General features: G+C 47.4%; 1 long non-coding RNA gene and 1 pseudogene across 4 annotated transcripts; both read left to right on the top strand.

The window, feature by feature from the left end:
• The first annotated feature begins 5,352 nt into the window (after window positions 1–5,352).
• On the top strand, window positions 5,353–101,930 carry LOC142559552 (uncharacterized). 4 transcript variants are annotated; one of them, XR_012823155.1, is made up of 6 exons: window positions 5,353–5,397; window positions 11,813–11,871; window positions 40,352–40,373; window positions 60,433–60,562; window positions 84,638–84,911; window positions 101,623–101,930. It is a non-coding gene; the product is annotated as an uncharacterized LOC142559552 (long non-coding RNA). The 4 variants fall into 4 exon arrangements; XR_012823157.1 differs by lacking the exon at window positions 5,353–5,397 and adding an exon at window positions 5,426–5,444; XR_012823154.1 differs by lacking the exon at window positions 5,353–5,397 and adding an exon at window positions 5,460–5,478.
• Window positions 101,931–102,541: 611 nt separating this feature from the next.
• On the top strand, window positions 102,542–107,679 carry LOC142559254 (uncharacterized; annotated as a pseudogene).
• Window positions 107,680–115,623: the final 7,944 nt, after the last annotated feature.

Consider the following 115,623-nt stretch of genomic DNA (forward strand, 5'->3'; position numbering starts at 1 on the left):
AGTAGAATATTGAGTAGTTCATTTCTCAACAGTCATATATAGCTTGTGTTGGTCCGCCTGGTAAAAAAGGATGCCTTATTTACGTTATTTGATACAAACATGTATATGCAAGTATTTCTTTACAATCAGCTAGTTGGCCGCTTAATCGAAGAGACTGTAAAATAAGCACAACTGGGCTCAGTTATCTGATGCACAACTGCGATGGCGGCAGTGAAACACAGTAGCTGGGTTCATTGAAGAAAAATGTAATGCTGCAGCATCGCACATCGTTCTAAAGGGGTGCAAAACACAAGATAACAATTTGCCTAAACCGAGAGCAATTGGTACATAGGCTGCCTGGGAATGAAGTGTTTTTTATTGAATTACTGCTAATTATTGAGCCCTCCCGCGTGTTCGCAAAGTAGCTGGTTCCTCTGCGCCATAACCGCGGCTTGCCTGCAGTAGAACCATTCAGCGTTTCCCGTGTTGTATTGGTCTCTCCCTTGACACTCCAGTAACTCTTGTTACCGGTATTTTGGAACGTTGTAGTAATCACACCTGCTGCAAAGCATTTAATAAGATTTTGTTTGCTTTCCGTGAAGTCAAAAGCTCATCATTCTAATGTCAAGACGGAAGTATACATGTAGTTTCTTAGGTCGCCCAGTGCTCGGATGCGCTGCAGTGGGGACCAATTCCATGCTATGAATAGCGCAGAGTTGAAGCCCATTCTGCGTTTGGCCGCTCGCTTCATTTTATTGGATTGTGTGTCTAAGCCATTCGATAACTAGCATGTTAGGGTGGCTACAGCTGCACCCGCTACTTCTACGCCTTGCTTACTTGCTGCACCGTAACAAACTCAGTTTAAATCCTGAAACTTAGCTACTACCCGCAGCAAGCTAAACATTTGGGCAAGTTGGTGAGGCGACATTGTGAAGTTAAGCTTGGCGATTGCGCTGTTAGTTCTTCTTCCTTTCATATGTGTTTTTCCTTCAATAAACTGTTAGTTGCGAGGAAGCTCTCGTGTTGTTCTTTGGCATTATATGCGCTGAATACGCTCCGCTACTTCACCATAGAATAATACTACGCACGCACACACGAGGGCTTTGAGAACCAATCACTCTCAAGTTCTACGCCGATACTTAGCATCGAGAAAGTTCTCCGACAAACAATGCCCTGACGCCTGACATGGGGGCGTTGCTAAAATTGCAACATAAAATTGCTACATTTCCCTTTGTAGCAACTGCTGCGATTGGGTGGATGTCTCATTTTGCCTTAATTACTTCGCTCCACCTTGCGGGTTTCCGCCGAACTATTACATTATTTTTCATTATGGCTATATACCTGTCACGTCCGTTTCCGTCGGGTCGAGGGAGCACTGACCTTGTCAAGCTACTAAATATAGCAGATTTTAGGAGATGCTACTTTCCTTTCATGTAAAAGAAAAGTTATTGAATGGAACACTCTTTGTTTCCTCGATCAATCAATGAACGGAAGTCTCTGCCCAGCGCACAGTGTACTACAGTTGGCGCTTCTGAATGGTGTCCGCCATCTTCATAATCGTATGCTGCTTGACCAGCAGTTACTTTCTGGAATATATGTACCTAAATTAAGAAATAAATAAAAAATTAAAAGATATATTAAATTTTGGAATTCAATAACAACTGAATGGCAGATACTATTCAGTTTGTATTCGAAATGTAGTATATTATCGCACTCATAGTAGTGGTACATTTCACAGGCACATTCAAGAATTAAACTGCGCGTTAATTATAACCTTTATCACAAAATGTTGTAGCCGTTTTATTTTTCCAGTACTAATATCTGGGGCCGAAACTAAGAGAATAACAAGGAATGCTCAAAGTAAGCTATGTACAGTGCCACAAGCAATGAAACTAAAAAATGTAGGCACACTGTTAACAGGTGGACAGCACTGTGACTCATTGATCGAACGCGAGGTGGTATTCCAGCTTAAACTAAAATTGAAAAGAGTTTGATGGCTCGTGCATTACATAGGAGACATAGCCGGCGCTCTATGCGTGCAAATAGAAACGGAGGAGGGATGGGCACAGAAGGACTATTAGAAGGACTGACTGACAAAATATTAGAAGGACTGACAGAATATTGAACAAAGGCACGAACGTATTTATTGTCCTAATTTGTGCCCATCGTGGCGATATAGGTACGTACACACATTCACGTATGACCTCTGTTGTTAAAAGGGTCCCTCACGTGAGACAATGAACGGCTCATGCCCCTCAACCAATGGACCATACCCCTATAAACGCGGCCTCCCAATTACGACGACAGAAGTGAAATTCTACGATTGATTGATGAGCGGCAATGAAGCCAGCTGTAGAATACGACGGCGAACGCGCGAGCAGTGGCTCTAGCGCGTTTGCGCGGTTGGCGCCGAGAATTTTTAACAGTCCTTTTTTGAAAAAGTCGTACAAAACATATTTTGGGCAAAAACAACTGTTCTTACCCTTGTGCCTGGGACCTCCTTGGCTCCCACGTGTAACAAGGGTAGCTCAAGGGCGCGTTAGAAGTCCCCATGGGTTTGCGCCATTGAGCTTGGACCTTTTCTGCACTATCCCCAGGATCGGCCCACGTGATGATTTGTTTTTGTCAACATCTTGGCTGGAGACGCATTTTCTTTTCCAGATCCTAACAATAGGTAGATTCGCTGTAAAAATCTGCGCGTATGACTCATCGGCCTTTGAGCTGATATATTGAGAAAGAGCAGGCTTTCATAACGAACACCGTCCCTTCCTCAGGAGCATCTTCGATCCCCATGTTGAAACACCTGTTTCAAGTATTGTGGTTTGCGTCGTCTGCTACAATGGGTGGCGTATGGATGCAATAGAGAAATAGGTTCTCACGTACGCGCGTGCCGCACCGATTGCTGTGCATGGGCACGGGAACGAGAGGAAAAGAAAATGCGGAAACGAGCTGACGCATTGGACCCCTGTCTCGTGGCTTGTCCTTCCTCCACCGACAAAGCCTGCTCTTTCTCGCGAAAAGGCACTCGCCTTTACAACCCACGCGCGTACGCCGCGTTCACAGTGTTCATGGCGCACAAAACACAACATGCATTCGCAGGCGCGTATGCTGCGGATTTGTTGATTGTTCAGCCCTTCCTGGCTCCCAAGTGCAAAATAAAGTTCGTCTCCCCAAGCCCCATTTCTAACTAAATAAAGTTTACTATTACTACTAGTACTCTATCTCTCAAGTGAATAATGCCAAATAGACGTGATTTTGAGCCCGCGTAGTGGTGCGGGCCGAAGGACGTAGCACAAGACTCGACCTGTGAAAGTAATGATCAGCACGGAAGGACAGCGCCACTTATTTAACTAAACGTTAAACTCGTCGCAAACGTCGCCGACGTCAGCGAATGCTTCTTCCGTAACTTGGATCAGCCTTCGCAGTGACCCTCACACCGAGGCCGCCCGTGTCTCATCATTGAGCAGCGATGCGCCATCCAATAATGAATTCGCACTTGTGAAGAGCAGTAAGGCGAAGAGGCCTTGCTTCGAGCACGCTGAACGGAAGAACCTCCAAAACGTCTGTGGCCAACACCTTCATTTTTGAGCTCGCGTTCTCCGTTGTCAGTAGGAAGCGCCTGAACAGGCAATCTGTGTCGGCGGTCGTTGAGAAATTCGTGTGTAATAGGATTGCCGATATTGGAGCCAGCACTCGTCAGAACGTCGTAGCGGTCAGTGTTACCCTACATCCCGCACTTAGCACACTGCTCAGCGCCACGTACGTTGATCTTATGATGGTCGATTTTCCTACCCCGGTACCTACACGTCGTTGCTGGTGTGCCTTAAGGTGTAAACGGGGTTATTTATAGCCCCACAATTATGCCCTTGTTAAGCCGGCTAGTAAAGTTAACTTCATTGCAGGTTTTGCCCGGCAGAGCAACTCGGGTTGTTTTCCGGTTGGGTTCAAGAGCGACTGCTGGCCTTCCTAGTCGGGCTGCTTTCGACATTTTGCGCGACCGCTCGTATGGAAGTCACTTCAATGTCATAAACTCTTGATACTGAGCAGCGTAAAGGGCATGCGCGAAAGGACAGGTTTGTTCTCCTGCTCCGGTAAATGCGACGCTGCTGACGCATTCCTAGGTGAATGTTCTCAAATATTCTAATTGTCACGTGTCCAATGAGACTTCCTCTGAGGGCTGCAGAAAGATTAAAGGGAACAGGCGCTCTTGTGACGAGAAGCCCCTAAGGCTGAACAAAATAACTAGAAGGCGACCATATCGCCGGCGATATCAATTATAATATGAAAAGCCGATGCCGCGCAACTGGCAGCTGAAGGCGCTTTGCGTGTATTCGCGGCTTTCTTTCACGCTCGGAAAAACATATGTAGAACGCATCGAGCAACACAAAACTGGATCGGGAATTTTTCATGTTGCTCGACAGTGTCCGGGTTGACACTTTTCATGTAATTATAATAGTTGAGAAGTTGAATAATTAATTAGGACTAATTATATAATCAGGCAAATTGCAAAAATGGGAATTGCAAAAGAAATTAATTTGAGCATCTCCAAGCGACGGCAAGCAACATTACCTTGGTTCGGTCCAGCTACGCGGCGTTTGCATGTTTTAAAAATTTGGCTCGAGCTGCGTGAAACACCCTGTATGTCGACTTCCATCAGAGCGTAAAGAATGACCACTTTAGAAAAATACAAGCAGCGCAAATGCGGCGGTATTATTGCATTTGTACTTATGATACCTTCCACAGGCCACTGTTTTGGTCGTTTTATTTTTCTGGAAGCTTTAACCGTGTTATGCTCAGCGTATCGTTTATATTACCTTTAGTTCGACAGCGCGCGATTAACAAAAATACCCTTGATTTCTTGCACGCAGAGTCGAAGATTAAGTTGTGGGTAGCGCAGAAATCCAATATTTAGTTATTTCATTACTCTACGGAATTATACCTCAGATGCCATTCCACTTATTTTTTATGAATGTAAGCTCTACGTTGCGAAATAAACATGATAAATTTTGTCAAGTTTATCAGGTTTATCAGGAATTGTGTTGCGTCATAAGAGGATTAAATATCGATTATTATCCGCTAGCCTCACGATAATACTCATACAAATATACAATGCACTTTGCTGAAATATTTAGAAGCTTAAGGAGCAACGGTAGACCTACTCGGTGTAAATGTGCATTTCGGAGCGCCTTGATAAATTCTATGCCATTGACGCTCAAGTGGTTTAACTAAATGTGAGGCGACATTTGTAAAGTTCTAAACTAATCGCTTTCGTGAACTTTAAATCTTAGGAGTGAAAATGTTACCTGCAGTTTACAGAGAAAGGTAATCTTAATACCAGTACTGGCTATACAAGATACCGTCTATATAAACAAAGAGTTTTCATCTCAGAACTGGTCTTTTAAAGCAGGTGGAGAGTAGGTACGTATGTACAAGATGTCCAAAGTGTTATCCACCAAGATTTAAATGTATGCAAATGCCACGTAGCTGGACATAACCAAGGTAATGTTATTTACCATCGCTTGTAGATACTCATGTTATTTTTTTCAGTCCGCATAATTACGTAATTAGTCTTAATTAATGAATCACCTTCTCAAATATTATAGTTCGATGAAAAGTGTCAATGAGGAAATTGTAGAGCAACGTGAAAAACTCCCGGTACAACTTTCTGTTCCTCAAAGCCTGCTGCATAAAAATGTTTTTCCGAGCGTGAAAGAAGCCTGCAAATGCACGCAAAATTGCCGCGCGACTGGCTACTCGAAGCACTTTGCAGGTATTGGCGGTCTTCTTTTACGCTCAGAAAAAGCCCTCTTATGTAGTAGGTATTGAGAACAAAAAGCTGTACAGGGAGTTTTTCATGTTGGTTTACAATTTTCTCGTTGACATATTTCATATAATTATAATATTTGAGAAGTTGAATAATTAAAACTAATTAGGTAATTAGGTGAAAAGCAAAAAATAATCTGAGTGCCTCCAAGCGATTGCGAACAACATTATCTTGTTTCTGTCTACCTACGTGACATTCGCATATCTTTAAATATTGGCGCATGATAGCTGGGACAACCTGTATAAGCCTTGCATCTACGTTTCATTGCTTACACCCTTCCGAATCCCCCACCTGGGCTTTGATGAGTGTAGAAACAGGCTCCCTTGCTGTTTTTATGTTTATTGACTGTATCTGTATGAGAGAATCTCTAATGCATCTAAGGATTCTATGTTAAACGTGAAAGTTCATAGGAACTGAAGGGGTGCAGCTTGCTTAGCTGCTTGTACAATCGGATATCTGCTGCTGTGGCACTATGTAAAGGGCTTATTGGGAAACTCTCAGGTTCAGTGCGCGAGTGGATCTCAAAAACAACTAGCGGAGTTTTATTTAATTGTTTTATGTATTTATGCACATTACCCCCAGCGTCCGGATTGCAGTGAGAGGGGCGGGGGGGCGGAGTTCAGAGGGAGAAAATTACAGGTGGCAAGTGCAACAACACATGGTAAACATATATAAATAATTAGGGATTTTGCAGCCATTTAAGTAACATGTTTTCATTGTGAAACACTATGCACTCGAAAGCAAAAATACATATGGTAGTCACAGGTATTGTCACGGGTATAAAACTATTTACACGGTGTATTTACAAGGCGTATATATAAACAGCAGCCTAGAATCCCGAGAGGCTGTTGCCACTTCGTCGTCTTCATCGTTGACGACATTGTCCTCTTTTCCCCGTAACACGACCCCCGGCAGAAAAAGCACCGTCCCGGTGCTTCAGACGGGGCCATCGCTAAGTGCATAATAAGGCTGAAGCCGAGAGACGTGTACGACGTCAGGTGATGTGGAACCGGGTGGCATGTGGGAGGTCACGGGAATTATTTCGCAAGTGACATTGGTCACTTGACGTAGAACACGGTAAGAGCTTTTGTAGCACGGAAGGAGTTTCTCGGAGCGCCCCACTCGGCGGAAAGAGGACCAAAGCCAGCAGAGAGCGTGGTGGTCCGTTACAATATCAAAGAAAAGAATCGTTTGAGGTAATGCTGACAACGTCTTGTGATGGTGGATTCAAGTCATGGATCATTCTCAGGAAAAAGGATAAGCTACAAGAATCCCTCCTACACCGTATTTGTTTTATTTTATGTACCTGGTGAAGGCGAGAAGAAATGTATTGCGGGCTTTGAAATATATGCTTCGCGAAATATAGTAGTCCTGGAATAGTACATTTTATGAAAAAATTTCAAGCGGCGGTTTTATCCTTGTTCCTTAGGGAATTCTAGGCCAAGATTGTGTTTAGCAGCAAGCACACATACACTTTGATTTAAAACGTGTAGCGGAATTTCGTATTTGCTCCAACATGTCTATGTTAGTTGTCAACTAGGGGTCAGACATGCGACAACCGTATTCTAGTATAGGGCGCACATTTATTTCGTACAACACTTTCTTGCATTGCAGAGGTAGCGTTTTCGCGTATATTCCGATAACAATTATATGGACACTCCAGACGCATTTCCGCCGGCGGTGTCGCAATCGTCGTGATCTTTGGTACGAAGTCCAAGGGCGGTAACATCAACCCCGCGCACCGTATACTGTATGTGTGAGTGAAACTGTCCGAGGGTGGACTGACGATGGCAGGTCACGCGCGCGCTCGCGAAGGAGGAAAGCTGGGAGGAAGCGCACCGTCTTACGTCGCATGCAGTGCACTCGGAGGAGGGGACAGAGGGGCGGTCGTTCTACTTCGGCGGCTGCTGCATACGACGCGGACGCGCTGGCCGTACCTTTACAGTGATTTGCGATGGGGATAGAGTCTAAGCGTGCCAGCGGGTACCGAGGGCCGATACCTTCGTGTGCGCTGTGTTCTCGTCGTGTAGTTCACGTTGTAGGGAAAGGCAGCACGAAGGTTAATTTGCCGGTTGCTGCAGCCGCGCTTCCTCACTTCAGTGTTTTGACTGCGCGTTTCCCTTGTCATCGAGTGAAATGTGTTCATGTTTGCTTGTGCTGCGTGGTACCATGCTTGTGAATTTAGTTATAAGCGAATGCTTGCAGGTTTATACGGCCGATAAAATTAATATCCTTATGTTGAGAAGCTGTCTACTAATTTGCCATAGCAATCGCTGGTGCGCCTTTCAGGCAAAACTGTGACTTTTTGCACCGGAAGCCTGAAGAGTGAGAAGCCTTGCTCTTAACACAGTCGATATGTGGGCGCCACCACAGCCCAGGAGAAAAGCACGCGCCGAGATATTTGAATTCTGCAACTGACGAGAGCCCTGTGCCTGTTATATGAAAAGTGTAATGATGCGGCTTCTTTTTTTCTGCTGAAACACATGTTTACAATATTGTGCAAATTATGAGACATTGTACAGTAATAGCGTGGACCGTCACGTTTGTTGACGTGAGGTGGGGTGAGGAACAACTCGAAGGCGATAATAGGACGGGTTGCACAGGCGGACATATAATTAGCACTGCACTCTTACACAGCCACAAACGAGATTCCTTAGCACATTTTAGGACTTTCTTCGAAATCCTACGACGCGGAACCCTACACGGCTTCAGTCACTGGCCCACTAACTGGTCCGGGCGTCACGGCATACGGCCCAATTACGTCGTACGCGGCGGAGGCAACTTGGGTAGGCAGCGGCGGTGACGCAGAGGCAAGCCGTTTGCTTGGTGGCTCAGGATCCCTGGTAGAGCTTGAACTACAACAGCGCAGGAACCACCAAGGGCCTAGGAATCTGCGAGGCACGGAATGGGAGCAGGACCCTTTGCTAGATAGTTCGCGACCCGTTACGAGGCTTCCCAGTGGTTCACCTGTGTAGCCCTCTCGGGACTCGTTCCACGAACCTCGCTCGGCTCGCTCCATCAGCCTTCGTGGTCGCAGCTGCACCTTCGGTTGTGTTTTCCGTTTATTTTCCCGCCAACCCTCGTGCTCTCTTATTTCCCGCCTTGTGCCATATGTGTAGCTGCCATCGTCGTCTTTCACCACAGTCATGTGCCAAACCTCACACCAGTTTCAAATAATGTTCTAGTCATCCTTCAAGGCAGCACAGGCATCCATTGTACGCCTGTCATAATATACCACAATTTTTAGACTTTACCCCGCGATGATGTTAAACGATGTTAAATCTTTAGGCAAAACAATGTAAATATCTGACGAGTTGAATGCGTTCTGCGATTTATAGCTGCTGTGATCTCTCAGTGTTTGATTCGGGTTCTTAAATCTGATGTGTTTCCTGAACACACGAAGATAACTGGAGTGGATGTTATTGTTAAGCGCGGTGGCAGAAATAAGACAGCTATCTATTGAACCCTATCTTTCATTTCCTTTTTCTGTAATGGGCTAGAAGGAAACATTCACGCAGAAACTCCTCTGGGGATTTTTTGAGTATGCGTAAGCATTGTGCCACTTGCTCATCTCCCCGAAGCCTGGTGTCTTTGACAATCTTATCAAACTTGATTCAACCAGCATAAGCACTCATAAACTCTTATCGGTTGTTATCAATCTTATCGCCATTTATCCGATCATTAAAAACCTCTATCTGCCCTTATCCACTATTATCGGTCTCTGTCAACCTTGCCGGACTCAATCCGACCTTTACCAACCTTTGCCGGTCCTTATCAATCTTATCAGAATTTTTCCAATCATTATAAGCTCTTATCGCTGTTCAGCACCTGATCCATGCGCGTCGAACCATTATCAACCGTGATGAGACCTACGCAGCCGCACATTACTCCTCATCATCCTTATGAACTCATTGTCTGTTTATCTGTCAGTGTTGCGCGACGCGAACATCATGAGTCCTCAGAGATCGGTAGCATTTCGGCCGCTGAAAGAACGCCCCAACAGAACTCGTATCCCGCGATCACCGAAACGCATAAGGGAATGTGACGTGTTTGGCATTAAATTTTCGCAAAGTCGGAATTTCCCCCATGTCTGCAATGCGCTATGCATAGTCTACATCTAGTCCTAGAGATGGCTTTTATTCCTCCATCACCAAATATCTCAAGAAAGCCTTCATAGAAACTGCTATCCTTTGACATTTGTTTTGTATCGCCGGCACAGCACATTCATATGGTTTGGATAAGTTCACCTTCTGCAAGCGTGGGCGCTCACCCCGCCAGCGGTGTGGTCAAGTATTGGGCGGCGGTATTATATTGTTCTTTTCGCATTTTCGCTGTTCTTTTGATTTGCATATCGTTTCTTTTTTTCACCTTTCCATTTAGCGTGTCGCGAGTTTAAGGCAGTCACACTAACCTGATGTCTCTTCTCCCTGTCAAGGTCTTGGCTAGCTTGTATCACTGCCCGATAGTGGCCAATAGACACTTCTTTACGCAGTGGCATCAATAATGTCCCTGTGGCCCTAGCGCCTACTAATGGGCAGAAGATCACCGAGGTCCGTAAGTTAAGTCGCGGTGGTATTCTGTCCTGTTAGTCAAAGCAGGAGTGCGTTCGAGACCTCCTCAACTGTTCCAAGTTTGCATCGAATCCTGTGAGCCTGTTTACTCCAGCACACCTTGCTTGCTCGAAAGGCTCAGTTCGCGGAGTAGACGTGAGCCTGGGCCCCTCAGAAGTATTAGACTTGTTTTCAGTCACGGGTGCTGTTTCTGTGTACCGATGGAACTGAATTACTGAGAACAATAGTTCACCTGCGGAATCGGTCATTGTTACATTCGCGGGCACAGTCCTTTCATCTGAAATCAAGGTATGGGCTCTGATGTAAAGAGTAGAGCCACTTTTTTTTACGATCACAGCAGTGCTTGAAATGTTGGCGTTACGGTCGCAGCATCAAAGGCGGCAGGTCAATTGCTCGATGCGTACTTTGCGCATAAAATCATGACAGCACAGACTGTAAATCACAGGAAGAGAAATGTTGTCTGGGTGGTGAAGCTCATCCTGCAGACTATTCGAATTGTTCTACGAAGGAACGGGAATTAATACCTGAAGTGATGGAACCCAGGCGATGCTCGCGTAAGGAAGCAGTGACTGAGGTTCAAGGAAGAGCCCAGATCTGTGACAACTCGTGACACTGCTGGAGTAGATGTTTCTGTATCCAAAGCCAAAGTGGACGCACTGCATGTAGGTGGAGCTGTTTAACCCACGCAGGCTGGGTGACTCTTTGTCACCGCCCAGTTTGAAAGGGTAGATCCATAAAATCATAATCATCATGGGGCGGGCAAGGGATGTAATATGAGCGCCGTGTAGCCACCATGCCGGTGTTTACTCTTCGGTGCACGTTAAGGCGCTTCCTCGCAAGGTACGAACCGCTACTGAAGAACCGAATCATAGAGCTAAGCGCGCGGCTGCACCCAGCTAATGTCGGGCTCAGCAGACCGCTGTGTAGAGAGCAGAAGCCACAGCTCGCCGTCGACGCCGGGCTGACGGTTTAGATCGTTGTCGTGAAAACGACGCTAAGAGACTTCGCCGCGAAGACCCTCTAGTGCGTGCTACTGACAATGGGGCTCTTATAGGAGCCGCTACTACAGCTTACGCTGTAACTGTGCGGCGTGTGCCGCGCAGTCTAGTGACTTTTTATTTTTGCACAACCGTGTCATGATCCTTCCTGACCAGAAGATCTTCCTTAAAAATCTCAACTTTATAACAAATCCTCTCTACGACCAGACAACAACTACACACCAGGATATTGTACACAAGACTACCTCGCGTAAGCTGATATATCAATTTGTTTGCTCGTCTAAGCCATTTACCTTTGTAGTTTTCTTATGTCGCAGGTGTCTGCGTAGTTTACACACATGTTCCAACGATATTTAACATGCTTCTCTTATACTACCAATTAACACTGAGGTGAAATGATACGAAACGCCATGATTCCAACTTTCATTTTCTTATTTCAGACCGTAAACTTGAAAGGGCGATGAAGCCAACTATCACCGTGGGATTGATTTCATTAATAGTAAGATTTCGATTTTATTTTTGGTCATTAAGCCGTGCTTTTTTATTTGAGGAATAATGAAACGAGCACTTCCCGCATATACCCACGTCACTGCGATGCAGCAGGTCTGTTGTAGTCAGCTGTATTTAGTTCGCATAGAATTTATGCACTTACCACCTCAACATTACAGTGCGTGCAGCGCACGCCACGTGCACAACTCTGGTTGGTTTGATGCTCTATAGGCAGCAGTTCAGCAAAACTTCGTCTTCTATGACGACTTAATTGCTCTAGGTCTCAGAACAGTGAATCACGAGTCGCATGTTTCATTCTTTGCCATGGCACGAGTTCCTCGCTCACAATTGCTAATGCAAAAAACACAGGTGGCTCTTTCGTCAATAGAGAAAACACATTTCTTCTGCATTAGACAGTTTTAGTCAATCAGACCGACACGCAGCTTCGTTATTTTCTCGTCGTTTGCTTGTCATCTGCTATGTAGTCCCCCTTCGGCCGCGTAGGAGCCGCTTCTCAAGCGAATATCCAATTTCCGGGGTACGTCGCGCGCTGTATTTGGGCAGAAGCCTGGAGAAGAGGAGGAGGGGAGAAGCCCTATAGCGAAGGCCTGTTGTGCAGCGGGCGAGCAGAGGTGAGAGAAAGCAAGGCGACCAGCTGCATGCGCTGAGGGCGAGTGGGTTCGCGGCATCGTTAAGAGAATCGAGCAAGCGCATTGGGAAGTGCCGGAGTCGGCTCTATTGTACATCTTACTCCGTGCGCCCTATTTTTTACCCATTAGACGGTAGACGACACAGTGACCTAAGTTAGCGTGAAACGAACATGGTTAAGCTCAAACACAGATAGATATGTATATATAGATACCGGAAAGTGCGAGAAGTATTCTAAGAGTACTCATCGCTATAAAAGCTGGTCGTGCCCCTGTATGCTCTGCAAATGACGTATAAGGGTAAGCATGGGTGCGATATTTCCTTATACGACACTGACTTCATTGCTGGGTTCAACACAATGCTACTGCCATTAAGTTGTCTAGGTTTCCTTTATTTTTCTACAGCGGAACGGGCACATTCGCATCAACAGCATAACCTCAATAAATTTTCCGAAATACACTATTGTAATCTTAAAGCAAGTTAAATTTATTGCACGTGTTTTACACATGTGCTTGTAAAAACGCTTGGCATAAGTCTGAGTTAGTGGGCTTACAGCTCACTTACATCATTTCTTGAAACAATACATGGTGCAGCGGTAAGCAGTACTCGCGCGTGGCGTAGTCACAGTCGATTACTGCAGGATTTCAACCAACCTAAACGAAGAGCTTTAACTATAGTGTCTGGCCCCTCTGCTTGACTCGGTTTGTTTAATCAAACGTGAACTTTGTGGAGACCTTGTCGCACTGCGTAGCTTCGTTTCCCTGCCAGGAACCAGCGGATCGTGTAAGCTTAAATACAAACTTCGTTCTTCATTTATGCACACGGTGTTGCATATGTAGCAAATAAAGCATTGGATGACTCGCAAGTGCGCCAATATTAATGTACACTCTACCAATATCGTAAAACCGGCACTGTTTCGCATCAGCTGCGAATACTTAAAATCATAGATCAATCTAGTATAGCTATTCCTGGGTACGAAACAGTTATAGAGGTATCGAAATAGAGCAAGGACGCTATTGGACTCAGGCGATTGCTGTAATTAATCTAAACAACACAATTTCTACTAACAATTCTACAACAAACACAATTCCTAGTATATATATATATATACATATATATATATATAACTGACCTGTCGGGAGAATAAAGAAGAGCCTGGCTGCCTAAACCTTGTCTCACCGGTGGTGAAGTGTGCTGTCTAGTTCCTTCGTCCTCTCACTCCCGTTCTCTCTCCAGCTTCACCTACGCTACATCCCTGGAGATCCGCTTGGGTCCCCGCCTCTAGCAACTGCGCTCGACCATGTCCCTAGACCAGCAGGCCAATACCGCGACATCCACCTTGCCTGCTCCTGCGGGAACACCTTCTTGGACAGTCACCACCCCTCAGAAAGAATAAGCCAATAGTGTTTTCTGGACTTCCAGGTGACGCCGATGAAGACTGGAAGATATATGAGCGCGTGAGTCACTTTAACCAATGGAACGACTCTGCAAAACTTGCTCCCCCCCCCCCCCACACGTCGCCTTCTACCTAACCGGCGTCGCAAAAACGTGGTTTTACAATCATGAGTTCAATTTCGTCACCTAGAGCACCTTTAAACAACACCTACGCCTTATTTTCGCGAACTCATTTGAACGCTCCGATATCGCCAAGAAGACGTTTGCTGAGCGTGTTCAGCACTCGGGCGAGTCGTACACTTCGTACATAGAGGACGTCCTCGCCCTCTGCCGCCGCGTGAACACCTCGATGGCAGATAGTGACCGTGTACGCCACCTGATCAAGGGTATTGGGACTGTGGCATTCAATGATCTGGTATTGCTGAACACCACTACCGCCGCAGACATCATCAGTACGTGTCAGCGTTTCGATGAGCTTCATATGATCCGCTTACAGCCTGACACATCTGATTTCAAATCGTCCAACGACAGTGAGCTACGTGCCTTGATTCGCTCCATCATTCGCGAAGAACCACACGCACAAGCTTCATCAACCCCTGGATGAATGGTTGGATGTTATGAGCGTCCCCTTTGGAACGGGGCGGTGGGATGCGCCACCAAGCTCTTGCTATTATACTGCCTAATGTCCTACCTAGGTTAAACAACAAAAAAACACTATGAATTTCCACAACCAAATTTTCTGATCCCCTATTGCGAAGTGTGCTTTTGTACGTCTCCGTTTTTTGTAGTTTTCCTACTTTTCTTCCACCAATCCCCCAATCGCCTCTTACTAATCCCTATTGCGGACATGTTTCCTTTTCCACTGCTTTCGCTGAAACCAAGGGCTTCAAGGAGGGCAGTGGTGCCTAATTCGGCCACTGGGTAGACGTCTTCACAATCTAATAAAACATGCTCCATAGTTTCCCTAGCTTTACTGCAGCAGGCACATGCTTCTTCTTATATCTCGCTTTATAGGTGCGTGTTCTAAGGCATCCCGATCTCGCTTCGAAAAGTAATAAGCTACCCTTTGAGTTATCATAAACTGTTTCTTTCCTGATTTCGTTTTTTCCTCTTAAGTAGTTACTCATGGTAGGTTTCTTTTCCATTGCCGCCACCCATGAGATTATTTCAGCCTCTCTGACTTTACGCTTGACGTTTTTCGTTGCTGTGTTGCCCACCTTACAGGCCGCATACTTGTTGGTAAGCTTCCTAGTTCTTTTCCTCCACTGTGAATCATTTTTTTTCCTGTACAGATACCTGAACACTCTCCCAGCCCATTTACTTTCCTCCATATTCCTCAGCCGTTCTTCATACTCAACTTTACTGCGAGCTTCCCTCACTTCAAAACTAGTTCAGCCCATATCACCCTGCACAGCTTCATTTGTAGTCTTCGCGTCAGCGCCCGATGCGAGGCGACCCACTGACCTTTGGTTCCCATGGAGTCCTGATTGTACTCCTAAATTAAAGCAAACAACCGCATTTCCAAAAGTAAATCCTGGAACCATTACACCTTTCCACATACCTCGGAGCACCTCGTACCTATTCTGCCCCCATAGCGCTCTGTCCTTCATTATGGCTCCATTTCTCTTCCCTTTCACTGTTATTGTTTTTTCCTGTGTTTCCATATATATATTGCCTTCGTTTATCCATATACCAAGGTATTTATATTCTATTACCCAAGGTTGTTCCTAGCCCTGAATCTCCATTGTCTGTTCACTGTTTTTATTGAATACCACAACAGCTGATTTTCTAACCTAAATTGTTGTCTTCCTGTCTACAGATATTAGCCAGACGTTGCAAATCACTTTGCTTGTTAGCTAGCAACACAATGTCGTCCGCATAAAATAAACCTGGAAGCTGCTGCTCTACTACTCTACCCGCATCTTCGTATGAGAGATTAAACCCGATATGACTTCCTTCTAGCGCCCTCTCCATCCTAACCATGTACATCATAAACAGTAGTGGGGATAAAGAGCACCCCTGCCCCAGTCTCTTGTTGTTATGAACTTTCTCCTCGCTCCTCATTCCTCGCCATTCAACTCAAACGGTGTTTTCTAGGTAAACCTCTCTCAAAAGCCGTAGACAATCGTCACCTAAGCCTTCCCCTTCCAGAATATCCCACAATATGTTGCGGTCTACGTTGTCATAAGCTCCTGTAATGTCTAAAAAGGCCACATAAAACGCTCTTATTTCGGCTTTTGATATTTCAATACACTGAGTAAGAACAAATAAGTTACCATCTAAACGCCTACCTATTCTGAAGCCATTCTGAAGTTCTCCCAAAACGCTATTATTCTCTGCCCATGCTTGAAGCTTTAATTTGATATCTGCATCGCTAGCCTGTATATTACCGATGTAATGGTCAACGGTCTCTACGAGTGAATTCTATCTTTCTCCCCCTTACATTTATAAATTAAATTCATTCTACTTTGTCACCAACTGTCTGGTATTCGTCTATTCATTCATTCACAAAACTTTATTAAAGTCCTGAAGCCCGGTATTTTCAGACCGAGGCGGGCCGCGTCCATGTCGGTACCGCCAGGCCGAGCATTATGGCGTCATCGTGGACCCTCTGGACAGCCCGTAGTTGATCTTGATATGAAGAGCCTGATATCATCTTGTGCCAATAAAGCCATTTTTCTTCGGTGTCGGCGAGAGTCGCGGGACAGCCCGCCAGCACGTTTCTGATGTCAATGATGACATCGCACACGTTACATTCTTTCTTAATTTCTCTTTCAGGGTGAATTTTATTTATGAAATACGGAGTCGGGTACGTCCCGATTAGCAGTAAACGTAGCGTGACTGCCTGAGCCCTGTTCAATTTCACGTGTGGCAGTGGGAATTGCCTACTCCCTAAGTAGTAATATTTAGTGATATCGTTGTAAGTTAGTAAGTGATATTTATGCTCCCCGGAATGGTAGTGGGCGTCGGTTCGGTTCTGACCGGCACGGCAAGCAAGTCCTCGTGCCAGGTCGTTCGTCACCTCGTTGAGGTTGGGCCGAGTCTCGTCCACTTGTCCCATATGGGCAGGAAACCATCGGATTTCAGTTCTCATTTAGTTTCGACCCTGTCGATAATGTTAGCCACATTCCCAGCGACATAGCTTTTGTCAAAGCTCTTAATTGCTGCTTTGGAATCGCTATATATGAAAGACCATTTACGATTGCTGATGGCTAGAGCAATCGCGGCTTGCTCCGCCACCATGGAATCCTTAGTGAAGATGGTGACGGCATCCCGTACCTCGCCCCGGCTGTCGACCATCACCGCCGTGTAGGCCTCTTTGCCTTTGACTCAGACAGCGTCTACAAGGGCCGCCTTTGTCCTAGCTGTTGAGTTTCTTTCAAAAAAGCTTTCGCTCTCGCTTTTCTGCTGCTAACATTGTGTTCCGGGTGCATATTTCTCGGGAGGGGAGTGGTTCTGACCGTGTCTCTAAGGTTCGCGCTCAATTCTACCTCGGATTCCTTCGGGTTGATCGATCGATTGGAGTCTGTCCCTATCGCTTTGAGTATAAGCCTGCCCGCTCGCGTTTTTGTCAGTCTTTCCTCCTGCGCCATCTGTTGCGCTTCCGCCATCTCTTCTATCGTATTGTGCACACCTAGGTTCATGAGCTTCACGTTCGAGGTGCTGATGGGTATACCTAGGGTAGCCTTGACTAACTTTCCGATCATAGTGGCACGTGTACTTATATTTAACGGGCGACCGCGTTTCGCCGCCTAACAAATGTTATCGCACAGCGCGGGACGCGTCTGCATGTATCCGAAGTTTCTGGAAAGTTATCGATGCTTCTATCCGCTGTCTGTTGTCGCCGAACCTTGTGTTATCTTATTTCATCGCGTGGCTCGAATGTTGTAGAACTTTGTGGAAGGCATGCGGGTCCCAACGATTAGTCTGGAACATTCGATGACTGCTGTATAAAAGCCGACGCACTTGACCCGCTGATCAGATTTTCGACGATAGCCGACCGTGTTCACCGCTATCTTTGTGCTATATGTGTAGCCTGTTTTTGTGGGCACAGGTTCGCCCAATAAAAGTTAGTTTTGTCTTTCACAGTATTTGCTACTGTGTTCGTCAACGTCACCACCACGTGACATCTGGTGGAGGTGCTTTTCGTTCATGTATCGGACGCCCCCGACAATCCGTGATCCAAGCCCGGACCGCAAAGAGAACACCAACGTAGTCCCGGAGCATCGAGCAAGCCGCCGTCTTCAACAGCTGCCCCCGGAGAACGGACTTCTACCTGAGAAGACCAATAAGATTGTGGACAAGGCAACCCCAATGGCAGCCCCAGCGTCCCCGATCGTGCTGCAGCAGCCCAGGGAACCTCCGACGTTCCGCGGATCAACATTCGAGGACCCGGAAACCTGGCTTGAGACCTATGAGAGTGTCGCTACGTTTAACAGTTGGGACAGCGACGACAAGCTGCGGCATGTCTATTTCGCTCTGGAAGACGCCGCCAGGACCTGGTTCGAGAATCGAGAAGCCACCTTAACGACGTGGGACCTGTTCCGAAGCGGCTACTTGCAAACGTTTACAAGCGTGGTGCGAAAAGAGCGAGCCCAAGCCCTACTGCAAACCAGAGTGCAGCTGCCAGCTGCCAAACGAGACGATCGCGATCTTCACGGAGGAGATGGCCCGTCTTTTCCGGCACGCCGACCCGGAAATGTCAGAGGAGAAAAAAGTCCGCTTCCTGATGCGGCGTGTCAAGCAAGAACTTTTCGCAGGACTTATTCGTAACCCGCCGAAGACCGTAGCTGAGTTTTCTCCAGGGGCATCGACGATCGAAAAACCTCTGGAGATGCGCACCCGGCAATATAACCGCCAGAGGCTCACACCGCAGTACGCCGTCCAAGGACTGGATTCCGGCGACCTTCAGGAGACCATCAGGGCCATTGTGCGCGAAGAACTGCGCAAGGTCCTGCCTTCGTCGCAGCCCCAAGTGGCTTCGATCGCCGACATCGTGAAAGAAGAGGTGCACCGATCGCTTGGAGTTCCCGAGCTGCAACCACAATTACCGCAGCCCCAGCCAGAAGCGATGACATACGCCGCCGTCGCACGCCGTCAAGGTCCCCCTCCGCGACCACGCCAGGGCCCTGCAACGACGCAATTCCGTCGTGCGCCGCCGCCGCCGCCAGCACGCCCACCCGCCGCCCAGCGCACCAACGCGAGGAAGACGGACATTTGGCGAGCCCCCGACCACCGCCCGCTCTGCTATCACTGCGGAGAAGCCGGCCATGTGTATCGCCGATGCCCGTACCGGGAGATGGGACTGCGAGGTTTCGCCGTCAACGGGGAGGACGCTAGTTGGCGGCGTGACGTGCGGACCTGTCTGCATCAGCTCCGCCAACCGAAGTTGACCTACTTGTTCCAATGTACCTTTTCCTCACAATTTCTACTGGAACGACTCCGGGAAGTTACAAGGAGCAATTGGATGGCGCATCTATCACGGTAGGTCCACTCAAACCTTTTTTGTGGGTCCTTTCTCCGACACCAAGGGTTAAGCCTATTTTGGCTTAGCACGACATCGGCTCCGCCGTAGCGCGGGAAGGCGCGGCCGCTCGCTTAGCCGACGCCAAAGAGCGTTCCAGAACATTCCGCCATGCCTTACGAGGCAATGGTAGAGGGAGAGCAAATCTCCAAAGAAGACGCCGAGTCCAACGGCTGGATTACCGCTCACAGGAAGCGGAACGCGGACAAAACCTGCGTCGAGAACGAGACGCGCAAGGCAAAGCAAAAAGGCGCCCGCGTTGGCGCCAAACAAGCCAGCCAGCTAAGAAAGGTTGCCGCAGCCTCCAGGCTACCGCGCCTGCCTAAATCCCACTTTCGAGTTGTCGTCCGCCCGGGGGGAGGGCTGGACGTGCGAAAATGCAGTCAGATCAAAGTCACGAACGCCATTTTAATGGCGGCCAAGCTGCCCCCGGTGGCAGCCGAGGAGGATATCGTGTGTGCGAATGCAATGCAGAATATCTTTGTTATAAGCACACCCTCCGAATTGAACGCCAGTGCATACTCCCAAGTCCGGGAGATTATCTTGGCGGATAAACGGCACCCTATCGCGGCATACATTACGCCTCCGGGTAATACCTGTAGAGGCGTGGTCAGAGGCGTCGATGCCGATCTGCCCGAAGCTGCACTGCAAAGCCTTTTTGTCACACCCAGAAACCCGATGGTGCTCGGAGTCAGGCGCATAAAAGAGTCGACTACCGTGATCATACTGTTCAACGGCATGAAAGTACCCAACTATGTCCGCTGCGGCCCCAACATGGTGCGCTGCACGCTGTACAAGAGGCAAATAGACACTTGCCGCAACTGCGGACGAGTCGGTCACAGGCACGACGTTTGCCCCAGACCGACCGAAAAAGTGTGTGAAAAGTGCGGAACTTTGCAAACCACAAACGGACACGAATGTGTGCTACCCAAGTGCGCGCTTTGCGGAGACGCTCACCTCACCGGCGACCGAACTTGCAAAAACAGGTATCAAGTTCCTTATGTCGTGAGGAGACGACGCAGAAGAGGAAGGAAACGCGGCAACAAGAAGAACAACGCAATGAGCAACGCTGGGGGTCGAGGAACCCCAGCTCCAGCCACGACGCCAGCTACGAACGCTCCCAAGAACGCCACCGCGGAACGTTCTAGATCGAGATCCAGGAGCAGATCCCGGGTCCGGATCAACTCACAACCCACCTGGGCGGACAAGGCAGCCAAAACAGGTGAGACCCGTGCTCCCGTACAACAAGGGCAACTCCAAGAGCAAACGCTAGGCAAAATTCAATCACTCGAGCGCGAAAACGCGTCTCTTAAAAAGGAACTATCTGAAATTAAGTCATTATTGCAGGAAATGCAGCAGAGAGAACGCGCGATCGGCGGCCAAGCTGCCGCCTCTCTTAACAGAGGCGCTAAACGCAGGGCGAGCCCCGAGCCCATGGACGAGGAGACGCTTAACGTCTCGGGGATTAAGCAACTGCTTGACCAGCTAAGATCGAACATAGTTGCCGAAATTAGCCCCATCAAGCTCCAACTGAACGAGCACACAGCGAGGATCGAAATTTTAGAATCCGACAGACAGCTTGCGCTGCTCGGTACGCCCCCACTACGTAAGTAAAATGGCTAACTCAAGCAATCTAGTTATCTGGCAATGGAATTGCGCCAGCTTCCGCAAAAGGAAGGCAGTCTTGCAACAACTACTTAGCTCTGCTAGCGAAAGGCCGTCAGTAATCCTCCTCCAGGAAACACTCACCGATGTGATCGCTCTTCACGACTACCATGCAGAAGCGCACTTTTCGGAGTGCAAAAGAGGGATAGCGACACTCGTCTCAAAGAGTCTCGCCTATTTACGTCACGACGTTAGGCCGAACTTAAAAGTCGAACACATCATGATCGAGCTCATCCAAAACGCTAAACTCAACCAATCCGTTTTCATTCTGAACGTGTACAGCTCGCCAGCCGACAGAAGGGAGACGTTTAACGCTCTCTTCCAGAAGGCATGTCAAATTGCAGGCGATCATCCGCTTATCATAGCAGGGGACTTTAACGCACAACACCAAGATTGGGGTTACATCAAAGATACGGCCAAGGGCAAGGCCCTCGCGGCACAGATAGCAGCCTGCGGTCTCACCTTGGTCACCGATCCAAAATACCCCACCAGAATTGGCAACTCAGTCAGCAGGGATACCACGCCAGACCTGACCATGGTTAGGAATGTGGAGGAACCGGTATGGACCAATTTACAAGAGAACCTCAGCAGTGATCACTACATCAGCAGCCTCGCGATAAGAGTGTCATCACCGCCTCTCAGAAAATTCAGAGTAACGGATTGGGACCTCTTTAGAGCTATCAGAAAGAAGGACGAGACTAAATACAGCTCGTTAGAGGAATTATTCGCCCGCCTCCGAGAAGACGTTGCTGCTTCCACAAAGGAAATAGAGACGGACAAAGAGGTAGAGCGCATGGACAGTAGATTAGCACACCTGCTAGAAGCCAAAAACGCGCTACAGGCACAATGGAAAACACAAAAGTTAAATAGACGCCTACGCAAAAAGATTGCAGAACTTAATAAGCAAATAGATGAACATAGCCAAACCCTCGCTCGGCAACAATGGGACGAAGTATGCAACGCCGTCGACGGGCAAATGAGGAGCGGAGCAAAATGGAACATCCTCAAGCATCTGCTTGGGGACAAACAATCCAAAGCCAATCAGAGGCTCACTATTGATAGGCTCATCCACAACTTAAAGAACTCTGGCATGACCGAGAAACAAATTACAGACGAGTTGGCCTCGAGGTACCTCTGTATCGAACCCGGCTCAAACAATGACTACCTCTCTGCGACGCACGAGAACGAAACGGACCCTCTGGGCTCCCCCTTCACGTACGCGGAGGTGAGAGAGGTATTATACGAACTCAATTGCAGATCAGCACCGGGTCCCGATGGGATCACAAATAAACTCTTAAAGAATTTGGATGATGGGGCCATCGAGCTCCTCACAAATAAAATCAATGAGGTTTGGGAGACAGGCGAGGTACCACTGGAGTGGCGTAACGCGACCGTAATCCTCATCCCGAAGCCAGGGAAACCCTTAGAGCTTGGCTCGCTCCGGCCGATTTCACTCACTTCCTGTGTGGGAAAGGTCGCCGAGCACGTCATTCTCAATAGGGCCACTAAATTCACAGAGGAAGGGAATCTATTTCCGTTTAATCAAATTGGATTCAGACCATCCATGTCCACACAGGACGTAATGCTGCTTCTAAAACACAAGATTATTGACAAGGCCTCCAGAGACACCAGAGCCGTCCTGGCACTGGACCTAGAAAAGGCCTTCGACAAGGTAACACACTCTCACATACTCGAATCGATTAAAGAAGCAGGTCTAGGAGAAAAATTCTACAAGTACATCAGCTCCTTCCTAAAGGATAGAAAAGCCACTATTCGCCTAGGAGCTCTGGGCTCGAGAACATTCGATCTCGGACCCAGAGGCACTCCGCAAGGGGCAGTCCTCTCCCCGTTTTTATTTAACTTATCCATGAGAGCTCTTTCCCAAAAGCTGGCCGAGATTGAGGGTGTCGGTCACGCCTTCTACGCCGACGACATCACAGTCTGGTGCGAGGGAGGTAGCGACGGGTACATCGAAGAAAAATTACAAAGAGCGATCACAGTCGTTCAGGAGTTTCTTGCGAAGGCAGGACTCTGCCTGTCGGCTAAGAAATCGGAACTGCTACTATACCGACCCACAATCGGTGCAAAGAAAGGGACACCTCCCAATATCTCTATCACCACCGAGACCGGATCCGTCATTCCGGTAGTACACAGAATCAGAATCCTGGGCATGTTCCTGGAGGAGGACGGCAGTAATGACTACACCTTAGAGCGCATCGCTACCAAAGCTGATTCCATGACAAAGTTAATCACGAGGGTGGCCAACAAAAAAGGGGGGCTATCGGAGGATAATCTTAGGCGACTCTTCCACGCCTTCCTAATCAGCCACATTAACTATATAGCCCTGGCCCACAAATGGAGCCGAAGGGACGCGGCTAGGGTAGAAACAATCATTCGCAAGAGCATAAAAAAGGCACTAGGTCTCCCACAGAGCACCAGTACCGAAAGGCTGTTGGAGCTAGGTGTCCACAACACCTTTGAAGAGATAGTCGAGGCGCAACAGATGGCACAAGTTGCAAGACTCGCTTCCACGGAAGCCGGCAGACAGCTACTAGCGCATATCGGTCAAGGTTCGTGCATCACCAAACAGAGGGAGTGCGCGCTCCCCGTCAAAGTCAGAGAAATGTATTCAGTATCCCAGATACCTAGAAATATGCACCCTCAGCACAATTACGGCAGACGTAAAGCGAGGGCCAGGGCCCTTCTTAGCCTAGCGGCTAAGATTGAGGACAACGTCGCCTTCGTCGACGCTGCGCAATACGCTGCTTCCAATCATTTTGTTTCGGTGGCTACATCGCTGCGGGGGGAGCTGCTGACGTCGCTTACGCATCAAAATGTGAACGCCGACAAAGCCGAACAGGTGGCTGTAGCCATCGCCATGGCCTCCACGAACCGTTCCACTATCTTCACAGACTCGCGAGCTGCCGTTAGAGCATTCATGAAAGGCTCGGTATGCAAGGAAGCCGCTCGCGTTCTCTCTGCAGCATCTTGGACAGGCAAAAAGCACTTAATCTGGTTCCCCGGTCACATGGGCAGCGATGCTCATGAAGCCGTCCCCAACGCCAATGAACTTGCTCACTCCCAGGCGCGAGATCTCACCCGCCGCGCAGGAAGTGGGCAATCGGAGGCTGGGGGATGGCAATGGCACAGGGACCCTCTCCTTACTTTTAACGAGGTCTGCAAGCACTATCAACTAGGGCGTCGGAAGTTTCCACTTCCACACCCACACCTAAACAGACCACAGGCAATCACCCTGCGAATGCTGCAGACGGAGACGTATCCGTCTCCATTTATTTGTTCAAAATTCCTAGGCGGCATCAACCCGGGCTGTCCGCGCTGTGGACATCCCAGATGCACTCTTAAGCACATGCTCTGGCAGTGCCTCGACTTGTGCGGGGGCTCAGGGTCTCCCTCTTCGGAGGAAGACTGGCTCCGGCTCGTCACCAGCTCCGCGAAGGAAGAGCAACTCAGGGCTGTCCAGAGAGCCCGCGATATCGCCGAGAGTCTCAACCTCCCGGCTCCGTCGTGGGTGCGGCCCGCAGACGCTGCCCCCTAACGGGGACACTCATCGTCTTCTCAGGACCAAAATAAAAGTTCTTTGTCTGTCTGTCTGTCGCCGTCAACGCTCCGCGCCCGCAGCAAGGTGAACGCCCTCGCGATATCGCTGACTACATCACCGCTACTCAGTGGAGCTCTCGATGACCGTCGCGTTCGCCATCACCAGGCCGCTACCTCTCGCCGCAGCGCCGACCATACACTGGCCCAGTCCGGGGCCGGTCAGCGAGCCCATATCTGGAAAACTAAAAGCAGCAACGGATGGAGGTGCGGTTGCTGTTCGTCGAACTGACGAAGATCCTCCTCCGCCGCCGATGAAGACGACAAACAAACCATCTCGACGACCTAATGACGACACGCCACCGTCCCGATGAAGTCAGGAAGCCAAGACTACACCGACGAAAGACGGCTTGACGACGCGACGTTCCAGCTTCAGTTCAACACGACGCAGCCGTGATCCGACGCCAAGACCCAACTGCAACGCCAGACAAAGAACCCCCGACCTCGATGTACTTCTCGACGGCCACACAGTCACTGCCTTAGTCGACACAGGGACCGATTACTCCGTAATGAGTGGACGCATCGCCGCCCAGTTGAAGAAGGTTAAGACTGCATGGGAGGGCCCCCAAATTCGCACCGCTGGAGGACACCTCATTACGCCGACTGGAATCTGCACGGCAACAATAACCGTTCATGACCGGACTTACCCTGCCACCTTCGTTATCCTCCAACAGTGTTCACGAGACGTCATTCTCGGCATGGACTTCCTGAACCAGCGCGGCGCAATCATAGACCTGAAGTCAAAATCGATAACGCTGTGGGAAGATCAAGCGATACCGCTTGATCTTCTGGCCGGAGAGCTTTCGCAGTCACCACGCCTTGAGTGTTCTCGAAGATCAAGTGAGCAGCTCGCCTCGCTCGAGCATTGTTATTTCGGTCGGCACCGAAACACCCACTGACGTAGAAGGCGTCATCGAAGGCAGCCAAGGTCTACTGCTAGACCGTGAAATTTGCGTCGCAAGAGGGATCGCTCGACTGTATGGAGGGAAAACTGAAGTGTTGCTGACAAACTTCAGCGAAGAGTTCAAGCACATGAACAAGGGCACGACGATCGCGTACATCGAGGAAATTCTGGAAACCAGTAATGCGTTTGTCCTCTCGGATTCCGCCGCATCTACCCGGACGACGATGGTTCCCGAACCAGACTGCGACATTAATCCAAGTCTCCTCGTGATTAAGCAACAGCAGCTCAGAAATCTGCTCCGACGATACAAAGGCTGCTTTTCGACGTCATCGAGGATTCGACAAACACCAGTCGCCAAGCATCGCATAATCACCGAGGAGTGCGCTCTACCACTCCGCCAGAGCCCTTACCGAGTTTCGCCGCGAGAAGATGCAGCTATAAGAGAACAAGTCGACGAAATGCTGCGCAACGACATCATCCAGCCGTCGAAAAGCCCGTGGGCATCCCCTGTTGTCCTGGTAAAGAAAAAGGATGGAACCCTACGTTTCTGAGTCGATTATCGTCGTCTGAACAAGATCACGAAGGACGTATACCCCCTCCCACGAATAGACGACGCATTGGATTGGCTCTGCAACGCTAAATACATCTCGTCGATGGACCTCAAGTCTGGCTATTGGCAAATAGAAGTCGACGAAAGAGATCGCGAAAAGACGGCCTTCATCACCCCAGACGGCCTCTACGAGTTCAAGGTTATGCCATTCGGACTGTGCTCGGCGCCTGCAACGTTCCAGCGCGTCATGGACACGGTGTTAGCAGGATTGAAGTGGACGACCTGTCTCGTTTATTTGGATGACGTCGTCGTCTTCCCAGGAAATTTCGACGATCACCTCAGACGGCTTGCGACAGTACTAGAGGCCATCAAGTCGCCAGGGCTTACTCTGAAGCCGGAAAAATGCCGCTTCGCTTACTATGAGCTTTTGTTCCTAGGCCACGTAATCAGCAAATCTGGTGTCCGTCCAGACCCGCAAAAGACAGCTGCCATCGCACAGTTCCCGCAACCGACGTTGTCCCCAGGCCATTTAAGCGCGGATTATCTTCCTTCACACTTCAAAACAATCTACTCGTGAAGAAGAACTTCTCATCAGTCCGCGCCAATTACCTTCTTGTTGTCCCGTCAGGACTTCGTCCAGAAGTATTGCATGCCCTACATGATGATCCGACCGCTGGACACCTCGGATTTTCGCGGACACTATCGAGGATACAAGAAAAGTATTATTGGCCACGCCTGACCGCCGACGTCGCCTGTTATGTCAGAACATGCCGAGACTGTCAGCGACGCAAGACACCGCCGACAAGGCCAGCCGGATTACTACAGCCAATCGAGCCTCCTTGCCGACCATTTCAGCAGATCGGGATGGACTTGCTGGGACCCTTTCTGACGTCAATAACCAGAAATAAGTGGATCGTCGTGGCGACGGACTACCTCACCCGCTTCGCTGAAACAAAAGCTCGTTCAGCTCGGCCTGCGACCATTTAAATAGACCTGCCACGTAGGTGAAGTGACAGAGAGCGAAGGAGTGCACTAGCCTTAGAGCGCTGTCCTCATCCAGGCCTCTGTGCCTGTTGCTGATTCTCCTTAGTAACCTGATGACTTCTTGTTTGAAATGATGTTCGTCTTGTTTGAAATGTGTTGAATGGAATTGATTTTGGTACCTCCCGCTGCTATGTGGAAGCCTAAAACTTTAATAATTTCCCCCTGCTTGATCGCGGATCCGTCGTGACAGCGTAAGATAATCTTGGTTTCGACCCCGGGGACGTAGCCCGTGGGTCTTCGACTTCTGCGGAGATGTTTTAAGACCAAAAGCTCCGACGTTGCCGCTAAACAGTTGAGCCCCATCTCGCCTAGCGTGCTTTCCACGGCGTGTATGCTCTCCTGCAGTCTGGTCTCCGTTTGGCCTACGTTACCGTTGGCGCTCCATATGGTTATGTCATCGGCGTATATTGCAATGTGTATACCTTCTATACTCTCCAGTTTCCTCGCGACTCTGGTCATTGCTAGATTAAATAACATGGGCGAAAGTACGGCCCCTTGCGGGAGGCCCCTGTTTCCCAGGTTCATCACCTTCGATTTTAGTTCTCCTAGCGTGAGGCTCGCTCGCCTACCGCCCAGAAACGCCTTGACTACGCTGAATAGCCTCTCACACGACCCCAGCTCGGACAGGACCTCGAGGATAGCCTTGTGCTCTATGCGATCAAAAGCCTTTTCGACGTATAGTCCCAGAATCGCTCTCGCGTGCACCGGGCTAAAGTGTATGAGCTGGTGTATGATCAGTAGCCTGGCGTCCTGAGCCGATAGTCTGGGGCGGAAACCGATCACGTTATACGGGAGTGTGTCATTTTGCTCCACGTATCTAGTGAGTCAGTTGAGAATAACGTGTTCCATAGCTTTGCCTATGCACGATGTAAGCGAGATTGGACGTAGGTTATCCAGATGGAGTGGTTTACCCGGTTTTGGTATGAGAATGGTGTTGGCCATATTCCGTTCCTCCGGATGGCCACCCTTTCTCCACAACTCGGTGAAATGATCCGTCAAGAAAGTGATCGACTCATCGACTAGATTCATGAAGAGTTTATTGGTAATACCATCGGGTCAGGCTGCCGATATACTAGAGAGACCATGGAGGGCGGCCCGTACCTCACCCTCGGTGAAATCGCGGTCCATTTCCTCGCACGGTCCTCCCATGAACTCCACTCGTTCGTCGCTATCGCCCGGTTGTTTGAGCGGAAGATATTTGTCCGCGAGCTGTCTCATGACTACCTCCTGAGTCGTGTGCTGGCTGACTTGATGTACTAGTTTTGTAATTGCCGTTCTCTTGTTTGACTTAGTGTCGCTCTCGTTCAATAGATGTTTGAGGATGTTCCAACTGCCTCCATGTTTGATTCTGCCATCTGCCAAGTCGCAAACTTCGTCCCACTGCTGTTTCACGAGCGTTCTCGAATGCTCCTCGATCTGTCTGTTTAGCAACGCTATCTTTTTCCTGAGCTTTCGGTTCAGTGTTTGTGTTTTCCATCTTTGCAGGATGGGTTGTTTGGCCTCGATCAGATGTGCGAGCCTACTGTCTGTGCTCCCTATGTTTTCTTCGGTCTTAATTTCTTAAGTGGCCTCCCTGAGGTCCTCTTCGAGCTGGCTGATCCAGGTCTGAAAGGACTGTCTACACGCTTCTATCGGTTCCGATTCTAGTCTCTTCCATCTAACTTTGCTAAAAAAGGTAGGAGTCTGTGCTCCGAAAGGTTCTAATCTCTTGTTTCGGCATACCTACGCCTACATGTATGATATAGTGGTCGCTGCCTAGATCGGTGCCCGAGTTTTCCCAACTAGCTTGTTTCGAGGTTTTGACAAAAGTTAGGCTGGGTGTAGAGTCCCTGCACGTGAACGTGACACAGCGGGTGGGGAAAGCCGGATCGGTGATCAGGCACAGTCCCAGGTCCGTGGCAAGGTCCCATAACCCCTCACCTTTCTTTGTATTTCAAGCGCATCCCCACGCTTGGTAGGAGGCATTAAAGTCCCCTTCGATGATGAGCGGGGAGCTCTTTGCGACTGCGAGTGCCTTGTTGAAAAGTGCCCTAAAGCTTTGTTTCTTGTAGGTGGGACTGCTATAAATGTTTAGGCAGAAGATACTCTGCGCCCTGCCCTTGTGCCTTTTGAGTACGACTTATACTAGGATATACGCGATTTTACTCAATCCGAGATGGATATCGTGTTCGATAGAGGGTAGCTTTTTGCGAACGAGGGTGTCCAATCCCGCCCCCCCCCTGCAATCTTTATCTCTACATGCCCATTTGTACCCGGTTAGCTTTACTTCGTTCGCTAAAGTTTCCTGCAACATAATTAATTACTTTTGGTTTGACCCCCATCAATCTAATTAATTGGCGCAGCGATGCCTTTTTTTGAGCAATCCGCGAGAATTCCACTGCCACACACTAAAACTGTGGGCGCAATCCATGATTGTTGGGTGGGTTAATTTTGCTGTTGCCCACGATAGATCTCTTTGGAGCGCCCCCTGACGTTCCGTAGAGTGATTTTAGGCTTTCTTATTCTGACGGCAAGAATTCGTCATCGTCGCACCTCGTTTCGAGTTTCTTGAATCGCTGTTCGGCTGTTAACCTCCATTTCCATAGTTTATCCACTTTAATATTAGTCCTTTCCGTCGTCTCTCTAATTTATTTGATTACCTCTTTCAGCTCGCTGAGGACTGAGAAAACCGAGACAGTTTCGGGGCTTACTGCTGTTTGTTTCGGGGCGGCGGAGTTACCTCCCTCGCTTGGTTCGTTGCTTTGACCTACTGGTCTGGCTACTGCTACGCTGGCAGGGCACGGCTGTGCCTTCTTTTTCATTTCTACTACCCGTTTGGTCAGCTCTTCGTTCTGCTTGCACGCCTTCTCGCCAGTGGGATGGTCTGTTCCGCAGAACTTGCACTTGGGCGTGCAAACGTGGTCCGCTCGTGGGTTGAGGGCTCCACACCCTCTACACTAAACAGAATCCGGCGTGGGGCACACGTCCGAGTGGTGTCCTACCCTACCACAAGTAAAGCACATATCAAATTGTTTCCTGTAGAGATAACATTTCCACAAGGTCGGCCCGTAGCGCACAAAGTTTGGCACTCTCAGTCCATCGAAGAGGAGGATGACTGAGCCCGACGTCTTGATGCGCTTGGCGGCCAAAGCAAGCGGGTTGCACTCATGCACGATATTCCTTGCAATAGTGGACTGGTAGTCCCTGATGTCGACTCGTCTAATCACCCCTTTGCACGTGGCGTGCCGGGCCGTCTCGTACGCATTGACTTCGTACTTCGTTTTCACGATATTGAAGGACTTGATTCTTATGTAACTTGCCGCATGGTCTGGTTCAGGCGTGCTCACCACCACGATATGTTGTGTGAAGTTGGGGCGCACCATGTCTTCACTTTGTTGCTCTGCCGTTAGGCCTGAAGCCTCGATCACAGCGGTTCAAATAGCGGTGTTACTTGCATTGCTCAAATTTAGTCCTCCTCGTGGCCTCATTATAATCTTCCGATGCTCCTCGGGCAGTTGGGGCATCCTTGAGGCCTTGACTATACAATTCTTGATCAAGCCGGTGTTGGTGACGGGTCCCTTGCTTGCGAGGTACTTGGCGTCGCGTTGGCCGCGTTGCTGCTCTTCTTTCCAGCACGGGATCGTCATCCGGTAGCCACGTGCCAACCGAAATCTTTGTCGTTGTTGTCCTCTTCCTCTTCTATACGGCAGTCTGCCATGTCCGCCTGGCACGTAGGCTGGCAAGGCCTAATTGGCCCTGATCCTCACTAGGGTTAGCTCCGCCCGTACTGGAATGAACAGAGAAAGTCAAATAAAATTGTCAAAAATTGGTTCCCACCGCAAAACTTCGTATCAGTCGAGTCTGGGCAACTACACGAATCTGATGATGTGCATGAAATCGTCGTACCTCGAAAAATTGGCCAGCGGAACATCGAAAAAGACGAAGCCGATGTGAGTGACGTGTCTGCTCCGTGCTCTTCTTCTTCTTCTTCCCCCAGCTTTGACTCCGTATTCGTCTATCTTTTAAAGTTTTTCCCACTGCTTTCACCAGAGCTTCCTTGCTTTTTGGTCCTAGTTCATTAATCAGCGTAACGGGAACCTCGTCTTGCCCCGTGGCTGTGCGCTTAGGAATTTTCTCATCCGCTTTCTTCCAGTTGAAATTATTCAGCACCAGCTCCTTTTCCACTTGGGTCTCTGTCATGCTCTTTTTTCTTCAACTATAACCTTGCCATTGCCTTGGAAAGAATCGGCTGTTATTTTTCGGATGTAATTTATTGCCGCTTCTCCTTCCATTCTGTTTCTATCTTCGTCTAGGATATTTTGTATTTTTGTTGACTTCCTGCCTAATGATCTTATGTGGTTCCAAATATTCCTGGTGCGGCCTTCTTTTTCTCACGTATTTCTGACAACCAACGTTCACTTTCACCTTTTAATTTTGTTTGCATCAGTATTTGAACCATACACTTTTTCTCCCTCTATATCTCCCATTTACTGGCTACTTCATCCTGCGGCAACTGCGCCTTCTTTGGCTGCCTGTGCTCTCGTGATGCTTTCTATCTTTCGGCGATCGCTTCGCGTATCTCCCTGTTCCACCAGCTTTTCGGTTTCTTTCTTTTTCTTTCCAACGAACATGTTTTTTTCTTTACGTATTTCCGTCGTTATTACACTTCGAAACTCACTGTATTCCCACTCTTCATTTGGCCATTTGCCAAGTTCTTCTTCGACTCTAGTGGCTATGTTTGTCATTTGTTCAGCGTTCAAATTTGGACTGGCCATTTCGCACTTCTTGCTCTCTTTCCCAAATGCATATCCCATTTACAAAATGATTCGTTTATGGTCACTCCCCATGCTGCTATACCCTTCCTCATCAATGACCATCTCTCTCAACTTATCATGAGGTACTTCTGTCATCAGACAGTAATAAATGGTTGACTGGCGGTTTTCCACTTCTCACGTGATCTGCCCTTCACACTTAGGCCCTATATTCACGATAACGATGTTATGTTGCTCACGAAGGTCGCACTCCTTGCTCTCTTTCCCAAATGCATATCCCATTTTCAAAATGATGCGTTTATGGTCACTCCCCATGCTGCTATACCCTTCCTCATTAATGACCATTTCTCTCAACTTATCATGAATTCCTTCTGTCATCAGACAGTAATGAATGGTTGACTGGCGGTTTCCCACTTCTCACGTGATCTGCCCTTCACACTTGGGCCCTATATTCACGATAACGATGTTATGTTGCTCGCAAAGGTCTAGCATTGACTTCCCGCTGCGGTCGGTATAGCCATCTAAATCCTGTATGTGTGCATTCATGCGGCCTAATACGATAATTTCAGCTCCATTCCTGAAACCCTTAATATCAGCGCTTATGCATTCCACTAACGCTTTATTCTTCTCTGTGCAATTATTTCCCGTTCACAAATGCGTAACGCCCAGCCAAGTTTTTTTTCCACTCATTGTACCTGATAACCAAAGATGCTCTTGACATCTTGAATTTACTCTTTTCCATTTGGCTGCCTGATGGCCCCCTCCTGAGGTCCATATGACCCCTCCTAGTGGCGGCCTACGCCATATCGTGAAGGTAGAGATAGCTGCCGTGACCTGCGTGCAAGTCCCGAGCCCACACCCTATCCCTAGGCCAACTTACACTCAGGTTGCCCCTATAGTGCCACCCGTGATGCAGCCACCACAACAGGCACCAGCACCGCACGGGTCCCTGAATCATGTCACTACAACGCCACGACCTCTTCCTTCTTACAACTCATGGAGCCCACCTCGACCGGTTTGCTACTATTGCGGCATCCATGTCCACATTTCTAGGTTTTGCAGACGCCATCAGCAAGATGAAAGACGTGGTTATGACGGGTTTGAAAGGGATGAGTTTTCTTGCCCTGGTACCACAATGTCGGTGTTCTTACTGCGATTATTATTCGCGATGTTCCCCGTCTCCGCAGGAATTCAACGCTGCCGGTTCATTGCGTTTCCCGCATCGTCACTCTCCATCACCGATGCGGCGCTTCTCTTCCCCTTTTAGACCGGCTACTTAGTCCTCCGATCACCGCCCGGGAAACTAAATGGTGCAGCTTCGAGAGGGAAAGCTGTATGCTTTGGACAACGTGAAACTACTCCGGAGCGCCCGTCAAATGTACTTTGGTGTGTGTTGAAGGTGTCAGAAATGAAGCCTTGGTTGACACAGGTCCATCGCTTTCCGTTATTAGTACTGACTTGTGTTATCGTTTGCGAAAAGTGAAGACATTGTATAGTAGCCCTCCCCTTCGTTGTGCTAATGCAGTTCTTGTTCAGGCCTCCGGTGTTTGCACTGCGCGTGTTTTCATTGATGGCATTCTTCACCACATTCAGTTTGTCGTGCTATCTTCGTGTACCTACGCGATGATATTAGGATGGGACTTCCTGTCCTCCGCCTCAGCTTTCATCTCTTGCCGTCAGCGAACTATTCATATGACGGACACTGAATGTTCGTCCGATGTCGATGCTCACAGCCTACGTTTGGTCACTTCTACCGACTGTTTCAATCCTGCGGGCAATGAGCATATTCTAACCCTGACTTCCGACACTATTGTTAATGGTGATGTGTTCCTTGCGCCGAGCGGTCGCTGCAGTTCTGGTGGGCTTAGCTTTACTCCTAGCCTGGCGCGGTTTCGGGACGGTAGAGCATTCGTCTCTGTTCGTAAGCCTACTTCTTCGTCAGTTGTGCTCTCCCAGCGCACCACTGTGATTTGCTTTATTGACAACTAACCTCTTTCGATGGTACCGCTTCACACCGAATCCCCACCTTTGTCTGCCACAACTGATGACCACGTTACGGCCACTGCTTTAATGGCCGCCATAAATACCGATCTCACTGCTGCGCAGAAAGAAGACATTTTGGCACTACTGCAAAAACACAGAGCTTTATTTGACGTTTACTCCAAGCTTCTGGGGCTCACTTCCGTCGCAGTGCATCGCATCGAAACCGAAGTCAGTTCGATTATACGCTGCCGCCCATATCGCGTGTCTTCCGCAGAACGGAAGATCATTGCGGATAACGTTGATGACTTGCTCAAAAGAGACATCGTTCGGACATCGTCCAGTTCTTGGTCGTCTCCTATTGTGTTCGTCCACAAGAAGGACGGCTCTGTACGATTTTGCGTTGATTACCGAGCACTTAATAAGATCTCGCGCAAAGACGTATATCCGATGCCAAGAATCGACGATGTCATTGACTCCCTCCGTGATGCGGAATATTTCTCAAGTCTACACCTCCGATCCTGGTACTGACAAATACCCATACACGAAAGAGGACAAGGACAAGACAGCCGCTGCAACATCAGACGGACTTTACGAGTTCAACGTCATGCCCTTCAGTTTATGTAATGCTCCTGCAACATTTGAAGGCATGATCGACACAGTTTTACGCGGCCTTAAGTGGAAGGCCTGTCTGTGTTATTTAGAGGACATCATTATTTTTGTACAACTTTTCGTCAGCACCTTGAGCGTTTGGACGGAGTTTTAGCATGCATTTCTAACGCTACACTCCAACTGAACACAAAGAAGTGCTATTTTGCCAGAACGAACATCAAAGCGTTGGGCCAACTTATCAGTAAAGATGGCGTTCGACCAGATCCCGACAAGGTTACTGCCGTGCTTCGCATCGCTCGCCCTGAAAATCAAAAACAATTAAGATGTTTCCTGGGCCTGGCATCCTACTTCCGCCGATTCCTCAGTCATTTTGTTGCCATGGCGTCGCCGATGCACAAGTTGCTTACGTCGGGCACTGCTTTCCTTTGGACAGACGACTGCGAACTTCCTTTACAAGCCCTCAAGTAAACATTAACCACCAACCCTGTCCTCTGGCACTTCGATGAGAGCGCACCAACTTGTTTGCATGATGACGCTAGTTGCCATGGAATCGATGCTGTCCATCTACAGCGGGATACCACCACACGGGAGAGAGTTGTTGCCTGTGCCAGTAATGCATTAATGGCTGCTGAAAAGAACTACTTGATCACAGAGCAGGAATGCCTCGCAGTAGTTTGCGCCATACAAAACTTGAGACCATATCTTTATGGACGCCACTTGACGGTCATGACCGACCACCACGCCTTATGCTGGTTGTCGTCAATCAAAAATTTGTCTGGGCGCCTTGGTCGTTGGTGGTCCGATTATAAGAGTACGATTTTGACGTTATCTACAAGTCTGAGGAAGAGCATCAAGATGCCGACGCTTCTCTCTCGCTGCCCCCTGCCACTGTTATCTTCGAACACATCTCTCCATTGCTCGCCACTTGATGATGAGGCTAAGTCACCACTTTCGTTATTACCCCTAGCGGTTACTGGCACGTTATCTTCCAATCGCGTCCCTCAGCTAGGCTCGTGTCAACGTTCTTATCCCTACTGCAACAGAATCATCCAACGCCTGTGCGGAACTAGTTCTGCACCAAATGCCAGATTTCGTCGACAACTGCGATTATTTAAGCTCGACGACGGTGTACTGCGCTACTACATTTACAACTCCGACGGACACCGCTGGGCACCCGTTTTTCCATGTTTGCTGGGCACACATGTCATTGAAGCCTTTCACGACGACCCATCTTCTGGCCATTTGGGTTTCCACAAAACATACCACCGCGTTAAGAGCCGTTTCTTTTGGCCAGGCATGTCTACGAAGTACGTCGCTTTTTGTGTCCAGTGTCAACAGCGGAAACGACTGACTTTGCCTCCTTCTGGCCTTTTAGAGCCCATTGCATGTCTCCAAAAACCCTTTGACATCGTTGGGATAGACCTAGCCGGCCCTCTTCCCATAACGCTGCCTGATCATCGATGGATCGGGACAGCTCTTGACCATCTCACACGTTACGCAGAGGCCGCTTCTCTACGCTCTAGTTCAGCCTCAGACCTTGCCGACTTCTTTCTGGATGCCATTGCGCTACGTCATGGTGCACCTCGTGTACTCTTAAGTGACTGCGGCAAGACTTTCATGTGAACATTGATCGAAGAAGTACTCGAAGCTTGTGGCACAGTTCGTTAGACGACATCCGCATATCGCCCTCAAACAAATGGTTTAACAGAGCGATTTCATCGTGCACTAACAGATATGATATCAACGTATATCATGCCAAATCACAACTGGGACAAACTTCTACCTTTTGTGACGTTTGCTCATGACACCACTATCCAACGAACTACGGGGTACTCACCGTTCTACCTAGTTTACGGTCGTTCACCGACATTGACCATCGACGCCGCTTTCTTAAATGCTTCAACTAACACCTCGGCCAGTATACCCGAACAGTTCGTCTCGAGACTTGACGAATGCCGTCAACGTGCTCGCTTCAACACAGAAGTCCGCAAGATCGGAAGCAACGTTACGAAATCTCTCGTCGCGACATCTCCTTTCGTCCTGGAGCGAAAGTGCTCCTTTGGGCCCCCATTCGTACACCCGGTTTCTGTGAGAAGTTTGAATCCCGCTTCCTTGGACCCTACATTATTAAGGAACAAACATCCCACGTGAACTATCGCGTTACTCCTGTAGATGTTTCTTTGGAGCGTCGTTATCGTCGTTCGGAGATCGTTCACGTTTCAGGTCTCAGACGATTCGTTCGGTGTTTCCTTCTTGGCGAAGTCGCTGCCTGGCTGGCCGCCTGCGCACGTGGAGAAAATAGTGTGAGCTTTATTTGTTTAATCACGTACCCTAAAGACCCCGAAGGCATTACATAGGGGGGAGGGGGTAGTAGTATACACACCTTAAATCAATTCAGCAATCGAGTACGAAAATGATATATAGGTTGAAACCAACGTAAACTACTATAAAGACAAATCTTACCAACTAAAAAGGAAAGCTTAACAGAACAAGCTGACGAGGCTGAGCATTCACATCCTAAAATAGTAGTCAAGTGAACGAACTTGTGCATGTTATGGAGTGTTTTAGCATGACAATATAAGCACATAACAAATCTGAGACAGTTACATTCAAACACCAAGATGAAGCTTTACTTTGCGAGCGAATTCGTCATAGTTTGTTATACAGACAATATCTTTTGGTAGTTGGTTCCAATGATTAACAGCGAGGACCAAAGGTATATATAAATACAGGTTTGTTCTGGCGAAGAAAGGTTCCAATTTAAATTCGTGGTCTAGTCGAGCGAATATTCGGTGGGCGGGTTTGGCAAGTACAGATAGATGGGAGCCGTTGTGATGCGCTTTCTGAAAGAGAGATAAAAGTGAGAGTAGTGTGCGCGATTGCAGAGAAGGAAAGTTTATGGACATCTCTATTTCGGTAATGCTAGATGTCCGAGAGAAGGTCTTTGTTATGAAATGAGCACAAGTTGTTCTGAAGAGATTCGAGTTATCTATGAAGTATGCCTGGTGAGGGTTCCAGATTTGTGAAGCATGCTCATGTTTCGGGCGGACTAGTGTATTATAAGCTAAAAGTTTAGGCAGAGTTGGCGACGTGCAAGTTACGCCTAATGAATCCTATTGTTTTAAAAGCGCTGCTAGTTATAGTGTCAGTATGTAAGTTTCATGATAACTCAGACGCTAAATGAACACCGAGGTATTGAAAGTTAGATACATGCTGAAATGATTTGTTATTTAGGGTGTAGTGATGCGTTATTAGGCTCAATTTTTTAGTGAAAGAGACAGTTTTTGTTTTGTTCACGTCGACTTCTATTTGCCAGTCCTGACACCATTTATCTAACCAGTTTAGGTCGTTCTCCAAGTTATTAGCATCTTCAGTGTTAGTCACCTTTTTATATATCACGCAGTCATCTACGAATAACCTTACAGTGGATTTCATAAAATTAGCGATATCATTAATGTAAATCAGAAATGAAATCGGTCCGAGCACAAATCGGGAGCGGCACTCCCGATTTCACGTGTACTAATGGGGAATTATTCTCGTTAACTACAATGGTTTGACAGCGGTTAGTTAAGAACTCAGTTATCCAATTGATTACGTGATTGATTAAGTTAAGACTGGTAAGCTTTTCTATGAGCCGAGCGCGTGAGAGAACTTGTCGGCAGCTTTTCCAAAATAAAAATAAAGACGGCCTCAATCTGGCACATATCATGTACAGCAATGTCAGTGTCGGTAATTAACTCAAATAACGGCGTTCCGCAAGATCTACCACGCAAAAAAGAAATTGTTTTCCTCCAAGTACTTCGTGACTGGAGATGAAACCATGTGCCCGAGCAGTTTGGCTGCCAATATTAGTGAGCGAGATTGGCCTGTAGTTAGTTGGGTAAGAGCGGTCACGCGATTTAAATATAGGGATTACGCGGGCTACCCTTCAGTCGTCAGGTACACAGCCTGTGTCGAGAGATTCATACGCTGCATATTCTCATCTGTACTTACTCATTATCACCGTTTCGGGGTCTGGTGGTGGGTTTCGCACTCGGAAGACTAAAGAAGAGTCTGACTGCCTAAACCTTGTGTCACAGTATATATACATATATATATACCCGGTGTTCCAGCGAACAAATTCAATTCTTTAAGGGGTCCCTGTGGCAACGCTAGCAGAATTTTAGTTCATGCCCTGGTCCACTCGAAGAGGCGGACATTACTTCGAAAAATAGAAATGCATAATCAACTAATTAACAAAAAGTCACTAACTATATTTTACTAATTATATTATGGTCCATATTGCAATTAACAAATTCTAGCCGTGGAGTTTGCAAGGCAGATCCACTTGGAACAAATTTTCAAGATAACACCAGTTTCGAGATAATTCCTGAAGTTTGCGAAGAAATGCATTGGCGTTCCAATTACTTTCAAAAAATGTATTTTTATTCATTCAAACATAAAACTTCAAATTAACCTCTTGAAACTGGTGTTATCCTGGCACATTCCACCACTATAATTTGTAACTTGCAATGTGGGCCATAAGGTAACTAGTTGAAATCTTAATTAGATAATTTTGTTAGTCATTTCATTATGGATTTGAATTTTTTGTGCAAGTAGAGTACGCCGCTTAGAGTGGACGAGCTCATGAACTAAAATTCTGCTAGCGGTGCCACAGGGAGCCTTGAGGAATTTTTTAAAGTGTTTGCTGAAACAACCTGTGTATATCATCATCATCATCATCATCATCAGCCTGGTTACGCCCACTGCAGGGCAAAAGTCTCTCCCATACGTCTCCAACTACCGCGGTCATGTACTAATTGAGGCCACGTGGTCCCCGCAAAGTTCTTAATCTCATCCACTCACCTAACTTTCTGCCTCCCCCTGCTACGCTTCCCTTCCCTTGGAATCCAGTCCGTAACCCTTATTGAGCATCGGTTATCTTCCCTCCTTATTACACGTCCTGCCCATGTCCCCCCCCCCATTTCTTTTTCTTGATTTCAACTAAAATGTTATTAACTCGCGTTTGTTCTCTCACCCTATCTTCTCTTTTCGTATCCCTTAACGTTACACCCATCATTATTCTTTCCATAGCTCGTTGCGTCGTTCTCAATTTAAGTAGAACCCTTTTCGTAAGCCTCCAGGTTTCTGCCTCGTACGTGAGTACTGGTAAGACACAGCTGTTATGCACTTTTCTCTTGAGGGATAATGGCAACCTGCTGTTCATGATCTGAGAATGCCTGCCAAACGCACCCTATTCCATTCTTATTCTTCTTATTATTTCAGTCTCATTATCCGGATCCGCAGCCACTACCTGCCCTAAGTAGATGTATTCTCTTGCCACTTCCAGTGCCTCGCTACCTATCGTAAACTGCTGTTCTCTTCCGAGACTGTTAAACGTTACTTTAGTTTTCTGCAGATTAATTTTTAGACCTACCCTTCTGCTTTGCCTCTCCAGGTCAGTGAGCATGCATTGCAGTTGGTCCCCTGAGTTACTAAGCAAGGCAATATCAACAGCGAATCGCAAGTTACTATGGTATTCTCCATTAACTGTTATCCCCAAAACAGGTCTCTGAATACCTCCTGTATATATATATATATATATATATATATATATATATATAGTCTGTGGAACGACCGCTGCTGATCATGTGTATAAATGAGCGTACAGTACAAATTGACCAGAACGTTTCCTTTCTTAGATATGTATCTGGCATCTTATTTAATTACTGTGCTGTCTGCTGTCGGTTATCTCGAGATTTTTAACGTCTTCATGCGGTACATGCATATTTAGCCTAATTGCAAGCATGCTCTTTTTTGCAGTGTCACGTAATGTCAAGTAAAGGTGAGGTAACTTTTCTCTGCTCATATTCTAAAGCAATTTTTTTCAGTTTTCTATTCAATACCTTTAAATTCCAACGTCATTAATGTGCAAACTGTGTCTGTCTTGGAAGGTTTGGTCAGAAGGATTAATAGCCCCACATTTCATGGAACGTTATGAATTAAGCGACGACGCGTGTATTTACCCATTAACACAATCTTTAGACAATGTATTTGCCCAAAGGCGCGATCGACTTGAATTAAAAACTAAGTTAGCATGTATTATTGGATGTGCTCTCCGACCATGTACTTAGATTTGGGTTCCTGTTGAAGAACCTAAAATGGTCCAAATTAATTTGGAGTCCCCACACAACAGCCTGCCTCATAATCAAATCGTGATTTTGGCACGTAAATGCCAGAAATCATTCAAGAGTGCACAATTAGGTCGGCACCGACGAGGATGATGTAGAACTTGCTCCTCGCCATCTTGGCTGTTATTACGCCTATGCTACTCGCCTTATTTTGTAAATCTCTGTAAATAACCTTTCTTTCTTTGTGCCATATTTTCACACCTAACCAATGCCTCGTTGAAGGTGGTCATCTTGTCCTTGGCACTGCACCGCGAACAACATTCCGAGTCGGCCGTGCTTGCAGCTGCGCGGTTGGTTAGTCCTCGCGTGGCCGAGTTGGCCGTCTCGTTGTGGTTCCCGTTCCCGCGTTCCGACACGTCAGTGCCCATGTGAGCCGGAAACCACTTGATCACCACAGACAGACTATGCCGCCACCTCACCCAGGGCTTACCCGGAATGAGGCAGTGTTATACAGGCAATTACAGACGGGGTCCCTGCTCACCCCGGCGCTAGCTAAGCACGTGTGTCCGAGCGTGTACGCGAGTGACGTGTGTAGACTGTGCGCGAAGGAGAGAGCCACCGCGGCTCACATCCTTTGGGACTGTAGCATTAATCCGCGAGAAGCCAGCGAGAAGACGACGATCCCGCCGCAGCTAGAGGTTACAACGGCGAGCTATGACAAAGAGACACAACTCAAGGCCGCCCAGCAGGTCTCGGCAGCTCTGGAGAGGCAGCGACCGCGCGAAACCGAGGAGAAGGGGGGCAGCACCCCCAGGAAAGGGGCGGCGGCCCTCTCGGACCCGCGGAAGTAGCGAGGGACCAAGACCTCGAGGAGCACAACGCACGAGACTGACGTAATGGCCGCGTCGCGGTAAAAGCTTGTCCTCCCTGCGTGGAGGGAGCCTAACCGACTCTGCAGGCATTTTCACTAAAGTTGTTCTCTCTCTCAACCAATGCCTCGTAACGTGAGCCTAATAAATACACTGCTGATAGCATCGCTGGGTCCACATAAACAGCACCGACTATTTCATTTTGGAACCTGTACAAAACACAATTTTCGACAAAAGGCCATGCGACGAGTGAAGGCAAATAAAATATACGCAGCGCTGCGGCACATTGAGTAGGAATGGTTGGGTAACGTTGTCAAAGTGTATATATATATATATATATATCATCACCCTGGTTACGCCCATTGCAGGGCTAAGGCCTCTCCCATACTTCTCAAACTACCCCAGTCGCGTACTAATTGTGGCCTTGTCATCCCTGCAAACTTGTTAATCTCATCCGCCCACCTAACCTTCTGCCCCACCCTGTTACGCTTCCACCATTTCTTTATATATATATATATATATATATATATATATATATATATATATATATATATATATATATATATATATATATATATATATATATATATAGATAGATAGATAGATAGATAGATAGAAAATGATGCATAAAAAGGCAGTGGAATTAACCAGAGGCAGTTCCGGTTGGCTACCCTGCACGGGGGGAAGGGTGAAGGAGGATAAAAAGAGAACGAGAGCGGTAGGGGGAGATAGAAAGAAATAGCGAAGAGCACGACCAAGCCGCGTGCACTACAAAGTGGTAGGAGGCGGCGTTCTTATCCATCGTGAAGCCCCGCAGACCACAGGAACCTTAATAACGCGAGTAAGATCTTTAGCGTGGATGTTAGTGGCAATACTGACCGAAAGCTTTTAGTTTTAATAGCGGACGATTGTCCAACTGGTCCAGTACTCTGCACAGCACTTGTCTCTGGGCACTGTATCGCGGGCAGACACACGTAATATGTGCGAGCGTCTCATTGATTTTGCATGTGGTGCACGTGGGGCTGTTGGCGATTCTAATTAGGAAAGCATATGAGTTCGTAAATGCAACGCCTAGCCACATATGGTACCGCATGGTCTGTGTATGTCGTGGTAACCCAGGCAGTAGGTGCATCCGTATGTACGGAGGCAACGAACGCAAACGACACATGGTGAAAGCGTTCGAGTCCCACAGAGGCAAAGTACATTCACGGGACATTAATCGCAGCCCAGCTGCAGGGCCTGTTCGCGAAAGCGGAATCAAGATACGTTGACCACTTTCAAGTGCAAATCGGGCGGCTTCGTCGGCGTGGTTGTTCCCGCTGATGTTGCAATGTCCTGGAAGCCATTGAAAGATTATGTTGTGTCCCTTGTCATAGCTGTGATGATACATGTGTTGAATTTCTGAGGCCAGTTGTTCATTGGGTCCGTGGCACGTTGGGCTTTGTATGCATAGAAGGGCTGCCTTGGAGTCACTAAAGACTGTCCATTGTTGTAGTGGTTCCTGATTAATGAAATCAAGTGCAGCAAGGAGTGCTGCAAGTTCAGCACTTGTCGGTGTGGTCACACATGAAGTTTTTAATTTGATTTCTTCAAGTTTTGCCGGGATGATGACTGCAGCAGCTGAGCTGTTGAGTTTTACCGAACCATCAGGGTGTAGAGATGCTGCCAGAATCTGTGTAAGTTGTGAATGTGTTCCAAAGTTTCTTTTTCAAAGCTTGCAACAACGCTCCACCTTTCTTTCTGATTCCTGGAATTGTCCATTGCACTTGCGGCCGGTGCAGACACCACAATGGGTCTGATAATCGTGTAGCAGGCATAAATTTTGACAGGACAGTAGTTGTCGTGTGACTTGGTTAGCTCTAGATTTTTTTTTTATATCACACATACTATGATTAATTGAATACATGTGTAAAAATAACAATTTCTACGTTAGACATTGCTGGAAACCCATCAACGTGAAGTTTCCAAGATAACATCATGGCCCGTCAAGCTGGAAGAATAAGTTTTCACACCGCATTCGTTCCCACCCGGAGCTCCAGATGAATTGGACCGAGACCATGCGGAAGAAGTGTATACTTTTCCGGCGCACAGTAAATGAGTTGACCCGGATATACTAGCTTAGCTGCTAAAGGCACCCTGTAGACTGTAGTTATTGCAAAAACTTACAATTATCTCCCATTCCCTTCTTGAACTGTATGCAGTTCCACCGTGTAATCAACCAGTGTGAACTAGTATTGTGAAATCGGACAACGGTAACATCAAGATAGTGCACAGCGCGAGAATTCCAATGAATACCAGCAAGTTGCAAGGAAGTGACTGTCCACTTACTTAACCGGAAAATTCGGGACTTATAGTTAACAGAGGGACGAGTGGCTGAACAAATTGACTGTGTTATCACATTACTTGTTCGACACTTTTCTTACGTGGCCATATAAACGCACCATCGTGAGCATAAACGAGTTCTTTAAAAGATGAAGTGCATGATTAAAGCCCGTTACAGTATTCTGGGAAATCATACAGTGACTATGAAGTCCTTCCGAAAAAACTTGTTCTCGGGCAAGTTGGTGCTTGGACTTACTATACATACTCCTTCTATTGATATTATTTTGCTTCCCTTCTCGATCCACACATATCTCTCACCGACACCGATATATTTCGTTCTATGCTTATTGTACTATTGTCTTTCTTCCATATTACTTGCTTCGATTATGCTTTTCATAACATTTTTATGCCAATTGCATGGCGACTCACCTGCCTTGTAATCAAGTTATACAGTTATACAGTTGTAACCAGTATACAGTTTTTCTTTCGAGACCTCCTCCCATAACACTTACGTACTTGGATTTTTATGATGTCACAATAAACTTCAGCTTAAACTTCAGACCTATATGGTTCAGTTATGGTTGTATCGGCCGTATTTCGCGTCACTGCCGCTCTTCATGGAATTTGACCCCTCGACATCCATAAACGTGACGACATCATGCGCTGTAGCAGCTGGGAGGGTAGCAGTCTCTGCATAGTGTGCGAAGTGGCCCACGGCAATTATAATTGACTTGTTTTCGGACGCAGCCAAGGAATGTGGCCTATGTAGATCGACACCGATACAAGCTAACGGTCGGGATAGCCATTGCAGGGGTTGGAGTTCACCTGCTGATAGGTGCGGTGGAGATTTCCGACGCTGACATTCATGGCGAGAGCGCAAGAAGTTCCGAACGAAAGTGCACATTCCAAGCCAGCAGTAGCGGTGCCGAACTCGTTCGTACGTCTTGAAAACGCCGGTGTGGCCATACTTGGGTTTGAGTGATAACAGGAGCAGATCTCTAATCTCAAAGCTCTCGGGCTGACAAGCGAGTACGTAAGTCTCTCGGCCATAGTTGCGTCGGTACAGGGGCTGATTGCGGATCGCAAAATTCAAAACTTGTTGCCGATGTGTTCGAGAGGTCGGAACTGTTGAAGTATCTCAGCGAAAGTCGATGAGGGATGCCGTCGGCTCATTCTGTTGTTCGGCAGCAATAGCGTCAAAGTCAGGCGACGACAATGTGCATTCACAATGATGATGATTTATTGGCATCCCCTTAAAGCATTCACAGAGGGGCTCACGAATGACCTCTGACAGGAGCGGTGATAGGGAAAGAGGGTGAGCGTCGGAATGCTTCCGCCCGGAACGATACACCGCGCTAATGTCGTACCCCTGGATCTGTAGGGCGCAGCGAGTGAAGCCACCAGATGGGTCTTTAAATTGGAACAGGGCACGCCTCTCGTGAAAAGCTAGCGCCGCAGCAGCACTTCGCCGCGCTAACACAAGCGCGGCTAGGGTTAGCGTCGCAGCGGCGTGGTCTGGACGGAAAAGGCCGATAAAATCGCAACAAGGCCACCCACCTTCAAGAGTCGGGTGTCTACGGGATCGCCACAACTTAAAGAGTCCGTTGGCACTAAAATAGTCGCACTGGGCTCAAATTAAATCGCCGAAATCATTTTCAGAAGCGGGAGCCGGTCTTCGACGCTTACTGGCACTCGGCTGTCCACCACGCCAGCCGGCAGGCGTATCCTCGAGGAGATCGGACTCGCACCAACCAAGAACTTGGCTGAAGACACCGAAATCCCCAGAGAAAAGGAGAAGATCGTGGTCGCCCCTTTGCCCCGCAACGTTCATCCCGTTCACAAAGCAGGTCGTCGCAAGGCAAGAGCATTTAATATACTAAAGCAAATAAACAAAGACAAAATCGCAGCAAGCTTCGTGGACGCAGCTGCGTACCGAGAGAGAGAGAGAAAAAACTTTATTTTCATGTTCGGTGGTAACGTGGAAAGGCCCTCAGTCCAGAGCCTCGCTTGCGGCATTCTTCAATGCAGCACTGATAAACGCCGCAAGGTACCGTTGGTCGTCGGCGCTGGCTGCTTCTGTCAGCCACCCGGCATGGGGTTTAGGGGAAAGATTTGTGGGGGCAGGAAGGGGAGGTGGGGGTGGTCCACAGGACCAGAGGATATGGGATGTGTTCGGGTGTTCGCCACAGTATCCGCAGGGTGGGGGATCTTCAGGTAAGAGGCCGCGGAGGAGGTGCATTCTTGCTGGTGTAGGGAGTGTTTCAGTCTGGGCCTGACGAATCAGTACACCTTGTTCACGGGTGAGCACTTTGCTGAGCTTGGGGAACTTGCGTCTTGCCTCTTGATATGGCCGCAGAAGCAGGGGAGCCTACCTTTTCGTCTGGGCTGGTCGCGGAATGCAGGGTGCCTGGTTCAAAGTCTCGCAGGCGAGCTGATTAGCTCTTTCATTTCCCGGCAGTCCGTCATGACCAGGTATCCAGATGATTTCCAGAGGACCTTGAAGGTGCTCTTGAATAAATGTCGAAGTGTGGGCAGGGAGATCGTTGTGCAACAATTTCCTGCAAGCCGCCATGGAGTCGGTAAATATGATTCTTGGGTAGGCTGAGTTACTAAGGGGCATGTGTTTGATCGCAGTTGCGATGGCTGTCAGTTCCGCTAAGGTCGGATCTGTCTCTGGGAGTAACTCAGTATGTAGAGTTTGGAGGTTGTTATTCACGACTGCTATAGCGGAGCCCCGTGCACCAACGCTAGCATCAGCGTACAAGTATATGCCGTCAGGGTGTCTTGCCGTGTACCTCTTGAAGTAGGCAACTCGCTGTCGTCGCCTCTCCTTGCCTCGTTCTGGATTCATGTGGCGCGGCAGTGGAGCTATAGTTAGAAGTTCGCGTTGTTTCGGGGGTAGTGGGCGCGTGTTCAGAAGGGGCGCAGCTTCAGGATGATGGCCGATGCTGTGGAGGATGTGCGTACCTTGACACGTGCGCTGCAAACGCAGTTCTTCGGAACGACGATGAACGCTGACTAGTTCCTCCACCGTGTTATGGCAACCGATGTCAAGTAGGAGCTTAGTGCTGGCACTAAACGGGATGCCGATGGCCAGCTTTGTCGCCTTCCTGATGAGCGCATCAAGGCGATTGATATCTTGCTTGCGGAGATTGGTATAGGGCAGGTGATAGCGCAGGCGCGACATAATTAGTGCGTTTCTTAGTTGAAGCATATCCGCCTCTTTCACTCCATTTGCTCGGTTGGAGACCCTACGCATCATGTGCAGCACCTGTTCTCCTTGTCTGAGCAGGTGATGCACCGTCGCAGCGGGACCTCCATCTTTCTGGATATGGAGACCGAGTACCTTAATACATTTTGGTTGGGAAATCGGCACGCTTTCGTTTACAATTTGTATGGTGGGCGGTCTCCATCTTTTGTGATGGACCAGTAGCAACTCAGATTTTTCCGGCGCACATCTAAGGCCAATAGTTTGAGCAGCCTCATGCACTCTGTTCATAGCCTGTTGGAGAGTTTCTTGGATATGCCCTGGCGAACCCGTGTTGATCCAGATGGTGATATCATCTGCGTAGATCGCATACTTGATGTCGGGGATGTCTCGTAGCGCTCTATGGACTACGCACATGGCAAGATTAAAGAGAGTGGGCGAGATCACGGAACCCTGCGGGATACCTCTCTGCGGATGGGGATACTGTTGTGAGGTGATGTCGCCTACTCGTAGCGTGTACGTGCGACTCCGTAAGAAGTCCCTAATATAGTTGTAAAGCTTGGTTCCGCAGCCAGTAGCTTCGAGCTCTTGCAGCATAGCATCGTGGTTAACATAGTCAAAAGCTTTCTTGAGGTCTATGGCAAGAATAGCTTTAAGTTGAGCGCTGCTTGTTTCCTTCGTGATTTCTTCGTGTAGCTGCAGCAGAACGTCTTGAGTAGATAAGTGATGTCTGTATCCAATCAAATTATGGGGTAGGTGTTGTGATTGCTCAAGGTGAATTAGAAGTCTGTTAAGCACGATGCGCTCCATTAGCTTGCCGACGCATGATGTTAGCGATATTGGACGCAGATTCGCTATGGCTTGGGGCTTGCCAGGCTTCGGAATGAAAATGATGCTGGCTGTCTTCCACTCTTCAGGCAAGCTGCTCGTGTCCCACACATTGTTAATTTGCTGAAGTAAGAATGCATGATCGGCTTCTGTAAGGTTGCGGAGCTGTGTTGTCGTAATTTGGTCTGGTCCTGGCGCTTTATTCGGCTTTGCTTCTGCTAAGGCACGCTGTAGTTCCGCTAATGTGATTGGGCCGGTGAGACCCTCATTTTCTGGCTCTGCGCTTTTGTAGTCGGCATACTGTGGTTGCACTGGATCCGCAATGTGTGTTGTTATAAGCTCGTTGAATAGGTCATCGGTATGCTCAAATGTTTCGAGCAGCTTTCGGAGCTTATGGGACGTTTCAGTCTTTGTCTGGGTTGGGTCAATGAGTGATCGGATGAGATTCCACGTGGAGCTCATATTCAATGTGTCATTGAGCTTGTTGCACGTATCGTACCACTGCTCACGAGTGAGATGTTCAGTGTAGTGGACGATCTGCTCGTTGAGCGTGTTGATGCGTGAGCGTAGTTTTCGATTGAGCTTATTTCTTTTCCATCTCTTAATGAGGGCATGTCGTGCCTCCCAGAGATGAAGAAGATGCCTGTCCGTGCTTGGTTGCTCCCACTTCTCTATTATTTCCTTCGTGTGTGATTGGATTCGTTGCCTGACCATCTCTACCCAATCTTTCAAGTGCATGTTTTGGAAGTCTCCTACATGTGTCTTTCGGAACTCATTCCAATCCGTCAGGCGATGCTTGCGCTGGCGTTTTGGGAATCCTTTGATTTGTAGAAACATCTTTATGACAGTGTGGTCACTCGTTAAAGTATCGTGCGTGTTAACCCATTGCGCTGACAGTCGTCCTTTAATGAAGGCGAGATCAGGCGTGGTATCTCTTTCTACGGAGTTTCCGTGCCGCGTCGGGGAGTCGGTCTCGTTAAGGAGAGTTAGCTGGGCCTGTTGCATATGGTATAGTAGTGCGGATCCTTTGGAGGAGTTTTTTGTGTATCCCCATGAAGTGTGTGGCGCGTTGAAGTCGCCTGCTATTAGATGATCAAAATACTTCGTTGGCCGCAGTTTCGCAACCTCCTTGAAGAAGTCTACTTTCTGTTTTGGCGGGCTATAAACATTTGGGATGAATAACTGGGGCTGTGCCTTGCTCTTGACAATCTTAGTAGGAAAGACACGTACAGTGAGGCTCTGTTCAGTGCTGTGGACAACATTTGCCGCTATATCTTTACGAATAAGAATGGCCAATGCAGAATTATGGCTATACGCCGTATAGCCTGCAAGATGAGGTGTTTGGTTAGTTTCCTGGAGTAGGAGAATGTCGGGTCGACGATCTTGAGCGGCAATGTACTGCGTGGGAAGGCCCCGTTTTCGAGCAATCCCTCTACAGTTCCACTGCCACACCACCAGATTAGTCGCCATTGTTCTACTGATGATTTTGCGGAGCGCCCGCTGTAGGGTAAGGAGTGGGTCGCGTTACGCTGGTAGATCGACGTGCTCTAGGTAGTTCACGCTCTTCCTGGCGCGGTAATGCGGCCATCGCAGCCTGCACTTGCGTAGAGACAATCGCCTCTGCCTGGCTCCTGAGGAGCTCGTTGAACAGGGAGCGCATTTGGCTCATTATTTGTTGAGTGTATGTTTTTAGCGCCTCCTCAACTTGAGCAGCAACCTGTTGAGCTATCTTGGCCTCTAGACTGGTTTGCATGTCTTTCATTTCGTCCCTTAGTTGCTTAAAATCTGCTTCAAGGTGTTGTAGGGCTGTTGTGTGGTATCTTGCCTTTTTCATTGCCGGTTGCAATGACGCTGGTTCTGCTTCCTGTGATAAGGGTTGCTCTATATCACCCAATGGTGTAACTTCAGGTGCGTGTGCCTCTGCTTGCATGTCCATGCCTTCGGTAGGCTCTAGTGATTGTGACGATAGTGTTGACATTTCATTAGGTCTGCGAGTTTGAAGTAGAGCGTTCTTATAATCTTTGGCTACTTTGTGAGCTCGTGTTTGAACTTGAGATGCATAGGTCACGGGGGGAAAAGGGGAGGTGCCGGGTGACTGACTCACGTTTCGCTGGTTTGCGGGTTGCTCGTCTTGTTGACCTCGGGAATGATTGTGATCCGGAGACTGGCTGCCACCACCGAGCCGGTTGCAGTCCCCGGACTGGCCGCCGCTCCCGGACTGGCCACTGCTGCCGGACTGGCTTTGGTCCCCGAAGTGGTCCCGGCCCCTGGAATGGCCGCGTCCCCTAGATCGGCTGCGGCCCCTGGATCGGCTCCTGCCTCTGGAGCAGCTGCGGCCCCTGGACCGCTGACGGCTTCTGGAGCTACTTCTGTCTCTCGATGTGTTGTCGGAGTTGCGTTTTGGGCTTGGGCTTCGGCTTGCGATGGTGACTGTTTTCATTTGCTTGTCGTCCTTTCGTTGTTTCAAACGCTTCAGGTAGGCCGCTTCTCTGACCGCTCTATCAGCCGCTCGTCGCACTTCACAAGTTGGGTCATCTGCGTTGTGGTCCTTGCCACAATTAGGGCAGCCTGGTTTGCAGTCATGATCCCCTACAGGATCTCCGACAGACTTTCCACATGTTCTGCACCTTTGTTTTCCATTGTCGCGACAAACGTCTGATCGGTGTCCTATAGCAAAGCATGTTGAGCAAAATTGCGCCTTGGGTCGGTGAGGGACGCAGCGGTATACACCTCCGCCGAAGATGACCTGGCGAGGTACATGTGAGCCCTTGAAAGTTATGATTGCAGTGGCTGTTCTACCCATCATACGAGCCGCAATAATCTCATAATTTGGGGCTCGGAGTTCACGCATCAATTCTTCGGTTGGGGTGTTCAGTTCCACGTTGTGAATCACACCTCTGCACGAGTTATGGGGTGAAGCGATATAGATGTGGACAGGGTAAGTTTTGCCATTAATAGTGGTTTCATTAATGCGCTGGAGCTTTTCTGTCGCCGAGGGGTCATCACTGGTTATTATAGCCAAGTTCTTTTCTTTTTTGATGTCTACTGTAGCGGCGCGAGCCTCTGCAGCAGTCAGAGCTGCTGAGACGCTTAGCGCGTCGTGAAGCGTTCGTGGGCTCCACTGAGGTAGGAAAAGGCCAGTTGGCGGACGCAGAATGAGCGTTGCAACGTGCTGCGTACCTTGGGAACGTTTTGCTACTCGAGTGGTCCATCCATCAGTGTCGGTGACGAATTTCGGGGCCATTGCTGCTGAAGGAGTGCGGGCCGTTGGCGTACTTGACGGTAGGCCTACTCCCCTAGCCGTTAGGGCTAGCTGAGCACCCCGCCAGGTCCGTGACAAAAGCACAGAAACTCACAGTACGTTGGTCCGATCACAGCAGAAGTTGGCCAAAATGTTCGGATGATGTTCTAGAGGAGCCGAGCCGTGTCTGAGGACTGGTCCTTGTCGAATAAGTTGGCATTCGGGTCTTTCCTGTGGAGCGATGCGAAGGCACGTATGCTCGGACAGGAGCGACGCTCGCGTTCCGCTGCGTACCGAGATGGCAAGGCTTTTGCGGTTTCCGTCATTGACACGCTGGGCAAAGTCATCAACTGTGCTTCCGTCCGGACGACGAACCCAGAGGTGGCCGAGCAAGTGGCCATTGCACTCGCCATGCAAGACGGTCGGAGAGACAGGGTGTATAGCGATTCGAAAGCCGCCATCAGGGCATTCCAGAAAGGCCGGGTAGCCCGGCAGGTAGTTCAAATTCTGAAAGGCGCCAAACAGGGCAACACCTCCATGCACTCGATCGTTTGGTTCCCTGCACACGTCGGGGCGATTGAGGGGGTTCCTCTGAACCTCAACGAGTCTGCCCACGAGGCTGCGCGTGGCTTTACCGACCGCGCTACCCTCGGATCGGGCGACTCTCTCCCCGGACACAGAGACGCTCCTCTCACACACAACGAAATCACGAAATTCTTTTACTTAGAGAGAAGGGTTTTCCCCCCGCCTCACTCCAAGCTAAGCAGGCCGCAGGCGGTCACACCAAGACTTCTGCAAACGAACTCGTACTCAAATCCGGCGTCCCTTAATAGCATATATCCAGAGATTTATCCAAATTGTTCTTGCGTGGCCTGTGGTGAGGTAGCTACGTTGCCTCATATGCTCTGGGAGTGCGGGTCGCTGGGCCCGAAGTTCACCAAGGAAGAGTGGGACGCGCTCCTGCGAAGTCCTGTCTTTGAGGATCAAATCCTGGCCGTCCAGCGCGCCCGCGATCGGGCCGGCAGACTAGATCTGTCAGTGCCGTTGTGGGATTAGCCGGGTGCGCGTTTTATCGCGCTTTGCTGGACCAAATAAAAGTTTATTCACTCACTCACTCACGCCTCTCGTGCCCTGTTCTCTCGAACAGGGCACGCCTTGCACTCGTGTAGTATTAGCTTCACTTCGGGTAGGCGCAGGTGCCACGTGGTTTTCACCGCGATGGTGGCTCCTTCGCGGCTCTGTCCGCTGACTTTTAACAGCGGAGCTGTTTAAGCTTTCGTTCTGCCGTGAGGCGTTACCAGAAAACTCAGCCCAGCTGTGCGCCGTCTCGCCTTGTCTAGCAACCACCTGCGAGAGCACCTAGCCACGTAAACTTCTCGCACCCCACGGGCGTAGGGCGGAGTCGTGACGTCACAGGGCAGTAAACGCTCGGGCCGGCACCGCGGCACATCTCTCAACTTCCAGCGTCAACCCCGCCGAGGCACGGGGCGTGCGAACGGCCGATTCCAGCGCGAATTCCTGGGCATAGAGTATGGGCACAGCTGTCACGTCTGTGACCTACAATGAAGTTCGGCGCGCGCCTCAGCGAGACTACGATCGACGAAGGAGAGCCGATGCTGCCCATCGCGCCGAGGCCGCCGCCAACAAACGCCATCGCCGAGCCGAGGATCCCGAGTTTCGGGCCAGAGACAATGAACGCTGCCGACTGAATGCTCGTTGCCGCCGGGAATCGGTTGCGGGCCTGCGCATCGCCGAGAACTTGCAACGCTAAGCTTGCCAATCCATGGGAGGTGCGAACGACCGCTTCCAGCGCGAATTCCTCGGCATAGAGTTCGGGCACAGCTGCCGCGTTTGTCACCCGCTCTGGTTCGGCTTGAATCTCACCACGGTGAGCTCGGTGCGGAACTTTGAACAGAAGAGCTCTACCTTGCAAGTGCTTCCCGAAGCCTTCCCCGACGTCACCGATCACGACGACGACGACGGTCAGAAGTCGAGGACGAGGACCGGGTCAACGATGATGACGACTGGTACTGAAGCACTGTACATATTAAATTTTGATGCACGTACTGTAGCTTGTATGCGTGTGACTTGCTGGGGCACGTGTTACTTACCGGCCTGGCCTTGTATGACCTCGCAAGAAGTTGGCGAAACATAGCAAATTTTGGCGACGCTTAGTATGAGCGTAGTCAAGGCATGCATGGCCTCGTAAGACTTAGCAAAACCTAGCAACACTTGTATAAACCTACCCGAGCAATGAATAACCTCGCAGAACTTAGCAAACCCTAGCAATAATTAGCAAAAGCCGGAACTAGCGCCCCAGGGACCCACCCTTGCACCACTAGTGCCAACTGCCCACACTTTCTTTTTTCGATCGTGTTCCGAAAGGTGCGACAAATGTTGACGTTTGCAAGGCGCTTGTGCAGCGCTTCTCGCAGTCCGAGTTGAAGTGTTCAGGATATTGGTGCGGGTCATTTTGAGGTGATTTTCAAGAGTAAGCCCGCAGTTGATCGCTTCTTAGCTGTTACCGCATTGAAGGATCGAAATATTGAGATTCGTTTCGAGTATAAAAGTGTTCGTGCGGAGATTGTTAGGGTTTTTGGCTACCCCGCCGATTCTTTAGACCAAGCTCTTGTCACCGAGCTGGAGGTCTTTGGTAGTATCCACGGTATCTCCGAGGAGTGCGTGCAGGGGTTCTTGGCATTGGTACAGGGAATCGGTGCATTCTGATGGAGATGGTGCTGCCCGTTCCTAACCTTCTTCGAGTAGGAGAGCGTGTCGTACAGTTTGAGTATGAGGGAGTCGCTGGGTTGTGCCGCGGGTGTAACCTGGAAGGTCACCACGCGGTCGTGTGCAACACGTCGAAGTGCGCGCTGCGAAAAGTTCGACCACGAGGCCTGCGACGAGGCGTGTCTACGATGTGGCCGAGACCACACGGTCTCAGCGTGTAGTGTCCGCACCTAGTCGTCAGTAGCCGCGCGGCCAGAACAGCAGCAATCTGCGGCAGAAGAGGCGGTTGCTTCGCCAGTTGCTAGCACAGCAGCTGAGTTGGAGATCGAGGACAGCCGGACTTTGAGCGTGGCCGATTCCGAGGATCCCGACGCGGCGGCAACGTGCGGAGATGGGGTGGGTGAAAACGTTGACGTGGCTGTCGCTGTTGCCCCGGTAGTTGTCGCATCACCCGCTGCGCCGGCCGCAGCCACTGTCGAGCCGGAGCCGCTGACTGGCGCGACCGACGGTGCTCCTTGGACACTGTAGGCGAGAAAGAAACGTGAAAGTACAGCACAGTAAGCGCGCTGGCACGGCTGCCGGGGACGCGGCATCGGACTCAGATGGCGGTGGCTCCCATGGCTCGGAGCCTGGCCTGCCTGTACTCAAGCGCACTGCTGTGGCAACCTCGGACTCAGATTCAGAGACTGATGCTCCTTCGGCCGTGGAGGATACTACTCCTTGTGCGCACTGTTAGGGTATCGGATACGATTGCTCCGAAATGTCAGACAACTCGCACGCTTCTACTTATGAGGTGGCACCAGTCTTGGAGACTACCTCATTTGATATTCTGCCTTTTGTACCTCATTCGGTTAGTATTACGCAAAACTAGCATATTCTTTTTCTAGCCTTTTCTTGTCTTTCCTTTGTTTTCCTTAGCTTCCGCTAAAGTTATTTCACCCAATATGGCTCCTTCTCTCACTACAACTTCTTTCAATTTAGTGGTTTGTCTGAAGCTTCTGAACAGTCGGGGTTTGTCAAGTTAGCTAAATCAAAAAAGGTAGTTATTCTCGTACTCCTCAGAAGCTTATGTCCATAGGTTAGGTCAGGTCAGCCACTTTGACAGGATTTTTCGCACCAGGTCTTTCTGGAGTTATGGCGAGTCGGGCTGCCGAGGAGCGGCCATCATTTTGATGCCGGATTTTAGCAGCCTTGTTCTTCTTCATGCCAGGGATGCCGAGGGCCGTATCCTGTCAGTGGATCTTGATTCTGGCTTTGGAATTATTGATGTTTATGCTCGATGCGGAGGTAGAAGTCAGAGAGAGTTTTCTACTGCATTAGATCCATACTTGGTAGGCCCTTCTCGCCTTATTCTTCTAGGAGATTTCAACTGTGTCTTAGAGCAGGTAGATCGTGTATCTGTCAGAGTAACTCCTAAAATTCAAAGATAGGGCTGGAGATGTGGTATTGCGAGAGCTCGTTGATGGGCTGGGACTGATCAATGCTGGGCGCGTGCTTCGCCCTGGACAGTCAGGAGTGACTTGAACAGGAAGGGGCATGCAGAGCCGCATCGATCGTTTTTACATCTCATCATCACTGGCTTCCAGTATGCATTCTGCCCGGTTAGTTCCTTCTGCTCTTAGTGACCACTGTTTCCTAATTCTGCGGTTTCCCGATTCGAACTTAGTCTCGCAAGGGAAGAGACCGTGGCGTCTAAATCCCCGGCTCCTAAAAGACACGTAGGCAAGTGCAGAGGTATCGTCCATTCTCTTGCCTTCGCTCCACAACAGAGAGAATCTAGAAGGCACAGAATTGAATTAAGCGAAGGCCAGTGTGCGCGAGTACTTCAGGTCTTGCGGCAAGCGTCCAGTACGCGAGGGGATGAAAATCGTCTATCACGCAATCTTCTTGCTCTCGAAGCCACTATCTTGTCCTGGTGTTGCTCCGGCGCAGGCCTCTCTCTGAAATGAACTTCGCATTCTCCTGCAGTGACGCTGGGATGGCTCGAGAGCCACAACCCGAGCCGAGTGGTGGGAAATGGTAGTGTGGTACAGCATAAATGTCCTACGTAGACCTCTTTCAAGGAAGAGCACAACTCTCTCTTCCCTAGTTGATCCAAGCAATGGGAGCATAGCCGATTCACCAGATGGAGTTCTTGCACTGGCAAGGCAGTTTTACATGAACTTGTACGCCGAGCCAGCTGCCACTACAGCTGTCTTTCCATTCGTTTCACCTGCTGAGCCATCGGAAGTTTGTGACTCAGCCATAGTCAAGGACTAGCTATTTTCGGCTTTGTAGTCTATGAAGCACACTCGCATTCCAGGATCCGATGGTCTGACAGCTGAATTTTATATAAAATTTTGGACGCTGTTAGGGAAGCCATTCACATCATTGGTAGACTACTCAGTGAAGGGACTCTGTCAGCGTCTCAAAAAGAGGGGCTAATCACTATCCTTTGTAAGGATGAGTCGAGAAGCCCCGATTTAAGAGCATGGCGTCCAGTCACGCTTCTCAACTGCGATCACAAGCTCATAGCAAAGTGTCTGTGTACGCGACTCACACCAGTACTCAACACTGTTTTGGGTCCTTACCAGGCATGTTTTGTCCAGGGGCGTTTCACTCAGCTTCACGGTTTAACAGTCAGGGACCTTCTCCTGTAGGCGAATGCCAGGAAACTTCCAGGTATTCTCTGCGCCTTCGATCAGAAGGTTTTCGATATCATTAGCCACAGATACGTTTTCCGAGTTTTGGATGAGGCTGGCTTTAGCGTGGGTTTTTGGCGAATGGTCCAAGCTTTGTATTCTCGACCGACTTCTGCTGTTCTCATACAAGATAGCGTCTCGGAGGCTTTCACTGTGGGGCGTGGTGTACGGCACGGGGATCCTCCCTCGCCCGCCCTCTACGTGCTCGCTTTTAAACTGCTTCTGCAGAAGTTGTCCTGTGACAGTAGAATTGGCAGTTTCCTACTCCCACCAGGTCCTCTTCATGTTGCACTCTTTGCTTATGCAGACAAGTTGTCTATTGTTGTCCAGGACGAGGCATCAGCTTGCACCGTCTTGGATGTCATGGACAGTTACTGCAGGGCGAGTGGTGCAAGGTTGAATAAGTCGAAAAGTGCAGCCTTGTACTTGAGCTCCACTTTTTCTAGTCCGCAGCCCGTTCATGGTCTACCCGTGAAGACGTGGTTGCGCATTTTAGGTTTCCTGTTCGATCCAGACGGTCTGTCTCCTGCAAACTGGCGGCAAGTTAAGGAGAAGCTTGAAGCCAGGATTCAGGAATTCAGCCCGTTGTCATGTCCACTGACAGCTCGAGCGACAATTCTTCGCTCACTTTTGTTTTCCTTTCTCACGTACGTAGCGTGTGTGTCTCCTGTTTCAACCCGAGCCAAGCTTATCTTGGAGAGGGTCCTCTTTCATTTCGTCTAGAAAAAGAATACTGATTGTGTAGCTCGGCATGTGCTTAAGTTACCCAAGGATAAGGGAGGACTCGGGATTCCCGACCAGGGCATCGTGGCTACTGGACTACACGTCAGGTGGACCCAGGTCTCTCTTAACTCGGATATGCTCCTGACTAGAAGCTTTATTTCCTTTTTTCTTTGTAACCGACTCCGTTTGGCTTCGCAAATCACATTGTGCCACTGTGTAGGTTCCCCGTCCACCATATATGCGGCAGCTGCCAACTCTCTGGTATGCCTCCGCAAGGTTCACCCTGGCATCGATGTAGTTTAAACTCCAATCCAAGAAGTAGTCGATATACTCACTCTAGGTCTCCTACCGCATTGCCTATGGTATGATCTGTCCATCCACAGGCCAAGCTGGAAGCACATTACAACCAGTTTCCTCGGCGCCAGGTGAGCTACGTTCATGTACCGCCTGGCGCGAGGGTGCCTGCCGATGAGGTACAGGTCCTTTACAGCCTTCCCGGCTCGTGGAGTGCGCCCTTTCTGTGGCAGCCGTGAGGGCTCAGCGCATATCTTTACGCCTTTACGCGCTGTTTGCTTGCCGCGGCTGTTCTCTAGCGGATCGCTGGTATTTTTAGTCTTCCAGGTGTTCCATAGCAGACTGTTTGCTTTTTGCATCCTTTGTCGAGGGCTCATACCAAGTTTGGTTAGCACGCTGTGATGCGGTTTTCGGGAAGCGGACACCGGGTCTTCATGAAGTGCTTGCGAAAGCACGGAAGGTGGTCTGGTTCCATCTCACTAGGGAGCGTCACCACCTGGGCGACAAGAAGTTTCTCGAAGTGTGGTCTCGCCCTGCCGTGATTTTTGATAAGTCGTGTGGAAAGCTCTCCATTAAGTTACGATGCATGCTCCTAAGGTCGCTCGACATGGCCGTGTGTTCCAGTCGATCCACGGGGTTTTGTTTGGCTCAGTTGAACCCACAGCCGGAACCGGTCGTGGTGCACCCTCGTGCGCTCGCGCTGCTCCGTGGATGGTTTCGGAAGTCTCCATGGTTGTACGCCTTGACCTCCTTTGTGTTAAGGTAATCCGAGAGTCTGAGAGGCTCGTGTCCTATAAGAGCGACATGGCTGTTTGTGTGTTGAATGCAGTAGCTCAGTCTTGCCGCACGACAGCAGCCACCTTGCCCTGGAATGACCGATGGCCCGAAACGAAGCCCCCCGCCCAGTCAACCCGGGTAGACGGGGATGCTGGATTGATGACTACATGTAAACTCTGGGACGCTACAACTCCGGGTGCCAAGTCTTCTTCCTATCTGACAACGGCGAGTTGAAACTGATGAAAAGTATGGCGCTGCGTGTATTATTTCATCTCACGTTTTTCAAGCGCTTTTATACGCTTACAGCTATTGCAGAGGAACTGCTGTTCTACAGAGAAGTTTCAGGAAACAAAAGTCCCGAAATGCATAAACAGACTTTTACGCAAAATTGTAGCACCAATTCCTATTCATGATTTATGCAGGGTTTACGTCACCGTTCTATTGGGTATATTTATCAAGGAAACATACAGCATATATACTCGCACACACTGCACATGGCAGACAACACCGTAATGCAGACTGAAGAAAACAAAAATTAATTTGTCTCACCCTTAAGCGTGTGAGTTCTGTATGAAAAGTAGTAGTAGTAGTAGTAGTAGTAGTAGTCGTAGTAGTCGTAGTAGTCGTAGTAGTAGTAGTAGTAGTAGTAGTAGTAGTAGTAGTAGTAGTAGTAGTTGTTGTTGTTGTTGTAGTAGTAGTAGTAGTAGTAGTAGTAGTAGTAGTAGTAGTAGTAGTAGTAGTAGTAGTTGTTGTTGTTGTTGTTGTTGTTGTTGTTGTAGTAGTAGTAGTAGTAGTAGTAGTAGTAGTAGTAGTAGTAGTAGTAGTAGTAGTAGTAGTAGTAGTAGTAGTAGTTGTTGTTGTTGTTGTTGTTGTTGTTGTTGTTGTTGTTGTTGTTGTTGTTGTAGTAGTAGTAGTAGTAGTAGTAGTAGTAGTAGTAGTAGTAGTAGTAGTAGTAGTAGTAGTAGTAGTAGTAGTAGTAGTAGTAGTTGTTGTTGTTGTTGTTGTTGTTGTTGTTGTTGTTGTTGTTGTTGTTGTTGTTGTTGTTGTTGTTGTTGTTGTTGTTGTTGTTGTTGTTGTTGTTGTTGTTGTTGTTGTTGTTGTTGTTGTTGTTGTTGTTGTTGTTGTTGTTGTTGTTGTTGTTGTTGTTGTTGTTCGGAGTGCCCTCGTTCACTTTGTTTTTGTCAATTGGTTAGCCTATTAGCCGTACTAGTAGAATAATAAGTAAACTAGTCCATCTTCAGGTTCTTATACCGGAAACATTCTACAGAAAGAATAGAGGAGTTCCAAGAAGTGGGCATATCACAAACGCCCGTTGAGCACAGAGGTCCGCCGGTGACGTAGGATTTATAGAAGCGCGCACGACGGGACTAGATACTGTGCCGAGAATGGCGCGGCCGGCACTCTCCGCTTCGACGCAGTTCACCCGTGTTGCACTTGTGGAGAGTGGTGCTGCTCACGACGTTCAGCAAAACCAAGGCTCATAAAGCAACGTCTTGTCCTAAGAGCACGACCGACATGGAGGCCTCCGAACTGTACCGCAGTAGCGATGCTGCGGCCCACATGTCTGAGCAGCGGGCGGTTCCTTTGGCTACGATTCACGACTGTTTCTTTTTTTTTTTCTCTGTACCAAGAAGCCGATAGACATCGTCGCAAGGCCGCAGTGGCATGAACACGCTGCGTTGCCTTAAATACGTCAGCTACGTGTTGCACGTTCGTAACCACTGTGAGCGGGGAAGATAAAGCATGTTGACGATGAGACGGTTGAAGAACGCGCGCAATCTTGCTAAGTATACAGCATAGTGAATCAAACATTTTGCAGCCCGCAGAAGATGTCTGTGTGTGTATCAGGCTTCAACCATGTCATACTTCAGTAGCTGACATGCGCTTCACTCCGTGGTCGCTCACTATGGCCCTTGGGAGTGAGCCATAACGACTGAATACAACTTTGAAAATAACCAAAACAAACAGCCGAAGAAAACATAAGCGCAGCACACATAAAGACAACACGAGAATAACAGCATATGCTTTCACACGTATCTCGCTCAAGTGTAGTATGGGAAGCTCCACGTTTTTTTGCGTATAGTAATTGTACTTCTTTTTCAGCAATAACTAATTCTCTCCGAGGCAAGTCTCTGATGGTGAATTTGACGGAAGAAGTGATGAAATACATCAACAGCAGAGGCGATAACATCAAGTGGGTGAGCTTTACGGACAAACTGTCATCCAGAGATCCGTAAGTATTTTTTAAGGAACTGCAGAGTGTGCTCCAGTTCAAATATATATATATATATATATATATATATATATATATATATATATATATATATATACCGAAGACAGAGAGAGAGTGTATGTTGCTAACGTGGAACAATACCGTCCATGATGGTGCATTGGGTATGGCGCTGGCTTGCTAAACACGTGGTCGCGGGATCCAATCTGGCCAGCAGCGGCCGCATTTTTATAGAGAAAAAATAAAAAAACACATCCGTGTGCCGCTAATTAGGTGCACGGTAAAGAATCTCAGGTGGTCAAAAATAATCCTCATACCCCACTACGGCGTGCCTCAAGATCATATAGGAGTTTTGGCACGTAATACCCCATAATCTATCTAACAATTTTCCCCTTAATAATGTTCACCTCTGTTCCACGTCCGACGATAAATGTCTGTGTAAGTTACACTTGACGCCGTAGGCGACATGCAGTTCCTTTCAGTGGGGCGCCTGCTTTTTCCTACGTATTGCTGCAAAATTCGGGTAAAAGGCATACACCGCCTGCCTCTAAGCCCATATTTTCTTGTCCCATGATCTAATAGCGCCATGGCGTTATGGGCTCCGTGTCGCAGAAAATGCGGTGTCGGCGTTGGCAGCATTGTCCGTTAAAAAAAGATTTACCCCGAATCATGCATCCCGAACCACGCAAGCCCTCCGCTTAGCGCAGAGGCGTTACTGGACTTATTGAATTTCTCATAGTAAAATGCGTCAAAAAATTTGTAAAGTGTGACTTACACAGAATCCACAGCCATGAAAGCGTCGGATTGTAATTTGAATATACGAGAAAACCTAGTTCTGTTAGGCGGAAACTCAAACACAAACCCCTTTACCAGCTGCCGTTTGAGACCTGTCTTAGGAGCGGTAAGTCACGCTCGGTTCCTTGCAACGCCATCCAGATGGCACTCGCCTCCGCTCATCTGCGGCAGGGACGGCGCCCGCTGGGGAGGAGAAACAGAAAAGAATAACCAGAAAGCTCGCCTTTGTGCATAGCGTTCGCCACCAGCGTTTCCAGGAAACATAAGCTGCAGTTGCCGTGAAGCTTGAGAAGCGGCCACGGATCTTTGAATGATATCGCGTTCCGTTCTTAAAGGCAAAGCTTAAGAATCCTCCAAGGTTTTTAATCCAAAAATGCGTGCGTTGCGTGCAGATTCTCAGTCCATAGTCAGCAGATTTAAATCCTCAAAGCCCTAACTGATTTGATTCCTCACAAATTGTAAAACCGGCAGCGGTGGCGTAGAGGTAGAACACCCGCCTCGGGTGCAAGAGGTCCGTGGTTCGAATCCCGGTGCCGGCAATTTTCCACCGGATTAAAAAAAAAATCCGCGTGTTGATAAAATTGCACAAACAGGCCTGGAGTGTGGCCTGATCCCGGTGACCAGAACCGGTAACGCACTCCCTCACCAGAGCAGGATTGGCCACCCTGGTGCAGTACTTGGCCACAACCTCCTATGAACACAACAATCAAACCCCGGCCCTCAGTCCCCAGCAGCTGCGAAGCAACTGACCACGGCGGCGGTCAGACCTGCGACGCAGCAGAGGGTGCTAAGAATCACTGGCTCCGGACAGGCCGCCATTGGAATATGAACCTGGCAACGTTTAACGCTAGAACGTTATCTAGTGAGGCGAGTCTAGCAGTGCTATTGGAGGAATTAGAGGGCAGTAAATGGGATATAATAGGGCTCAGTGAAGTTAGGAGGCCGAAAGAAGCATATACAGTGCTAAATAGCGGGCACGTCCTGTGCTACCGGGGCTTAGCGGATAGAAGAGAACTAGGAGTCGGATTCCTGATTAATAAGAATATAGCTGGTAACATACAGGAATTCTATAGCATTAACGAGAGGGTGGCAGGTCTTGTTGTGAAACTTAATAAGAGGTACAAAATGAAGATTGTACAGGTCTACGCCCCTACATCCAGTCATGATGACCAGGAAGTCGAAAGCTTCTATGAAGACGTGGAATCGGCGGTGGGGAGAGTGAAAACTAAATACACTATACTAATGGGCGACTTTAATGCCAAGGTAGGCAAGAAGCAGGCTGGAGACAAGGCAGTGGGGGAATGTGGCATAGGCACTAGGAATAGCAGGGGAGAGTTATTAGTAGAGTTTGCGGAACAGAATAATATGAGGATAATGAATACCTTCTTCCGCAAGCGGGATAGCCGAAAGTGGACGTGGAGGAGCCCGAACGGCGAGACTAGAAATGAAATAGACTTCATACTCTGCGCTAACCCTGGCATCATACAAGATGTGGACGTGCTCGGCAAGGTGCGCTGCAGTGACCACAGGATGGTAAGAACTCGAATTAGCCTAGACCTGAGGAGGGAACGGAAGAAACTGGTACATAAGGAGCCGATCAATGAGTTAGCGGTAAGAGGGAAAATAGAGGAATTCCAGATCAAGCTACAGAACAGGTATTCAGCTTTAACTCAGGAAGAGGACCTTAGTGTTGAAGCAATGAACGACAATCTTGTGGGCATCATTAAGGAGTGTGCAATGGAAGTCGGTGGTAACTCCGTTAGGCAGGATACCAGCAAACTATCGCAGGAGACGAAAGATCTGATCAAGAAACGCCAATGTATGAAAGCCTCTAACCCTACAGCTAGAATAGAACTGGCAGAACTTTCGAAGTTAATCAACAAGCGTAAGACAGCCGACATAAGGAAGTATAATATGGATAGAATTGAACATGCTCTCAGGAGCGGAGGAAGCCTAAAAACAGTGAAGAAGAAACTAGTATTTGGCAAGAATCAGATGTATGCGTTAAGAGACAAAGCCGGAAATATCATTACTAATATGGATGAGATAGTTCAAGTGGCTGAGGAGTTCTATAGAGATTTATACAGTACCAGTGGCACCCACGACGATAATGGAAGAGAAAATAGTCTAGAGGAATTCGAAATCCCGAAGGTAACGCCGGAAGAAGTAAAGAAAGCCTTAGGAGATATGCAAAGGGGGAAGGCAGCTGGGGAGGATCAGGTAACAGCAGATTTGTTGAAGGATGGTGGACAGATTGTTCTAGAGAAACTGGCCACCCTGTATACGCAATGCCTCATGACCTCGAGCGTACCGGAATCTTGGAAGAACGCTAACATAATCCTAATCCATAAGAAAGGGGACGCCAAAGACTTGAAAAATTATAGACCGATCAGCTTACTGTCCGTTGCCTACAAAGTATTTACTAAGGTAATTGCAAATAGAATCAGGAACACCTTAGACTTCTGTCAACCAAAGGACCAGGCAGGATTCCGTAAAGGCTACTCAACAATAGACCATATTCACACTATCAATCAAGTGATAGAGAAATGTGCAGAATATAACCAACCCTTATATATAGCTTTCATTGATTACGAGAAAGCGTTTGATTCAGTCGAAACCTCAGCAGTCATGGAGGCATTACGGAATCAGGGTGTAGATGAGCCATATGTAAAAATACTGGAAGATATCTATAGCGGCTCCACAGCCACCGTAGTCCTCCATAAAGCAAGCAACAAAATCTCAATAAAGAAAGGCGTCAGGCAGGGAGATACGATATCTCCAATGCTATTCACAGCGTGTTTACAGGAGGTATTCAGAGACCTGGATTGGGAAGAATTGGGGATAAAAGTTAATGGAGAATACCTTAGTAACTTGCGATTCGCTGATGATATTGCCTTGCTTAGTAACTCAGGGGACCAATTGCAATGCATGCTCACTGACCTGGAGAGGCAAAGCAGAAGAGTGGGTCTAAAAATTAATATGCAGAAAACTAAAGTAATGCTTAACAGTCTCGGGAGAGAACAGCAATTTACAATAGGCAGCGAGGCAGTGGAAGTCGTAAGGGAATACATCTACTTAGGGCAGGTAGTGACGGCGGATCAGGATCATGAGACGGAAATAATCAGAAGAATAAGAATGGGCTGGAGTGCGTTTGGCAGGCATTCCCAAATCATGAACAGCAGGTTGCCGTTATCCCTCAAGAGAAAAGTATATAATAGCTGTGCCTTACCAGTACTCACCTACGGGGCAGAAACCTGGAGGCTTACGAAAAGGGTTCTACTCAAATTGAGGACGACACAACGAGCTATGGAAAGAAGAATGATAGGTGTAACGTTAAGGGATAAGAAAAGAGCAGATTGGGTGAGGGAACCAACGCGAGTTAATGACATCTTAGTTGAAATCAAGAAAAAGAAATGGGCATGGGCAGGACATGTAATGAGGAGGGAAGATAACCGATGGTCATTAAGGGTTACGGACTGGATCCCAAGGGAAGGGAAGCGTAGCAGGGGGCGGCAGAAAGTTAGATGGGCGGATGAGATTAAGAAGTTTGCAGGGACGGCATGGCCACAATTAGTACATGACCGGGGTTCTTGGAGAAGTATGGGAGAGGCCTTTGCCCTGCAGTGGGCGTAACCAGGCTGATGATGATGATGATGATGAAATTGTGAAACCAACATTTGAGTTTATATGCGCACTCAGCACACAATGCAAGCGAATACAGCTGTTATTTCACTCTATTTGCCGTGCTACAAAAATAGCTGTCAAGGCTCCGGCTTTACTCTAAATGCCGTGGCGAAAGGTTATACGTCATTTTAGCAGATACAACCCTGGCGTGGCGTAGCAGAGAATGTCAACAAATCTGGATCTGGACAGGCCGCTACTGGGAACTCCAGCTGGCAGCCTTGATCACGTGAAACTTCTGTATTGAAGCTAGCTTATCAAGGCTTTGAAGAATTATCAGGCATGTGCTTGGATATCATTGGCATCAGTGAGAATAGAACTGGTGAAAGATATGCGACGTGTGTCCCAAAATTTCTTGCATTATGTATAAAAAATTCATTTCACAAACTTTCAACACCAATGTCGTCTCCTTAAAAGTACTCACGTAGGATTCAATGCACTTGTTCCACCTCTTCCATTGCTGGAAGCATCCTTGCAAGTCCTCTTCTGTTACAGTGACGTCGTTTCCTTTTGCATTGCCGTCACATCCACTACGTGTCGCCCCCGGAACGCCAGTTTGCATATAGGGAACAAAAACGTCGTAGAGAGCTAAATCCGGTGAATATCGAGGGGATTCCAGCACAGTGATTGAATTGCGTGTCAAGAACTCACGCACTGTAACTGCTGAGGGCCCAGGGGAATTATTGTGGTGCAGAATGCAACGCCCGTCCTGAAAGTAGCTTGCTCGCACGTGGTGCACACGTACTTTCAGAAGCTTTATAGGACCACCTCCACTTAGGAATGTGCATTGGCAGTTTGGCTTTCTCGTGCGGCATTTTCTTCTCTAGACATTGTGCATGGGGTGCACGTTCTTCGAGATTTTTTCCGTGTTTATTGCGGCTTGGACGTCCGCATGATTCTGTGTCTTGTGTCTCTTCATTCCGTTGTAGTTAATGCCAATCTTTTGCATGATTTATTTGCCCGCCTTGGTTCCGGAGAGTCTTTCAAGTTGCGCTATCCCCTGTGCTTCCGCGATTTCGTCCAGTATGTTATGTACCACCAGTTGTAGTACCCTTTCGTTTCTTGTTTATTGCGGGAGACTCAGTGCCGTTCTTTATGCTTTTCTAATAAGCGCATCGATTGTGTCTTTCTCAGCCTTGTTCCAGTGGACGAATGCCGCCACGTACGCGACGTGGCTGATCGCGAAGGCCTGGACGAATCGTATGACGTTTATTTCTTTAGTGTCCCTTCTGCTGTTGGAGACCCTCTGTATTAGCCTAACGGTCGCCGTGACTTTCTTTTCCAGACGTGTTATAGCTTCCGCGTTTGTTCTGGCTTCGGTTCAGAGACTGATCTTTTGGACAATGGGTAACCCCGTGCCTTTTTTCGTAGTTATTCTGATTTCCATTATGTGTAGTCCCGCTACGTCTCCGGACGGTTTTCCTAGCCTCCTGGCGTCTTAGAATAGCAGCTCTGATTTCTCCGGCGAGCATTCTAGTCCGGTGCCCTCCATATGATTTTCGATTGCCTCCAGCCCCCCTTGAGGTCTATTCTCCATATCCCTATCACTTGAGTCCTTCGTGGTCCAAATCATAATGTTGTCTGCATAAACTGTGTGATTATTGTCTTCTATTCGTTCCAGTTTATCCAATAGTCCCATCATGACGAGGTTGAAAAGCATCGATGACACGACGGACCTTTGCGGTGTGCCAGCGTTGCCCATGTCCACCTGGATGCTCTCCTCCTCGTCCAGTCTGATTTTCGCTGTTCTACCTGAAAGAAAATTTGTGATATAAATATACGTTCGTTCGTCCAGGCCCAATTGCGCGATCCTGTCGAGGATAGCTGCGTGCTTGACCCTGTCGAATGCCTTCTTTAAATCGAGTCCGAATATTGCCATCAATCCTCGCTCCGTGGTGTCTATCACTTGCTCCTTGAGTTGTGTGATGGCATCTTGGGTAGAAAGTCCTCTTCTGAAGCCAATTGTGTTGATGCGGTATATGTAGTTGGACTCCAGGTAGCCGTTAACTCTGCTCAAACAGCCGTGCTCCATCACATTACCATCGCAGGAAGTGAGGGAGATCGGTCGCATTTTCTGGATTTCTAGGGATTTACCCGGCTTGGGGATGGGGATCACGTCGGACCTCTTCCACTCGTCGGGTATCACCCCTTTCCGCCAGCACTCGTTGATGTAGCCTGTCAAGTGGCTCGTTGCTTAGTCGTCCAGGTTCCGTAACATCTTGTTTGTCACTTTGTCAGGGCCAGAAGCCGACTTGGTCTTGATGGTCTGCAGGACCACCTTGATTTCTTGCTGGGAGAAGTCTCAAAAACTACGGCGCGTGGGAGGGGGTGTTTTTCGTAGATGCCGCCAGGTACCCCCGAAACCGGGATGACAATGACGGTGTCGGTGGTGACGAGGGTCACTCCCTCGTCGCAATGGTGGTCGTAGATACGAAAGGAAAGACCGTGACTGCGGGCTCCGTAGGGACCAGATCGTCGGCGGCAGTTGAAGAAACGGCAATCACACTTGGCTCTTATCAGTGGTCGGCAACAAGACACAAAAATAATCAGCGACTCTAAGACGGCCATTAGGAACTTCACAAAGGGCTGGTTCTGCACCGAGGCGGCCAAAATCAGGAACTGCAGAGCAGAAGGCTTCAAGAACCGCAACAATCACACCCAAATGCCTCAAGTGGATCCCGGCACATATGTGAGAAGTAACCACAGAAGACCCGAGCACACCTCTCAACCTCAACGAAAAGGTCCACCGAGCCGCACGAGAACTAAACGACCGCGGCTCGGACAGTGACAGCCCAACACCCCGTACTCCCGCGTAAGGTGGGAGGACTGCGGAGAAGGCGATGGAGAACACGGAGCAGGTGACGACGACGAAGTAGCGATACAAGACGACAGGGAGAGACTGGTCACCTACCACGACGTACTGACACATTATACGAAACAAACAGAAGCATACCCACAACCGCACAAACAACTCGACAGGTCTCATAAAAAAGATTCGAGAAGGTTGCAAACGAGAACGTTCTGAAACCCAGCACACTTAAACAGAGTAAATTCCAGACAATAACCAAACTTGAGCTGCAAGCTCTGCAAGCACGAACACGCAGACATGGCACACACTTTATGGAAATGCACAGAGGTCAGAGCAATATATGTAGAGGACAACATAGAACCGGACCTCCCGAGGAGCGATGACTAAGTGCTCTGACTAGCTCGGAACTACACGACCAACTATGGGCTATCCAACGGGCCCGGGCAGCGGTGGAAAGGATATGCCTCACCGCACATAATGGCCGTGTGGCATGAGCCCGGGCTGCCAAACTCGCAGGGGCTTTTCTCATTGAAGTTTTTTCCGTCCGTCTGACCCTCAGGTACAACTTAGGGGCACACAGTTCCATGGCAAGGAAAAACACAATCAACATCACTTCGATATTTGCTTTGTTCTTCCGCGCTCTGTTTCTGGCCTTGGCTCATGTTTCTTATCCCATTCGTTCCATTGTGACTTCAGCTTGGTGTCGTATTCGTAAATCCAAGTTTCGTCGCCGGTGACGACCTTTTGCAAGAATTCATTGCTATCGTTTGAAGTTTTACAATAAATTCAACATTCTTTTCGTAGCACCGTTTGCGAGTTAGCAGTTTCGGCACAATCTTGGCACAAACCTTTTTTGATTACCTAATTTTTAGTCGTATTCCGGTGAACTTAAGATTTTTTCAAACCTGGTGATCCTGTTGTCATTCTAACAGTTATTCGGCGTTCACTGAGCACATTTTCGAGGTCTTCCTCTTCACATGTGGTAGAGGAGCATGCTGGTTTTGCATCGTCTTTGGAATTTTCAAGACTTTTGAGAAAATCATGTTCCCCACTTGAAAACAGTTCTTACCCATAGCACATCCTTCTCATAGACCTTTAGCAAGATTATATGTATTTTCTGCAACATTGTTACCCGATTTCACGAGTAATTTTATATTGATATTTTGTTCCATCTCCTTGACGATCTTCATTTCAACAGACTAAATATAATTTTTTCTATTTTATTTATTTAACATTACTGCAACGCTGACGCCGACGACGACGTAGGAAATTCGCCTGGAGTGTGAATTAAATTGCTATAACAATAAAATGCGTGCCAAGAGAAGGGAAGCGCAGTCGACCACAGAAGAGAATTATGTGGTGTGTTGAAATTAGGAAATTGGACGGCGCTGCACGGTGGCGACGCCAGGATCATTGGGAGCTGTGCTAGTGTACATAAATAGTGTTACCATTTCGGACTGTGGCGCAAGAAGATGAAGGACCGGAGAAGACGATGTACACAATCGCGATAGCCTTCTTCCCGTTTGCTCCGTCTTTTGCGTAACAGTTCAAAATGATCAGCCTCGACCAACTCTCCCAGTCGTCTGTTTTGCTCAAAATAAATAGCCTGATGTTGAGGCGGCCGCGGCATCATGCGCTGGAAGGCTCACAGGTTGCGTGCTTGCGTCCTGTTTCTCCTGGTTGTGCGCGTCGCCTTAATCACCCTTCTGGGTCTCAGCATCTGAAGGATGACACATTGAACTACACAACAACAGCGTCTGCGTTAGTTAACTTTCCTGAAAGGCAGGCTCGGGAGAATCTGCTACCACCAATTCGCTCAATGTTAGATTCACCTGTAACCAACAGCTTCTTCCTGCCGCCGCAAGCTGGAAGCTTTCAGGCCTGAGGCTGTCCTAATACTGTAGCCATCTGGCCTGCTCCGGGCCGTGGCAAGGCTCTGTAGTGCCTGTGGCAATGCGGGAACAAGCTGGCCTAGAATGAAACTAACGAACCGTAACACGCTGCTCGAACTGCGCATTGCGCGGCATTGCGCCAACGTTACAGGAAATTGCCGCAGATCTCGCAAAGTTCAGACCTGGAAATCTTACATAGCAGTTCCCTATGACGCTATTGCTGTCGGAGCAGGGCGCGTCAGGGCGGCAAATATTTTACTGCGATAGTATTGTTTCAGCCTTGTAGGTGGGTCGCACGCACTTTGTGGGCATCCCTCTGACAATATATTTGGTCTGATACCGAAGGTAGTAGACTGTATAACACAGCGGGTCAATGCGCTAGCTGTCACGAGAGAAAAACCAACTGGCACGTGATGTAAGCGCCAGACGTCTGAAGGAGGGACTTCGGCCCTTCAGAAGATGCATGCCATCGTGGCCTAGTGATTAGATCATTGGACGGCTGTGGTAGAAGACAAAGATTCGATTGCACCGTCGGTCACGCATCTTTAATAGCATTATAGGCAAACTTCACTAGTTTGGATGTACTAACAAAAAATATTTTTAAGTACCTTAAGGGACGCCGAGCGGCATTACACAGGGAGGGACGGGGGAGGGGGAGGAATTGCAAAAGAACGAGCGTGTCATGCAATACTACAAAATTTAGAAAAGTACTAACGTCCGAAAAACAAAATCAATGCACAGTAGGTGAACATCGGTTGAGAAAATTAACTGTGTAAAATAGAAACATTATAAAGTATAATATTAATTAGGGCATCGCAAATAACGACACTGCCACGTGAGACAGCAAATGGGCACTTAGATATTGACACAGAATGCTGAATACCTATTTGCGCGTAAGAAAAGAACGGTATGCGCATTTACGAAAAAAATTCTTGGTGAATGTTTTAGTAAAGCTGTCTTAAAGGAATCTCTTTCGGTTAGTTCGGCAATGGCTTGCAGGTAGACCGTTCCATGGTTCAGTTGACAATGCAAGTGGCGAGTTTTTATGCTTGCTTGTATGGGCGAAAATGAGCTATACCCTTTGTACATAGTCAATGCGCGATGAGATATGGTCTACTGGCCGAATATGGTTGTAGGAAAATTGTGAAGCGCCCTGTTAGATGGAATGGAATAAGGTAACACTGCTAACTTTCTACGCATAGTAAGAATCGGAAGATCAAATCTTTTGGAGTGGGTGACGCTTTGGTGCCGGGAATATGAAGACGGAATGAATCTTACTGCTGTATCTTGAACTGATTCCAGCAAATTTTGGATTGCGCGATGAGAGTCCCAAATAATTGGCGAGTACTTTAATGGTGGCCTAAATAGTGAAATGTGCGTATATATTCCGGTTATACCGGTATATATCCAGGTACATCCCAGACGTGTCGGCGCAGCACATTTTTCTCATGCTTCAGCACGACGTCCTTCACCCGGTAAAGGGTCCGGAAGGCACCATTCTGCTTGCTCTCGACGTGAAAAAGGCATTCCCATGACACAATACTAGAAGGAACAGAATCGGTAGGTTATGGAACGCACATTTACCAGTAAGTACGCAGCTTTCTGAAAAACCATGCGGCCACCACTGGTCTGGGCTCAACTAGGTCGAAACCCTTTGCAGTTCCCAATCGAGGAACCCCACAAGGCTCAACACTTTCCCTCCTCCTATTTATTGTGGGAATGCGTAAACTCGCACTGGAACTGCGGACGAAGCAAGCCCTAGGGAGTGTCATATATACTGACGATATTACACTGTTGGCAAATAGGGGTCCTACGGGGTTAAACAGGAGTTTCTGCAGTTCGAAATCCAACAGGTTCAGACCTTCACGCGAGGGGCAGGCATGATATGTGCTCTGAAGAAATCCGAATTTATTCTAATAAGTCCAAAGTACGTGAGACCAGAAAATCGCCCGAGTTTCGAGGTTTTCTTGGACGGGGAAAGCGTAAGAGAGGTAGATCAACTGCGCCTCCTGGGATTATGGATCCAACAGGTGGCCGGAGTAGCGCGCACGCTCCGCCTTCTCAAAGGTACCACCCAAAAAGTAGCTAAGATGACCGTATACGGTTACACGAACTCGCGAGGGCTTTTCGGAAGGGGAAAGGATCCGACTTGTGCAAGCTTTTGTCATCGCCATGATTACGTACGGACTTCCCTTCCAGAGCATTACAAAGCAGGAGCTCAAAGAGCTTGACGTCATCATTGGGCGGGCCTTTACAGCTGCGCTAGCGCTCCAGGAAAATAGTAGCACAGTACGTTTTGAGAAATTACAAATTCACAGTAGCTTCGAGGAGTATGCTGCGGTCACCCTCATCGCGCAAATGAAACGGCTGTGCGCAACAACGCAGGGTCGCGCCATACTAACTAAACTCGGCTTTGCACTCCGCCGCCAGTTCAGTGCAGAAGAGACCGTGCAGATGACCCGGGAAGTCAGGCAGCACATAGGCGTATTCCCAGTTCCAAAAATTATGAGTCCGAGATATCATGCGGAGTGCCGAAAGGCCTCAGCGAAAGCCTTCGACCGTAGATTTAGAGGGCAACCGGACGTTTACTGCACGGGGCGAGTCACTCGGACAAGGACAATTATGCGGTGGTAGCCACGAACCAAGCTCGAGCGATAGCGGCATTGGTCCGGGCAAAATCTGTCAGCACAGCAGAAGCCACAGCGACTGCACTTGCAATTAGGGAGGCGGAGAACAGGGACTTATCTGCGGCATACTCACGGACTCACAAAACATCCGTCGCCTGTATCTCTCTGGGACGGCACCGCGCTTAGTACTCAAAATTCTAGGGAACCAAATTACCGGATTCCACAACTTCACTTAGTGCCCCACACGCGAGGGCATGGAGGATAAAAAAAGGGTGGACGGGCTAGTTCGCGTACTAAGCATACGAACTGCGGACCAACCGAGTCGCGAGTTTGGGCACATCGCTTGGATGTGCCCAAACCAACCGACACATATATTTTCCACAAAACTAAAGACACAAGACTTAAACAGGCAGCGGGAGGCGCGGCTTGGGGACGAGGATCAGTATAGCGAACTGGCCCTCCTGGACCATGCCCAGCGAGCCGATCACACCAATGGAGCCCTAGTCTAGGTTCCCTAAGCATGGGACCTCAAATTTTGTGTTATTCGTTAAAGTTTCTCTCTCTCTCTCTCTCTCTCTCTCTCTCTCTCTCTCTCTCTCTCTCTCTCTCTCCCTTAAATTAAATTCTGTATGATAACCAAATGGGAGATTGGAGTGGAACATTGTACCTAGATACTTTATTGGTGGCACTATGTCAATGCTGACACCACTTATTTTGTAAGATTACAGGCTGCTATGTATATTGACGAGTACCTGACATGCTTTATTTTATTCACATTAACTTGCATCAGCCATATGTTGCACCATTCATTTAACGTAACCGAGAGCGTCATAATGTTCACGGAATCGTAAATTTGAAAGTGGTTCGAGGCATGCAGACGTCACTTTGATAAATGAGAGTGTGCAAGCTCGTCGCCCATGACGCACGCGCGCGCAGTTGTCGGCACGTCAACCGAGCGTCGAAAGGAGTCAGCTGATCCTGAAGATAGTGCAAAAGTAAATGGGGTGGCATCGTGCTATGCTTGGCCCAATGGTCGCTATGGTGCAAAATATGTTGCAGATGAACAGCTTTATGTTGTTGCGATGCAACAGACACTCAAGAGACATGGCGCAAATGAAGACGAAGACGAACATCGGGGGTTCGGAACGAGGTGGTTTCCATCTCGGTCTCTGGCTGCGCTGATTTTGTAAATATAGTGTAAATACTCTGTTTTGTCTGTGTCTAATTTCCACACGTAACATTTCGGTGGAGTTGTGCGATCCCCTTCCTCGCCACGGAGGTCCGCAACGGATGCTACATTGAGCTCGCTACCATGGCTCCCGGAGATGACAGCGCACCAGGGTCAGCTATACGGCTCGTCGGACTAATCCAGTCGTGACGCTTTCTCAGGCTCAGATATTAGATTTCCCAGGGATTATCAGAATATTGGCATCACGAAAGCTTTGCTTCACATACATTCCAGCTCGCGTGTTGAATTTAACATCATTGTACCTATGTATATAAAAATTCATACCTCTCAAACTCCTAATCATATGGTATCGCATACATCGACAATTAGCGGTAGCTAAATAATGCTCGAATTTTTTACTAGCTGGGCATCACCTTAGTCATATTTTGTGTGTCTGCTACCGGCGGGATCTTCTCCACCGCCCATGTCCACCCAATCTTCTTCCGTATAAAGAAGCAAAGAAAGAAATTTCTAATAAAAGACAACCTGGGACATTGCCCAGAACTAGTGTGTTCATGCCAAATACTCAGCATTGCAAAGTAGATAGTACAAAACGATTACTAGAGAAAAGGTAATGCAAAGAATTAAAAAGTAATAATGAAGAAAGTGGTGGTATTTCTTAGACTCACATAATAAGTTCCCCTTTCCACAGAAAAGTTGTAATGGTCTATGTGGCTTTACAGAGAGAAATTGAGTAAGCCCAACGCACCTGTTCGAATCTATGTGAAGTGGAGCGCTAGAGGGAATAAAATTTTCATTGTGAATTTTTACTTGCCGCAGCCCCGATCTGATCAGGAGGCACGTCGTAGTGTAGGACTACGGATTATTTTCACCACAGGAGGGTCTTTGACTTACCCGCAGTGCAAGGATGGTTGTATTTTTTTTTTCGCCTTTATCGAAATGTGGCCACCACGGCCGGGATTTGATACCGCGACATCGAGCTTAGCAGCGCAACGCCATAGCAGCCATCCCGGCGGGTTGCGCTAGTGAAGCAAATATTTAAGTGCTATATAATGTAATTAGACGTCTACAGTTGTCTTTATATCATTCCGATACAATGTTTATTTTCATGCAATGATTATGTTTATGCACAACGTCCTTGACAACCTATTCCGAAATGTAAACAGCATTTGACGCGAAACCACTGTGCACCGAAAGGTCGCGAGGGCGAAGGCGATGTTCGATGCTTGTTGAGGAAAGAATGGTAAGGAGAGGTGCACGCAGAGAGAATTACAACACATATGTAAACACATTTAAAGCTGGTTACACTTGCACATAGTGACAGGCTAAAGAACAGTGTAAGCCAAATACGAGATATTTAAGAGAATCAAAGAAGCCATTTAAAATGATACGCTATTCCATTAAGATGCTTGTGCGCTTTCGAGGCACCTATGAGGTGGCGTTATTCGCGCAGGTTTTATGTAGTGATTTATTGTCTGAAATGCTCATCTGAGGCGCGTTCACCGGCACTATACTCCGTTTCATACATCAGGTGCAACGCTGTGGAAGCTACGCAAGAAGTCCGGTCACGAACATTTATCACTCCGCGCGATCCCGTCTTTGCCTCGCTGCGCACCAGGAGGCGTTTGCTCGCGTGAGCATGCACGTGAGGCTGCCGCGACGGCTAACGAAAAGAAACAATGAAGCGCAAATTAATTTAAAACAACGTGTTATCAGCCGTATGAGTACATGGTTTGTTTGTTTCTAAGAGTAAGTACTTTTTTTTATTCAAAAAGGCTTATATAAAAAACATTTTCACAAAAATCGGGTCAAGAAACACCGAGCTATTTCTAAGTACGAACGCAGCCGCTGCAAAAAGTATCTCTAGCTTCCACAGCGTTGCACCTGATGTATGAAACGGAGTAAACTTCGTTCCGCTCAACATCCAATGCTATGTAAGCCGAAACATACGATGGCACCTACATTGTTTTTAAAGGGCCCCTCCCCATATCTCATAACCAATTTCGGTTATACGCTGGAAGTTGTTACGTGCCCTCTAGGGAGCGTTATGCCGCAAGAATATTTGAAATTGGTCCATTATTAGACGAGATAGAAATATTTCAGTGCCGCAAACCCATGATTTCAGGAGCCGAGGGCCACTGCCAAGAGAGACACTCTCTCCACTTGCCCCGTCCAGCCTCCGAAAGCGAAATTCCTTCCCTGTGTTCTCCCATACCTGAACTCGAGGATCGCGTGACGCATATGTCGTGGGCCCCGCCTTCTGTTCTTTCTTTCCCTCGAGTTTCACGCGTGAGCTGTTGCGTTTGTCTCGTTTCGCCCAGCACGCGATTTTGCGCGCTGTGCACGATAACACTTGACTATTGGTATAAGTCAGTGCTACGCGAATACTGAGACTGACACAAGCAGATCACAGAGCATGATCACGCACGAGAACACCGTAGAAAATGGCATAGTTTCGGTGTCTCTGCGCGCGACTGCACGACGTGGGAGCAAGCAGACGAAACGGAAATACATCTTTCTTGCTGCGGTGCGAAGTAAAACAAAAGATGAAGACATTTGGTTTGTGTCTTTTATTATTTAAGCTTTAATTCGTCTATTCAAGCAACATATTACATAGATAACAGATGTTGCCTTGAATAATTGTTGAAGTCACGTGTCACTACGAACGACGTCAGTGTTGCGATGTACGTACATGTAGCCGCAATTGTGCGATATACGTCGACTCTCCGGCTGGGAGCGCGGCGTCCACGAGGGGAAGGGCAAACGGTGTTCGGCGTTCGGTTTGAAATTTCAACTCTTTTCGCGGAACGTAGCGATGTAGTACTTAGTAGTCACGATCATTGGCACGTGTTGTATCCACGGCGCTTGTCAGCTCAAGATTGCCAGACCTGGTGAGGGGCCCTTTAAGAACGAGGTAGAACAAAGAAAATATATTCATTATCATGCGCTCTTGCACTAGGAGGTGTCTGTTTTAGAGATGGCTATAAGGTTTCAGGTTCCATTTAATTTTGTTTATTTAATTTATTTATTTTCTGAAAGTGCCCAAGAAGAGCTTTACTCCTTAATATCGGAGCATGTGTGTTACACAAAGCCCATAAAGCCGAAAAACAAAACAGAAAATGTCAAAGAACATTGGTACGAAATGCTACAAAAAATATATTTAATCAAGGACAAAGTCAGATAATGAGCAAATAGTAGAGCTGAATTTACCAAGATCATGACGCAAGTTGTTTTTTGTGTTACAAGACGTGTTACAGCTTTAGAGGTGCAAGAGGAATTCACGTAGAAAATGCTAGGATTACGCAAGGCGAGGTAAGCTGAACGTTACAGCTGACAGTAGCCGCGGATAGGAGGAGTGGGTGTGAATTATTTTATACATGAATAAGTAATCACAATATTTTCGCGTTATTCCTATGAGTCTAATGTTAAATATGGGCAGTACACGCTCACAGGCATAAAATACACTGTGTCCCAGAAATCGATCGTACAGGGCACGAACGAAACGTCGCTGAACATATTAAATTATTGCCACATTGGTCAAATTAATGCAGTTCCATACTACGGAACTAAACTCTAACTTCGAGCGGACAAAAGAATAATAGAAAAGATCAATGCAGTTGACATTCGTAAACTGTGTTGTCATTCTTGATATGAGGCCTAACTTCCTGCAGGATGCATTAACGATCCTTGAAACATGTTCTTCGAAAGCGATAGCAGGGAGTCAACCAATATTCCTAAATCGCGCATACAACTAGATCTTTTCAAAGGAATGTTATCAAGCGAATATTCGTATAATAAAAGTGTAGATTTTGCGATGAAAGGAAACAAGTGTCTTGGTTGGATAAACGCGCGAAAAAGTTGGAAGCACACCACACGGCAACAGAATTCACATCTTCCTGTAATAATTGGCAATCCTGCTCTGATTTTATTTCACGGTGAAGTTTACTATCGTCATCTTATCAAAGGAGACGCGAATAACGCAGACATTCCTGAAGATTATTGGCAAAGTTATTGAAAAATAATGGGCCTAAGATAGACCCTTGGGGAACAGTGGAAGTCGACTCATAAGCCAAACAGTACTTAGCACCAACGCGAACATAATTTAACCAAGTGGACATGTAGTCTTTAATCAGTGTACATAGGCTGGTACTAATGCCGTAGCTTAAGAGTTTATGGATAAGAATGTGATGAGAAAGAACGTCAGCTGACTTTGACAACCCAAGGTATACTGTGTCTATATTCAGCTAACAACAGTGGGTCTCGCAGCATCAAGAAAAGAAACAAAGTTTGTTTCCACAGGCCTACCATGAAAAAACCCATCCTGGTATACGCTAACCTTATGCTCAATGAAAAACGACAGATGTGTAAACAGAGCTACTTCAAACACTTTTGCAAGCGCAGACAAGAGGGACACGGGGCGATAATTTTTTATGTCGCCCATGCTGCCAGATTTATGAACTGGCACAACTATTGCACTCTTCCAACAAGAAGAAAGCAGAAGAAATGGGGTTAAACGAGGGGACTGATTATTTATTAAGCATAACACAAGAAACCAACTAAAGAAGTCACCAAAGACAAAACAGGGGAAATTACTTGTACTTACTAATTGAATTAAAGCAATAATAAATTAATGGAATTGAAAGTGCATGAAAAAAAAACTTGCCGCAGGTGGGGAATGATCTTATATCTTCGCAGTACGCAGCGATGCTCTACTGATCTTAGCTACCATGGCGCCGTCTTCCCATCCACTTTCTGGGACAGTTATGTTTTTGCTACTCGAACTAAGCCTGGAAGTGTTATCCAGCGCCGCCACTCGCAAACTTTGGTGGCGGATGTGCAACATCCTTTCTGCTGCAGGCGTCACGAATACGTTATATTTTTGGGTGTGGGAAACTGGTCAATAAACCCACACATGCTACCTGAAGGCGTCGATGTTGCCGGATTCCAGACACTCGTTATGTAATGAACGAGAAGAAAAGGGTTAACCGAGGGGCTCGATTTTCATTATTCACATTATAAGAAGTCAACCAATAAAGACACTAAAGACAACATCGGGGAAATTACTTGTACTTACTAATTAAATTAAAGAAATGATAGATTAATGTCATTGAAAGTGGATAAAAAAATTACTTGCCGCAAGAAGGGAATGTGTCTGTGCTTCAAACACATAAATTCCCCGGAAAGTGGATGGGAAAACGGCGCCGCGGTAGCTCAGATTGTTAGCGCATCGTACGCGTAATGCGAAGAAGTGGGATCTTTCCCCATCTGCGGCATGTTGTTTATTCATCCACTTCCATTTCCATTATTTATCATTTCTTCAATTTTTTAGTAACTACAAGTAATTTCCCTTGTGTTGTCCTTGGTGTGTTCGTCTGTTGGCTTCTTATGATATGATTAACAAGAAGAAAAGGCACTTGTAAGCAAAGCAAGATTAAGCATGCGCGTAAGGAGAGGAACTAAAATAGAACAGCCTTTGAGAACAAAACTTGGTATACGCGTTTGTAAGTAATAGAAAGCTTTGGTTTCAAGTTACTTACGGCCGCCCCGATATCTTGTACTGAAAAACATGAAATGTTGAAATTATCACTGAAGCTATACTGCCAGTCACCAGAGCTAGGAGCATGCGCTGTATTCAGGAAAACCGAGGAAAATTGTTCTGTGAATGCAGTGACGATATTGTCGCACTTTCTAGGAATGCCACGAAATGGATTATTTATTGCTTCAATCTCAGTCCACTCAGTACTGTAATATTTTACATAGATCCAGAAACATTTGGGACCGCATTTTACGTGCTCTTCAAAAAACATATTGTAAGCATCACTGTCTCTGCGAATTACGCCTTTCACCTGGCTTCGCAAGACACTAAATTTTTCGGGCACCTCGATGATTCTGCTTTCTTGAATATTCTATGGTACCTTAGCTTTTTTTACGAAATAAACCACGTTATTCCTCAGAAAACCACGTAGAATAGCTAGCAGAATGAAACTATTTCATGGAATGAAGGCTTCCAAAGCACGTTTTACATTATCAGTATGTGTGCTAACTGCTTTGTTGGTAGCTGTGACACGGTACATTTCAGACCAGTAGGCATCATTCAAACAGCGGTAAAGACCTAGATAGTCGCCGTTCTAGAAAACAAATGAGCGAACAATGTGGCTGACCACATGAATCGCCTCTAAAGAAATTGCGAATTCGAGTGGAACATGCCAATGGTCGACAGGAACCAAACCACTAACAGCAACAGCAAAATTAGCGACGCATAAATTAGCCGGAATCGGATTTAAGACATTGTCAGGAGGGTTTGGAACAGTGTTAAACAGCGTTAATCTAAGAAATTATATAAAAAAGAATATACGTCGATTTTATTGATAAAAAAGACGGGGAGGTCGACCTAATTTAGTACGCTCTAATTTGCTACTCTGCACTGTGAAAAACGAAAGGGGAGATTAACATGCGTAACGACAGCTGTTCTTTTACATTTCGGCTAACGTATTCGCTCAACGTTGCGCAGTAACTAGTATGCAGCAAATATACAGGGTGTTTCAGCGACTATTCTTAATCATTTTTTTAAGTTGCCTGTGGCAGATAGCACAATTCTAGTTCATGAGCTCGTCTACTCGAACAGGCGGAAATTACTTGCACAAAAAATTTCAATGCACAGTCGACTAATTAATAAATGTTCAGTAATTAAAGGGAAGCTGAAGAGTCTGTCGAATTCAATAAGACGCTCATATACGGATGCGGGAACCTTATAAACGATGCAGGTAAAATTTTGGGGGGGATTTTTCACTTAGGAGCGACGCAATCGTCGGTTAAAATTGCGCCGTAGCTCCGCCCCCCGTCGAGCGCCGCGCGCTGCGGCTGACGCTGACGATGCGAGCGGAACCGGAAACCGCGGCGTAGAGACGTCAGCACTGGTGTTCCGTTTCTTCGCAGTCTCCGCGACCGTGCGTGACCGTGCTTATTTCTGCGTGCGTGCCGTCCTAATCTGCTTCGCTCGACCCTACATTCCTTTGTTTGTGTGTATGTAGAGTGGTCGTTGACGTGCGCAGCATCAATTGAACTTGTAGGCCAATCCTGTCTGCGTTCTGTGAAGCCTACCGTTGCACGAACACCAAGTGCCGCGACGATGTTCCGATGTTCCATTAGTTCCCGCAAGACAATAAGCTTTCAGATAAGTGGGAGGCTGCTGTGAAGCGAAAGAACTTCAAGCGCTCAAGAACAGTGCTGTGCTTTAACCACTTCCGTGAGGACGATTACTACCAGAGTTTATCAATAATGCGTGCTTTGGGTTCTCATTCGTGTCAGCACGCTGAACGGAAGGTGCATGTTTATCTCCCACGCTTGACGCAGTTTTCATCGCCAAGCGCCACGAATTTTCTATTCGCACGTGTGTTGTGAAACGGCCTGCATGCAGCTGCCATAACGCAGTGCAAGTGTAAAGTTTGCATGCGTTGGAAAGCCGGCTCCCTGCGCTCCCCCTTCTCTCGTACACATAGAGAAACCGACCATCTCACGTAGCCGATGGAATTCACCGGTTACGAATAGCGTGCGCATGGTGCGCTGTTGAAGGTTCTATACTACACGTGCTACAACAGCCGGTAAACTTTTCGCGCGTTTAAACCGTCTGTGTAGATTGCCGACAGTTTTGGGGCAGCGCGCAAATGCCGAAGATCGCATCACCGCTTACGTTCTACGAGGGGGCATGCAGGAACATAACACTAGAGTTGTTTGCCGGGAAACGTACTTACTGGATCGCTGACTGCAGCTTAGCAAAAAACATACTCGCCGAAGAACATTTCCAACGGAACGAGATGCTAACACTTCGCCTTCGTTCGCGTGGAAAGCACTGCTTTCACCAGCATTTTTTGCTTCTTGGAGAGGCGGGCCTTTTCGCAATCGGCTCGTACATGTAGGGAGTAAAGTACAAACCGCATACAAGTGATCTTGCACACGACAGCAACAATTAGCGAGGCGATGGCTGTCGCGTTCACTCTTCGCCTACAAGCCTAACTTCACGCGAGCGACAGCTTTGAGCGACGACTTCCCGGTATGAAGGCAGCAATGTACGCGCCGAAACTAGCGTGACGCGTGCTTTATCAACTTCAGTTGATGTGTTTTACTGTAAAAAGGGGCAAAAAATGTTTCTGAAGGTCTTGCACTACGTTCTTATTCTCGCACGTGTAAAATTCAATAGTTTGCTCGCTCCGTGCGACAAACAGTAGTATTTGAGGTATGTACATCCAGTTCCGGCTTCTCACTATTGGCTAGTCGCTTATAGCACTTCCGGGCAACGAGCGACGAGTTCTAGATTTCTAGAAACGAGCGATCGAGCGACAACACCAAGCAATCTGTACAAGCGACGGCCTGTTTTGTCGCTAGAAGCCGTTGCCCGTCGCCGTCGCGCCCAAGATCGCTCTCGTGGGGTTTGCACTTAACGCCGAACTCCTCAGAGAAACGCAAGCTCTCAAAATTTTCCATGACCGTCTCAGCAAAACAGCACTAAACTACCTTGCACCGTGCTTCATGTGTAGCGGCAGCAGTCGGTGCGGACGAACACCATTGTTGACGTCACAAGGCGCCCGACCAATCACAGGCGGAAACGAGGCGCGCGAGCTGCCCCGACTCTGCTGCTGCACTTTTCGTCGAAATAAAATCTGTTTGCGCTTTCTTTCGCTCAATTTCGATGTGATATTCGTATTCAGAGGGATGAAAACCATGACGTACTGCTCTTAACTCATATTTTCTGGAAAAGCTTTCAGCTTCCCTTTAAGTTCTTAACTAATTACATTATGGCCCATATGGCAGTTTACAAATTCTAACCTGGGAGTTCGCAAGGCGGATCCACTTGGAACGAATTCTCAGGATGACACCAGTCTCGAGGCATTAATTCCCGAACTTTGCGTAGAAATGCATTGGCGTTCCAGTAGCTTTCTTAAAATGTCGTTTTATGCCTTGAAGTACAAAAGTATCTGAAATGCCAATGCATTTCTCCGCAAAGTTGGGGAATTAATGCCTCGAATGTGGTGTCATCCTGAGAATTCCTTCCAAGTGGATCCGCCTTGCGAACTCCACAGCTAGAATTTGTAAACTGCAATATGGGCCATAATGCGATTAGTTGGATACTCAATTAGTGAATTTTGGCTAATTCGTCGAACGTGCATTTCAATTTTTTGCTCAGGTAATGTCCGCCTCTTCGAGCAGGCGAGCTCATGAACTAGAATCGTGCTGTCTGCCACAGACACCCTTTAAATTTTTTTGAAAGTGTTCGCTGAAACACCCGGTGTATAGAGGATGCACGACAGAATACAGAAGTAACAATCGAAAGAAGCTGTGACAATACATGGCAAAGGCGTAGGGCGTGCGCTAGGGCGACTCCGAAGCGTAGTAATACGATCATAGGCGTACAGGTTCGCTTTAACGTAAAGCCATTCCAAGCTGCTTTTATTCCACTTCTGCAGTCAGTCTACCACGATTGGTCAAGAAATTCTCGGCTGCCCCCACTTCGCCTGTCTGTCACGCTACGTCATGAAAACCGCAAAAGATCTCCATGTGATATGACCTGTCCACATTGATTATACACGATTAGACCGAACAAAAAAAGAAATTCTCATTCGACGCCTTCTTCGCCATTAGCCTTCTACCATTGGTCAAAAGATTTCAGGTTCCGCCCACTTCTCCTGCCTCGCAAGCGTCGTCACAGAACCGAAAAAACTCACCACGTCAAAGCGGCATGTACGCATCGAAGATGCATTAATATGCCGAACAAAAACTGAATTTTTTCTGAATAGTCGGAGACTGCCTCGTTCCGAAAGCCATAGAATATGGCTGCCCACCGATCGCTCTACTCTTTACTCTGAAATTACCTCTTACTTGCGCAAGTTACGGTAAATACTTTAGAGATCCGGGACTTCCCATGGACATGATTTGGAATTTAGTTAAGTGCAGAAGATTGCAGCAGTTTTCTTTGTTGTATAAGCTATGTATAAACTATGTTTTCAGTTTTCCTTTGTGGCTTGATTTTTACGTAAAACAATGTGTCACTTTAAAAAATAGTGCTGTGATACTGTGATGTCTTTCAGCTGCTGCCATTGTTCACAAAGGGGCCGAAGGATCCCTCAAGCCGTCATTTGAACGGCTTTTCCCTCCGCCTCCTGTTACATTGTACTGTGACGAACCAAATAAATAAATAAATCATTCGTTACTGTTCGGCGTAAAACTAAAAAACTAAAGGCCCCTGCCCGCTTCTCATGGGCAAACAGAAAACTCCAAAATATTGTTTCCTGAAGGAAGTCTGCTTTCTTTCATTATTAGTCCGACAAGCGCCGAAGCTTAGCCTAAATGAAGAATGCGCTCAACCACTTCATCAAAGCCCAACCTGCTTTCGAACCGAGAGAAGCCAATAAATCAACTGTAGTGAAGAATATGCCCGCTCAGCGAAGAATGTACATGCACCGAAGCCGCATCGCCAACGCATATTCAAGGGGCCCAAACTGGAGGCTATGTTTTTTTTTTTTTTTTTACTAAATCTTGACTGTCGCGTCGTCCAGCTTGTCTTTGTTTGTGCCTATGACGAGTTCTTGGAACCTTCATTGCACACAAATGCGTTGAATGCTACACGACGAAATTATCCAGCCTAATAATATTACCCGGCAGTCCTAGTGATCAAAGAGAATGAAACTGTGTTTTGGCATTGATTATCAAAGCCTAAACGAAGTCGCAACGACAGATGTCTGTCCTCTTCGTCAGATAGCTAGCGCGCTAGGCTAACATTCAATGAATGTGGGTTTCGCCATGTCATTACCAGCACGCTGCTGGCTAAACAAACGCAGCGAGAGACATTGAGTGAAGACCACTTTCACTCCACCTGATGGCATCTTCGAATTAAAGTTCTCGCGATGCAGGCTGTGTTCCGCACCAGCAACTTTCTGTAGGTCAAATATTCGATGTTAGAAGTGGCAGGTTTGCTTCCTCTGCTTAAATCTTACCTTTCTTACTTCCCTGAAACCGGGAATGTGTGACTTCTCTACGGTATGTCAAGTACAGTGAATAGTGCTTCTAAGTTTATACAATTTTGTTTTTCAGAACCCCAGTTGCAGTGACTGCAAAAGAGCCTGCTTACGATGATGGGTGTCAGCAAACGAAGAACTTAAACTATAGTGTGTGCAAGGATTACTTTTTGTGGCGGATCTATCACGGAATATGGACTCCGTTTGAAATATTCGTGAATCTATCAGTGCTATATAAGGGTCAAAAAAACGAAACTTTCAGAGTTAACATTAGCCAAGCTTCATTTGCCCTTTGGAATCCAGATAACCTGACGACGCCACTTGAGCCCAATGAACCCTCTCCCGAAAAGGTATGCATATCACAAGTTCCATAAGAATGTCACAACTGTAATATAATTTTCTACTTAGGAAAGCACAGGCACTTACACACCAAGAAATGAAATTTTCTTCTTGTTGTTCGAGAAAATACGTTATTTTGTGCGAGCTTCAGCGACATTAACAACAAATTGAATTAGAGCACGCACGCATGGCGCATGCGCATAGTTGGTTTAGGCCATACCAAGCGTTAATAAATCGGTACTGTGTCAGCGAAATATGAACATGTGCTTTTTATATGCAAAAAATGTATTAAGACGAATGTGGAAGAGAACGAAACCATAGCCCTATCAGAAATGTTTTCACAACATTTTTTACAGCAGAAGCCCCACTTTGGGGCGATGACTACAACGTGAAATTCTCCCTCCACTGCGAATGTTAAACCAAAATTATTATTTTACTGCTGAAGCTAGGTTTTTGGCGACGTTTCCTGATTGCTGTGGCACATGACTGATAGAACTAGGACAACACATTTTCACGACATGCTTTTACAATCGAGAAACAAACGAATTTTTTATGCAGTACAACATGGATTCTAGCCACATCGTTCCGGTCCAAACACCATATCCTGCTGATCTCAGACAGTCAATACCATTTTTTTTAGCGCAGTTCTTAGGCGCCTGTTCTTGCAGCGAGCGTCGGCGTCGGTGGCTTAACCGAGCGAACGAGCTCAACGAAAGATGAAAGAGCGAACGCGAAGTGGTAGATGAAAGATGCCAGCTGCGAACGGCGGAGACCAATGAGAGCTGCTCCTTCACTGATGTGCGCGCGGGAAACTGGTGTGATGCGGACCCGCCCGACCGCTCGATGCGTACTCGTATCTGGTCTAAGCCGAACCGCTCGTTTCGTACTATCGTCTGCTCGTGTCATCTCTCGCTCGCACTTGTTTCGTTTGCTTGGTTTGATCTCGTTCACGCTTGTTTCGATTGTCATGGTTTGGGATTCTTTTGTAATCTTATTGTATCCGCGACGCGAATTGTGTAGTACATTCTGGAAGCCACGTGACATCGGCGACTATACTGCAACCTTCGACAAGTCTTGTCTCTCTCAAATTTTTTGTCTTAATATATCGCGAAATGAAAACACGTACGTATAGAGATGCGCGAAAATTTTGCATTAGGGAGTATCGTAAAAGTCGGTGAATTCCTTTTTTTTTTCAATTTAGCTATCTAATACCAAAAGTGCTGTTACTGTACGTCATATACATGCAGTAACTAGTTTTTATTATAATAATCAACCTTACTTTTAGGCCTTTTTGAGCAGAACGCCTGTTGCAACTAAATATCTCCTTGCAAAATAATAATGACTGACTACGACACAGCCTCGTGGCAAGGAACAAGTACTTCAGTCAACAAATTTAATTCTAAATACATGTTTTGTTGTGCTGCCTTTTCATAGTTCTAGTGAGAGGGTGCCTGAAGTAAAGCCCAGTGAAATTCGAAAACGCATCAGCCGCAGGCTCCTGCATTTGTATCGGGTATGGTGGCGTATTGTGTTGGTGGCGGCAGCAGTGATTGTTAAAAACAAAATTAAATTATGGGGTTTTACGTGCCAAAACCACTTTCTGATTATGAGGCACGTCGTAGTGGGAGACTCCGGAAATTTCGACCACCTGGGGTTCTTTAAAGCGCACCTGAATCTAAGTATTACTGGTGTTTTCGCATTTCACCCCCACCTAACTGCGGCCGCCGTGGCCGGGATTCGATCCCGCGACCTCGTGCTTAGCAGCCGAACACCATAGCCACTAAGCAACCACGGCGGGTGCAGTTATTGTCATGGCAACGGCAAGGAACAACAAGCAGCAAACAAAGGCCGGCGCCATTGCTTGTTTTGTCCACTGCACGACAATTTCTGTGGATATTAACGTGGTCTAAGAGGGTAACAGAACGCATTGTCCCCTGCTATGCAATTACATGACTTACCCAGCTTCCCTTGTTCATTTAATTGTAAAAGTTCAGAGACTCGCGTTTGTTCGCTAATAAACACTTCCGTCTCTTTGTCTGCTTGTAGAAAAGATAATGTGTGGCTGTAAGAACACTTCATTAACACGCATTCTTTGTCTCTGCCCGCGATATAGGGCGGAGACGTAAGTGACGTACGAATTGTTTTGGAGACTCAAAAGTCGTGCACTGTAAAAATAAATTGTTCTAGTTCAGGGCTCCCAAAGGAACTCCGTGCAGAAAGCTATAGCCCCACTGATCCAGTTCCTGACGTGTCCAATCCAGTACGTGATATACTTTCCGAACTTTGTGTGTGACCCCTATTATAGATAATATGTGCGTTTTATGTTCTGCGTGCCAATCTTTTCTCTTTCAAGTCTTTCTGTCGCCTTACCGAGTTAGCCAAACCAAGTTTAATTTGGTTAACCGCCCTGACTTTCTACGTATCATTTCCGTCTTTCCAATTCCTGCCCCCAGGTTAGCGGTAGAGTATGATGAAATTTATTCAGGTCCTGAAGATCAACCTTTAAGTTGACGTAGGCGGCTTCTACGTCGGGACAGTAAGGTTTAACCTTACCGCAGTATCGTGAGCGTTCTGGACGGTCTGTACTTGATCTAAGAGAACTCCACTGTCAAGGACTCGTCGCCACCAGTCTCTTTCCTTGCCACAGTCCGTGAAAGACACAGGACACTGCCAAAGCATATGATCCAGAGTAAGGATGTCATTACACTTCTCGCACATGATTGGTACCTCTCTTTCTGGGTATAGCTTGTTAATGAAGTTTGGACTCGGATAAGTTCTTGTCTGTAACAATCTCGGAGTCACCACTTGAGCTCTATTGACATTAGCGTATGGCCTTTGGAATTCCCCTCTGTTCATGTAGCAATGCTTCGTGATTTCATTATATGTAAGTAATTGGTCCCATTTCTCCTCCTGTACATCATTATGGTTCTGGTCGCGTAGTACGTGGATAGTAACAACTTGTGCAGCTGCGTTAGCCATCGCGTTTAAATTCTTCCGAGATGGATCGACAGACCCCAGGTGTGCAGGAAACAAGCGGATTTAGATCCCTGGGCTGTCCATCTCACCGATCAGCTGGGCAGCCCTTTTTGTTACAAAGCCTTTAGTAAAGTGTCTAACAGCCATGTTAGAGTCACTGTAAATTCGCGTCCACTTATTACTCATTAAAGTCAATGCTATCGCAACTTGTTCCACGACTGTCGTGTCTTTAGTCATGATTGTAATAGAATCCCTAGTGAGTCCATCTACATCTACATCTGCTGCCGTAAAGGCTTTCTTACCTCTGACCCATGCAGCATCTACAAAAGCCCCATGTTCTCTGTCGTGTTCTTTCTCTTGCAGGAGAGCTTTGGCCCTTGCCTTTCCTCTTTCCAGGTTGTGCACCGGGTGCATATCTCTGGGGAAAGGAGTCGCCTTGATTATCTTTTAGTTCTACTGTGTATTCACCTGAAATTTTGGATTCGGTTGGGTACCCCCTTACCTCTTCGAGTATTACTCTACCTGACCTTGTTCCAGAAAGCCTCTCTCTGTGGGCAATTTGCTGAGCTTCAATTATCTTGGCTATTGTGTTGTGGAGCCTCAGTTTCATTAATTTATCATCCGACGTGTTAACTGGTAACCCCACTGTTGTTTTGACAAGCCTTTTAATTAATTGGTTCAACTCGTTCATCTCTGCCTGCGTCCAACTGAGCATCCCAGCTAGATATGAGAAGTGACACAAGGCGGAAGCGTGGACCAGTCTCATGGCGCTCTCCTCTCCTAACCCTCAGTGCCTGTTAGTGATTCTCCTTAGCGATCTTATTTCATACTCAGTCTTGCTTTTGATGTTCCGTTTGCCCCTCTTGCCCCGTTTGCCTCCAGGAATAACCCTAAGACTCTAATGGATTATACTTAACATATTTGCCTGCCTTCATGGTTAGTACTAACCTGGGTTCTTCCTCGGGTACATATCCCCTCGATTTTCTACCCGTTCTCCTTTTATTGATTACTATGAGTTCAGACTTATCAGCAGAGCATTTGAGTCCCATGTCTTCTAAAATGGACTCTACCTCATAAACGCTCTTCTGAAATGTGCTTTCTGCCGGTCCGATATTTTCTTCAGCGGTCCATATAGTCACATCGTTTCCATAAATGGTAAAGTGAATGCCCTTCATCTCTTGTAATCACTTTGCCACTTTTGATATGGCTAGGTTGAAAAGCATAGGTGACAAGACCGACCCTTGTGGTGTCCCTCTGTATCAGAGATCCATCTTCTTTGATTATATATCCCCGAATCTGAGGTGAGGTGAGCGATTGCAAAGAAATGTTTTAAGCACTTCATAGAGTTTTCTGCCCAATCCCAGTTCGCAAATGACTTCAACTATTGATCTATGCTTTGCTCTGTCAAAATATCTTTCGACATCTAACTCCAAGAGGGCTCGAGTGTTCTTTGGTTTGGCTAAGAGGAGTTGACGTTTGATTAACAACATGGCATCTTGTGTGGACAAGCCTGGTCTGAAACCAATCAGATTACACGGTAGGATGTCGTTGTTTTATTTATTTTTTTTATTATGGGGTTTTACGTGCCAAAACCACTTTCTGATTATGAGGCACGCCGTAGTGGAGGACTCCGGAAATTTCGACCACCTGGGGTTCTTTAACGTGCACCTAAATCTAAGTACATGGGTGTTCTCGCATTTCGCCCCCATCGAAATGCGGCCGCCGTGGCCGGGATTCGATCCCGCGACCTCGTGCTCGGCAGCCTAACACCATAGCCACTGAGCAACCGCGGCGGGTGGATGTCGTTGTCCTCCACATATTTCGTTAACCTGTTCAATATGAGATGCTCCATTGCCTTCCCTAGACGTGATGTTAACTAAATTGGCCTGAGGTTATCCAAGTTGAGTTGTTTGGCCGGTTTTAATGTTAAGATAGTACTGGCACCGTCCTCCATTCTTCTGGATATACCCCATCTTTCCATAATTCATTAATCTATTTGGTCAGATATTTGATTGCTTCGTCGTCCAAATTCTTAAGCAATCTGTTAGAGATGCCATCCGGGCCAGCTGCTGACCTACTATTCAAATCATACAGTGCCGTCCGTACCTCACGTTCCGTTAATTCCTGATCCATAAAGTTGCATTCTACCGTTAAGTAATCTGGATAACTTACTTCCTGATTCTCTTTCCTGAGAGGCAAGTATTTAGCTACCAATCGCTCCATTATGCTCTCTGCGCTTGCAGTCTAACTTTCCTGATTTAACAGCTTCGCCACAGTTGAAGGTTGAAGGTTAAAGTTTATTTTCCTTCAAAGATGAAAGAGGGAACAGCGACAAAAGGCGGTAAGCCTGACGAGGTCACAGTTCCCCAAAACAGTCGATACAGCAGTGAGCAACACAGAAATAAATATTAACATAGTATGATAGTGAACAAAATACATTGCATCAAACCACAGTATTACCATGAGAAATATTACTTTCGATACAAAGACAGTGTTCCATAAATCAAAGGCAGTGTATAAAGATGGCATGAGGTCGCTAAAGAAAACACACACACAAACAACTTGACACAAGAACAAGAGCTGCTGCACGCGCCTGTTCCTCCCCTCTCGATTCCTCCGGCCGCGCTTCGCTGCGTCGCGCATTCTTGGCTCAGCAGCCGTCCGATATAGAGGTTCCCATTGGTGATCCCGCTAAGTGCGAGATTCGTTCCGTAATTCGCTTTTTCCACGCCAAAGGGACTCCACCCGTGGATATTCATCGTCAGTTGACAGGGGTGTATGGCGACAAGAGTATGCCCGTTCAACGCGTTCGAAAGTGGTGCAGTGAGTTTAGTGCCGGTCGGAAGGAAGTCAACAATGAAGAACGGAGTAGAAGACGGTCAGTTTCGGAGGTGGTTATCGAGCTCGTCTAACGCAAAGTGCTTCAAAACAGGAGGATCACCGTCCGTAAACTTGTTGCTCAGATTCCTGGGAGCTCTCCCGGTACAGTGGAAAGAACTTTGACTGAAAAATTAGGGTACCACGAGTCTTGTGATCGAAGGGTACCGCGGCTATTGACATCAGACCACAAGGAGAAACGCCTTGACTGTGCTCGCCAGTTTTTTCAAAGTGTCAAGAAGATAAGGAAGAATTCTTGGACTCCATTGTTACGGGAGGCGGAACGTGGGTATTTTATTTCACTGCCGAAACGAAACAAAAATCGGAACAGTGGCGCTACCCAGAGGCACCAGTCGCAAAGAAGTTCAAGCAACCTCCTTCTGCTGGCAAAGTCATGGCCAGTGTTTTTTGGGATCGTAAGGGAGTACTGCTGATCGATTTCATGGAACGTGGGACAACAATCAACTCAGACAGTTATTGTGCAACACTAAGAAAACTCAGGCGAACTATCCAGAACCACCGGCAAGGACGACTGGCAGACGGTGTAACGCTGCTTCACGACAACGCCCGACTTCACTCCTCCCGTCAAACCCAGGAACTTTTGACAAACTTTGGGTGGACTGTCATGCCACCCCCCCCCCCCACCGTACATTCCAGACCTCGCGCCTAGTTATTATCACTTGTTCCCCAAGTTAAACGAACATTTGTGGGGCCAACGCTTCTGGAACGACGATAAAGTCAAAGAAAAGGTGAAATGCTTCCTCAACGTATTGGCGGCGGAGTTCTACGACATTTGGATACAGAAATTGGAGTACGGTCTACAAGAATGCGTAGAAAATGATGGCGATTATGTAAAAAAATAAAGGAACGTTTCATCTTTCCAATGACGTAAATTTCTATGAGAATAAACAATGTTGCCTATTTCTAAAATTGATGGGAACCTTATTTCTGGATCAACCGTCGTATGTATATATATACGTGTGTGTGTGTGTGTGTGTGTGTGTGTGTGTGTGTGCGTGTGCGTGTGCGTGTGCGTGTGTGTGTGTGTGTGTGTGTGTGTGTGTGTGTGTGTGTGTGTGTGTGTGTGTGTGTGTGTGTGTGTGTGTGTGACATTTAATAACAGTTGCACTTGAAGAAACTTCGTGTGACATCGAAGAATTGTTCACTGAAGTGCCGGTCTTATATGAGTATATACAAGACCTCGTGGTAGGAGACAGTTCGGTTTCACAGCCTGAGTCCTCTTGCACCACCAAAAATCTGGCGTCTCTCTGTGGTGTAATCTTCCTTCGTGAAATTGTCTTACAGTTCGCTATCATTAATACTGTTTCGCCTTTCCGGAAAAACTGCAGCATCTATCTCTCTTTTTTTTTTCTGTGAGTCAGAGTATAAGCGCTGCTGTGCATGACTGCTGTTGATTCTTAATTTGAGCGAATCCGGCTTGGCTTCACTTTGGTGTCCAAGGTGCATACAGGGTGTCCCTACTATCATGCACCAAGACTTAAAAGAAGAGCAATTGCGTTACTCGAAGAAAACTTAGTGCACATTGTTTCCAGTGCAGGGGAGTAGCTGCCAGGAATGTTTTCGTTACTGAGATTTAATTAGGTAACTGTAATGAACTATCTAACTCCAGAAGTACTGTCGTGATATGGAAAGCGTCAATGAGGCATTTGTAGGCACCCCCAATGACATATAACTGCGGTGTTTTTGGCGACCGTCTCTCAAGGGCGACTGATCACATCAATAACAAACGCTTTTTGGTAACACGGTGGAAGCGCCGCTCTGCCTACGCACGAAACACGGAAAGCAACGGAATAGGCATAGAACGTTTGAAAATCCCGGCTCTGCTCGCACCGAATCGAAAGAGTGCTTGAGCAGCTATATCTCGCGGCAGAAAGTTCCTTCGGACCAATGGCAAATTAAAGTGAATCTATCATTTCTTCATTAGAATGTATACGTGCTGCAAAAACAGGTTCGTGGCATAAAATAAACACGAAATAAACAGACCGGGAAGCGACTCACGTATAGAGAAAATGCAAAATCAATGCGTTCAAGAAAGTAAATGTACCACTTCTAAATGAGCGGAATTAGCAATCGGGACGTCTGCACAAAAAGAAAGAAAAATCCACGCAGAAACTTCTCTGGGATTTATATGAATGATCCGTAAACATTTCGTAGTACTGGCGTGGTGTTTAGTGGTAGTACGCTGGTGCGTTTCGTATAATTACGAGAACGAACGCGAAAAAACTGTGAAACGGAGAAGCGCGGTTGCAACACCGAACCTGCACGAGACAACGTAGAAGAGGCGAGTAGAAGCAATGTTCACTGGTGTTATAGATAGCCCACAGTGGATGTGAACGTGGGATGAAAAAACCAGGGAGATGTAGCAAATGAAGGAAATATATGCAACATTTATTAGGTACACTGAACCATTATGAACTGTGATCAACCGTGCTCCGTAGGCGGCTAAGACTGCTGCGGTGGCGCGACCCGTATCTTGAGAGCGATCTGCGAAAGCCGCAGAGTGCGGCATGTGCTGAGAGCTGCGTGAGCGCTGTGTTCTCGCCGCTCTTTGGCGTCCAAGTCAGAGAAAGCACGCAGGTAAATTCGCTCGCTGCTGCGGGCGCTATGTTAAAAGCGATCGTCTTGCGGGATGGACGGAGGGACTGTTTTTCAGTTGGGTAAGCATAGAAATGCTTACGCATTTAAAACCGTCATATTTCAGTATGCCTTTATCATCTGTGAATTCGCAAGCGCCGTTGAACACCTGCTGCTGCCTGGAGGACGTGCTCGGATAGCTCTCCGTCTGCAGCTATGCAATACTGAGTCCGCTTTATCACATCTTCTGTGGCTTTTTTGATGACCGACGCAGGAATTATACGGCCGACATCCGTTATCCTTGCTTTGAGCTCATCTGACGTCCGTCTCGATCGAGTAAACACGACCTTTCACATAACCCCAAAAAATGAAATCGAGTTGAGAGAGGTCAGGTGACCTAACCGGTCAATATACAGGCCCGTGCATTCCAATCTATTGCTCATGAAAAGTCGCACCCAACCAGTTTCGTGCTCGGCTGCTGCTGTGTGCTGGTGGCCCACCTTGCCGATACTAGAAAAGTGGAAGACGGGATAGTGGGACTTCGCTGACAAACTGATCAACCACTGCTTCAAGGACTTCGTTCATGTAACGCTGTCCAGTCGGTGTGTGATCGAAGAAGATGGAACCGATTACAGCACCGGCGTAAATACCGAACCATTCATTGAGCGACCCCTGGTACTGGTGCCGAGTGCGCTTTACCCCGTCTGGATTGGAGTCACTCCAATAATGTGTATTATGTAAATTTACCTCACTGTTTCTGCAAAAATTGGCTTCATCGGTGCACGTGATGTTGCTCAAAAAGTCTGGTGATTCAACGGCTTTTTGGAGGGCCCAATTCGAGAAATCTAGACGATCCTACAGGCTCCCATATTCCAAGCATTGGTGCAGGTTAAGGTGGTACGGGTAAAAGGCCGAGTCATTTAGGATCCTCCAAAGTAAACTTGGAAATTAGTACCTGAGCGGCCACGTCCCGAGGGTATGAGGCCATAACTGCTAAAACATCCGTGCGTAGGCTAGGCCTCACAGGTGGAGTCCTACGCCGCTGTTTCTAGCAGCTGCCGGTTTGTCTCAGGTTTTCATAATTTCTGATGATACTCGATGCGTTTGGTCTACCGCTACGCTTCCAAACTGATATATATTTGCGGCCTTCCTCTTCTTGGCATTTGCAGCTCCCAAGGCAAGGATCACGTTTACCTTCTGCTCACTAGAGAAAGAAATGGCGACTAGGGCGAAACAAAACGCACCTTTAAAACTTTGCACTGATGTTGTCAATTCACCTTTGTGGTGATAGGTTCTGTGGCAGAAAAAAAAACGGAAGGCACTTTGTCGAGACCAAAGATCGAAACGGCGGAAGCCTGACACCATTGCCAATGGTGATTTGTTGCGTCGGAAACACCACGGAGGCACACAACTCGTACACCGTTGTGTGAATGTTTGTTCGTTTAATAAATGCCGGCGACGTCGTTCGGGACGAAGTGTCTGTTAATGTAGTTTGTGGCCGCCTGGAACTGTTGCAGCACCGTTTGTGGATCAGGAGGAGACGCGTCTTCCATGGCGGCGTCGGGGTGTAGTTGGCCATCCTCGTCATCCACTTCGCTCGATTGACTTGTACTTGCTCGGCTTGCCGCGGCAAGATGGCGGTCACGGCGCTTCCGAGCTTCATTTGCCTTGGTACCCGGGGATGCAGCAAGTCGCTTTAAACGCATTGCCTCTTTTGAGGTGGCTCTTCGAGTCCCTGGACGCGTGCCGATGTGATGAGTCGTCACGCGCGACGCCGAACCACCGCGACACCCGCACTTGACGACGTGGACGTCATGCACGCGAGCCAATCAGGAAGCGCACACCTGCGCCTAACGACAGTGACGTCATGACGCAGAGGATACCAATCGCGAGGCCGGAAAGCTGTGACAGTTTTTGCTAACGGCAGATGACCTTGACAATAAGCCATTAAAGGCTTCCGCCTTAAAAGAGAAAGATACCATGCGTGCACTTTATCTACACTAAGACAACAGCTATTGCAGCTTGGGGTGCGATCGGCTTCGCATGGCGCGTCTGGTGGATTGGATTGGATCCAAACGGCGGCTTCGTCAGCTGAATAGCACGTTCTGATCCAATTCATAGTTTATTTCGAGAAAAATGGCGACTGCGTTGGGAACTTCGGTTGTTGCGATGGCGTTTCTCGAGGAGGAAGGAGAGCGGGTGGCGGCGTGAAACGCGTTTTAAGAAATGGCAGAAAGCGAATTCCGGCGTCGCTTTCGTTCCTCGAAACAAATAGGGCGTTGGTTGTACAGCGAAATCGGCCCCATCATCGGTGCCCGCCAGCCACTGGAATGTTCTTGCTGACTCTTGAAAAGTGCGTCACTGTTCCCGTCGTTTCTTTTTTCTTCTCGCTGAGCGCGACACCACCTAGGGACGACGCAGAGAGAGTAATAGTTATGAATTGCAGTACTCACTCGTAGTACTATTTGAAAACGTGTTTGGGTTCGAGAAGAAAAAAATAGATTTTTTAGATAAAGATTTCATTAATTGGAAGACGAGAAGCTTTAGTATTGCAATATACTCTCTGCAAGCAGACGACAAACGAGGGCAGTAAACTTCCGGGGAGTTCACCGACTGCCGACTGGCTGCTCTCTCCGCCCCGTTCTCAGAAATTTTGCATACTGCTACATTGTGACGCTGCAGCAACCGAACAGAACGCGTATCGAACAAAGAACTCCGATCGCGCCCTTGTTCGCAACTAACACCGAACACGACGTGTTACTTCAGCCGGCCGGGCGGGGCAGATAAGGAACTGGCTCGATTACTATGTTTTTCTTTATTTCTTTTATTTCGTTCTAACTAGGAGGGAGCCTGTTCGAGGGCGCTCCTTTATGATGCGGATGGATGCGCAGTCAGGTGCTATTTTTCATATTTCTCGTAGTTTATTTGTCAGTCGGAAAGAATACAACGCAATCAGCACGCCGCTGAAAATACCGCAGTTAGATGTCCCTTGGCTGTGCCTACAAATGCCTCATTGACACTTTGACTTTGATAATTAGCACAGCATGTCTCGAGTTAGACAAATAATTACAATTACCTAATTAAATCTCAGTATTGAAAAAAATTGCTTGCAGCTACTCCAGTGTACCGAAAACAAAGTGCATTAGGTTTTCTTCGAGTAACGAAATTGCTCGTTTTTCTTTTAAATCTCGGTGCATGATTGTTAATTGGGACACCCTGTATATATTTATGACCTCTGCATGCAAGTGACAATGTTTCCATCCCTAATAAGTGTTGTAAGTTATTACAATATTTTTTTTCTTCGTGAGTCGTTAGCATTGCTTACTGGAAAGAGAAGCAATACTGAGACAAATCCTTCACCTGCATTTCACACGCCTTTGATAAAAGACTCTGCCAAATGGGTCACTAAAGTCTCCAGGTTGTTGTTGTTATTTTCTCAGGGTCAAAAAGGCACACAAAGCAATTTGAAGCGAGGCGAAATACAGCAACATATTCATTCTCTAGGCATAGGCTATCCATAACTTTAGAGATATTTGTTCATTGACTACCTCCTCCTCTTTGAAAAATATAATATTTGTCCAGTGTATATATTTAAATATATTTTGTATGTGCATGGTATTTAAAGTGGAACTTTAAAACAATGTTTAAGTGAGAAAATACGGTTGAGGCAGCCGCCGCTGACGCATCTAATGCGCTTGTCATCCTATTGTCAGGGTTCGCAAAAATAAAGCGAAAATATGAATTAAAGGCTGAGCACGTCTGCGACAACAATGATGCAGTAAGCTATTAGCCACAATAAAATTTTAAGTGAAAATGGCGGGGCAAGTCAAAAGAGACCTCAAGTGAGGTGGGTGACGAAATTCTGGTAATCATAATTTAGGTGTGGGGGGGGGGGGGGGTGAGGGGTATGACTCGGCACCCTCGAAAGGGGGGGGGGGGCGCTATGCCCCCTCTGGAAAACTCCGGAGGGAGCTCGGGCCTCAGAGCGCTGCCCCCCCCCCCCCCGGTAAACGGCGCCTATGCAGACATATGCTAGAGGACGCTTTTAGCCATGTCATGCGTTTTTATGCTTTAGTGCTATTGCTCGTTAAAGCGTTATTATTCTTTTTTTCAATTCTAAATTATTTCTGTAAGCAGTCTTATGTTTTTCCTCAAAGTGAACTAAACTAGCCACATTCATACGGCTTCCAACTGCTCCATTAGGACCCTATTTAAACCAAGCTAACTGAGGCTGAAACGGTTCCGAAGAGACTTTTCACTTGGCAGTTTAGTTCCTTCCCAATCTAAGACATTAGTGAACCTAAAGCAGCGACGGAAGTTTTATGAGGCGCTGAAGCAGCTTTTTGTTTATATGCCGCCATTAGCTGGTGTTGTGAGGTCTGAAGAAGCCTCTGGCACTCTTTGTAACGTTGTCTAGAGGTGGACTTTACCACATTAAAAAAAAAAAAAGAACGTTCTAGGCAAAATCATTGATCTGCATATTCCCCATGGCCAATAAATAACGCAGTGTCGCGCGGTGAATCACCAAGTATATACTCATATAACATCTTAGTCACGTGAACGGGTAGTAACTATGAGGCCGTAAAGGCAGTAAAGCATTATTTCTCCCATATCGCCAAACACGAGATGAGTTCGACTGCTATATTCAATGGACATGTGGTGGATAAAGGTCAAGATTCTGCATTCACTGAGAGGCACCACTCAGTATTAAAGACCGAAATTTTTAACTCTATATTCCCCTTGGTTAAGTAGTATTTTCTTCGTTACATTAAAGTGTTAGCATTTGGCAAACATTACTTTTTCTAAGTGTTGCTTCTATGTGTTTGGGGCTTTACGAGGTCCAAGCAACAAGTGAGCAACAACAAAAATCAGAATATATAGACTATCACGGACAGAGGACGCCTTTGTTAACATACACTTTTCGGTGCTGTAAGATCATTCACGTTAACTAACATTAATTTGACTTAATATACTGCTAATACTTAGTCAATAAAAATCCCGGCCACGGCGGCCACATTTCGATGGGGGCGAAATGCGAAAGCACCCGTGTACTTAGATTTAGGTACACGTTAAAGAACCCCAGACAGGCCACCATTGGAATATGAACCTGGCAACGTTTAACGCTAGAACGTTATCTAGTGAGGCGAGTTTAGCAGTGCTATTAGAGCAATTAGAGGGCAGTAAATGGGATATAATAGGGCTCAGTGAAGTCAAGAGGCCAAAAGAAGCATATACAGTCCTAAACAACGGGCACGTCCTTTGCTACCGGGGCTTAGCGGAGGGGCGAGAACTAGGAGTCGGATTCCTGATTAATAAGAATATAGCTGGTAACATACAGGAACTCTATAGCATTAACGAGAGGGTGGCAGGCCTTGTTGTGAAACTTAATAAGAGGTACAAAATGAAGGTTGTACAGGTATACGCCCCTACATCCAGTCATGACGACCAGGAAGTCGAAAGCTTCTATGAAGACGTGGAATCGGCGATGGGTAAAGTCAAAACAAAATACACTATACTGATGGGCGACTTCAATCCCAAGGTAGGCAAGAAGCAGGCTGGAGATAAGGCAGTGGGGGAATATGGCATAGGCACTAGGAATACCGGGGGAGAGTTATTAGTAGAGTTTGCGGAACAGAATAATATGCGGATAATGAATACATTCTTCCGCAATCGGGATAGCCGAAAGTGGACGTGGAGGAACCTGAACGGTGAGACTAGAAATGAAATAGACTTCATACACTGCGCTAACCCTGGCATCATACAAAATGTAGTCGTGCTCGGCAAGGTGCGCTGCAGTGACCATAGGATGGTAAGAACTCGAATTAGCCTAGACTTGAGGAGGGAACGGAAGAAGCTGGTATATAAGACGTCGATCAATGAGTTAGCGGTAAGAGGGAAAATAGAGGAATTCCAAATCAAACTACAGAACAGGTATTCGGCTGTAACTCAGGAAGAGGACCTTAGTGTTGAAGCAATGAACGACAATCTTGTGGGCATCATTAAGGAGTGTGCAAGAGAAGTCGGTGGTAACTCCGTTAGACAGGATACCAGTAAGCTATCGCAGGAGGCGAAAGATCTGATCAAGAAACGTCAATGTATGAAAGCCTCTAACCCTACAGCTAGAATAGAACTGGCAGAACTTTCGAAGTTAATCAACAAGCGTAAGACAGCTAACATAAGGAGGTATAATATGGATAGAATTGAAAATGCTCTCAGGAACGGAGCAAGCCTAAAAGCAGTGAGGAAGAAACTAGGAATTGGCAAGAATCAGATGTATGCGTTAAGAGACAAATCCGGCGCTATCATTACTAATATGGATGAGATAGTTCAAGTGGCTGAGGAGTTCTGTAGAGATTTATACAGTACCAGTGGCACCCACGACGATAATGGAAGAGAGAATAGTCTAGAGGAATTCGAAATCCCACAGGTAACGCCGGAAGAAGTAAAGAAAGCCTTGGGAGCTATGCAAAGGGGGAAGGGAGCTGGGGAGGATCAGGTAGCAGCAGATTTGTTGAAGGATGGTGGGCAGATTGTTCTAGAGAAACTGACCACCCTGTATACGCAATGCCTCATGACTTCGAGCGTACCGGAATCTTGGAAAAACGATAACGTAATCCTAATCCATAAGAAAGGGGACGCCAAAGACTTGAAAAATTCTAGACCGATCAGCTTACTGTCCGTTGCCTACAAAGTATTTACAAAGGTAATTGCAAATAGAATCAGCAACACCTTAGACTTCCGTCAACCAAAGGACCAGGCAGGATTCCGCAAAGGCTACTCAACAACAGACCATATTCACACTATCGATCAGGTGGTAGAAAATTGTGCGGAATATAACCAACCTTTATATAGCGCTTTCATTAATTACGAGAAAGCGTGTGATTCAATCGAAACCTCAGCAGTCATGAAAGCACTGCGGAATCAGGGTGTAGACGAGCCGTATGTAAAAATACTTAAAAATATCTATAGCGGCTCCACAGCCACCGTAGTCGACCATAAAGAAAGCAGCAAAATCCCAATAAAGAAAGGTGACAGGCAGGGAGATACAATCTCTCCAATGCTATTCACAGCATGCTTACAGGAGGTATTCAGAGACCTGGATTGTGAAGAATTGGGGATAAGAGTTAATGGAGAATACCTTAGTAACTTAAGATTCGCTTTTGATATTGCCTTGCTTAGTAACTCAGCGGACCAACTGCAATGCATGCTCACTGACCTGGAGAGGCAAAGCCGAAGGGTGGGTCTAAATATTAATCTCCAGAAACCTAAAGTAATGTTTAACAGTCTCGGAAGAGAACAGCAGTTTACGATAGGTAGTGAGGCAGTGGAAGTGGTAAGGGAATACATCTACTTAGGACAGGTAGTGACTGCGGATCCGGATCATGAGACTGAAATAATCAGAAGAATAAGAATGGGCTGGGGTGCCTTTGGCAGGCATTCTCATATCATGAACAGCAGGTTGCCATTATCCCTCAAGAGAAAAGTTTATGACAGCTGTGTCTTACCAGTACTCACGTACGGGGCAGAAACCTGGAGGCTTACGAAAAGGGTCCTACTTAAATTGAGGACGACACAACGAACTATGGAAAGGAGAATGATAGGTGTAACGTTAAGGGATAAGAAACGAGCAGATTGGGTGAGGGAACAAACGCGAGTTAATGATATCCTAGTTGAAATCTTAGAAAAATATCTTAGAAAAAGAAATGGGCATGGGCAGGACACATAATGAGGAGGGAAGATAACCGATGGTCATTAAGAGTTACGGAATGGATTCCAAGGGAAGAGAAACGTAGCAGAGGGCGGCAGAATGTTAGGTGGGCGGATGAGATTAAGAAGTTTGCAGGAACAACATGGCCACAATTAGTACATGACCAGGGTAGTTGGAAGAAGTATGGGAGAGGCCTTTGCCCTGCAGTGGGCGTAACCAGGCTGCTGCTGCTGCTGCTGCTGATGATGATGATGATGATGATGTTGATGGTGATGGTGATGATGATGATGATAATGCTGATGATGATGATGATGATGATGATGATGATGATGATGATGATGATGATGATGATGATGATGATGATGATGATGATGATGATGATAAAGAACCCCAGGTGGTCGAAGTTTCCGGAGTCCCCCACTACGGCGTGCCTCATACCCAGAAAGTTGGTTTTGGCACGTAAAACCCCATATTTTATTTTTTTTACTTAGTCATTAAAATAGTGTTATAGTAATAAAACAATTCTGGTCTTTTTGTTTATTTTTTATTTTATTTTTGTATTTCAGAAATGCAATTTCACTATTGAAGTTACCTTCAATGGGAAGTTCAGTTACGAAGTAGGGAAAGGAAGAGGAGACTACCCGAAGAAAGATAACGTTGGTGTTGGATTGCTCGCAAACAAGCGTCTTGGTCTGATAAAGCGTAACGTCACAATGTTAGCTTACAACGTAAGTGGTGTCTTAGAACACACCGTGATATGCACTTAATGAAGAGGAATCCTTTATAATAAATGCCGCTGACGTGAAAGAAACAAAAACTTATTGGCAAGGGCGTTAATACGTTGTGAAGTTCCTCATTAAACTTTTTTTTTCAATTGGTTTCGAAGCTCCTCTATGATTTCAGTAGTACACTTAGAAAATTCTTTGCAATAATATATATATAGACGCGTTCACTTGCGTCTTAGTTTGACAGTTCGTCGCTGTTCGGTCTTCGTTCGAGCACAGTTGTAGAATACTCTCACGGAAACACAGCCAGAAATTACAACTTTTAAAGTAGAGTTTTGCCATTCTACCAGCACGGCGCCGTTCCGAAAGATTGTGGTGCCTAGATCAAATCACAATGGATGAACACGAACAGATGGCCTGAGTAGCGATCATAAACGCACAACCCTAACCATTGGTAGAGACACTGATGCAAGACAGGAAGCAACAGCACCAGATTACTTGAAACTAAATGAAAAGCAACCAGCCGAAAGAGCAAAAGGTGTAGAGAAGAAAATGTAGTACTTTGCTATAATAGCCAGTCTGTGATTACCAGGAACTCGCCGGCGCACTGCAGCAACACAATGCAAACAGGATCGTTGTAATGGAAACTGAAACCGCGCAAGTGGTAGAACAAAGAAATCAAGTAACCTTCATATTTATGGTCTACACAGCACGTATGCCGGCGTCTAGGGATTGTCGAGAAACCAAAAGATCGGATTACATGAAGAAAGGTACTTCTCAGATAGAACAGGTACCTGGAAAAGGAAATAGTGACGAGTGAAGTGCTGCAAGAAAAAAATTTAATGTACAAGCGAAAATTGGGTGCATGACATATGCAAAAAAGTCATGAGCCATTCTATTAAGGTGGACGACCTTGGAAGCTGTTTAGCACACAACACAGAGGTGACACAACATTTTGAACGAAGGTACGAACTCATTATTGTTTTGACGGGTGGTCATTGTGGCGAAAGGTAAGCACACACATTTATCGTCTTGATCGGTGGGTCATTATTTTTTGGTCATGATGCTGGTGACGATGGTGTTGTGGTCGCTATGATCATAGCCTCCCATATTTTTACATGGCCGCGCAATGGTGCCGCGGAGACCGTCCGTTGCCCTCTCCCTTCCTCCTCCATTTACGCCTCGGGTCTCCGCAAGAGGCGCCCGCGCCCCATACTTGCATTCCCTGGGACTCGCTGACCAGGCTCGCTTCTCATCCCTCATTGGAAGCCAGAGCGGGCTCGCTAATTGTAGACGAAATGCGCGTGAAACAGAGGCTACTCTACCATAAACAAAGGGACGCCTTCATCGGAGAAGTAGACTACAGTGGGAGCTTTCCTAAGGAAACAACAAATGACCCTTTGCTGGCCAACTTACTTCTTTGCTTCGTCCTCAACGGCCTTTCAGTTTCGTTCAAACTACCCGTGGCCTACTTCTTCACAAGAAATTGCGCTGGTCGCGAGCTGCGCACACTCATGCAACACGTCCTGAAGGAAGTTGAAGACAGGATTTTTCGTCGTGCGTATTCTCACCGACCACCACAAGATCAACGTCGTTCCAACTTCTTTGCAACGGAAGCCTCACGCATTCTATTGAGTACCCAGGAACACCGAATCGAAAACTTTTCCTAGCATAAGATCAGTGCCACTTGGTCAAAAGCTTGCGATCCCAGTTTTTGTCGCGTGACTTCGGAAAAGGCGGTGAAATAACGGCGAACCACTTGAAGAGCCTCTACAAAATGCAGAAGGCAGCCTTGTAGAGCCAATTTAATTTCTAACAAGAAAACATGTGTTCCTGACAAATATTGAAAAAATGAACGTGACAAGAGCAACACAAGAGGGGGGGGGGGGCGTTGTCTCCTGCCGTGACAGCTGCACTGAAGCTCCTGCAAGAGCAAGCGGGCCACACATGTGACGAAAGTTTCGCGGGTGTCGGACCGACGGTTCAATTCATGGACACCGTGCACCGCTGGTTCATGCTCATGGGCGTGAGCAATTGCACCCAGCACATACACCAGATCAATGCCGACTGCAAGCAGTTCGAATCTACAAGCGATGAACGGCTAAACTGGCTTGAAACGAGCTTCCTCGACTACTTAGCTGATCTCAAAAGCCAATGCATGGCGAAGAACTTCTTAACCAAGGAAACTTACGAAGGCCTGGTGTTGACAACTCCTTTAGATGTTGACTGCATTCGATATCTTCTTGAAGAGATGTGCTTTCACTTTGTTTTAATGAGGAAAATGTAGTCTGACCCAATCGAGTCGTTTTTTGGCTGGCTGAGGAAGTCAGCAGGCTCAAATGATCAAACGGATGTCCGAGCTGTTCTCTCAGTTATTGAGAAGACTCCGAAGACTGGCATCGCGACGGCGTCAAGTACCAGCAACGTAATAGCAGTAGAAGGCAACGATTGTTTGTCAACGCTGCCGCAGCATAAAACACAAGAGAACGAACCTGCAAAGAATTCTCTGATGATGCATGTAAAGAGTTCACAGAGCGACTCAAGCGAGAACAGCCTTTGCTTCCTACTCCAGATGTTGCAGCATCGGCTATGGTAGGTGGCTGCTTTGCAAGAGCTGTACAAGAAAAGATCGATTGTGTGGAGTGCGTCAGCCTGTTAACAAAGCCAAACGCCTCGGAGCCCTCGCACTCGCTGATAAAGCACCAAGACCGCAGTGGACTCATCTACCCACCTGGACAACATTTAGCGGTTCTCTACGCATTAAAAAAAATTTATCAGCGTTCTTCTCGCAAGAATAAGGCACATGAATCACCCTTTGAAGGAGGTTGTGAGTGGAGGCTGAAATACACCGGCAGCGCAAAACCTTGATGTGCTTGACGCCAGGATACCAAGAGAACCTGCTGAAACTATTGCTAACAAAGTTTTTTTGCCCAATATTCACAAATTTTGCAATGAAGGCGGCAGACAAATACGACTTGGCTGAAGTGTTTGAAATAAAACCGCTGTGTGCCTTGCTACCTATCGTAAATTGCTGTTCTCTTCCGAGACTGTTAAACATTACTTTAGTTTTCTGCAGATTAATTTTCAGACCCACCCTTCTGCTTTGCCTCTCCAGATCAGTGAGCATGCATTGCAATTGGTCTCCTGAGTTACTAAGCAAGGCAATATCCGCGAATAGCAAGTTGCTAAGGTATTCTCCATCAACTTTTATCCCCAATTCTCACTCCAGGTCTCTGAATACCTCCTGTAAACACGCTGTGAATAGCATTGGCGAGATCGTATCTCCCTGTCTGACGCCTTTCTTTATTGGGATCTTGTTGCTTTCTTTATGGAGGACTACGGTGGCTGTGGAGCCGCTATAGATATCTTCTAGTATTTTTACATATGGCTCATCTACATCCTGATTCCGTAATGCCTCCATGACTGCTGAGGTTTCGACTAGATCAAACGCTTTCTCGTAATCAATGAAAGCTATCCATAAGGGTTGGTTATATTCCGCACATTTCTCTATCACCTGATTGGTAGTGTGAATATGGTCTATTGTTGAGTATCCTTGACGGAATCTTGCCTGGTCCTTTGCTTGACAGAAGTCTAAGGTGTTCCTGATTCTATTTGCTATTACATTAGTAAATAGTTTGTAGGCAACGGACAGTAAGCTGATCGGTCTATAATTTTTCAAGTCTTTGGCGTCCCCTTTCTTATGGATTAGGATTATGTTAGCATTCTTCCAAGAATCCGGTACGCTCGAGGTCATGAGGCATTGCGTATACAGGGTGGCGAGTTTCTCTAGAACAATCTGCCCACCATCCTTCAACAAATCTGCTGTTACCTGATCCTCCCCAGCTGCCTTCCCCCTTTGCATATCTCCCAAGGCTTTCGTTACTTCTTCCTGCGTTACCTGTGGGATATCGAATTCATCTAGACTATTTTCTCTTCCATTATCGTCGTGGGTGCCACTGGTACTGTATAAATCTCTATAGAACTCCTCAGCCACTTGAACTATCTCATCCATATTAGTAATGATATTGCCGGCTTTGTCTCTTAACGCATACATCTGATTCTTGCCTATTCCTAGTTTCTTCTTCCCTGCTTTTAGGCTTCCTCCGTTCCTGAGAGCATGTTCAATTCTATGCATATTATAGATCCTTATGTCAGCTGTCTTACGCTTGTTGATTAACTTAGAAAGTTCCCCGCAGGGGCGTCTGCGTCAGCTGGCGTTTGGTGTGTTGCGACACCACGCACCAGAGCACATGGGGGTTGGAGCCTCCCACGTTTAACCGTGCGCGGCTTAGCCGTCTCCGGGGAAAAAGGGATCCTGGGGGTTGAGCCGATGCCGGGTGTTTGGACCTTTAGGGCCCCTCGGCGGAGGCAACACACCTCTTTGGCTTCGGCTTCACGTAGACGGCACCCCAGGACTGAACCTCCCGGGGGAAATTGGTAGTTGCCTTTTCCTGTCTCTCTCTCCCTCTAACTTTCGCCTTTCCCTGTCTTTCCTGTCTCCTACTCATTTCCTATTTCTTCCGATCTTCCAGGCAGCAAGGGTTAACCTTGTGTGAGTAGCCAACCTAGGTTATGTCATATTTGGTTATAGTGGCTGTGTACAGCTGGCGTTGACAGGCCTTGTTTAAACACAAATCCTGTCAAGTCCCCTTGTTGGGCTCCATGGTGGGCGGCTGGCACCGCTGCGAAACATATGTTACGCATAGCTAGCTCTTTCCCCCTCCCCCTCCCTGATCGCCCTCAGAAAAGAGGGCGCACCGAAGATGTCAAATTTTTTGGCAACAGAGTACAAAGCTTTCCCCAATTCCACGTCATCCATTCCGACAAACCTGAAAAGACGATGAGAATGATTTCACCTTTCCTAGTGCCAAAATGTCTTACCGAAGCACTTGGCGCAGGTTACAAGGCATCAAAGATGGCTAGTTGAGATCTCCTTCATGAACTCTACGATGCGAAGCAACATGGAAGTCTTCCTAACCTAGTTAAATTTGGAGAAATTCCCGTCACTATATCCCCGCACCGAACTATGAACACCTGCCGTGGTGTTGGCTCTGATGATGATCTAATGGAGCTGACAGAAGCCGAACTGATGGAAGGCAGGACCGAACAGAATGTTATCAATGTCAAGCGAATTATGTTATGGCGTGACGGTAAGGAAACCAAGACAAAGCATCTTATACTCACTTTTGGCTCAAGCATCCTGCCTGAGACAATCGAGGCAGGCTATGTAAAGCTACGTGTCAGACCCTATGTCCCAAATCCTCTTCGATGCTTTAAATTCCAGCGTTTCGGACACAGTTCCCAGAACTGCCGAGGCCGGCAGACATGTGATAAATGTAGTGGCGGAGATCATACGTCTGAAAATTGCGAAAGCGCTCCACACTGTGCCAACTGTGATGGCGAGCACGACGCATACTCACGCTCATGCCCGTCATGGAAAAAATGAAAAGAAATCGTGACGATAAAAGTTAAAGAGAATATTTCATTTAAAGAAGTGCGCAGGCGGGTTTCCTACCTGCCCAAGAGCAGCTTTGCCGATGTGACGCGTCAGGGGGCAGCGCCACAACGGCCTCCGGCGACTGTCCGACCCACACCCAGTGAGGCGGCAGTGGCGCCTCCCCCCCCCCCCCGGCGGCTGCAGCTAGCGCTGCTACGCCAACCCAGCAGAAGGGGCCATCTACATTCGAGCAGGTGGCCTCAAAGGTCTCGTCTACAGTGATGAGGCGTGCTTCTCGAACGCAGCGCTCGCAAGAGCGCCTGTCCAGCCCCTCTTCCGAGGCGATGGACACAACCAGCCAGACAGCGCCGCTAGCACCTAAGGAGCGGCGATATTCTCGAAATGGCTCCCAAAAAGAAAAGCACCGCATCTTCGCGCCCTCAAAGGGATCTGTGAAGTAACTCGTCTTTTTTTAAACACACAGCACATAAACCACATTCAGCATGGATACGCAAATAATACACTGGAATGTCAGAGGGCTGCTGCACAATCTTGATGATATCAAGGAACTCCTATACAGGTATACTCCAAAAGTGCTGTGTGTTCAGGAAACACACCTCAAACATACGCAAACAAATTTCCTTCGACTATATGCTATATTTCGTAAAGACCACGATGACACTCTCGTCTCATCCGGCGGTGTTGCAATCATTGTAGACAGAGCAGTTGCTTGCCGGGAAGTAGAACTTCGTACGCCCCTAGAGGCAGTTGCTATCCGAGGGGTGTTGTTTGATAAGCTGGTCACTATCAGCTCTGTATACATCCGTCCAAATTATCAACTTAATAAAAGCGAATTTTAAAACTACATAGATGAACTTCCCGCGCCGTACATAGCTGTCGGAGATTTAAACGCACACAACACTTTGTGGGGAGACTCTCGTTGCGATGCGAGAGGTCGCCTAATTGAAAACTTTGTTTTTTCCTCAGGAGCATGTATACTTATAATAAGGAGCCGACATACCACAGCGTGGCACATAATACATACTCCTCGATAGATTTAAGCATAGTGTCGAGTACACTAATGCCGTACCTTGAGTGGCCCATTTTGAAGAACCCCTTTGGAAGCGACCACTTCCCAGTTATATTAAACTTGACCAAACAAGATGAATCCTTGCCACATGCTCCCCGGTGGAAGATCGAGTCGGCTAACTGGGAACTTTTCCACGAACTAACATATACAATTCAGGACGAAATCGATTCTTTCAATATAGATGATGCTGTAGCGTATATTACATGCCTTGTAATTGATGCTGCGAAGAAATGCATTCGTGAAACTAATGGAATGTCGAATAAGCGTCGTATCCCATGGTGGAACGAAGAATGTAAAAAAGCACGGAAAAACCAAAACAAAGCTTGGGGACGACTTCGCGACTTTCCAACCGCCGAAAACTTGATTAAACTTAAACAAATAAAGGCTCAGGGTAGAAGAACACGTCGACGTACTATAAGGGAGAGCTGGGAGAAATCCGTCTCTGGCATAAATTCCTACACGGACGAGACGAAAGTCTGGACTAGAGTAGTAGTAGTAGTAGTAGTAAACGACTTTATTGGGGTCCTGAGGAGCTAAGCGGGGGCCTGCAGGTCCCTACCCAGCCGCTGGCTAGTCCCATGTCGGAACAGAGAGGCCATGCCTCTCTGCTCGTTCACGGGCCCTCTGGACAGCCAGGAGCTGGACGTCCTGTCTCAGGTCTGTGATGGCCTTCGCCCAGTCTTCTTCTTTGTTAAAATCCTGTAACACAGGGCACTGTCAGAACATGTGATTTAATGAGCTAAATTCAGTGCCAAAATCTGGGCAGAGTGGGTCAATCTCCGGGTGGAGCATGTTCAGAAATCCCCTGGAGGGGTAGGACCCTGTCTGGAGCATGCGGAGCGTGGTAGCTTGTGGCCTGTTGAGCTTATGATGGGGGAAAAGAAAACTCTGCCTATTCCCTCTGTAATGAGAGGTGATTTCATGAAAAGTAACTAGCGGATCACTGTCGACGAGCTCTCCCGAACACACCCGAGACACCATTCTGTCGCGGCATACGAAACCTCGCGCACGATCGTGGGTTGTCTCATTGGGGTTCAGGTGACCTGGTAATACGTCTGGTCCCATGTGAGCTGGGAACCAGACTACGTGGTGAACAATGTCAGAGGGGTGTTTGCCGTTTAGAATCCTGGCTGCTTCTTTGGCTATCAATCTCGACGCGAACGCGCTAACGGCTGCTCGGGAGCCCGTGTACACCGTAGTGCGTTTTGAGTCCAGTAATGCGAGAGCTATAGCAGCCTGTTCCGCCACATCGACCGAGGAGGTCTTCAGCGAGGCTGCCGAGAGGAGTTCTCCCCTGTCATTGACTATGGCTACAGAGAACTTGTTGGCACTGGCGTGTCGCGCCACCTCAACAAAGTCTCTGTTCCGGATATGTTCTTTAAGAAAGTTCTAGCCCTCGCCAACCTTCGACCTTTATTGTGTTGGGCGTGGACATTTCTTGGAAAAGGGTCTACAATAAAGGAGTTCCTTGTTTGAGTATCGAGTTGCATGGTATTTCCCTGATTGAAGCTAGGACGGAGGCCTGCCGCATCCAGAAGTCTTTTGCCTGCTTTGTAGTTTGACAATCTAATAATTTGTGCTGATCTTTGTGCTTCTATTAATTCCGAAGTTGTGTTGTGTACTCCCAATGTCATGAGTTTCTCTGTGCTAGCCGTGATTGGCACACCGATCACCCTTTTGGTACTCTTGCGCATAAGCGTGTCTAATTTATCCATTTCCGTTTTCGTCCAATTGAGGGCCGCGACTATGCAAATGACATGGCTGATGAGGAAAGCATGGTGAGCCCTAAGGAGTATATCCTCGCCTATGCCACCTTTCTTGTTGGACACTCTCATAATTAATCTGATAATGTTCTCAGTTTTCGTGGTGAGTTGGGCTATAGTTTTAGCGTTGCAGCCCTTTGAGTTTATTGAAAGCCCTAGTATTTTGATAGAGTCTACTCTCGGAATGGTGTGCCCATCTCTGGTACGAACGCTAATGGGCACCTGATCGAGTGGGGTGAGTCCCCTGGCACCTCGTCTAGCCTGTCTGTACAGCAGGAATTCCGACTTACCAGGCGAGAGTGCAAGTCCCGTACCTTCCAAGAAAGACTCTGTAACATCTAGAGCCTCCTGCAGAGCTTGTTCGACCGTAGCCTCCGATCCTCCAGGACACCATATTGTAGTATCGTCAGCATATAATGCATGACCTACGTAAGGAATTGCTGCAAGGCTTTCCGACAACTTGCGCATTTCTATATTAAACAGCAGGGGTGAGATAACTGCCCCTTGAGGAGTACCCCTATTTCCGAGTGTGAAATATTCCGAGACTGATTGCCTCAACTTTATGGCCGCCGTCCTGCTCACGAGGAAGGATGCAACGAAGGAGAAGAATTTAACTCCTAAGTTCAAGGCCGATATCTCCTGTAGGATATAGACATGTGCAATTGTATCGAATGCCTTGGATAGATACAGTGCGAGGATCCCTTTTACATCTTTGCTTTGAGAGTCGAATATCTGTGTTTTGAGCAGGAGCATGACATGCTGCGTTGAAAGCAAGGACCTGAAACCAACCATATTATACGGGAATAGTTCGTTACGCTCGATATTTCTCGATATTCTGTTATGCACTGCATGTTCTGCTACTTTGCTAATGCAAGAAGTAAGGGAGATAGGGCGGAGGTTCTCCAAGCTGGGTGATTTACCTGGCTTGGGGATTGGGACCACTGTGGCCTTCTTCCAAACCTCCGGTACAACGCCCTCCTCCCATACCTCATTTATCTGCTTCACTAAAGCTTGAATTGCGTTGTCGTCCAATTTTCTTAAGAGCCGGTTTGTAACTCCGTCGGGGCCTGGGGCAGACCTTCCGTTTAAATTGTGCAGCACTTCCCTGATCTCAGCTTCCGAGAAGGGGACGTCCAGATCTGGGGCAGGCGCACCCTCATACTGAGCGAGGGGAGAACCTGGGCTTTGGCCAATTGGAGGGTATTTGTTCGCTAGTTTCCGAAATATGGAGGCCTCTGAGTTGCCTTACATTTTTTCCTTGTTAATAAATCGGTCTATGACTAGCCTCTGTTTACATTTAGATTGTCCATCGTCTAAGAGATATTTGAAGAGGGTCCATTTGCCTCGTTTGCGCATTTTTCCATCTGCTGCCGAGCAGGCGTCTCTCCATTGCTGTTTATTAAGTTCGGAGCAATGTTCCTCAATGAGTTTATTGAGCTCCGCGATCTTTTTTCCGTAGCCTGCGATTGAGCCTTTGTGTCTTCCATCTCTCGAAAAGAGAGCGTTTGGCTTCTAGGAGGTGCACTAACCTTGCGTCCATCCCTGGGGCATCAAAATCTGTAACTATTTCCTTGGTGGCCTTCTCGACATCCATCTTAATCTTTACAAGCAGTTCACTGAACGTGTCGTATACTGCCTCATCTTCACCTCTTATTTTCCTAAAGAGGTCCCAGTCTGTGTATTTATAGGTTTTGGGAGGAGCTGCTATTATTTCCGTCCTGAGTTCTATTATGTAGTGGTCGCTACCCAAGTTCTCCTGTAAGTTGGACGACGTGGCCACCGAATTTCTAGTGAAGCTGAGATCAGGCGTCGTGTCTCTGGCGACCGAGTTGCCCAGCCTCGTGGGGAAACGTGGGTCTGGCACCAGCGTTAGGTTTAAGTCTGTACTCGCTGCAACTAGGTTGGCCCATTTCTTTGTTCGTGTTACATAACCCCAAGCCGGGTGGGGAGCGTTGAAATCTCCTGCGACTATTAAGGGCTGCGATTTCGCAGCGATTGCGACCCTATTTCGTAGTGAGCGGAGATTATGTTTATAAGCGGAAGGAGAGCTGTACAAGTTGAGAATGAAAATGTTACGGTCGGATTTTTCCGTGGGGGATGATTTTAATTAACTGTGCCTCGAGACCGGATTTCTTATCCGAGTTACAAATTTTGACTTCGTGCTCCTGAAAAGAGGTGTCTTTCCTGACGAATGTGGCGATACCTCTGCCATTTTCTCCTTTTTGGCTAACCGAACGGAAGCCCGATAAATTTACCTTCTCGCTAAGTGTTTCTTGCAAGAGCAGGACGTGCGGCATTATCGCTTGTGCTTTGATGAGCTGCAATAGAGCAGCCTTGCGCCTTAAGAAGCTGGCGCAATTCCACTGCCAGATAATTAGGTTTCCGGTTTGTCCTGCCATTTCGATTTCTATTGAACTAGCAGAGCCTGCAGGGAACTCGTGTTATCGGGATCCTGCTGTAATTAATAAATTAATACGCCGGCAGATGCATCCTCTACCCTTGGTAAGCACCCACGTTGATAGCCTGGACGCTCAGGCGGATTGTCTGACTTTGAATATGTTTCAAGTGCATCACACTATACAGAATCTTTCCTGAGGTTAAAAGAACGTGCAGAGAGACAGCCTCTTAATCACAAGGACTCCTTGATTGAAGCTTACAATCATCCATTTAATTTAGCTGAACTAAAGGCGTCTCCCGCTTGTTGCAAAAGCTCGGCGCCAGGCAGCGACCGCATTATGTATAAAATGATTAGATACTTACACCCTGAAGCACTGAAAACGCTCCTATCTATTTTCAATACCATGTGGGCGCCTGGGTATATTCCTTCCTCGTGGAAAGAAGCCATAGTCATCCCGATACTTAAACAAGGCAAAAACCCGTCCTTAGCAAGCATCATCACCATCATCATCATCATCATCATCATCATCATCATCATCAGCCTGGTTATGCCCACTGCAGGGCAAAGGCCTCTCCCATACTTCTCCAAATACCCGGGTCATATACTCATTGTGGCCATGTTGTCCCTGCAAACTTCTTAATCTCGTCCACCCACCTAACTTTCTGCTGCCCTCTGCTACGCTTCCCTTCCCTTGGAATCCATTCCGTAACTCTTAATGACCATCGGTTATCTTCCCTCCTCATTTCGTGTCCTGCCCATGCCCCCCCCCATTTCTTTTTCTTGATTTCAACTAAGATATCATTAACTCGCGTTTGTTCCCTCACCCAATCTGCTCTTTTCTTATCCCTTAAAGTTACAACTATCATTCTTCTTTCCATAGCTCGTTGCGTCGTCCTCAATTTAAGTAGAACCCTTTAAGTAAGCCTCCAGGTTTCTGCCCCGTACGAGAGTACTGGTAAGACACAGCTGTTATAAACTTTTCACTTGAGGGATAATGGCAACCTGCTGCTCATGATCTGAGAATGCCAGCCAAACACACCCCAGCCCATTCTTATTCTTCTGATTATTTGTCTCATGATCCGGTTCCGCAGTCACTACCTGTCCTAAGTAGATGTATTCCCTTACCACTTCCAGTGCCTCACTACCTATTGTAAACTGCTGTTCTCTTCCGAGACTGTTAAACATTACTTTAGTTTTCTGCAGATTAATTTTTAGACCCACTCTTCGGCTTTGCCTCTCCAGGTCAGTGAGCATGCATTGCAGTTGGTCCCCTGAGTTACTAAGCAAGGCAATATCATCAGCGAATCGCAAGTTACTAAGTTAGCAAGCCGCTACAGGCCAATAGCGCTAACAAGCTGTCTGTGCAAGCTGTATGGAAAAAATGATTAACCGGCGCTTAATCTCTTTCCTAGAAGATAGCAAAACACTAGACCCCTTTCAGTGTGGGTTCCGAGAAGATAGATCGACAATAGACCACCTCGTCCGCATCAAGGCGAACATCAGAGATGCGTTTATACATAAGCAGTTTTTACTCTCGGTATTCTTAGATTTAGAGAAAGCATAGGATACGACATGGCGCTTCGGGATTTTGCGAGATCTTTCCGCGATGGGGGTCCGAGGAAATATGTTAAACACAGTGAAAAGCTACTTATCCAACCGCACGTTTCGTGTGAGAGTGGGCAACGCTTTATCTAGAACATTCACTCAGGAGACTGGGGTGCCGCAAGGGGGTGTGCTTAGTTGCACACTGTTTATTGTAAAGATGAACTCCCTGTATACAGTCATACCACGCACAATGTTTTATTCTGTATATGTCGATGACATACAGATAGGTTTTAAATAATGTAACATCGTGATCTGCGAGCGACAGATGCATCTCAGTTTAAACAAATTATCTAAAGGAGCGGATGCAAATGGCTTTAAAATAAATTGCCGCAGAAGTACGTGTATACTCTTTTCAAGCAGAAGAGGCATAATACTAGTGCTGAAACTCACCATCAATCGAGAGCAACTATCTGTGAGCAATGAACACAAATTCCTGGGAATAATTCTAGATTCCAAGCTTACTTTCATCCCCCATATCAAATATTTGAAGGCAAAATTGTTATATCGTGCATATTATTCAGTACGACAGAAATGAAGACCCCTCTGCGTTTATTCCATCTTCTTCCTCTCCCTCGGGCGGCCCCAAGCGCGCGCCTGCTCATGGCGCTGCGGTAGGCAGCGACGCCTTATATAACATATCCCCTCGTGAAAGAAAAAAAAAATTGTCCGTTACTTCCTGATGTAATCATGCAGCTTCTTTGGTGTCTTCTTGTTGCGGGCGCTTCTCCTCACGCGCTCTTCGCAACTTGGCAAATTACCTGAAGCTTTTTGCGTGCGCCCTGCAGCAGGTGGTGCAGGAATCAGGGGTGCCTTATCTGCGCTTGATGTGCCAGGCTGTGATGAATTGCTTACAGCCGCACTAGTTGAGTGATCGGATGCCGGTGACCAGGTCATGACAGCAGTGGTACCTAATTTCATTCTGCTGATAGCTTCAGGGTGAACGGCCGCTAATTTGGAAGCATTGCACACCCGCCCATCCTCCAATAGGTAAGAGGCGGGTCCGCGCTTTCCAATAATTTTCTTGGGCGCAGAAAACTGTGAAGATAACTTCCCATGAACTGCAGGTAATTTAACCCGCACGTAGTCACCCACGGCGAAGTTGGGTTCCTTGGCACCGCGTTTTTGATCGGTGTAGCGCTTCGACGTCAGTTGCTTGTTCTTGATGCGCTCTCTCAACTGCTGTAGTGCTTTTGAAGGGTCATCGGTGAAACATCTGTCAGGAAATCCCACAATGTCAAGTCTGGTGCGAGGTTGGCGTCCATGAAGAATAGCGGGTGCAACACCAGTAGTCGCATGAGGCGTACAGCGATATGTTTGTAGGTAATTGAACATCGCTGTTCTTATCTCACGACGTTCTAACAGGGCTAATTGAATATAGGACTTTAATACCGTGTTAAATCTTTCCACTAAGCCGTTAGCTTGCGGGTAATACACAGAAGAGTAGTAATGGGCGATTCCGCGCTCTGTCAGAAAATCTTCAAAACTCGCTGAAGAAAATTGCGGTCCATGGTCGGATACGACACCACGTGGATATCCTTCTCTTGCGAAA

Source organism: Dermacentor variabilis, chromosome 10 (assembly GCF_050947875.1).
Source record: "Dermacentor variabilis isolate Ectoservices chromosome 10, ASM5094787v1, whole genome shotgun sequence".
NCBI lineage: Eukaryota > Metazoa > Arthropoda > Arachnida > Ixodida > Ixodidae > Dermacentor > Dermacentor variabilis.